Below are 118,679 nucleotides of genomic sequence, written 5' to 3'. Positions count from 1 at the left end.
ATAGAAAAGTTAATAGGAAAGTTTTCCCAGAAAAGGCTATGTCTAAACTGAGCCTTGAATTATGAGCAGGAATTGGTCAAGTGAAGAAAGAGATATTAGATTGTTCAAGGTTGTGATAGTGATGAGTGTAAAGACCCACAGGCAGGAGAAACTGGCGATGTTTTCATGAAGTAGTAAGACATTCAGTATGGCAGGAGTGCAGCTAGAAGGAGCCAGTGGAAGGTGGAGAATAGAGGAGGATGCAGGCTGGACAGAAATTAACAGCTCCCTGTCTGGTAACGTCTCATTGAATTAGGAATCTTGGCCTGCTGCTATGGGATTCACATCATTAATATTCACTAACTGGATGATTTTGAGAGAACTACTACCAGTAAGACGTGTTGCCCCCTCCAGCTAATTAGATCGCTTCTGTTTTCACTGTGGGGGATTTACCCTTTTGAGGTGAAGACAGTTTGATTTTCAAATTCTACTGTAAAAACCCTCAAAGCATATTATTCACAGGGGTGCCTTTTGTAATATCAGCAAGGGATTTTGCAGGGTTAGTGGCAAAGGGTGGGACCGAAGGTTTTTCGTGTACAGAGACTACCCCAGATTAGAGGGTCTTGCTCATTTTCTGTCCATCTTGAGTAGCTCTCTCCTGCCTGTGGTCCTCTGTTCCCTCCTCTTTATAATGAGAAATTTGCAAAAGGTTGCAGCTGGAACACTTCCAGCTCTGCCATGCGGGTTTTATTTGCCATTAATAGTTAGGTTTGTGGACTGGACAGACTTGCCAAAAAGGATCCTTTCCAACTTGGCTGTTGGTTCTTGCTGGGTGCAGTGGCCAGAGGTGTGGGCAGTGGGCCTGTTCAGATGTGGCCAGTCCTGAGGGGTGGCTTTGTCACAGTTCTCTGACCGCTGCTATTGGGATAAAAGTCTGTGGGTATCAGGCTTCTGTATCTGAGGGTCTGACAAAAGAAGTGTGCATGTGACTGACACATTCTAGGTCACACTGAGACAGAAAATCCATTTTTCCGGGGGCTGTTTTGCTGGGTTGAGACTCAGCTTTGGCCACTGAGCTGTCTCCCAAGAGAAAACCCATGATAGCCTTTTCTGCTCTCAGCCAACCCAATGGTGGGAGAAGAACCAAACGTCTTACTAATAAGAAAGCCCCAGAGTGGAATTAGGGATAGGGAGGGGCTTTTTTTCACACTCTCCCATACATGTGAAAGCCAACTGGTGAAAACCCAGTTCTGAGGAGTCAAGCCGGGGAACTGATCTGGGTGGAGTAGGGCTGCCGACCCCATTGTAGAAGTCAACTCTCAGCAGGCCTTCCCCATCTCTCTGCTGTAGGGTAAAAGTGTCCCTCGCCCAGGGCTCCAGACTGCCATCAGGATGGTGGGTGAAGGCGCCTACCTTATCTCAGATCTGGACCGGCGGGGCCAGCGGAGATCCTTTGCGGAGAGATATGACCCCAGCCTGAAGACCATGATCCCAGTGCGTCCCTATGCAAGGTAAGTCAGGAGACAGGGAAGGAGCTGCAGGGATAGTCGGAGCCCCCCCAGGTGAGTGGGCCCTGCTTCCGCTCCCCTGTGCTGCCCCTCTGCTTGCCCTGTGGCTGTCCATCTGTCCACTCATCCACTCAGCAACTCACTTCTTGTCTCCTCCTGTCCTTTGGTGAGAGGGAAGCAATGACTCAGGTTAGGGAGGGCTTTCCATATGCCTAACGAACATCCTCTCACTTACTCTTCACAACCCCCCTGCAGGTACTGTTCTTATCTTTATCTGACAGGAGAGGAAACCGAGGCACAGAGAGGTTAGGGAATTGCGTAAGGCTCATCAGGTGGCCTTTGCTTTGTAACACGTCACCTCAACAATTCCCAGCTTAAAACAATTGCCACTTATTTAGCTTTCAATGTTATGGGTGGCCCATAAAATAAAGCCACTTGGGCTGAGCTTAGTTGGCTGGTTCCTTTGGTTTTGACTAGGCTTCCTGACGCACCTGCTGGTCAGTAAGGTGGCCGGCTGTTGGCTGGGGCGGTGGGGCCAAACGGGTGGTGCAGCTGCTCCGCCTCCAGTGGGCCAACCCCGGCTCTTTCTGGAGAACACTAGCGGCTCCTGGGAGAGTGCTGGAGCAGGCTGGGCTTCACCGCCACCGGCACACCATGGTATTCTACTGGCCAAAGTTCAGATTTAAGGTGTGGAGGAAAAGACTTGTCCTCTTGATGGAATGAGCACAGTCACAGTCCAAGGGGCTGGGACACAGATGGGGAAAGAATGGGGCTGTTTTTGAACTCTGGGATAGAAACGGAGGCAGTGTGACTTCCAGGCTCACCTGAGCTCCACTGTCAAGGTCCAGGAGCAGCGTCTGCCACACGCAAGGCTCTTACGGGTCCAGTACTTGGTGGATAAGACTCTAGTGTCTTTTACTATTTCTCAGTGGTTGATTTCTCAAGGGCAAATGTGGAAATTCCTGTTTTCAAGGGTTGATTTCCTCTTTCTTTCTTTCCTTCTCCTCTTCTTCCTGTTCTTTTTCTCCCTTCCTCCTCCTCCTCCTCTTTCTCCAGCTTCTGTCAGTTTCTCCTCCCTTTTGCCTCCCTTATCTTTTTTCTTATCTGACAGGTAATATCTATGTGACTCTTTACATGTATTAATTTTGGTTCTCACAATAAACCGTGAGTTGGCCCCCAGCTCTCGCCCTTTTGGGATGCCCACCCCCCGGGTGCGCCCTGCCCTGGCCTCTCCCACTCTCCTGAGAGCAGAGGGCATGTGCCTGGTCCTTCTGAGGGTCAACCAGCAGCTGTCAATTCCCTCACCCATCAAACAGAGCCAGGACTCTTGTTCCTGTTGGGTGGTCCTGAGGCTCAAGCACTGGTGGCTGTTCAACCACTGGCTCATGGGGAAAAACCCTTAGTTTGTAGCAATTACCCATTTTTATGGTGTAATACTCCCACTGTGGCCAGTTTCAAGCCACCAACATGACACTGCTGCATGAGGAGTGGGGAGAGGCGCATGGCAGCACACTGCTCTGTGGTCTGTCCACCACGCACAGGTGTGAAGAAAATAACCTGGAGGGCACATGTAATGGGTGAATAATTAGGAAGTGTTGAGTGCTATTGCCTTTACCTGTGAGATAATTTCTTTAAACTGATGTACTTTAATCTTGAATTAAATTACATACATTTAACAAATGACCTGCAAAATTCCTGAAAATTTAACAATCAGCTCATTAGTTGGCTCCAGCACACCACTGCTCAAAGGGCTAATGGGTGACAGGTTCTGTGTGTGGCTGTGGTCCTTACTGTACTGACAAATTCCAGCCAGAGAGAGAGTCAGGGCAATGACCCCAACACCCTGGAACACTGAGCACGTTGCTCGTCTGTAGGTCGGCGACCAACCCAATAGACGACGCAGGGCTGCTCTCCTTTGCCACGCTTTCCTGGCTCACACCAGTGATGGTTAAAGGCTACAAGCGTGAGCTGACTGTGGACACCCTCCCCCCCTTGTCACCGTATGACTCGTCTGACACCAACGCCAAAAGGTACCAGGTCACCTCTGGGGAGGAGCACACCCGGGAAGGGGCCCCGTGGGCCCTTTTTTTACCCTCCCCAATCTCCCCAGCATGGCAGTTGACACCCTTGGGCGCTAGTGGCCCTTCTCAGGGACAGCTCTGTGAGACTGAGACCGGACTGCCCAGTCTCTGGGGAGGTGAGGACTGGGTGGAGTTGGTGGGGAGAGGGGAGCTGGGGAGCTATGGGCTGTGTTCAGTCCGTCTGGGTGGGCTGTCGGCTGGGGCACAGAGAGGACAGAGGCTTGCTCTCTGCTAGTCAGAGCCCACCTGGGCTAGTTTAAAAACTGTTGTTGGATTTTTATATCACAACATATATTTGGGTCGATCCAAATGAAACTGCCAATATTTGACAATTTTGACTTGTAAAAACGTAAATGTCATTGGTCCAACCTAATTCATGTTCATTATACAAATGTTAAAGCAACAGAAGTTCACACGGCGGGAGCATCCTCACCATGCTCCCGCTGTACCTGGAGGGGGGCTCTGTGAAAATGTCAGTGCGGCTCTCTCCTGAATTTTTCTACCTGGATTAAACATGCCCTGGGCTACCATCTTCTACAGATCAATACCTCTTCTTCTCCCTCCCCAATCATAGGTCATGTTTTAAAAAATTTGAACAGCAAAGGGCACCTACTGCACAGTTGTTCATCACTGTGCTCGCTGCAGTTAAGAGTTCATAAAGATTTTCCATGTTGGCACCGAGATGTCCACTTTGCTCTTCCCAACAGCTGTGCTGGACTCCATGCCTCTGAGGACCTATAAAGTCATAAGCAATGGGGATGCACCGGGGGTGTCAGTAATGGCCTGTCATTGCCTCTAGAATTGTCCTTCCCCTCATTTGCACCCTGAGGAAATCTCAGTCACCCTGAAGTGGTAACTTCCAAAATCCACAACTTGGAGCAAGTTGCCAGGGAGCTCTGAGGAAAGCTGGGCCAGCATCCATGGAGCCTGGACTGGGTCTTCCCCCTCTGCTCTGGCTTCTGGCTCTGGTTTTCTATCCAACATCAGCTTAGGCTTTCCTCTGAGCCTCCATGCTCTGCCCCGCCCCGGGGTGATCTCCACCATTCCAAAGGCTCATTCCAGTGTCAGTCTGTGGCCAAGGCTTCTGCTCCAGGCCCACAGTCCCTGTGCCCAGCTCCTGGTCATGCACACGGACGCCTTCCCGAAACTGTGCCTGCTCTCACTGTTCTCCTTCCTTTCCCTGTCTCCATGAACTCCACTCACACAGGTGCTCAAGCCAGGAACCCGGGCCTGTCCTCCATCTTCTTCCCTCACCATCTGATTCACTTGCAGTCCCATCTACCTCCGTCCATCTGTCCCCACGCCCACTGCCGTCTACCTCCGTCCATCTGTCCCCACGCCCACTGCCGTCTACCTCCGTCCATCTGTCCCCACGCCCACTGCCGTCTACCTCCGTCCATCTGTCCCCACGCCCACTGCCACCCCAGCACTGGCACTGTCCTGCTGTGGTCTCTTGCTTTCTCCTTTGCTCTCCCCACAATCTGGTCAACCTCATAAGAGTTTCCAGGGCTCAAAATGATCTTCTCACAATGGCCTAAAACCCTGTGGCACTTCCTTTGCACTTGGAATGAGCTCTGACCTCTGTACTGAGGTCCCGACTGCCTGTGTCCATCAGCTTGGCCCGCCTTGCTCCTTGGTGCACCACGCTCCTGTTGCTTGTCCTTCCTTCAGATCTTTGCAGTGCAGGAAGTCCTCTCGGCCCTGGGGATGATTTTTCTCTCGGCTTCTCCCTTGGCTCTGTCTTCTTATCAGAGCTGAGATTACAGCAGATATGGGCAGAAGGCGGAGGAAACAAGTGCCCACACGCCACATGTCACACCAGTTTGTGCCCAGGCAGCGCCTCCACCCCTGCTGGTGCCACCGGCCCAGGAAAGAAGAAAGGAGAGCCAGTGTTGTTTGTTGGGGACACCCCTGCCAGGGAGAGGGCCGTGCTCAGCAGCCTTGCAAAGGCTTATTCCCCAGGGTGACACCAAACTGCAAGCAGAAGTGTCAGTCCCTTTCCCCTCCATCCTCTCATCACAGATTTCGAGTCCTCTGGGATGAAGAGGTAGGAAGGGTGGGTCCTGAGAAGGCCTCCCTGGGCCGCGTGGTCTGGAAGTTCCAGAGGACCCGTGTTCTGATGGACGTCCTGGCCAACATCCTGTGTATCATCATGGCGGCCATCGGGCCGGTGAGTTGGCCCTTCCCTGTGCTGCCTGTGCAGGCCCCAGCCTGGCAAGAGCATCATTAGTTACTTTCTCTATGAGCCAGCAAGTTCAGTGCACTGCCATTATCTCTGCGCTCCTTGGGGGCAAATTTTCCATAAAGCTAATCCTTCTCAATCAAGCACAGCAGCAGCCACCAAATAATTAAAAAGTTTGCCTCCTAAAGCCAGTGTGCTGACACTGTCTGGGCCTCCTCTGCCCCACTCCCTGTTTTACAGACGGTTCTCATTCACCAGATCCTCCAGCAGACCGAGAATGCCTCCCGGAAGGTCTGGGTTGGCATCAGCCTATGTGTGGCCCTTTTTGTCACCGAGTTTACCAAGGTCCTGTTCTGGGCCCTTGCCTGGGCCATCAATTACCGCACTGCGGTCCGGCTGAAGGTGGCCCTCTCCACCCTGGTTTTCGAAAACCTGGTGTCCTTCAAGACGCTGACGCACATCTCTGTCGGTGAGGTGAGCTGGTCCCAAGAGACAGGGTTAGAAGGTCAGCTCTGCGTGCTGAGCATGTGTGAGGTGCACTACTTGGCAGGTTTAGAAGGTCAGCTCTGCATGCTGAGGGTGTGTGAGGTGCACTGCTCGGCAGGGTTGGAAGGTCAGCTTTGCGTGCTGAGCGCGTGTGAGGTGCACTGCTCGGCAGGGTTGGAAGGTCAGCTCTGCATGTAAGCGTGTGTGAGGTGCACTGCTTGGCAGGTTTAGAAGGTCAGCTCTGCGTGTGAGCGTGTGTGAGGTGCACTGCTCGGCAGGGTTAGAAGGTCAGCTCTGCGTGTGAGCGTGTGTGAGGTGCACTGCTCGGCAGGGTTGGAAGGTCAGCTCTGCGTGTGAGCGTGTGTGAGGTGCACTGCTCGGCAGGGTTGGAAGGTCAGCTCTGCGTGTGAGCGTGTGTGAGGTGCACTGCTCGGCAGGGTTGGAAGGTCAGCTCTGCGTGTGAGCGTGTGTGAGGTGCACTGCTCGGCAGGGTTGGAAGGTCAGCTCTGCGTGTGAGCGCGTGTGAGGTGCACTGCTCGGCAGGGTTGGAAGGTCAGCTCTGCGTGTGAGCGTGTGTGAGGTGCACTGCTCGGCAGGGTTGGAAGGTCAGCTCTGCGTGTGAGCGTGTGTGAGGTGCACTGCTCGGCAGGGTTAGAAGGTCAGCTCTGCGTGTGAGCGTGTGTGAGGTGCACTGCTCGGCAGGGTTAGAAGGTCAGCTCTGCGTGTGAGCGCGTGTGAGGTGCACTGCTCGGCAGGGTTAGAAGGTCAGCTCTGCGTGTGAGCGCGTGTGAGGTGCACTGCTCGGCAGGGTTAGAAGGTCAGCTCTGCGTGTGAGCGCGTGTGAGGTGCACTGCTCGGCAGGGTTAGAAGGTCAGCTCTGCATGTGAGCGTGTGTGAGGTGCACTGCTCGGCATGGTTAGAAGGTTAGCTCTGCATGTAAGCGTGTGTGAGGTGCACTGCTTGGATGAGCGCCTGCACCCCCCTTTTGCCTGTCTGTGTCCCACCCAGCATGTCTCTTCTCCCTGCTGTGAGGTGGTGCCGGCTCAAGATGGCAGGTCAGTTCAAACTGGAACTGGGCTCAGGGATGACTCCATCCATCCTTGTGCTTGTCCTGAGGGCCCTGAGACAGGACAGAACACACTATGGGCATTTAATAAACTGATCAACTGGTGGGTCCAATAATCCCAACTGTATGGTGTTAGGGGTACCTCACTGGGATAAAGACCATGCTGGTTGGCCTTCAGAGCTGACATTTTCTTGAGCCCTTAATCTTTAGTGATAAAATCATTCCACTTACCCCAAAAAATATTTTCCTAATGAAGGGAGCCCCAGGTGTGAGGTAGGATGAAGGACTTGCTGCTTTCTCACAGCTGCTCTCAGTGCATTCTCTATCATTTATGAGTAAAGCCAGCTGCATGTAACAGAGCACTCAGGGGAAAAGTGGATTCCACAAGAAGGTTTATTTCAGTCTATGTCAAAGGAGTTGGGAAGTGAACAATCCAGGGCTAGTGCAGGGCTTCCAGAGCCCTACATCTTTCTTCACTGCCCCAGCACAGGGCTCCCATAGGGCTCAATATGGGTGCTGGAGCTCCAGCCATCACAACTGTCCTTCAGACAGCTGGGAGGAGGCATGAGAAAACCAAAGTGGTGAGCCTTCCAGGTTGAGGCAGCCCTCTTTTAAGAATTCATCCCAGAAGTCCCAGCTGATACTTTGAGTTACATCTCATTGTCCTTAATATGGTGACAGGGCCACACTCCTTCCACAAAGAAGCTGGGGAATGTGATCTTCTCACTGGGTCCCTGGCAAGATTGTCTTCACAAAGAAGAAGGGGAAATAGATACAGGGCAGGCAGCCGCCAGTCTCTCCAGTATGCTCTGGGATAGTAATATTACCGTTAAGTCTTTCTTCACCAGGATTCTCAGTCCTTACAGACTGGCTGCTCATACTCAGGCCAGAATGAGGCCCATGGAATCCACCTCATCAGCATCTGGATGGCTCCTCACGGGTCAGCCCCTCACTGAAGCCCTCAGCTGAGGATGTGCTGGGTGACTCTCCCAGAGCCTGAGCCCCTGTGCTTTCTTTACAGGTGCTCAACACGCTGTCCAATGACAGTTACTCCTTGTTTGAAGCGGCCTTGTTTTGTCCCTTGCCAGCCACCATCCCTCTCCTAATGGTGGTTTGTGCGGTGTATGCCTTTTTCATTCTGGGGCCCACGGCTCTCGTTGGGATCTCCGTGTACATCATCTTCATCCCCGTCCAGGTAACGGCAGGCCCTGGCCGTCGTCACTGCTATGGATTTGTGCTTCTCACACACACTTTTGGTGACTTAGATGGGGGGCTTCAGTTCTTTCTGGTGTGGGGACCTGAAGCCTGTGTCTTGCCTTGAGCTCTCAGGCATGCTTCCTTTTGCTGGCACAGGGCAGCTTTTTAAAACCTTGAATGCTCTGGGGCAGGGTGGAGGGGGGCATGCTTCTTCGTATTGCCAAAGTCCCTAGCACTCCTACTGTGTCCTGGCTTGTATCACCTGCCTGATACATTCCTGTGCTTGTATCACCTGCCCGATACCCAGACTGACTGCATCAGCTGGTCACCTCTCAAAGGAAGGGCTGAGAATCTCAGGCCAACTTCCCTTAGAACTTCTCCTGGCACCTGGACTCAGATCCCGGGATGTTTCGGCCAACTGCAACTCAGAATTCTCTCTGAACACTGTTTTTGTACCTTGATTTCAGATGTTCATGGCGAAGCTCAATTCAGCTTTCCGGAGATCAGCAATTTCAGCGACAGACAAGCGAATTCAGACAATGAATGAGTTTCTGACCTGCATCAAGCTGATCAAAATGTACGCCTGGGAGAAACCTTTCACAAACACCATTCAAGGTAGGGTGAGAGCGGCTGCTTAAAGAACCATTTACCTATAGAATGTGCTCTTCAAGGGTTTTTAACAGTCAAGTACCAAAGGGTGGGCTCAGGTCCTGACATGAGGAAGAAGCGGTTTTCACACATCTGATTAAGGCCAACAATTGAACAAGTGAAAACATCCATGAGGGGGGTCAGTGCCTGACATGCCCCTGCTCCCCGATTGGTACTCGACAGTTGGTTCCCAGGGCCAGGCATTCCAGAAGGAGGCTGAGAGGACCCTCTCTCCCCCAGCTGCTCTGCCAAGTCAAAGGATTTTCAAAGGATTGTGGCATTTTTTAAAAAGACCCAGGCACCTGTTCTGGTGAACTGAAGGGTGAGTGACACATGGTTTCCCATGTAGCTCCTGATACTGACCAATTACCTTTGCAAAAATAATCTACTAAAACATTGTGAGCAGGGAAAAAAAGCTGTCTCAAGCTATTTCCTTGACTTAGAAGATGTCTGCCTGTGAGTGCACCCTCCTCCCTCCCCCCACACAGAGGCTTCTCCTGTGTTGTCCTCCCTGTAGCAGCCCTGTTGTGCTTGGGAGACTTGCTGACTCAACCTGCCTTGGGCAGATAGGAGGATGCATATTCAGTTCTGTTTTTTTTTTTTTTTTTAGATGATATAGAAACAATTTCAATCAAATATAAATGCAAATCTAATTGCAGGGACATTTACATAATTGCTGACATAGACTCAGGTGGTTCTCTGGTTAATGACCTGAACCACTGTTACAATTGACTCTGGATCTGCAGTTACACTTTGCGCCAGCATGTAATTGGGCTGAAGCTGTGTGTCCCCACTTTAGGGAGTGGCTTTAGAAAGCCTGCTGAGTGTGACAAAGGCAGTGCCCCAGGTTGGGACACCAGCAGCCCTGGGGGACCCTCTTGTAGGGTCCAGAAACACCTCCTTACACTCTGAGTTCTCTTCACCATGATTTAATTTGATCTGAGTAAATTTGATTCTATTTGACCCAACTCAATTTAACTCATCAATTTAATTCAGTAAAGACATACCAAATTCCTAGTAGTTGCAAGGCTGGGGAGCTACACAAATGATTGGGAAAGGGCTCCTGCTTTGCAGATTAAGAGAGGATGAGATAACTAAGTTCAAAAATAGCTGCACGCTTGCTGGCTCTGCCTTCAGCATACATCCGGAATCCATCTGCTTCCCTTCACTCCACCACCGCCCCAGTGCGAGCTGACATCCTCTCTCGCTCCTGGACTGGGGCAAGAGCGTCTAGGAGACTCCCTGCTCCCCCCTTCCTCCTGCAATCTGTTATGCACTCAGCAGCCAGAGTGACCTTTGAAAAATGTCAGTCAGATCCTGTTCCTTGCCTGCTGGAAAATCTTTACTGGCTTCTCATCACACATAGATTACTCAAACTTAGGTCTTTTGAATGAAATCCAAATTCCTTCACATGGCCTGATAGGTTCAACGTGAGCCAGCCCCTGGTGACCTCTATGACCTCATCACATTTTACCCTAACCTTTCCTAACTCTGCTCCAGCCCTGGGAACCTGCTGTCTGTTTCTAGGATGCATCACTCACATTCGTGCCCCAGGACCTTTGCATTTACTGTTTCTGTTCCCTGGAAATACTCCCCTGCTGGATGTTGATGGTGACTTTATCTGGACTTCAGGTCTCTTCACAATGTCCAAAGAGGACTTCTGGACCACAGGCCCAAGCACATCCACACTCTGCCTCTTAACTATGCCACCCTGCTCATTTCGTTCATACCACTCAACATAATTTATAGTTATTTGGTTGTTCATTGAAAGCTGAGGCCCTTTCCACTACTTTACTCCCCAGCACCAAGCTTGGCACCTTGTACAGTAGATGAGTAATAAAATTTATTGAGTAATAGCCAGGCATTGTGGCAGGCACCTGTAGTAGTAGTCCCAGCTACTTGGGAGGCTGAGGCAAGAGAATCGCTTAAGCCCAAGAGTCAGAGGTTGCTGTGAACTGTGATGGCACAGCACTCTACCGAGGGCAACATAGTAAGACTCTGTCTCAAAAAAAGAAAAATTCATTGAGTAGTGATACATGAGTTAATTACCCTACAGGGTAAAATGAGGAAAGTGCCACCAGAGCAACTGGGAGAAGCCTGATGGGCCAGCACACTGGGTTGGGATGGGGGGTGGAGGGTCAGGAAAGGCTTCCTGGGGGAGGTGGATTTCAGGTGGTACAGAATAACAGGAAGGATTTGAACACAGCACTGGGGAAGTCCCCTGGGATGAGCGAAGGCCTGGAAGTGGTGATGTGAGGGTGCACCCGGGGAAAAGGAGGGGGCTGGGTGTCCCCCAGGTGAAGGGTGTGTGGATAGCAGGACTTGGATCCTGGAGTGGGCTCCAGTCCTGCCCCGACCACTTAAAGGCAAGTTACTCAACCTGATTTGCCAGTTTGCTTTCCTATTGAAAGGGCATAATAGGGGCCTCACTCTCACCACACACCATTGTAATGGGATGGCGCCTCTGCAGTGCTGGGCAGAGTGCCTGGCACCTGGTGAGTGATAAGAACAGCCATGGCTGCCCTGTCACTGATGGGAAGGGGCTTTGGCAGCTGAGGCTGGAGTTGGGATTGCAGACTGAACACCGGGGAAGGAGGCTTGAATTTATGCTGGGAGCAGTGCAGAGTCACTGGCATCTTCTAGACTTAGGAAAGGCAGAAAGGCTGTTGAATTTTTGTGGCTGGCTGTTCTTGGGACACCAGGCTGGGAGCCCCCAATCTGGCAGACTTCAGGCCAGATTGTCCCCTACAGTACAGTATTTAAAAACTTTTTTGTCAATGAGTAGAGAGATGCCTCACAAAAATTCGAATCTTAGACCGTGCGGGCAGTTGATGGTCTGGAAACCAAGGAGTGGCCACCCCTCTCATGGAGACACCTGCTCCTCATTCTGCTTGACTCTGCAGCCCCCCTCCTCCGTCTTACTTTTGGGATGCCCCCTTCATCCATAGGACTTGCTTGGGCCCTATGGGCATCAGGGGTTGTGACTCCTGACATGGAGGGTCTCAGGGCTGGAAGGGACCTTGGAGCCCATCTGGTGCTGGCAGCTGACAGGTCCTGAGCTCCCATCCTGTGCTGGCTTTGTGCTGGGACTTTCTATACTTCCTTGCATCTAGGCTCACAGCAGGACTCACTGGCTCACTTGGAGGGGGACAAGCCGGGTATGCATCTCTTAACGCTGGTGCTTGACATGCAAAATTAGACCACCTTGGACTCTTTCTGCTTTGCAGATATAAGACAGAAGGAAAGGAAATTACTGGAAAAAGCTGGGTTTGTCCAAAGTGGAAACTCGGCCCTGGCACCCCTTGTGTCCACCGTGGCCACCGTGCTAACGTTCACCTGCCACGCCCTTCTGAGGCGCGAGCTCACCGCCCCTGTGGTAAGAACCGGCTCTTTTGCACCCGACTCTGGCAAGTCCCAGGTGGGAAGCCCCGTACTGGCTTTGCACAATACCTTCATCCAAACGATCAATTGCAGGAGGCCAAATCATACCGGAATTTAAACCCCACTTTTTTTTTTTTTTTTTTTTGAGACCGAGTCTCACTATGTCATCCTTGGTAGAGTGCCATGGTGTCACAGCTTACAGCAATCTCAAACTCTTGGGCTTAAGCGATTCTCTTGCCTCAGCCTCCCAAGTAGCTGGGACTACAGGAGCCTGCCACAATGCCTGGCTGTTTTTTTGTTGTAGTTGTCATGGTTGTTTAGCAGGCCCAGTTGGGTTCGAACCTGCCAGCCTCGGTGTGGGTGGCCAGCACCCTAACCAGTGAGCTACAGGTGCGGACCCAGTGTGGGGTGACAAGGGCCCAGGAGGGCACGGCAGTGACTCTACCTGGTCCATGGCAGGGCAGGAGAAGTAGTTAAAGTTGGAACACAATTTCACATTTGGAAAAAAAGGAGGCCAAATGAACACTTGGCTGTTTTATTCATATAGACCACAAGAAGGAGACTTTGGGAGAGTTCTCTGGTTTTAGGAGAGGTGGTAATGTTGGGGGTAACCACGTCTGCCTTATTTAAGTCCCGACTCTGAGACTTACTGGCCATGACCCTGGCAGCTCACTGAGCCTCTCTTGCCTTGGTTTTGTCATCTGTAAGTGGGATGACAATAGTCCCCATTATTGCAGTCGTGAGGGCTGGATGCATTGTCTTATGTGAAGCAGGTGGCACCAGCCCAGCTGATAGGTGTAGCCCAAGTGTGGGCTTTTCTCACTGAGCCAGGCACATGAGGAGCCTCAGAGGGGGAACTGGGATGAAGGGGAGATGTTTGTGTTGTAAACAAGGCTTGCACATTTCCTCAGCTAGAGGGAAATGATCCCTGGCTTAAATAAAGAAAAAATCAGCGAGGGCGGCGCCTTGGCTCAAGGAGTAGGGTGTCTGCCCCATATATCGGAGATGGCAGGTTCAAACCTGGCCCCAGCCAAAAAACTGCAAAAAAAAAAAAAAGAAAAAAGAAAAAAATCAGCTAACCTATGAAACCAAGGGCAGATAGTTCGAGGAAGCTCACAGAGGAAGAATTGCACCCTAATCTCAAGGGGAACAGCAGGCTGATGTTTGTGAAGCCAGGAGGCTCTTGCCAGGGCATCTTGTGTGAGGCTGTTAATCCCATTCACGCCCTGTGTTTCTTGGTGAGCTGTTTTTATCTTCTCTGGTTTTTCAGTGGGTGACAGCTCATGTCCAGTTTACTCTGGCATCCTCCCGGGCCTTGAACCCAGCTGTGAACCCTGAGCCAGGATGAATGACAGTGATCGACCACACCCCAAACAGAACGGATTCCCCAGTTCTGATTATTGTGACTACTTTCCATGATCCCAAACAAAAAAAAAATTTTTTTTTATCTAGTAACGCATCAAGCAAATCATTTTGAAATCAAATAAAACACACGTAGTTAATATTTTCCAGCACAATGGTTTAGAAGAAATCCAGGACCAAACCACATTTTCTGAATGCAAAGCCCTGATTTCTTTGGATTCAGAATTCCTTGCAGTGACTTCCTCCTCTGGGGCCATGTCAGTTGTTGGTTGGCCCCCAGGTGCTCGGTCACATAAGGCCTCCTAGGAGCTCTGCCAGTTGGGGCCTGGGCTTCCTGAGCCTGGGTGATGGTTGGGAGCTGGGAGAATTGAGTTTCCTTAGAAACTGTTTTGGGCACCTGGTATATTGGGACCATCCTTGATCATCCTCTTAAGGAAGGGACAGGATTAGTTGGAGCCTGGGGCTGTCTGTGGTATCCACTCAATGGCAGGCAGGATCACTCTGGATTTGTAGGAGAAAGTTGAGTTATTAATTCCTTAAGTGGGTGGCTAGGGAGGGGCTGCTAATCACAAGGCAGGTGGCAAAATGGAATCTGAGATGAGATTGTGCACCCCTGGGGTGTGAAAGCAAGGGAGCAGACTCATCTTTATTGAGGCCATACAATATTCACCACCCACTAGGGGGCCAGGGGAGGGAGGCCCCGTGGAGGGAGGTGGGTTTCTTTGGGGACAATAATTGGACAAAGGCTTTCAAATCTGGCCTGGGTGTGTGAAGTGGCAAGGCATGGAGGCCTGGTCCTGGGGGTACGAGAGACTACACTCCAGCAGCCAGCAGGTCCTTCCAGGGAGCTCCTGCCTTTGGCCCTGGGCGTGCGTGCGCAGTGGGGATGAATTAAGATTCTACCCCTTATTTAACCCTTAAATCTTAATTCATTCCAGGAGGTTGAGTGCTCTAGCTCCTGGGGGTCTGATGTAAGAGCTGAGAGCAGGGACTTGGGAAAATCTGCACAGGGCAGATTGAGCAAATGGTCAGGCTCAAATAAAGATGTGGCAGGAATGGAGATTCCCAAATGTTTCATTTAGAGGCCTGCCTCAGACTCTTTCCTTCTGGATCAACAGAGGGAAGAGAATACATTTTCTACCATTTTGGTGGAAATCCAAAAGCAAAATAGATTAAGATGCTGCTGGCCTTAATTTGCCAACCCGTGGTTTCTGAGCCATGAAATGAAAAAATTGTTCCTCTGCAAATTCCAACTGTGCCAGCATTTCTCGTCTCAGTAAGTGTAACCCCCACGGGCGTAATGGTGTAGGCCAAGGCAGCCTCCCAACCTAAACCCCCACACCTCTCTTTTGTTCTCAGGCATTTAGCGTGATTGCCATGTTTAATGTGATGAAGTTTTCAATTGCAATCTTGCCTTTCTCCGTCAAAGCAGGGGCTGAAGCCAGTGTCTCTCTAAGGAGAATGAAGGTATAAATGACACTGGGTGAGTAGCAAAGAGAGATCTCATTTGTGGATGGGAAAATGCTCAGATATGGATGCTGTACCAACCCCTGGGGGGACTGGGTCGCCTGTTGGGCCGACACTGGGAGAAGGGCATCTTTTCAGAGTTGGCTGGATACATGTGCACAGGGGAAGGACCAGGCAGTTTTATGTGTGGTCTGCCCTTGTAGGAGAAATGAGATAGAGTCTCTGTGCATGCAGAAGGTATTTCTGGCCCCTTATCCAACCGTTAAATCTTAATTCATTCCAGGAGTGGGGTTGGGTTTGCACTGCCATCTCCCCTTTGTCCTGTGACGGTGAGGAGATGGAAGTGATTGAGAGGGTGGAGGGACTCCACGTTAGGCAGCCCTTTAGCTACTCGACTCATTTTTTTACTCATCAAATTTTTGCTGTGTGCCTCGTGTATCTGTAAGACACGCAGGAAATGGAAACAGAAGGAGAGGCCTTTGTCCTCAGGAGCCTCTAGTCCAGTGTAGGAGCAGGTACCCTGGTAATTTCTATAAATGGTGAGGTTCCTTATGATATCCAGGAAAGGCAGATCAGGTTTGTTTAATGTTCAGGTGAGCAAAGCAAAAGAGAGGAGGGCAGGGTAGTCAAGAAAAAAGCATGATTTGGTTGGAGGATCTTACAACCTGAGCTGGAAATAATCTGACAGGCATCATAAGCATCCCCAGTTTCTGCTCCCTGCCAGTCATTCACCATCTACACCCAGCCAATCAGGAGCCCTGTCAGGCACCTCCCGATTACTAAACTCCCGTCTCGTTCAAGAGCCACCATTGTAGGCTTGGTTTGCAAAGTGCACTGTCAACGCTTCTTACAAAGCACAAGAATCAACACCATCACATTCATTGCATATATTATGACATCAGAAAGACTCACAGGTGCTTCTTAGACTAGAGCAAGGACGGCCTTCACTCACTCTATTTTCAGCTGGGGACTGTACCGTCTCTCGTCTGAACTGTCACTGATTTATGAGCCAACCCTTCTTTTCCCAAAGAGCTGTTAAAATATTGATCTCACTGCTGACATTTACCTGCTGAACATCCCTAAACCCTTGTTCCCTCCAGGACAGAACTGGGGCCCTCCATCCGCAGGTCCTCAGTTTTGTCCCTCCCTTGTCTCCTGCCCTCTTCCTGCCCCGAGCTCTGTTTCCAAGCACTGCCGGTGTGTCTCCGGCCTCCGTCCCGGCAGTCTGGCCTCTGTGTCCTCTCACTTTGGCCCACGCAGTGCCCGGCGGCAGCTCATTGTCCTTCTCTCCCCTCTCTCGTCTCTGCCTGCCCAGGCTCCGCTCAAGCCCCAACCACATGACCCTCCAAGATGGGCACCCACTGTCCTTCTCTGGCAGTCAGAGTGCTTTGTCCTGCCACATTTCACTGACACAGTCTGTATGAGTTCCGTCTTCCCCACACTATACTCTCTTCAACAACCGGAATGATGCCCTATTTATATTTGCATTTCTGCTGTTTTTCCCAAAGTCTGGCACACAATAGGGGCTTGGTAAATGTTTTGTGGAACTGAGCTGAGTGGGAGCCTGGAAAGGGGACATAGCATCAGCTTCTTTGGATCTTTGCTGTTTGTGCCAGACAGTGAGGCCACCACCCTGAGATCAGCAAAGTCTGGCTAAGTTGGGCCCAAGGGTGAAATGTAGCTGGGACCAATGTTGTCCAGTGTGGGTGACCCACCTAGGCTTTGTGGCTGAGGAGGTATCTGTCCTAAATAGTAGGAGCTAGCAGACTATTTCTGCTGTAGCTTCTCCTAGGGGGAAATAACTTTAGAATCTCTTTCCCAGATGTCCTAGGTAGAATTGCCAAAATCATGACTTGGGGTCATTAGATGATATATTGGGATGATTTTGCAATTGGCGGATATCTGCCCAGTTAATTTTGTCTCTTTAATCTTAGAAAATTCTCATAGATAAAAGCCCCCCATCTTACATCACCCAACCCGAAGACCCAGATACTGTCTTGCTTTTAGCAAATGCCACCTTGACATGGGAGCAAGAAGCCAGCAGGAAAAGTGACCCAAAGAAGGTGCAGAACCAGAAAAAACATTTTTTCAAGAAACAGAGGTCAGAGGCATACAGTGACTGGAACCCACCAGCCCAGCAAGTCGCTGGCCCAGAGGAGCAAAGTGGCAGCCCCAAACCGGTCCTGCAGGGCATAAGTTTTGAGGTTAGAAAGGTGGGTGTGTGTTCGGAGGTGTGGCCTCCTCCCTCCCGCCTGGTGGTTCATAGCTGCAGCCTTTTCCCGGCCTCATATCCTTCAGTTAGGGCTGGACGTGGCGGTGCCTTTTCCCCAGATTGTAAAACTATGTCACAGGTATCGTAGGCGTCCTGGTCAAGCTTAGGGCAGAGATGGGGTGCCATGGTCTTTGACTTTGAATGCCTCCGTTGGTTTTAGTTGCAAGTCTTTTTAGATCTATTCTTTTTTGGTTTTTTGTTTTGTTTTGTTTTTTGAGACATTGTCTCACTCTGTCATCCTGGGTAGAGTGCTATGACGTGATAGCTCACAACAACCTCAAACTCTTGACCTCAAGTGATCCTCCTGCCTCAGCTTCCCGAGTAGCTGGGATAACAGTCACCTGCCACCATGCCTGGCTAGTTTTAGTGGAGATGGGGTCTCACTTTTGCTCCGACTGGTCTCAAACTCCTGAGCTCAAGCGATCCACCCACTGTGGTCTCCCAGAGTGCTAGGATTATAGGTGAGAGCCACCTCGCCTGGCTAGATCTGTTCTTAATTCTACATTGAAGTATTGTGGTGGATAATAATGACTAAATATTATGAGTACTTACTGTTTACCAGGCACATAATTAACCTATTCAGCCACCCTAATGCCCCTGTGTGGTGGGTCCCATAACTACCCCATCTTTGTGACTGTGAAACCTGAGGCTGAAGAAGGTTGTTATTCAATAACTTGCCCAAGGTCACACAACTGGCAAGTGGCAGAGGAGGGCCTCACACTCAGGGCACCAGAGTCTGTGCCTAGCCACTGTGCTCTTCTGAGAAGCAAAGAGATTCACAAGTGACCCAGCAGAGGCTGCCAGAGCAAAGCCGGCCAAGCTGCTAGAGTTTGCTTGCTGCTCCTTCCGTCAAGACTGGGGTAGAGTTTTTAGAGGGAGCCATGGATGTAGGGAGGTTTGGCCTTCTCCTGCGTCTCCTGTGAGCCTCTGCCCCCTGCTCCGGAGCTCAGCAGCCGCTCCCAGGGAGGCAGTGTTGATTTTGCTACAGAGGGCTCAGCATTAATCTCATGCTTAGTATTTTAATCTCCAGTCCTGTTGACTCTCTCTTTCCCTATGTGAGCACTGTAGAGGGGAGAGGTTCTTATTTATTATGCAGTATCAAGCTCAATAGTCAGCATGAGAATGCCACCTCTTGCTAATGAGGCTGTCTGGAAATAGTGTTTGGTTGGCTGAGTGCAATTGAGCTGAGCTCTGTTAAGTCCTGCTAGGGGCTCCCCACTTTGCCTCCTTGGCCCTCTCCTTGGGCCTGTGTGGTGCAGCACCTATCCTCCCAGCTGCTTCAGACACTGCCTCTTACCCCTCCCACGGCTTCACTGCTAATGCCCTTCTCAGTGTGCCGGTGATGACTGCCTTTGCAAGGACATGGTCAACGTTTTGTGAAATAAGTGCAAGATGTAGTGGGGACAATGCAATGATCCATGGATTAAGGTGTGCCTCTGGAGGTTGGTGGACCTCCTGGCCAGTCCCAGCCACTTGCTAGCTGCTTGACCTTGGGTGTCCTGTCCAACCTCCTGGAGTGTCTATTTCTTCACCTGCTGCACTTCACAAGGTGGTTGTTAGATCCGAGACACCAAATCAAAATGCTAGGCCCACAGTAAGCCTCAACTGATGTTAGCTATTGTTATTTTCCTTTAACAATTAGATCCAGCTTAAATGCTGGTCGAGATTTTCCAAGTTTAGCCCCTCTATTCCAGTGGACTGTATCCTTCACGGGATCAGGGTGTGCAGTTCATAGTCATGTCCTGAGCCCCAGCCCAGCACCTGGCACAGAGGTTCCCAGGACTGTTTGCTGAGTGAACAAGTAAATAATGAGAACCTTGAGGATGCAGGGCTCGGGGTTTTCTGGAAAGCACCTGATGTGCTCTACATGGAAGTTATTTCATTGTCCATCTCCAGCTAAAAGGTGAGCTCCGTGAGGGCAGACCCAGATCTCTAATAATAACAAACAAGGGTTGGTTGGGTGAATTAATAAATCTGCAGTTGTAGGATAATCCAGGAACCAGCCTGTTGGAATACTTTAAGGGCTTGATTATTTCAGATTGAGTTGTTATGGTAAAGGGACCATTGAAGAGCACTGTGCTCTCCATACTGCCAAGGCCGCCCTTCTCCCCCTGGCTTTTACCTCCCCTTAGGTTGGGTCTCTTGGGGTCTGGGCAGGGACAGCCCCTTGTGACCCAGGCCAGCACAAGGCTGTTTCACATCAGCAGTTATGCATGATTTCTAGAAGCCTCTGGGCACTCTGTTGTGCTGCGCGGAGAAAGTGCTTAATTGAGACTTACGTTGTTCTGAGTCCACCCAGGTGGAGCATGTGGAGGTGGGTGTGGGAGGTGGCGACTGCCACCCATAGAGCCAGCTCGTGGTCCCTCCCTGGCCTGGCCAAGCCCCTCTAAGAGCTGGGAGAGTGACTGGTCTTATCTCTGTTTCTCTGGCAGGGACAGGTCTTGGGAATATGCGGGAATGTGGGCAGTGGAAAGAGTTCCCTCCTCTCAGCCCTCCTGGGACAGGTAAGCTGCCCTGACAATGGAATGGTTCCCTTCCTGTCCAGCTTGGCCCTTAGAAGAGTGGACCCAGTGGATGGGCTCAGTGGATGGGCTGCACTGTGGACACTGTGCTCACATCTCAGGGTCATTTCTGGGAAGTTAACATTCTGACAGCTCCACACCCCAGGGCCATGCGAGGCTGAGCTTTTCACCCTCCTGGGTCTGTTCCTGAGGACTGTATGGAATGGTGACTGCTTTCTGGGTCAAAGGAAGAAATAGGTCATTAAATCCATGGCTTCCCCATGACTTGGGCTGTCCTAATTTAGAAAAGCTGGCCAGGCTACTTGGTGGGAAAGGGCCTAGGAGTCTGGGACTCACAGTGGCTTTAGGTGTCTCTGTCCCTCATCTATCTCCACATCCCCCCACTTGCCCAGTGTCTGCCCAGAGCAGATGTTCAGCCACAGCCTCAGGGAAGGGGTGGCCAGAGCAGTGTGTGCCCCCAGTTCTCTGCAAACACTGTGGGGGGAGAGGGGACTTGGGTTTTTGTCCCTTCTCTGCTATTTTTGGCTAGATGACCCCAGGGGCAATGGTCAAGCCATTTACTATATTCACAGGCCTCTACATTGCTGTGGACTCTGAGTTGTGGCCCAAATGAATGAGAAATTTGGGGGGGGGGGAAATGTTAAATCCCTTTTCCTCACGTTGCTGTCCCTAAAGAGAGGTTTGGGCAGTCTGGATTGTGTGTAGGGGGAAGAGGGGTGTCTCTGAGGAAAACATACGGCAGGGCACAGAAAGGCCTGCCAGACTGGTGGGGGGTGTGTCTCCAATGCCAGTGACTGCTTTTGGCCTCAGTTGACTCATCTGTAGGAAAAGTGCCTCGGGTAAGTTCCTGAGGTGAGCCACGCTCTGGGCTCAGTCTGTGTTCCTCCGTGATGACCCTGGAACACTCAGGTGACCCAGCTCAGTTCCCCACCTAGTAACGTGACCCCTTCCTAGCATCCTGTGTAGGAGATGGTCTACCCTCTGCTCAGGTATCTTGTGGGGCTCATTGTTTCCCAGCCAGTTTCTCTCTGGAGAGTTTCAATGTATTTTGGAGGGAGACTTGCCTCCTTTTAACTCCTACAGCCTTTGGTCTGCTTCTTTGGAACATTTCAGGGAAAAATAGATCAGGCCCCTCCTCGTGGTCAGGGGGAAGGGAGGGTGGTACTCTGGACCACCTGGGTTCCCCTACCAGCTGTCCTGGCCACCTGCTCACTGATGAACCTTGGAGAGGTAACTTAACCTCTCGGAGCCTTGGTTTTCTCATTGTGAAATGGGGCTGAGGATTGTTGTGTGAGGATTAAAGGAGATAGCATCTGTAATAGTTGCTTATAAAATAATCTGCAAGTCCATTCGTGGTGATGAGGATCTTACACAGCTAGCACAGCACATGGGACGCACCCACACACCACACTGCTGTTGTTATTTATTTATTTATTTTTTTTGTAGAGACAGAGTCTCACTTCATGGCCCTCGGTAGAGTGCCGTGGCCTCACACAGCTCACAGCAACCTCCAACTCCTGGGCCCAAGCGATTCTCCTGCCTCAGCCTCCCAAGCAGCTGGGACCACAGGCGCCCGCCACAACGCCCGGCTATTTTTTGGTTGCAGTTTGGCCGGGGCCGGGTTTGAACCCGTCACCCTCGGTATATGGGGCCGGCGCCTTACCGACTGAGCCACAGGCGCCGCCACTGCTGTTGTTATTATCCTTATTTCTCTCCACATTGTTCTCTCTGTCCCTGGGGCCATTCTTGAGATGAGTGGCCTTGTAGTCTTTGACCGCCTTGGCCACTGCATCCCTGCTCTCAGACACTGCTGCTGCCCAGAGCTTCACTCCAGGCACCAAGGCCTGCCTTGCACGCCCCTCTCCTGACAGCTTTGAACACTGCATCACCACCAGCGTCTGCCATTGTCTGTGTGTGGCACCATCTGTACAACCGAGTCAAGGCTGCTTCCTGAAGATGGGGCCTGCCAGGGTCATGGTCCATAGCTGTGCAGGCTGGCCCTGCTCCCAGGCCTAGGGCTCCTGAGGGTTCTCTGGTCTCGTTGCTCCAGATGCAGCTGCAGAAAGGAACCGTGGCTGTCAGTGGGACCCTGGCCTACGTCTCACAGCAAGCGTGGATCTTTCATGGGAATGTGAGAGAAAACATACTGTTTGGCGAAAAGTACGATCAGCAAAGGTAACGTGAACTGCAAAGCATGGTGGGCACGCTCTACCGTGATGTGAGGCCTGAGTAGTGACTGCTCAGGGGCACGCTCTGCCATGATGTGAAGCCTGAGTAGTGACTGCTCAGGGGTACGCTCTGCCGTGATGTGAGGATATGGGTAGTGACTGCACAGGGGGCACGCTCTGCTGTGATGTGAGGATATGGGTAGTGACTGCACAGGGGGCACGCTCTGCCGTGATGTGAGGATGTGGGTAGTGACTGCTCAGGGGGCATGCTCTGCCGTGATGTGAGGATGTGGGTAGTGACTGCTCAGGGGGCACGCTCTGCCGTGATGTGAGGATGTGGGTAGTGACTGCTCAGGGGGCACGCTCTGCCGTGATGTGAGGCCTGGGTAGTGACTGCTCAGGGGGCATGCTCTGCCGCGATGTGAGGATGTAGGTAGTGACTGCTCAGGGGGCATGCTCTGCCGCGATGTGAGGATGTAGGTAGTGACTGCTCAGGGGGCATGCTCTGCCGTGATGTGAGGATGTGGGTAGTGACTGCTCAGGGGGCACGCTCTGCCGTGATGTGAGGATGTGGGTAGTGACTGCTCAGGGGGCACGCTCTGCCGTGATGTGAGGATGTGGGTAGTGACTGCTCAGGGGCACGCTCTGTTGTGATGTGAGGACGTGGGTAGTGACTGCTCAGGGGGCATGCTCTGCCGTGATGTGAGGACGTGGGTAGTGACTGCTCAGGGGTGCACTCTGCCATGATGTGAGGCCTGGGTAGTGACTGCTCAGGGGCGTGCTCTGCCGTGATGTGAGGACGTGGGTAGTGACTGCTCAGGGGTGTGCTCTGCCGTGATGTGAGGCCTGGGTAGTGACTTCTCAGGAGCGCGCTCTGCTGTGATGTGAGGATGTAGGTAGTGACTGCTTAGGGGGCACGCTCTGCCGTGATGTGAGGATGTGGGTAGTGACTGCTTAGGGGTGTGCTCAGCTGTGATGTGAGGCCTGGGTAGTGACTGCTCAGGGGCACGCTCTGCCGTGATGTGAGGCCTCGGTAGTGACTGCTCAGGGGCATGCTCTGCTGTGATGTGAGGCCTGGGTAGTGACTGCTCAGGGGCGTGCTCTGCCATGATGTGAGGATGTGGGTAGTGACTGCTCAGGGGCGCGCTCAGCTGTGATTGAGGCCTGGGTAGTGACTTCTCAGGGGCGTGCTCTGCCGTGATGTGAAGACGTGGGTAGTGATTGCTCAGGGGGTTTCTTTGTGATGTCTGATGAGAAGTCAGCAGACCCCCCTACACACTGGCTTTTGTCCTTTTGACCCAGGGGGTCAGGAGAGGCAGTTTCTGCAGCCAGGTGACTGCACCTCATTCCTAGGGCACAGAGTGTATGTCCTGAGGTTCTGGCACAGGGCATGTGTTGTCTGAATAGAGAAGAATGAATGTGGCAATTTTGCTTTAGACTGAGTAACCCACCCTAGGCTGGAAATTGTGAGCTCTGAATCCGCCTGACACTACTGGTTGATATCAGAGCCATCAGGATATATTGTGTCTGTGTCCTCAGAATGAGGTGACTGACACCAAGTTATACTGACTTGATACACTTTGCACTCTTACCTTCAAACTCATGGCTCTTCGCCAGGCTTGGGATCTGGCTCTGTGCATCCTGGCTTTATGTCCCCACTTTACATGTAAGAAAGGAAGCCCCAGAGAGTTGAGTTGTCCCACCCAACATTTAAACGCTGTTAAATGGCAAATGGGGTAAGTCCCGGACTTCTGTCTTGAACTCCAGACCAGCATCTTTTGTTCCGGCTGGAGCTGCCTGATAGCTGGGTCACTCAGAAACCTTCCAAGCATCATAGTCCTGAAGCAGGGGAGAGGGAGCTACCTGACAGCTGGGTCACCCAGAAACCTTCCAAGCATCGCAGTGCTGAAGCAGGGGAGAGGGAGCTACCTGACAGCTGGGTCACCCAGAAACCTTCTAAGCATCATAGTCCTGAAGCAGGGGAGAGGGAGCTACCTGACAGCTGGGTCACTCAGAAACCTTCCAAGCATCACAGTGCTGAAGCAGGGGAGAGGGAGCTACCTGACAGCTGGGTCACCCAGAAACCTTCCAAGCATCACAGTGCTGAAGCAGGGGAGAGGGAGCTACCTGACAGCTGGGTCACCCAGAAACCTTCCAAGCATCGCAGTGCTGAAGCAGGGGAGAGGGAGCTACCTGACAGCTGGGTCACCCAGAAACCTTCCAAGCATCGCAGTGCTGAAGCAGGGGAGAGGGAGCTACCTGACAGCTGGGTCACCCAGAAACCTTCCAAGCATCGCAGTGCTGAAGCAGGGGAGAGGGAGCTGGCCTTAGGGGTCTGGCTGGCAACTCTCCAGTGGCGGTTTGGCCTTTCTCATCTTATGGTCTAAGCCTACAAATGGTCCCTGTTGGCTGGCATTCGCCACGTGTGGGTTCTCAGTGAGAGGTCTGTCTATTGTATCACCTCCTCCCCCCTGGCCATGGGGTCCTGTCACCAGGAGGCTCAGGGGTGGCAGGAAAGTGTGATCAGCATGGGAGCATCACCCGCCCAGCGTGTCCTGACCCCAAACCCTTGGCCTCCTGGAATGCCTTGTCTTTCTGAGGAAGCGGGCAGGAACGAGGGTCCCTTTAGTCATCAGTAAGGCCCTTCGGAGGGCAGATATTTACCAGCATGCAGACCACCATGGGGACACAGAGATGGCTCAGAGGCGTCCTTGCCCTGAGGTGCTTAAGTCTGAAAGGGGCTCCAAGAGAAGCACAGAAGCCACAGGCAGTGATGAGGGACATGCTGAGCGAAAAGAGACTGTTCAGAGACGGTGAGAAGGACAAGAGGGCAGCGTCTGAATTGAGCCTTGAAGGGGGATCGAGCACTTTGATACGCGGCATCTTTAGCGGAGGTTTTGATCCTAGGGCAGAAACTGTGGTTCTCGGGGCCAGGAGTTGCGGGAGGGTGGAGGAAACCGAAGATGGGGTTGCTGAGGGGGTGTGGGGGTGCCGAGCAGTCTGACTATGTGGCTGAGGACTGGCAAGTGTGACCCTAGTGACAGGGGTGGCCGCTGATGGAAGGTTTGCCGCGTACCAGACCCTGTGTCAGGGCTTTGCATGTCAACTCTCTCCAGTCTCCAGAAGACCCAACAAGAGTCTTTAGCCCAGTTTTACAGAGTGGAGAGTGAGGATCAGGGAGATACAGTCATTTGTCCAAGGTCACCAACTGGGATCAAGCCTACGTCTTCTGATTTCAAAGCCCCGTTGCGTGCCAGCCCCAAAGCTGGTATGTGGGCGCCGTGCTTGGGCCACGCCAGGTTCTGTTCCAGGCCAGGCTGCCCCTGCAGGCAGCTCTCCCGGATTCACCTGCTTTCCCCCTTGCCGCTGCTCTTCATTGCAAAGGTGCATCTTGCAGAGTCCAAGGCGTGAGGCCTGCCCACTGTTCTGTGCTGCAGAAAGAGAGTCCCACTGCTGGTTGTGCTACCGATATTAGCCAACCAATCAACCCACCAAACCCTGCGGAGCAAGTCACCTGTCTAGTGGGACAGAAACCTAGGGCCAGTCGTGGAGCAGTTCCTCAGATAGGGCACAAACCTCAACAGCTACCAGGCGTCCTGAGCCAGTTCGGGAGGTGGCTGTGTGGGGCACTGTGATGCCCCAGGGGGAGACTGTTTAAGGTGGGCTGAGTGGCCTAGAGGTGCAGAGAAAGCCAAGGGATGAGGGTGATGGGCTTCTCTCAGAACACGAAGCCTGGATGTCTCACGGGTCACTGGCTTTCCCAGATGGGTAGACATCCCCAGAGGGGAGCTGGCCCCACAGCATGGTCGCCCTGTGCAAGATGAGCTGCTCAGCTGCAGACTGGTGAGGGCTGCACCCAGCAAACTTCTGTGGCTGGGCTCCAGGGCCAGATGGGTGTGATGTGGAGGGAGCAAGGCAGAGAGGTCAAGGAGGTGGGGTCCTCCCCCGACTAAGCCACTTCCCCTTTGGGCAGCATTTTCTGAGCCTTAGTGCCTCCCGTCGTCCCTGGTTAGAGAAAAACCCTGTTCTAACCAGGTGGGAGTGATGTGCTGACCGAGTGTCTTTCTGGGGCAGAAGGTGCCAGGCAGATGGCATGGCCACCATCTGTGATCTCCCTGGCCTGGGCTGTTAGCCTCCATCTGCACCTGCCCTCGCTTCCCTCACAGCCTGGCATTAGCCTCTGCCCTCTGGAAGCCATCCCCAGAGGCCCCTGCCCACATAGGTGACCCTCCCTGCCTCCCATGAGCAGTGCCAGCAGTCAGTACCCCATGTCCCCTTCAGGGTTTCCTGTGTGTGGACATCATCTTCCCCACATGGTAGGAGCCCTGTGAGGGGAGGGACCATCCCCAAGTCACCTCTGCATCAGATCAGGGGAGGGGACCCAGGGACCAAGGGCTGGCTGCCCTTGGGGCACTGAAGACAGACCAACTGGCCAGGGAGCCTTGAACATGCCTCTCCATGTGCTGGCTTGCCTGGGGATGGGAGCAGCTGCCCTCAGAAGCAGCATGGGCAGCAGCGCCCTGGGCTCCTTCTCTCCCAGCCGACTTCGGACTCTGCACCCATAGGTACAAGCACACGGTTCGTGTCTGTGGCCTCCAGAAGGACCTGAGCAGCCTCCCTTACGGAGACCTGACAGAGGTGAGCAGGGTCGGGCTGACCCCACTGCAGCAGCGTGTGGCTCATTTGCCCCAGTGTAAAGGGCTGAGGCCAGCAGGGCCCCCGCTTCACGTCCAGGTGCCCTGGAGGGCAGAACTGTCCTGGGCTGGGCCCAGTCACAGGCCACGTCCAGGTCCTGCCCATCCTACACTTGTTGGGCCTTGCAGTGGTCGTGGTGCCAAGCCCCCTTGTGCTTGTCACAGGTGGTCACTTCCTGGGGCCACCCCTAGTCTGCCTGTGTTCTCGGGAGAGGTTTCTGGCAAAAACTGCTTCCTCACCTGGAGGGCCAGCTGTGTACTCCAGAGCAGGGGCCTGGGCACTGCACTCAGCTGGAGTCTTACTGGCCCTATTTAGGCCAGGAGTGTAGGGTCACCTCCAAACATGGCTCTTGCTGCTTGTCCAAAGCTCCAGCTCAGTCCAGGGCTGATCCTGTCAACTCAAGTGACCGGGTGTCACCTTGCCCTCTTTCTGTGTCCCTGTCTCCAGGATGTCATCTTGCCCTCTTTCTGTGTCCCTGTCTTGTGTATTCCCTCTGAGTGAACTAGAGAATGTGGCAGGGTGGACAGGTTGGTCTGTCCCCCATAACAGGTACTGCACAGCCCTCCTCACCTTGCCTGGGAGACCCGGAGATTAGGCAGCCAGTCCAGAGGACGCTGTCTCACTCTACTGGAGCCACATGGCCGCCCTGGCCCTCCTGTCCAGAACATGCTTCTTTCTAACCCTACCTGCCACCACAGTGTCTGCTCCCCTCCTAGCCTCTAAGTCTCTGCCTTGCTATTGTCACCACCCTTGGAGCTCCAGCCCCAGAGTACTTGGTGTACGCTCCTCAGTTGATAAGCTCTGCCTTGTCCGTTCCATGATTACAGTCTAACCATCTCCCCACTGCTGCCAGCTGCGTGGATGGGGGTCTTCTCCCACCCAGCTTCACATGTCCCACCCCTAGTGCCCAGCTCAAACATGGGGTTCACTTTCGGTTTGGCCGACAGACTCACCTGAAGTAAACGGCTAGGCTTTTCATCCTTTTAGTGAATGCCCCTGTTTACAGAGCACCTCTCTGACACGGCTCCTCTCTTCATGGAGCTGAAAGAGGCCTAGTGGGGGCAGCTACCTACCAGATAAACCCTTTTCTGCTCCAAGCGATCTGCTGCCCTCCAGTTCCCTCCCTGTCCTCCTCGCCCTCTTGCTCAGATGTCTCGCCTTGTGGGATATGCCTTGGACGGGCTGCCACACAGCAGGCACCCTCATCTGGCACTGGGAGGGGCTCCCCCAGTGGTCACCGTACACAAACCTTTCACTCGCACCATGTCTCATACACTTGGGGTCCCTGTGAGGGGCGGAGGCTGATGGGCTGATGACCAGTGTCGGTCGGGGCTCCCGCTGGGTCCTCCCATTGGATCCTGAGAAGCTTTGGGAAGCTGCTATTCTCCAGGAACTGCAGGGTGGCCCAGTGATGGGCAGTAGCATTGTCCTTATCTGCAGATTGGGGAGCGGGGCCTCAACCTCTCTGGGGGACAGAGGCAGAGGATCAGCCTGGCCCGTGCTGTCTACTCTGACCGTGAGCTCTACCTGCTGGATGACCCCCTGTCGGCCGTGGATGCCCATGTGGGCAAGCTGGTCTTTGAGGAGTGCATTAAGAAGGCGCTCAGGGGGAAGACCATTGTTCTGGTGACCCACCAGCTGCAGGTGAGGGGACAAGCAGGGTCGGGGAGGTCATGGGGGAGTTGTGTGGCAGCTGATGCTCTCAGAGCCCCACCCCCCTTTTGCCTGAACCTGCCTCTCCTAGACATGACGAGGAGGGAGCAGGGATGTGAGAGAACGGGCTCCCAGTGAGGCCTTGCCAGGGGTGGGCCTGGGGTACCTCTGGGGAAACACTTCAGACCCCACCCTTCCTCCAGCAGGGCTGGGCAGGCCTGAGGCCAGGGGCACCTTGTCAGGGGATGATGCGGGTAGTGGCCCCACACATCACACCAGGGAAGGGGGCCTGAAGCCAGGACTTTGTGGCCGAGGCTAAGGCCTTGGGGAAGAACTGGGCTCAGAGACACTCTGCCAGGCTTGAGAGCATGAATCTTGCCAAAGGAAGTGGCCAGCTTTGAGCTGAGTGAACTAGAGAATGTGGCAGGGTGGGGACAGGTTGGTCCGTCACCCATAACAGGTACTGAATGCCTGGTGGGAACGAATTCAAGACCCTGTCCACCCTGAGACAGGCCAGATGTCCCCTCTGTCACATCATCACCCTCGCCCCCCTCCATGATGAGCCCTCAGAGATGTGCATATGTGTCCTTGCAATGGGGAGACCCTGGGACCGGGCAGAGGGACTCTTGTCTTCTTGTCTTCCTGCCACCCATGGGGAGCGTGTGAACCAGGGCCTGGTCTAGGGCAAGGGTGAGCCAAGCTGGGGGTGAGGTTGCCATAGCTACAGGGTGCTACAAGGAGGTCCTGCCCCAACCTGTGCTCGGGGCTTCACTTTGGCTTCTGAATCAGCTCCAAGTGTCTGAATTTTGCATGTGGGGGATTATCTGGGTTTCCTCTGAGGGGCTGGACCACCCATGCACAGGATAGGTATAGACAAGAGCTGATAGTTACTTACTATCAGCTGATTTTCCGGATGGGGACACTGGAAATGGCCAGGAGTCAGGGTGAGTGAGAAAAGAGGTTAGTTTTCCTCTGGACCCCAGCCAGGGTGACCAATGTGGTGACCACAGCTCTGTGCTGAGAATGTCCACTGCCTGGAGACAGCCTGCAGTGGAAGGCCGTCCTCAGGAGGGCTCCCAGGATGCAGAGGGAGATGCCACATGCCTGCCAGGTGTGGTCAGAGCTGTCCCTCCAGGACTCCTGGTCCAGCAATGTAATTATGGGCCTCGTCTTACCTTGTGAGGTCTTGTCTCCAGGCCTCAGTCTCCACACAGGGTGCCTCTCCCCTTCATTCCGTCTCACTTAGGCATGTTGGAAAGTACAGGCAGCTATCAGGTAGCCCAAGGGCTTGGTCCTTTGTCAGGGATAGGTGTGAACAAGAGGGGACTCAGCCCAGAACAGGAGCCCCAGGCTTTTTAAGAACATTTCTGCTGCCTTTACTCCTAGGCCCACTGGCATTCCAGGTGCTCCTGAGTGGCTGGGCTGGGGAGTTGCTCGTCTATTACTGAAGGAAACAAATGGAAAGATATTGGGGCCATTGATGCCCAGCCCAGAGTCATGTTCGGGGAGAGTTTGTTTGCAGAACAAAGCTACTCAAATGGGCCTAGTCTTGCTGGGATGGGCTGGGGCTTGCTGGATGGCAGGGACTTCTCCAGGAGCTCCTGGGCTGCAGTGTGTGCCCTCGAACAGGCAGAGCAGGCTACAGGGCTGAAACAGGCCTGAGGTGCCTCAGTGTCCCCATCTGGAAAATCAGCTGATAATTAAGCTGCTTCCCTTTTTTACTGGGTTGCGGAAGATAGAGAAATAAAGAGGCAAGATCAGGCTTTGAGAAGTTAGGAGATCTGTGCAAAGCTGAGAGAAAAAAGAATCTGTCAGAAAATGTCTGGAGTAGATATTTCAGGCCAGGCTGTTCCTGCGTGGTCCGTGTGGGGAAGTAGATGTGGAGCTGGGCAGTGAGTCCGAGGGAGGAGCCGCGGCTGGGGCTCCACAAGCTGCCAGAACTGTGTCATTCAGCCCTTGGTCCCCCTGCCTGCCCTGCCCATGTGTGCAGCCACCCCTGCAGCTGCTGCTTTCAGGCCCCTGCTCCTCAGAGCAGCAAAGGCTGGTCTGTGCTTGGAGGGCCTGCAGCATAGACAGGGAGAAGCTTCCGGCCCTACTGTAAATCTCATAGGTCTTGACTACCTCTCGGGGGAGGGGGCTTCCTGCCCTGTGATGATCTTGAAGGTTGATGCTATGAGGACAGTTCTGTCTCCTTCCAAAATGAAAGGAAACCCCTCTTAGCAGAACTCTTTGATGTCAGGAGTGATATGGAAATGAAGGGAATTCAAATTAAAAAAGTGAAAGTGCTTTGGGCAAAATGTGGGAAGCCAGCCTTCAACTGAGCTGTATTTCTAGCAGGTAGTGCAAACTCCCAAAGCCAGGGGGCTGCCTGTTGACTTGGGGCGGTGGGGGGAGGAGGGCGCACCCTGGTTGGCCTCTCCTAAGCTAAATGGGGACATTAAAGGGTGGGTAAGGCCTCGACAGAGAGAACCACTGCAGAGATCATAGCTCCTTCCCTATGGGTGTGTGATGCCTCAACAGAGAGGACTACTGCAGAGATTATGGCTCCCTCCCTACAAATCTTGGCTGTGTGGCTGCCAATTTCATTTTCTGATTTCTCAGGAGGGCAGCTTGTTTAAGGAGCAGTAGCTAAGGAAGATTCAGTGTGCCTCACTGTGACAGTGGAAGGTGTCCCCCGAGACTGGTGGACACTGGATCAGTGGTTGTCAGCTGGGGGCCGTTTGCAATGTCTGGGGACGCGGTGGGGGGGGAGGGGGAGGAGTGCTACTGGCGTCTATGGGCAGAGGCCAGGGAGGCTGTTAAATACCCAGCAGTGCCCAGGACAGTCCCCACAACAGACAGTGATTGGTCCAATGTTAGCTGTGCCAAAGCCACAAGCCCCTGGCTAGCCAAGCCCTCTGGGTGGGAGCTGGGGAGGGTGCTCCTTTCTCTCACCATGGCCGGGGTCATGTCTCTGCAGTTCTTGGAGGCTTGTGATGAAGTCATTTTGTTAGAAGATGGAGAGATTTGTGAGAAGGGGACCCACAGGGCCTTAATGGAGGAGAGAGGGAGCTATGCAAAGCTGATTCACAACCTCAGAGGGCTGCAGTTCAAGGTAACTGATACTTACCCGCTGGAGAGGCAGGGGCATCCCTCAGCCCTCAGGATTTCCTGCCTGGGGAGGTCTGTCACTCAGAAAGAATCTCACTGTGCCTGCAGGACCCCGAGCACATTTGCAATGCAGCAATGGTGGATGCCCTGGAGGAGCTGCCTGCTGAGAGAGAGGAGGCCGCTGGTACAGTCAGAGTTAGAATTCGCCTCTCCTACTGCCCTTGGCACGAATGGACACAGATCTCTCTTTATTTCTCACCCTAGTTTTGGCTCCAGGAAATGAGAAAGAGGAAAGAAAAGAATCCGAAACAGACTCAGAGTTTGTAGACACAAAAGGTATTTACCATCTGTTTCTCCTTCTCCGCCACAGCTCTTACGGACTTGTTGGGCCACACTGTTTGGGATGGAGAGGTGGTGTGTGGCACAGTGTGTGTCGTGGGACAGCTGGGTCGTGACCTGTCCTGCTGGAGTGGCTGTCTGAATCCAAATGTTGGCTCCACCTCTTACTCTTTTTGTGACCTTGAGCAAGGCTCATGCCACGCTGAGCCTTTGTCTTCTGTTCTTTGCTAAGCTTGTAGGTCCCAGTAAGATTAAATGAGAAAGTGTGCTTTACGTGGTCGGCACAGTTACTCTTGGTGTTACTGTCACTAGCTGGGGAGCTGGAAGCAATGCCTGGGGGGTCATTCTTCATGGGGGCATTGAGCAGGGTTGAGGTTGGACAGTTATTCATTCTTTCGACAAATAAAGACTACGACTGCTAAAAGCCAGGTACTAGCTAGGCTGGGGTGAGACAGCAGAGACGCCCACATTCTCAGGCCTCGTTGGGGAAGTTGTGGGCAGATGGGCAATCACAGGAAATGGGCAAGAGTAATGGGAAATTGGGGTGTGAGTACCAAGCAAGTCAGGGAGGGCTTCAGAAAGGGGGTGACCTTTGGACTGGGCCTTCAGAGTTTGCCGGGGATACTTCGGTGAGATGGTGGGAGATGGTGGAGAGTGTGATGTTAGGGGCAAGAAGGTGGGAGGTGATTGCAGAAGGGCCACCTCACACCCTGCCACCCTCCACTTCTTCATCAACTCGGAGTTCCGGGGGCACCCACTCCATGCCCGGTCCAGGCCTCATCCTGAGAAGGGCAGGAGTCAGCCCTCCTCAAGGCAGACACAGTGAGGTGGTTTTCCAAGCTGCAGGTCTGTCCTCAGTAATGCATAGCTAGGAAAAAACTAGCACATTTCATCAAATTTAAGATGCCATCCATTTTTTAAAGACCACTATTATTTTACCTACCACTTAGAAAGAAAAACAATTATTGCTAATGAAAGGTACTATTGAGCGGGAGGTGCATCCAGACCTCAGAGGTGTTAAAATGTGAGGAGGAAATAGGGAGTCTGTACCTCCCTGAAACCTGGCACGCGTGCAGTGTTTGTGACACACGCATGCTCGTTTGGAAAGACATGGTGTTTTTACTGTTCCAGAGGCTTCCTAGCTGGAAGTGAAGCACTCACACATCTCTCCTGTGCTTTCCAGAGAAAGTTCCAGGCTGCCTAGGATTTGGGGTCCCAGGGAGGGAGTAACCCCTGCTCCTCATTTCCCCACCACCTACCCTCCTCTAGAGAAGAAAGTGAAATTGTGAAATTTTACCCTGGACTGATGTCCGTCCTCAAGGGTAAACAACTGGGCTGTTAAATGCTCTGAAATATTCAGGAAGAGCCATGTGGTGAATCAGTCAAAGGCAGCACCACTGGCCCGGCCGGCGCCAGAGTGCCTTGTAAAGCCCAGCGGAGGCTCTCGGAGCACCTGGGCTGGCGCTGGCATCTGCCCACTGCTTCCTGCACTTCAGGGTGCCCTTTGTTAGGCTCTGCCATGCTGAGGCTTCTCCCACATTTTGCAGCCCCGGAGGGAGACATAATGAGTGAAAGTCAGGCTGAGCATTTTCAAAGAGCGCACAGGTTCCCAGGCAGAGGGTACAGCTGTGGCTCTATTTAGCCAGGAGCCTTTGAGGTGTGAAAGCTGTCCCCATGGGGGTGTGCATAGAGTCTGTGTGCAGGGTGCCCTCCATTTCTTACTCTATTTATCTGTTTATAAAAGCCAAGTATGGTTTATGATTCTGCTTTGGAGCTGACATTTTCATGCTTCTCCATGGAGGTGAGCTGAGCTGGGAGCGGCTTTAGCTAGCATCCAACTCACAGTCTCTCCTCCCTTCCCCTTGGGGGATGGAGAGGACTTGGACAGCCAGGTGGCGGGAATGAGGTGCTCCTGCAGCAGCTGACCTGGATGGTGTGAGGAGATAGGGGCTGCCCCTGTCTCCTCACCCTGAAGTAGAAGATTCTGTGCCCTTCCTTCCAGCACAGGCCGCCCAGCTGCCTCCAGCCCTGCCACCTCTGCCTTCCTCTGCCTGAGGACTCTCTGGCAGCTGCCAGCCTAAGTCATGCTGGACATGCTGGGGAATTACCTACCCTACCCCCAACCCTGGGGCCACAAGGAGTTGCTATAGAGAAATCCCAGATCCTTTTCCTCAGTGCCAGTCCACACCGGCTCTGAGATTTCTCCGTGGGAGACTACACTCCAGCTGCCCAAGTGGTTGCTGGCTGGGCGACACGACTTCGTTGTTGCCTCCCTTCCCTGCTCCCTGTAGCTCCCAAATGAACCGGATGGACTCGTGTCCTCTTCCTGACTGCTGTTTCCAGGGCCAACCACATCGTAGGTGCTTAATAAACATTTCTCAAAAGATGGAAAACCCACCTCACAGGGCTGTAATGAACTAAATAGAATAAAATGAGCACAAGTGTGCTGGGAATTGGACAGCACAGGGCAGGTGGAAGGACGGCCTGTAGGCGTCCTTGGCTGTGGTGCTGTGCATGCAGAGGGCAGTGAGTGCCTGGGCCCTGTGCTTGTCTCTGTAGTTCCTGTGCATCAGCTCGTCCAGACTGAATCCCCCCAGGAAGGAACGGTGACCTGGAAAACATATCACACATACATTAAGGCTTCTGGAGGTTCGGTATAAAAATGACGGGTTTCTTGATTTAATTTGCATTTTAAAAATCCTGCCTTAAACTGTTGGGTTCACGTTTTATGATTTCTTTAACAATTACTCTCTTTATGCTAGAGCCATTTATCAATGCTTTTATTTTTTTCTCCCTCTAAAAACTAAAGTCTGATAATACAGCCTTTTAAATGGAATCATTCTTTATCTCCCTTAAAGCTGCCAGACTCTGCTTTATTGAAGTGGAGTGAGCAGCGGCAAGAACCAGCTATGGTTCTTCTGCGCCCTCACACTCCAAGGAGGTGTGCAGCAGAGTCAGCCCACTGCTGGCTTCCCTGCAGGACCCATCCCCACCTCAGGGTACGAGACACCTGCAGCTCCAATCCCTGTCTCTCCCTAACAAGACTGGGATTTATTGGTTTTTAACTCAGAAGTAACTGAGTTACTTCTATTAAAGTGTTCCTTGCTGTTTTTTCCAGTATGTTTACAATATGGACCCAAATTCTAGCAGGTGGAACAGATGTTACCACTGGGGTACAGGGGCTCAACACTCAGGTGTGTGTCTCCTCAGCCTCGCCACTTCCCAGAGATGGGGGTCTTTTCCTTGAAGACTTAGATTTCCCATCACGGTTAGGCCCTGAGAAGGGTGACCTCTTGCCCTCCCTTTTCTCTTTGCATGGCCCCTCTCCTTCTCTCTCCACAGTGACCCTCCCCCTCCTCTCTGCAGGGACCCTCCTTTCTCTCCCCACAGTGACCCTCCCCCCCCATTGCAGGGCCCCTCCTTTCTCTCCCCACAGTGACCCTCCTCCTCCTGATTGCAGAGCTGTTCCTTTCTCTCTCCACAGTGACCCTCCCCCTCCTGATTGCAGAGCTGCTCCTTTCTCTCTCCACAGTGACCCTCCCCCTCCTCTCTATAGGGCCCCTCCTTTCTCTCTCCACAGTGACCCTCCCCCTCCTCTCTATAGGGCCCCTCCTTTCTCTCCCCACAGTGACCTTCCCCCTCCTCTCTATAGGGCCCCTCCTTTCTCTCTCCACAGCGACCCTCCCCCTCCTCTCTATAGGGCCCCTCCTTTTTCTCCCCACAGTGACCCTCCCCCTCCTCTCTATAGGGCCCCTCCTTTTTCTCCCCACAGTGACCCTCCCCCTCCTCTCTATAGGGCCCCTCCTTTCTCTCCTCACAGTGACCCTCCCCCTCCTGATTGCAGGGCCCCTCCTTTCTCTCCCCACAGTGACCCTCCCCCTCCTCTCTATAGGGCCCCTCCTTTCTCTCCTCACAGTGACCCTCCCCCTCCTGATTGCAGGGCCCCTCCTTTCTCTCCCCACAGTGACCCTCCCCCTCCTGATTGCAGGGCCCCTCCTTTCTCTCTCCACAGTGACCCTCCCCCTCCTCTCTATAGGGCCCCTCCTTTCTCTCTCCACAGTGACCCTCCCCCTCCTCTCTATAGGGCCCCTCCTTTCTCTCCTCACAGTGACCCTCCCCCTCCTCTCTATAGGGCCCCTCCTTGCTCTCCTCACAGTGACCCTCCCCCTCCTCTCTATAGGGCCCCTCCTTTCTCTCTCCACAGTGACCCTCCCCCTCCTCTCTATAGGGCCCCTCCTTTCTCTCTCCACAGTGACCCTCCCCCTCCTCTCTATAGGGCCCCTCCTTTCTCTCTCCACAGTGACCCTCCCCCTCCTCTCTATAGGGCCCCTCCTTTCTCTCTCCACAGTGACCCTCCCCCTCCTCTCTATAGGGCCCCTCCTTTCTCTCTCCACAGTGACCCTCCCCCTCCTCTCTATAGGGCCCCTCCTTTCTCTCTCCACAGTGACCCTCCCCCTCCTCTCTATAGGGCCCCTCCTTTCTCTCTCCACAGTGACCCTCCCCCTCCTCTCTATAGGGCCCCTCCTTTCTCTCTCCACAGTGACCCTCCCCCTCCTCTCTATAGGGCCCCTCCTTTCTCTCTCCACAGTGACCCTCCCCCTCCTCTCTATAGGGCCCCTCCTTTCTCTCCCCACAGTGACCCTCCCCCTCCTCTCTATAGGGCCCCTCCTTTCTCTCCCCACAGTGACCCTCCCCCTCCTCTCTATAGGGCCCCTCCTTTCTCTCTCCACAGTGACCCTCCCCCTCCTCTCTATAGGGCCCCTCCTTTCTCTCTCCACAGTGACCCTCCCCCTCCTCTCTATAGGGCCCCTCCTTTCTCTCTCCACAGTGACCCTCCCCCTCCTCTCTATAGGGCCCCTCCTTTCTCTCCTCACAGTGACCCTCCCCCTCCTCTCTATAGGGCCCCTCCTTTCTCTCTCCACAGTGACCCTCCCCCTCCTCTCTATAGGGCCCCTCCTTTCTCTCTCCACAGTGACCCTCCCCCTCCTCTCTATAGGGCCCCTCCTTTCTCTCTCCACAGTGACCCTCCCCCTCCTCTCTATAGGGCCCCTCCTTTCTCTCCCCACAGTGACCCTCCCCCTCCTCTCTATAGGGCCCCTCCTTTCTCTCCCCACAGTGACCCTCCCCCTCCTCTCTATAGGGCCCCTCCTTTCTCTCCCCACAGTGACCTTCCCCCTCCTGATTGCAGGGCCCCTCCTTTCTCTCCCCACAGTGACCCTCCCCCTCCTTATTGCAGGGCCCCTCCTTTCTCTCCTCACAGTGACCCTCCCCCTCCTGATTGCAGGGCCCCTTCTTTCTCTCCCCACAGTGACCCTCCCCCTCCTGATTGCAGGGCCCCTCCTTTCTCTCCCCACAGTGACCCTCCTCCTCCTATTTGCAGGGTACCTCCTTTCTCTCTTTACAGTGGCCCTCTTCCTCCTCATGATTGGCAGCTCTGCCTTCAGCAACTGGTGGCTGGTTCTCTGGTTAGACAAGGGCTCACGGGTGAGTTCCCCTTTAGTGTTGGAACATGTTGTGTCTGGGTGCATAAAGGTGGCAATGGAAATTCTGGGTGCACCCAGCACCACACAATGAGCTTATTGGCATCCCTCTGCAAGAAGTCAAGGTTAGTTGCTTATACTACGTGACTCAAGCCACTGAAATCCCCTTTGATTTTTTGAGACAAGCAGACATCTGTATTTTTATATGCCACATTCAGATTTTCAAGGGTTGGCTGAAAAAGACATGTGCCACAGCATGTCTGTGGGTCCAGTGTGTGTAGGACAGAGACGGTCTCAGCCTCTGCTGTGCGTTTCCTCCAGGGAGGCCCAATAGAGACTCGTGTCTTCCTGCCTCTGAAGAGAAGCTGGCATCTTGTTGTTGGCACTGGCCAATGCCAGAAGATTCCACATGACTCTGCTCCCCAAAGTCGGGGAATGTGCAATGTTAGACTCAGGCCTGCAAATGCCACAGAGCCACTGGGGCCTTTCTCTGCAGGGCCCTCCTGGGAAGAGTTTGCTCTCCCTCGAGCTTACCAACAGCTCCCCTAGCTTTTGGCCTGGGGTTTTCAAGCTTTTCTTGAAGCTGCAGAGGTTGCTGTAGCGGCACCTGCCCATCCTCGGTGATGACATTTAGTACAGGGTTGTAAGTACACACTAGGGCACTGGGCATTGGGGGATGGGCAGGGGAGAGGCTGTTTGGTACAGCTGTCTGAGGCTAGTCCCAAGGGGTGCAGTAAAGGGTGGCCTGCTTCGTGTAGAAATCTCTGGCATACATATATTCTCCCAGGTCCTCACTCGGTCCTGAAGAGCCCTCCCTTGCAGAACCAAGGTTGAGGGCTGGGGGAAGCCTGCTCCAAGGCTTGCTGCTCCCCCACAGGCCAGCTGCCCTGTCTGAACACACAGCACAACAGCCAACCAGGGTGCTCGTCTCTAGCGCTGTGCTTGTCTCCAGTGCCACGGGCTCAACCCTAGCCCAGGAAGGCCTCCCCTTCAAGCTGGGCCTTGTCTCAGCTCACTCCCCAGGGATGCTTTTCCTTTTATGGATATTCATCCATCAGCCACTTCTGGTTTACACTTGCTATTACTGTAATCAGCAAAATGGCATTTAGTTTTCTTCTCAAAGGGAGCCCTGACTTTTCACACACAGCCTGGAGAAAATCATCAAACATTGTACCCCACATATGCATGAATGTATTCATGATCTATGTGTATATGATTTAATAAAAAAAAAAAAGAAAAAAAAAGTGTCAGCTTCTCAGGGGGAAGGGAGGGCCTCTCCCCAGAAATGCCGGCTAGGTTGTTCTGATGAGGGCAGAAAGGAGCCAATTTCTGTAGGTCCTCTGAGATCCTGGGGGGTGGTGGTGGTTCGCTAGGCTCCCTTTTCCCCGCCTGGGGTTTCAGGCAATGTTCTGCTGTCTCCCCCATTGCTCCTTGGGAATAGGAAAGGGGAGAGGCTGTGGGGCTGGCCCACTGCACAGAGAAGCCCCCTGAGACTCCCCAAAGACCTGGTGGCTGTTGCCAGACAACTCAGCTCAGCGCAGCTCAGCACGATGGAGGCTGGTCTCTGCTTCTTGTCTGGCCTGCTGCTGCCTCTGGTGCTCAGCCAGCCTCTTGGAACTCAGATCCCCATCTAGCTCAGCAGCACTTCTGGTCTCTGGGCAGCTGCCCTGCATCTGCCTGGCTAGTCTGCTCTGTCCTTCCCACTGAATGTGCTGAGCTCATGAGTCAGGTGCTGGGGCTTGTGGTCCTTCCTGTGGTCATGGGAGCCACCAGAAGGGACCACATGAAGCTCAGAGGCCCTCAAAAGGAACTGACATGATTTTACCCACCTGACTTATTCTCAGTGATTATGTATTTCTTTTTAGTTTTTTCCTCTGGAAAATTTTTATTTCCCTGACCGTTTACTGATTGTTGGTGCTTCCCTTTCTCTCTCTTTCCCCCCTAAAGATAAGCTGTGGACCTCAGGTCAACAAGACGGTGTGTGAGGTGGGCGAGGTCCTGGCTGATGTCGGGCAGCACATGTACCAGTGGGTGTATGCCTCGAGCATGCTGTCCATGCTTGTGTTCAGCGTCATCAAAGGCTTCACCTTCACCAAGACCACACTGATGGCATCTTCCTTGCTGCACGACAGGGTCTTTGACAAGGTTTATTGAGCACCTACTGTGTGTCAGGCACTGGGTTGGCCTCTGGGGACTGAGCACTTGTACCTACTGTGCACCAGGCACTGGGTTGGCCTCTGGGGACTGAGCACCTACTGTGCGCCAGGCACTGGGCTGGCCTCTGGGGACAGCACTTGCACCCAAGTCTGGGAAGGTAATTTCAGGGAGCTGTGGGTGCACTACCAACCCTTGGGTAGGCTGCAGGTAGAGGAAGGGAAGCTACTCTGGGCAGAGATATGCAGGCCAATGCAGCATCTCCTGCCCCAGAGTCCAGAGGACACCAAAGGCTTCAAGAGGTCCTTCTGGCCCCCTCTTCCTTTCACCACTGTAGGAGGCAATGGCCACTGGCTGTGTGGGCCCTGGGCATGGCATATGGGTGGAGTCTACACCTTGCGGGTAAAGGGACAAAGTGGAACTTTATTGCCCTGGAGCACAAAATTTCTCCCTCGTCCAAAGACTCCAGCCTCTCCCACCCCCAGATGCACCCCCGATGGGAGGGTGAGCCTGACCTCGGGGGACTTGCTCTGGATCCCTGCACAGTGGCCGAATCTCTCCCACATTCACTCTCATTCTGGGTGGCTGCAAGAATGGGGAGCATCTTCCCTGTCTTATGGAGACAAGGCTAGGCCCTGCGCCACATTGCAGAGCAGTGGGGCTTGCTAAGCACCCTCCTCAATCTGTCTGACTCTCTGCTTTTATCCACAGGTCTTAAAGAGCCCGATGAGCTTCTTCGACACGACTCCCACTGGCAGGCTAATGAACCGCTTTTCCAAAGACATGGACGAACTGGACGTGAGGCTGCCATTCCACGCGGAGAATTTTCTGCAGCAGTTTTTTCTGGTGGCATTTATTCTCCTGGTGCTGGCTGCCGTGTTTCCTGCCGTCCTTTTGGTTGTAGCCGGCTTTTCTGCAGGGTTCTTCATGCTTTTATGGTAGGTCTATGCACTGTTTCAAAAGAAGAAAACAGGACCTCCACCAAGGTGCTGACACCTAGGGTGAACCGTGCACAGTGACCGATGCTCATCAGGTGGCCCTGAGCACGTGGGATCCTCCCTGATAACGGCACTGCCTTGATTTTCAGCACTTGGCAGTGCCGGGTGCTATGCGAAGTGCTCTGCATACCTCTGATATCTCCGCCTCTGAGTCGTCCTGAGCGGTGGGAATTGTTAGGCAGTTAAGGTGCTGGTCCGGCCAGGAAACCAGTAGGCATGATGGCTATCTGTTTGCTGCTGTGCTCTTAACCATAGGCTCTGTCATTCCTGCTGCAGGAGAAGAGAGGGGAGACCTGTCCCCGGTCACACTGAACTTTGAGAAACTGATGTGGTTAGAGAAAGGCCTTGGGCACCTTCACAGGGGTGTCCTGTGGCTGTGCACACCCACCCTGGGGGAAGCAGGAGGATGGCAGCCATCTGGCCTCCAGCAGACCCCTCCTCCCCGGGGTGAGCTGGAGCTCCCAGTGATAGCATGGTGGGGCTGGGTGGGGGCAAAGGGTTGCAAGTCAGTTCTGCCACAAAACTAGCTGGAGGACCTTGGGGAAGTAAGGAAAAGCTGTACACCTCAGTTTCCTCTCTCCAAAAGTGGTAACATGCATTGTTGGTCTCAGCTGTTTCAGTGAGTGTGTTGTGAGGATCACATGGGATGACATGCTTATAGATTAAAAGCAGACAGAAGCACCATGCAAGAGTTTCCATAAAAACCAGTAACGGAAAACGATTATTGATTATGCTCCTAGATATGCCCAGTCCTGGGTAGGACGCTGGGGATCTTAAAAAGAATCCCCAAATTATAAAATCTCAGCCTGCAGCCCCAGACCTGCTTCCTCCTGTAAGTAGCGTTTGTTTTGCACAGATCCAGGTTTTAGAGACACTGCTTTGGCCACAGTGTAAAGGAGGCCGGAGCTCCAGAAAGATCAGGGCAGGCGACAAAGTGGGGGTCTCTTGAAATTTATAGTCTGTGTGTGAGTTGCTGAGGCCCAAACATGAGTGGCGGAAGTGGGGACAGCAGATTCCAGAGCCATTTCCAAGTCGAGGTGAATGTTGCTGGGGTTTCAGGATTAGTGGAATTTTGGGTGTTAGTGGGATGGGCAAGGCCAAGGGTGATCCCAAGGTGTGGAGTGATATGAAGAGAGATACAGGTGGCTGGCCTGGTGGCTTACTCCTGTAATCCCAGCACTCTGGGAGGCCAAGGTGGGAAGATCCCTTGAGCTCAGGAGTTTGAGACCAGCCTGAGCAAGAGCAAGAGCCCGTCTCTAATAAACATAGAAAAATTAGCTATGTGTGGTATCTTGGGCACCTGCAGTCCCAGAAGGCTGAGGCAGGAGGATAGGAACCCAGGAGTTTGAGGTTGTTGTGAGCTATGATGCCATGGCGCTCTACCCAGGACACCAGAGTGAGACTGTCTCAAAATACAAACAAACAAACAAAAATGGAAAAATGAAAAGGAGAGATACAGGCGATGCAGGAGAAGGAGTTTGGATAATGAAGATCCGGAGTTTCGCTGTGGATGTTTAAGTTGGGTTGTCAAGTCCGCAGAAGGTGCTGGCGTGCAGTGGCAGATGTGGGTGTGGGGGCACTGTAGCCGGGGTAGCTGTGGGAACCAGCACCATGCCCTGGAGTCAGGACAGCTGGACTCTCGCTGCAGCCCACCACTCCCCCTGTGGTGTCTCTGAGAAGGGACTTGTGGCCTCCATCTCCAAACTTAAGGGTTTATTGGGATGACCAAATACAAGTGATCTCTGAAAGTCCTTCACAAAGACGCAAGTGTGTCCTGGATGTCAGTTCTGGGTGGATTCCTTGGGCCGGGTCACTTTTGTAGTTACTCTAACCATTGCCCCTGTCTGGCCCTATTTATGTTGCTGATTTGCTTAGCAAAAGCTTTTGCTCTGCCCTACTGCCCAGTGCTTGCTACAAAGACAAGACAGACCCTGACCAAATTGCCCAGATGTCTCCAACGAACTCAGCTGAACTCTGGGAGTGCCCTTTTCACTCCCCTGCCTAGTTGCTGTTGAGAGGCCAGTGGCCTTTTCCTTAACATGTGCACCTGGGTCCCGGGCTCTTGCTCTCCAGGACTTCTGGGGCCTCCATGGGAAGGGGAGCTGCATCCTGTGGGGGTTTGGTTTTAAATCAGCTCCTGAGGATATAATAACATCCATTCAAAATTATATTTGAAATGCCTTTAGGAAGTCCCCATGTTGGCAGCAGACATACTGTTTTTTTTTCAGAGTTAGGACATCACTTTTTCTGTGGTCGGGCATCAAAAAGTGGCTGGCTTGTGAGAACTCCTGGTCTTTGAACAGTAGAGTCACACCTTGTGCAATAAGACGAGAAGCCTTAGAACCTAGAGCAAGTGAAGGAGCCTGTGGCTGTCAGACACCCACCCCGGAGCGGGACACCCCCAGCAGATGGCCTTCCACTCCCCGTGACTGAGACCCTTTCTATTTTCCTGCAGTGTTTTCCATAGGGGGGTCCAGGAGCTGAAAAAGGTGGAGAACACCAGCCGCTCGCCCTGGTTTTCCCACATCACCTCCTCTATGCAGGGCCTGGGCATCATCCACACCTATGACAAGCAGGCAGACTGCATCAGCAGGTGGGTGCGCCACCCAGGGCCCCGTGCCGCGCTGTCAGCGGGTGGGTCTGTGCTGCCCAGTACCTGTGCCGGTCAGCGGGTGGGTATGTGCTGCCTAGGGCCCCGTGCCACGCTGTCAGCGGGTGGGTCTGTGCTGCCCAGGGCCCCGTGCCGCGCTGTCAGTGGGTGGGTCTGTGCTGCCCAGTACCTGCGCCGGTCAGCGGGTGGGTATGTGCTGCCTAGGGCCCCGTGCCACGCTGTCAGCGGGTGGGTCTGTGCTGCCCAGGGCCCCGTGCCGCGCTGTCAGTGGGTGGGTCTGTGCTGCCCAGTACCTGCGCAGTCAGTGGGTGGGTCTGTACTGTCCAGGGCCCGTGCCGGTCAGCGGGTGGGTCTGCACTGCCCAGTGCCCATGCTCCCTGCCTGGCCCTGCACAGAGGCCATGGGGCACATGTCTTCTCTGCCTCTGAGAAGGGAGTTCCTGGCTTCTGGGACCACCGCAGGTGGATGAGTTGCTGATGACTCCTGCACTTGGCCTCCTCCTGCGTCTGAGGCCGCAAAGGTGTGAGGAGCAGATCTTCAGTGGTAGCCTCAGTCTGTGACTCTGTATGTTTTATGTATTGTATTTTTACTTTTAAAGTAAAAATCAGTTCAGGAAAACAGGGCAACATAAAGAAAAAAGAAGAGGAGGAAGAAAAAATCACTTATAGGCCCAAACACAGATCCTATTAATATTTTCGTAGATGGAGGGTACCCTAAAATGCAGATACTGTATTAAAAACTGTATTAAAATTGTAATAATGTATATTGATAACATTTGTTGTTTTAGTGTTGTATCTTGTATCTCCTGTAATTGCAGAAGTGGAGCATTACTTGAGTATTACAATTTTAATTCAGTTTTTACCTTTCTTAAAATGTATATATATTTCTTGGGCACACTGCTGCTGTATTTCCTTCTAGTCTTTTCTTTTTGTCTTCTTATGGTGTCTCCTTATTCTTACATGTTTATAATCATTCTTTAAAAATTAGCTTAACATTTAAAATAAACATTTTTTCATGTTATTTCATGTTCTTTGTAAAAATAATTTTTAAAGTCCACATTCCACTTCACTTAGTGTTTCCTTCTTTTTAAAATGTGGTGACTAGAGTAGTAAATTTCTCTGGAAGCTTCCACCTTCAAACTTCTAAAGTTCAGTGTAAAATGTATCAAGCACAGGAGGCTTGTGGCAGTAACAGACAACCCCGAATCTTAGGGACTTCACACAGTAAATGTCTGTTTGTCCTGAAGTCATAGGTTGGTGAGGGTCCGTGGGGGACGGGGAGGGGTTCTGCTCTGCACTCAGGCGGGGAATCTTTTTGTCTGGGGCTCTCCCAGCCCAGAAACCTTGGTGTCTTCCTCAGGAGCCTCTGTGTCCAGCCGGAAGACAAGGGGAGAGGGCAGGATGAGGACCTACGGGAGACTTCTGTGGTTCAGCGTAGCAAAACACCTGAACATTTCTGCTGTTTATTGTCCGGATTTCAGCCCCAGGGCCTCACCTCACTGCAGGGCAGCTGTGGACCATTCCAGTGTCCTGGTCATGGGGGCATTCATCCACTCACCAGGACGAATAAAACAAACCCAGATCCTCCCACAGATCCTCCTCCAAGATTTCCAAGAGAATCCTATGGAGAGCTGAGCAGGACTGATGGGGTTTCTCCTCTTTTAATATTTTCTTTCCAGAGGGCTTAGGCTTCTTGAGGTGCATTGTTTTTGCCACCAGGAAAAATTGCTACAGCATTAAAAAAAAAGATTTGAGGTCAAATTCTAATTTGTTCTCAGCTGATTTTGTTCTCAGTGATTTTGTTTCTGCACAATCTAATCAGCCACACAGATTAGGGATGGCTGCTAAGCCACTTACGCTGTTGCCTGAATTTCTGGGCTCTGTAGCTACGTGATGGAAGTGGGCTCTGGGAAAGGGAGGTGAGCCTGGAGGCCGAGCTCAGGCCAGCTAGTTAGAGGAGCTTCCAGCCAGAATCCCTGGTGGACATTCACAGCTGTGCCAGCGGATGGTAACTTCCCAGGAGGTTAAACACTGAAGGGTTTTCATTTTTTTCCCACTAATTTCTGCCAGTTCTGATGAAATCTCTTAATGGCAATGAACCTGATGCCTCTTTTGGCTAATGGTTCAGTCTGGTTAAAATTTCAATATTGAATATGTTCAAGTCTCAGCTCTGTGTCCCCCTACAGCAGTGTTTTTTTTTTTTTTTGTGGTTTTTGTCCGGGGCTGGGTTTGAACCTGCCACCTCCGGCATATGGGACCGGCGCCCTACTCCTTGAGCCACAGGCGCCGCCCTACAGCAGTGTTTTTAAACATTTTTTATCTTACACTTGAACCTATAGTTAAACTTCTGTAGCACACTTAAATTATGTTAATAAATAAAAGAGTGAAAAGAAGATGCTTACCGTGCTTTGAACTTCTTTTGAAAATAATTTAATTAATGACCTTTAAAAATTTTCTTGGCATTATAAAGGAGATTTTTCCAGTTTATGATTCCGACAAAGGTCTGATGAGTGGAATCTACAGAGAACGCCAATTAATAAGAAAAGAACGAACACCCCATTTCTTTCTGGGCAAGAGACTTGAACAGAAACTTCTCTGAAGATGACAGGCGAATGGCCAACACACACATGAAAAGCTGCTCATCATCTTTAATCATCAGAGAAATGCAAATCAAAACCACTCTTGAGATATCACCTAACTCCAGTAAGATTAGCCCTGATCCCAAAATCCCCAAACTGCAGATGTTGGCGTAGATGTGAAGAGAAGGGAACACTTTTACACTGCTGGTGGGAATGCAAGCTAATATGGACTTTTTGGAAAGAAGGATGGAGAATTCTCAAGGAACTGAAAGTTGACCCATTGTTTGATCCTGCAATTCCATTACTAGGTATTTGCCCAGATGAACAAAAAGCATTTTACAACAAAGGTATTTGCACCAGAATGTTTATTGCAGCCCAATTCACAATAGCCAACTCGTGGAAGCAGCTGAGTGCCCATCAACCCATGAATGAGTTAACAAACTGTACTATAGATACACCATGGAATACTATGCAGCCATAAAAAGATGGAGACTTTACATCTTTTATGTTTAACTGGATGGAGCTGGAACATATTCTTTTTAATAAAGTATCTAAAGAACGGAAGAAAGTATCTAATGTACTCAGTACTATTATGAAACCAATATATAATCACTTACACATTCATACCATTATAAAATACAAATATATGTGTATGGTGTGTGTGGATGGGTGTGTGGTGTGTGTGTGTGGTGTATGTGTGTGTGTTGTGTATGTGTGATGTATGTGTGGTGGGTGTGTGTGCTATGCGTAGTGTGTGTGCGGTATGTGTGGTGTGTGTATGGTGTGTGTGCGGTGTGTGTATGGTGTGTGTGGTATGTGTGCAGTGTGTGTGCGGTGTGTGTATGGTGTGTGTGGTGTGTGCGCAGTGTGTGGTGTGTGCACAGTGTGTGGTGTGTGTGTGGTGTGTGTGTGGTGTGTATATGGTGTGTGTATGGTGTGTGTGGTGTGTGTGTGGTGTGTGTGTGGTGTGTATATGGTGTGTGTATGGTGTGTGTGGTGTGTGTGTGGTGTGTGTGGTGTGTGCTGTGTGTATGGTGTGTGTGTATGGAGTGTGTGTGGTGTGTGTGTATGGTGTGTGGTGTGTGTGCTGTGTGTATGGTGTGTGTATGGTGTGTGTGTGTGGTGTGTGTGGTGCGTGTGTATGGTGTGTGTGGTGTGTGTGGTGTGTGTATGGTGTGTGTGTGTGGTGTGTGTGGTGTGTATATATGGCGTGTGTGGTGTGTATATATGGCATGTGTGGTGTGTGTGTGGTGTGTGTGGTGTGCGTGTATGGTGTGTGTTGTGTGTGCTGTGTGTATGGTGTGTGTGGTGTGTGTGTATGGAGTGTGTGTGGTGTGTGTGTGTGGTGTGTGTATGGTGTGGTGTGTGTGTATGGTGTGTGTGGTGTGTGCTGTGTGTATGGTGTGTGTGTATGGAGTGTGTGTGGTGTGTGTGTATGGTGTGTGGTGTGTGTGCTGTGTGTATGGTGTGTGTATGGTGTGTGTGTGTGGTGTGTGTGGTGCGTGTGTATGGTGTGTGTGGTGTGTGTGGTGTGTGTATGGTGTGTGTGTATGGTGTGTGTGTGGTGTGTATATATGGCGTGTGTGGTGTGTATATATGGCATGTGTGGTGTGTGTGTGGTGTGTGTGGTGTGCGTGTATGGTGTGTGTTGTGTGTGCTGTGTGTATGGTGTGTGTGGTGTGTGTGTATGGAGTGTGTGTGGTGTGTGTGTATGGTGTGTGGTGTGTGGATGGTGTGTGTGTGTGTGGTGTGTGTGGTGCGTGTGTGTGGTGTGTGTGGTGTGTGTATGGTGTGTGGTGTGTGTATGGTGTGTGTGGTGTGTGTGTGTGGTGTGTGTATGGTGTGGTGTGTGTGTATGGTGTGTGTGGTGTGTGCTGTGTGTATGGTGTGTGTGTATGGAGTGTGTGTGGTGTGTGTGTATGGTGTGTGGTGTGTGTGCTGTGTGTATGGTGTGTGTGTGTGGTGTGTGTGGTGCGTGTGTATGGTGTGTGTGGTGTGTGTGGTGTGTGTATGGTGTGTGTGTATGGTGTGTGTGTGGTGTGTATATATGGCGTGTGTGGTGTGTGTATGGTGTGTGTGGTGTGTATATATGGCATGTGTGGTGTGTGTATGGTGTGTGTGGTGTGTGTATGGTGTGTGTGGTTTGTGTGGTGTGTGTATGGTGTGTGTGTATGGTGTGTGTATGGTGTGTGTGTGGTGTGTGTGGTGTGTGTATGGTGTGTGGTGTGTGTATGGTGTGTGTATGGTGTGTGTGGTGTGTGTGTGTGGTGTGTGTGTGTGGTGTGTGTATGGTTGCGTATGGTGTGTGTGTGGTGTGTGTATGGTGTGTATGGTGTGTGTGGTATGTGTGTATGGTGTGTGTGTGGTGTGTGTGGTGTGTGTGCGGTGTGTGCAGTGTGTGTATGGTGTGTGTTGTGTGTGTGGTGTGTGTATGGTGTGTGCGTATGGTGTGTGTGATGTGTGTGTGTGGTGTGTGTGTGATGTGTGTGCAGTGTGTGGTGTGTGTGTTGTGTGTTTATGGTGTGTGTGTGGTGTGTGTGCGCTCCGTGCTGGTTGGGGCCGGCTAGTTGTGGGGCAGCGTGCGGTTAGTTCTCTTACACGCCTGTCTTTTCTCTTAATCTTGTTCTCGTATGTTGGTGCAGGGGATCCAGGGGGTGGAGGACACATCCTCAGCCAGCTGCCACCTGTGGGTTCACCGTCTCCTTTCTGTGGCCCATTCCCGCTCACTGTGTAGGTGAGGGATGGCAGGGTGAGGACCTTGACGGCACTAGACCCGCAGCAGCTCTGCTGGACATGCTGCATGCGGAAGATCCTTGGGTTTTCCCATGGGTCCTGCCAGGCAGCCCTCTGGCTGCATTCTTCTGCCGTGGTGGCCTCTCTGCCAGACACCGAGTAAGGTCACAGTTGTCAAGACTGTAGCCCCAAATGCCCCCTCCCTCTGCACTCTCATTCCCACTCTCATTCTCTTGCCCATCTCCTGGGTGTCATCCCTCTGTCCCCCCATGCTGTGCCCCGTCCTTCGGTGAGGAGACTCCCAGCTTTCCCAGCAATCATCTTGACCCTTCTACCTCTGATGCAGGGTGGGGAGCCAGTCAGGCACCCTCCTCCCTCCTCTGCAGCCCCAGAAGTTGCCCCGTCGATACTACACCTCCTCCTTACAGATCAAGGGAGGCCTCTGAGGGTGGCTGGCATGAGACCAGGGCCCTTGGAAGTGGTGGGGGGGGGGTGAGGCCTGCTCAGCACCTCTCTCCTCAGTGGTGGCCCCAGTTGCCAGTTCTGGGAAAGGAAGAGCCCACTTAGTGCCAGACGCCACTGGCACCTGGGGTTTCTCAGAATATGTGCCAGTCGAAGATGTCTGTGGTGGCAGATTTTAAACAGCACAGATACATGTGCACTTGTGTGCCCATCCACTGCGTGAGAGGACATTCACCTTGATTAGAAATCCCGTTGCCTTACTTCACCAGAAGCCCTGTAGAAGCACAGCCAGATCTCCTATGTGTCGAATTTTCTTGATTTTAGGTTTAAGATGCTGAATGACGAGAACTCCAGCCACCTCCTCTACTTTAACTGTGCTCTCAGGTGGTTCGCCCTGAGGATGGACGTCCTCATGAACATCGTCACCTTCATCGTGGCCTTGCTGGTGACCCTGAGTTTCCCCTCAATCAGTGCTTCATCCAAAGGCTTGTCACTGTCTTACATGATTCAGGTAACTGCTGCGCAATGCTGGGCTTGGCCTGGAGGCTGTGGCATAGAATGCATCAGGGAGCCATGCTTTTGGAAGGATAACAAAACCCCAACTCAAATGGGTTTAAACAGTGAGAGCCCACACCATTCAAAGGTGAGGCCATCGTGTGGGCGCCAGGCACTGTCTGCCCTCCCCAGCATTGGCCTCCCTCACAGTAGCATAGCCGGGACCTGCAGCCTTGGGCTCTACAGTGGGGAGAAGACAGGAGCTGCTGAACAAGTGCCCTGAATTTTCTCTTGCTGCATAAATTTAGCCACTGCAGAGCTGATTGGTGGTTTGAGGGGACTGGGATGATTGGTTTCAGGTACCAGACTGAGGCACGTCCCATCCCAGCCTGCAGTCACACAGCCGGTGGAGAAGTGCAGTGGATGCTGGAGAGGCAAGCACCACGTCCCCGGCAGACAGTGGCTGTGCCACCCTTCTTGGCTGTTTCTTTGTTGTTATTTTGAGTAACAACAAAGATGAGCACAAGGCACTGACTGTGCTTAGCTTCAGGGGCTGAATTAATTACCTAATTAATTCATTTACTCCCCCATGGCACTTTGACACTGTTACAGTCCCCATTTTGCAGATGAGGAAACTGAGGCACAGAAGGACTGACGCCTGTCAAGTGTGAGAGCCGGGATTTGAACCCATGCCATGTGGGGCTCATGTCTGTTTAAATCTTGTTCCTTGATAAATACCTCATTCTTCTCTTTGGAAACTTTTCAGATGTAACCCTTATCCTTGGTGCCCCGGAACTTGAGGGCAATGGATTTGAATGTGGTTTTTTTCATATAGTCTGTTCAGAGCTGTGGGTTCTTTCGGATTGAAGGCAAATCTCTTTCTAGCTTGGAAAAAATTTCTTCTTTTTTCTCTTTTATTTCGTCAATTCCTCCTTGTCTGTTTTTTCTTTGAGTGTCTCCTGTTGGTTGATTATTGGATTTCTTACATCAATTCTCTATGTTTTTGTTTTATCTCAAAGTTTCCATCTTCTGTATTTTACTCTTTATTCTGGGAATTTTCCTTAGCTTTGACATTCAGCTATTTTTTAAATTTTTCATATAGTTTAATTTCACAAGCTCTTGTTTTCTGAGCTTTTGGGCAAGTTACTTTTTACATGGACTCAATACTTTTTTGAGTCTCTCTGAGGATATTAATTAAAAGTTGGAGATTTTCTTTTTTTCCCTCTTAAACTCTTCCTTGTCTGATAACTTTTTCACCCCCCAGACCCACCAGAGTCAGCTTTTCTTCTTATTTTTCAGTCTCTTGTTCTTTTATTCCACTGATTTTGTCTGTCTCTTGATCCACTTGTGTGTAAGAATGACGGACTGGTTGGATTTTCAGGGTTTCCTCTTTGTAGATGCCTCACTAGGTCCCTCCAGATGGGAATTTTAAGAACTATATGTGCGTGGGTGGTGAGGCCCGCTCCACTTCAGGACAGCAGCTGGGGAGCGGGCCTTCAGGGACCCAAATCCTAGGTTTAAAGGGGTCTTTATCTAGGGCACTATTCCGGGAGCCTCATTTGTCCCTGCATAGTTAATTCACAGTTTCTGTAGCGGAAATCACGCATGTGTGTCTGTGTGTGCACATGCATACTTGGGGGACAGTGTCCAGCTCCCTCAGGGTGGGAGGAGGAAGCACACTGGCACCTTCCTCTGTCTGGAGTAGTTGTGTACACACAGGCCAAAGATCAGCCAGCCTCTCTGTGGACCCCTTCCAACACCCGGAGCCTGCCTGGGTTCTGCCGGACAGAAGGCCCCGAAGCCCCTGCAGCACGTTCTGCTTCCATTTTCAGAAGCCCCCCTCCCCCCATCCTCTTCCACCCCCCTCTAATTCATGGTGCCTCTCTCCAGCCCCTTGTTGTTATAGGTCTATTCCTTCTTGAAATTTCTCTGATACCATTTTACTGGTACTTTGGGAAGGCAAAGGAGTAAAAATACATTCTCAGTACTCAAGTGGAAGTCCCTCAAGGGGACTTCCTTGGGTAGCCAGTTCCCCTTATTGATGGATATTTTAATTTGTTGTCTAGTAAAATATCCAACAGATGATGTTGAGCAGTTTCCCTTGATTGGTACAAGCAAAACAGCTTTCCCCAACTGAGGTCATACTTTGGGGAGGTATCACCCACTTTCCTTGAGATTGTTTTCAAACATTCCTGTAAGGTTGGAGGAGAATTTGTACATTAAGATCCATGGGAACACTGCTATCTAGCTGGCTTTGTGGCTTTATTGAGCATAAACCCCCCCCTTTGGAGAGCATAGAATCAAAATGACAGAGCTTCCTTGAGACCAGAGGAGACTCCCTGCCTGGATGAATGAGCAATTGGCATGAAGCCCCACAGCGTGGAGACCGCACTCTGGTGGGGGACAGGCACTGCTGGCCTGCACTGTGCTGGTGTGGGGATCCCAGCCCTGGGAGGGCCTCCCCAGCCTGTGGGAGCCAGTCCTGCAGGAACAAAATGCTTGTCCACTGCCCTGAGATGCGGCTGTGAACAGTCTGCAAGGGTCCCTGCCCTCCTGGAGCTCACCTTCTAACCAGCAGCTGGAGTAAATGTAGGAACACAAAAGCGGAGAGAAGGCTTCAGAAAGCATTTAGTGTTCTGAGTGACTGTGGGGTGGAAGAAGCAACTTGACACCCCATAGTCCAGGTGGGGAGGGGACTTCGTAGCTGGGACCCGAATGATAAAGAATCAGCCTGGGAGACTATAAGAAAGAGGGTTTTGGTCAGAGCGGGAGGGAGAGGCTGGGGGGGCGGTGGGCTTGGTGGGGCTGGGAAGGCAGCAGAAATGAGGTCAGGGTGTGCAGGGCAGGACCCGCGGTGCTGTGTGCGAGTCGAGGCAGCTGTACTGCCAGTGCTCCGGGAAGGGAGGGGCTTCTCATCCTCAGGGCTGTGGACTATGGCGCTGTCATTGTAGGCTGTTGAGCAGCAGACCCAGCCTCTACCCATGAGGTGCCAGTATCACTTTCCTTTCCCCAAACACCATGATTTTGACAACTGAGAATGTCTCTAGGCCAAATGTCCGTGGGAGCATCAGCACCCAGGCTGGGAGCTGTCATTCTGAGACGGGAGGGAAGGCCCCAGTGGAGGCCAGCTGAGGGGAGCGGCTAGCAGTGGGGGTGGCTGATTCACCTGGTGGGCCCCACTGTGTCCTTTCTGTTAAAGCCACTTGCTGGTTTGCCTGAGGGACTTGTCCTAAATGCCTCTGCTCACACGGTCTTCCTGAACCACCCTGCCAAGGTGACTCCCTAGCCCCAGCCCCTGTCCCACATCACCCACTTTACTGACACTCTTGTCATTCATCCCATCCATCTCCTAGAGGGCAAGCACCACACGTGCAGGGCCTTGTGCACAACCTTGAGCCCTGGGAGCCCGACCAGTGCCTGGCCCATCGCCGCTGCTCAGTGAATGATGTTCCCTACTGAATAGGACTGGTCCTGCCTCTAGCCCACTTGGTGACAGATACTTTGATTGACCCTCCCCCTCTTTCTGGGCAGACCAGTTGGCCCACTCCGGCCAGTCCAAGCCCAGGGCAGGCTAGAGGCTCAGGGATCTCCACACTCAGAAGCAGCCTCAGTCATGATGGAGGGGAGTTGTGTGTTTCCCATCTTGGCATGGGAAAACTCTGGGGTGCACTCCAGGCAGCCTCCCAGAGCCACCCAGGGGACTGCTCTCAGCTGCCCACAGCACAGCCTCTCGTGAACACAGCTGCGGCTGGCTGCCTTCTCCCTGCCTCGCTTCTCCCATCCCTGCTGGTACTTTCTGGGTTCATCCTCTGGTGGCTTAAAATGAGAGAAAGTCATTCTCTCACTGTTCTGGAGGTCAGGACTTCAAAGTCAAGGTGCTGGCAGGGCCACAGCCCCTCTGAAGCCTCCCGGGAAATGGTCCTCTTTTCTGGCTGCTGGTATCTGTGATGTTCCTCGGCATTTCTTGTCCCGCAGATGTGTCCTTCTGACACTGTTGCTGCCTTCACGTCATCCTCCTCCTCAGCCTCTTCTAAGGACGCTTGTTGCTGTACTTGGGACCCACCACGTATTCCAGGATGATCTAAAGATCCGTAATTAAACTTGCAAAGATACTTTTTCCAAATGAGATAACTTCCCAGGCTCCAGAGACTGGACTGGACATATCTTTTGAGGGTGGGGGACATCCTTCCACCTGCCCTCACATACTACTTGCAGTCCACACTCAGGGTTGGCTTCTGGGGGTCCAGGCCTGAGGTGGGGTGACTTTAGCCTGCCACACACCCCGTCTGAGCCTGGACATTCTTACTTCTTGAGCACACAGGCTTGATGGCTTTCTGGTCTCTGATGGTGATGGGGGTTCTACTTGCTTCTTGGCCAAGGTGGCTGTGGTGGGGAAGTAGCTGAGATGCAGGCCCCGCCAGGTGGCAGCAAGGGGCTGATGCCCAGTCTCTCTGTGGCTCTTGAGGGGGAGGTGTGGGGAATTCCCACTGCTCAAAGAGGCGTGTGACAAGTGGTGCTGTGGGGGGATGATTCTTACCATCTGGAGTGCCAGGGAAAATGTAATTACCATTTGTTTCTAAATACAAAGGAAGTGTTTAAAGGCAAAACAGTCAACAGAAATATCTTTGCTTCTGGGTACTTGGCTGGGCCTGGGCCTCCTGCCTGTGTGGTGCTGTGAGGCAGGGAGGGGGCTCCCAAGGGCATGCCTTGGATGGGCAGCAGCTCTCAGACCCCGCAGGAGGCCAGGCTCTCACTGTCACCATGTCCCTCCCACAGCTCAGCGGGCTGCTCCAGGTGTGCATCCGGACAGGGGCAGAGACCCAAGCCAAGTTCACCTCCGTGGAGCTGCTGAGGGAGTATATTTTGGTAAGAAAGGAGTGTGTCAAAGAGGAGGGACAAGTTAATGCTGCCGGGATATAGGCAAGTATTTGCTCTTTTTAGCTGCAGAAGAGATGTTTTTAAAAGCTGAAATCTGACCAGTCACTCTTTTTCTTAAAACCTGTATTTATAATACAATTTAAAATCCTTGATGTTTAAATGAGAGTTTCATTAAAAATTTTTTTTTCCTTAAGGGCAGTTTCCATACACAGAAAAAGACAATTCAGTGGCTTACTTTAGATTCCAAACATTAATATTTGATTGATTAAAGTTGTAAATAAAAAAAGCCTAAAAACTTTTATATTCAACTTATAAATCTTGCTATTTTGAACAGAAGTCTAGCCAATTTTAGTAATGACCTTTAAGGGCTTTTGAACAGCATTTGGCTCTGCATACAAACTTAGTTAAACACTTCTAAACATTTTAAACTGCATTTTAAAATTTAATATATTCAATTTCCTTTTTAAGTACCACAATGATCTGATTTAACAAACAAACCTTACTGAGTTTGTATAAATTTAATAAATTAAACTTATAAATATAGTGAGCTTTAAGTTCTCATGACAGTTCCCACACCATATATAATCAGTAGGCTTTTAACTTAAAATCATGTTTAAAGCAGTTTTTAAATTACACATTGTTAATTATAATCTCAAGCCCAGATTCTATTAATATTATGAATACTTGAAATACCAAGTATGCAGACTTTTTAAACTAAAAATATTACTGTTAGTTTTCCTTCTCTTAAATATTTTTATTTTTAATTCTAAATCTTCTAGGGGTTAAAAACACTCACTCTCTAAGAATACAGTTTTCTCTCACCTAAATGAGCTTGTTACAGACCAGAGGTTTGAGCTGGTCGGCCACACTGATGTGGTACAAGGGATCCCTAGTTCTAGTTAACAGGGACTTTATAACTTAAGAGAAGGGGTTGGCCTTAAACTGATGCTGGCCGAGCTGCTCTGTTTCTTAACAGACTTTGCATTTCTTGGACTCTTAGGAAACTTAAATGTCTTTTCCTTGTAACTGTCAAGAGACCTCTGAACTTGACATTCTACATTCTTGTTGTCTTTCTACTTCTAGCACCGTGATGGTGCTTGTGGATGTTGAAATTGTATCTGGTTAAATCCTGCAAATCTCAAGGCTCTGCCTGGATCTGTCCCACGGCTTGAAGGCCACACTGCTGTTCTTTGCTTGTTCCTCTAAGTCTTGTCCCTCTATTTACTAAGCTCCAGCCACATGACTTTTCTTCCTATTTCTTAAATTGTCCAGCCATGTTCTGGCCTCAGGGCTGGTGCATTCACCATCCCCCTTCCTAGAAGGCTGCAGACAAGAATCCCAGCATTTCAGGTCTCAGCCAGTCATGTCCTCAAAGATGCCTCTTCCCCTGCCCACCACACAAATCACATTCTGCATTCAATGACAGTGCTAGGTTTCATTGTCTTTAGTTCTGATTTTGTTCTTGTTTATTATCTGATATACTCATTGGAATGTGAGTTCTTTGCACGCAGGGTCCCTCCTGGGCTGGTTCACCACCATGAACACCAATACCTAAAACCATGTGAATGAATGAATGAACGAGAAACAAGTGGCTATTTACCGGTTATTGATTATTCTTTTTCAGACCTGTATCCCTGAGTGCAGTCATCCCCTCACAGAGGGGACCTGTCCGCAGGACTGGCCCAGCCGTGGAGAGATAACCTTCAGAGATTATCAGATGAGATACAGAGACAGCACCCCCCTCGTCCTTGAGGGGCTGAACCTGAACATACAAAGTGGGCAGACAGTAGGGATTGTTGGGAGGACTGGTTCTGGTGAGGACAGGCTCTGCTTTTGTCTCTTTTGGGTTGTTTTCTTTGAATTTCTCCTGGATGTGCTGGTTGAACTGCACCAGAGAGTGATGTGTCAGATTGGTTGCCATCTTCCCTCAGCTCTCTACCGTAAATTAGGATTTTGGGTAAAATGGGAGTACAGACATGGAGCAAACACATCTCGGTTTTTGAATTAATTAAATGAGAATCACTCTGGTGAAACAAGGCCCAGAGGACAACTTATGTGCTATGGGCCCCTGCGGGGATGGGCAGGTTAATTGCATTAAGGCAGCCCATCCCCCTACCCCAACCCCAGGGAGGAATTTCTGTCTCACGTGGTGTGCAAAGAGTCATATGCATCACATTAAAAATTCCCTTAATTACATGCTTGGCTATCATGGAAGCACAAAACAATGTTTGACTTGTTTTTCTTGCTTTTGTCGTTCCCAGGAAAGTCGTCGTTGGGAATGGCCTTGTTCCGTCTGGTGGAGCCTGCCAGCGGCACCATCTTCATCGATGGGGTGGATGTCTGCACCGTGGCTCTGGAAGACCTCAGAACCAAGCTGACTGTGATCCCCCAGGATCCCGTCCTGTTTGTAGGTACAGTAAGGTAGCTGTTTTTGATCATTGTGCATTCCTATTTTTGGAAAGTGAAATCAGACTAAGAACTCTGATGTCCCTAGGACACGGCCGTTCCTTCTGAGGGCAGCAGTTTCCCAGGGTACTCACAAGCAGCTGGTGCCTTCTGAGCTGAGTCTGGGGAGGAGCTGGGGATTACTTGTACAGCAGGACCTCCACATCTGGCCACCTGCCTATACCAACCACCTCCTTAAGTTGACCTGCTTTTCATACACGGGACATGTACATATCAGTATAGGAGGCCTAGTTCCTTATGTTGACCACCTCTTGTAGGTTCACAGTTTGTTACAGTCCCTTGGATAGTCAACTTACAGTGTATGTATTAATAATAAACACATTATTAAACAACAAAGATACACACACACACATTGAGCAGGTGTCCAGTGGCTCTGGACAGCCCTCATCTGTGTCTGTGTCCCAGTGTCCAACAAGTTTAACAATGACCACTCTGAAAAGTGCTGCAGTTTGCACAAAAAGGAGTGGTTACCATACGTCCATGGCTGTTCCCGGGGAAATGCCTTAATTTGTTTCCATCATGGAATGAACGAAAACTGTTTCAAGTACAAGGGCAGTAGGTGCGGCCTCCCTGGGGCTCCACGTCCGTGTCAAGGCATAAGAGGAACCCATGGTCTCTCCAGGAGTGAGGTACAGTGCTGTCTATAATGACAGGGACATTGTCCCGTGGTGTGCAGATGAAGCAGGGGGACTGTATTTACTGTATTTTGAGTTGATCTGTATTTAGAGTTCATTGGATGAAAAAGACATTTTGCCTCTTGAATTGTTAGGCTCACCTCCTGCCCCGAGGGGCTCTGTCTCTCCAAGGTGCTGGGAGCTGCAGGTGTACCTCTCCCATGAAGGCTAAGGGAATGGAGAACCAGACTGAGCCACAAGCTCTCCTTTTCCCATTGCCAGGAATTTGTGTCACATCAAATTCACCCTGCTGCGCAGATTGCTGAGGGCCCCCAGGCTGTCTCTCAGTGCCTGGCTCACAGCTGCGTCTTGGCGCAGCTTCACACTGCCTGCCTGCCTCAGGGGTCTCAGCTCCAACGCAGAGCTGGGAGTCCTTGGGCTCGCAGCCTGAGGTCCGTATTTTACAGACCACCATTGGGACTGAGCACAGCTCCCAGAGGGCGGGGTCAGCACGTCCGCCTCCTGCCCCCCAGCTTGCTACAGAAAATCCGCCCCCGTCCATCCTCCTGTTCTTGGCAATGCAGCTGCTTCTCCTCTTCTTCATTGCAGGTACAACCTGGATCCCTTTGAAAGTCACACTGACGAGATGCTCTGGCAGGTTCTGGAGAGGACATTTATGAGAGACACGGTATGTCTTTGGGCTGCTCAGGACGAGCATGTTTCCCAGCACCACTGCCCTGGGTTCAAATCTGATGAGCACTTGGGCCAGCACTTGGCCAGGTTTATTTGTGGGCACTGTATGAATCACTGGAACACAATCCTTAGTCTTTATTGTTCAAAGCAACAGTAGGGCTGTGCTACAATCCTGTCAAGTTCTCTACACACAGCATCATCTGGGACTGATACTTTCACCCCTAATTTTAAAGATGCAGAAATGAAAGCTAAGGGAAGTAACATGTCCAGGCTAGTGAGTAGCAGAGTGGAGACTCGAACCCAAGCTCATCTGATTCTAGAGCAGGTGGAACACCCTTCTCCTGTGCCAGTGCACCTATCAGAGTGAGCCGCAGAAAGATGAGGGTGTGGAGTGTTCTGGGAATGGCAAGCATGTCTGGTTTAAAGGGACTGACCCATCTGTGAGGGGGATCGAGTCCCTTGGAACTGTGCCCCCGCTGAGGTCAGCAGGTGAGCGTGGCCACCTCTGCAGCCCAGACTGTGCTTTTCCAGGACGTGGAAAGAAAGTGAGCACCGCCCAAAGCCATGTGGATGTGTGGGCGTGCTGCCTAAGTCAGACCCTTCCTCAGTGACTAGAAAACTCTCCCATCCCATGTCTGTTTTGTCAGTGGAAATGGCGAGCCTGAAAGTCATTTCCACTTGTCTGCAGTTGTTCTCGGCAACTGCATGTGCACTGTTTGTTCTTGTTTGGTGAGTTGTATGCAAAGGTTCTATGAGTCACACTGTGATTTTAAATTATTAACGTCCACCTACTCCCTGGTCTCTCCTCGGTGCCTGTTTGCAATATTGAAATGATTGTTGTTTCACGCTTTCTTTTCCACAGTAAAATAAAGCCAGCTGATGAATGCAAGAGAAGGGGGCAATCAATACAGACGACGGAGGACAATTTTATAGATCATCAGCGTAAATGTGGCATTTTCTGTGTTTTATAGATAATGAAGCTCCCAGAAAAATTACAGGCAGAAGTCACAGCAAATGGAGAAAACTTCTCAGTAGGGGAACGCCAGCTGCTTTGTATGGCCCGAGCGCTTCTCCGTAATTCAAAAGTAAGAAAACAGCACGGAAAATGGATTGGTCAAATTTTGGATACTTCCTGCAGCGCCACTCAATCCAGGAGGTAGAGCCAGGCATTTTGTCTTTTAGCAAAGAGAACAACTGAGACATTTAAAAACCAATCACTTTTTCTCAAGACAAAGTTGTGAGGAGTAAAAATTGAAAAATAACAGCCATTTGCAGGCTAGTACCTGCCTCCCTGGAGCTCCCCCGGGGAGATCTCGTTTCTGCTTTCTCTCTGCTCTCCTAAGTGGCTTGAGTTTGAAAAATCTGCCTTTCAACTTTTTCGTTTTGTCCCAAAACAATTGATAAACCATACCCAGGATGCTTGAGGCCATAGGATGCTAGCCTATGTGAAATGTAAAGTTTGTAGCTGTGTTTCTTAGTGACTTAGCCAGCCTTACTTACCGGTTTCTGGAAGGGATTTCTGTATGGGCAGGGATCACTGCTGATTTGGACATCACATTCTCTGAGTCTTCATCCAAGGTACAGCCCACTGTGTGTGTTCTCTAGATGTGCTAATGTGGGGGGAAGGGAAGCACATGGACTTGGTGCCCACTGTGGCACTTGTCACTGCTGAGGCATGACCCCCTTCACATATGAGGGGCCGTGGCCTCAGGAAAGTTAAGTAACTCGGCCAAGGTCAAGCAGAGCGAAGGACTATGCATTAGTTGATTTTGTGCTGCTCAGGGAACACCTAAGTCTGGGCAATTTATAAGGAAAAGAGGTTTGAGTCAGGGTTCTACAGACTGTACCTGAAGCTTCGGGCTTCGGAGAGTTGGCAGGATGAGAGGGGGCAGGTGTATCACACGGTGAGAGAAGAAACAAGAGAGGGCGGAGGAGGTGCCAGGCTCCTGTGAACTAAAGAAGTGCGAACTCACTCATTATGAGGAGGAGGGTACCAAGCCATTTCTGAGGGATCCACCCCCATGACCCAAGCACCTCCCCCAGGCCTGCTGGGGATCAGATTTCAACGTGACCTTGGGTGGAGCCAAACATCCAACCTGATGTGCAAAATCACAGAGCTCTGTGATAGGTAATCCTTTCACAGCCCACCCCCTTGCAGTGACCCCATGATAGGCAGGTGATCCTCTTTCCACCCATCCCTCCCCTTGCGGAAGCCCTGTGATAGGCAGGTGATCCTCTCCCCGCCCACCCCACTCCGTGTACTGACCCCGTGATAGGCAGGGTGACCCTCTCCCAACCCACTCTGTGCAGTGGCCCATGATTGACAGGAGATCCTCTCCCCACCCACCCCGTGCAGTGGCCTGTGATAGGCGGGTGACCCTCTCCCCACCCACCCCGTGCAGTGGCCTGTGATAGGAGGGTGACCCTCTCTGCACCCACCCCGTGCAGTGGCCTGTGATAGGCACAATGATCCTCTCCCCACCCACCCCACCTTGTGATAGGCAGACCGATACTCATCCCCCACCCGATCTGGTGCCAGGTGACCATGTCCTTCCCGATAACCAGAATCTGTGAATATGTTACCTTGTATGGCAAAAGGGACTTTGCGGGTGTGATTGATTAAGGATCTTGAGATGGAGGATTATCCTTAGATGTGGGTGACTCTAGTGTGGTCACATAGTTTTTATATGACAGAGGCAGAAGATTCAGAAAGGAGATGTGATGCCAAGAAGGGCCACAGACCAAGGAATGCAGTGGCCTTCAGAAAAGGCAAGGAAATAGTTTATTCCCTAGAACCTGCAAAAGGAATGCTGCCCTGACAATGCTTGATTTTAGGACTTCTGACCTGGAATTGGAAGATAATGAATTTACACTGTTGAGTCTCTAAGTGTGTGGTAATTTGTCACAACAGCAGTAGGAAGTAAATATAAGTGCTGTTATTATGCCACATGGCAACGTATGTCAGCGCAGTAGATCAAGCTGTGCATGTACGTTTAGAATAGCCCACTTAAGAAGCGGAGTAAAGAATATACGGCCTTGTTTGCCCAGCAGATTCCGGGAGGAAGATGGAGGTGATGTGACGTTTCACAATGAATGCTTAGTTCCTTAATTTTCAGCTTTTCCTCCTCTTCTCTGTCCCCTAAACAGGACCAAGGCTATCTATCACCTTCCCTCTGGGTGCAGCTTTTCACAACATTCCTCCCTTGGCAGATCATTCTCCTGGATGAAGCCACGGCCTCCATGGACTCCAAGACTGACTCGCTTGTTCAAAGCACCATCAAGGACTCCTTCAAGGGCTGCACTGTGCTGACCATCGCCCACCGCCTAAGCACCGTTCTCAACTGCGACCGAGTCCTGGTCATGGAAAACGGGAAGGTGTGAAGCTGCTGTTGGCTCCACTCCTCAGAGGCTGAGGTGGTCTGGGCTTCACATTGGGTGGGTATTTTCTGACCATGTCATCTCTTCTCTGCCTTTCAGGTGATTGAGTTTGACAAACCTGAAGTGCTCGCGGAGAAGCCGGATTCAGCGTTTGCCATGCTACTAGCAGCAGAAGCAGGATTGTAGAGGTCCCCATGGCTGGTGTTGAAGAAGGGGGTTGTGTGAGCTGAGTAGGCTGAGTCTGCAGGAGGGGCTGTCATCTCAGCAGGCAGCCCTGGTCCCCAGCCCCTCCCTCTCACAGAGTCCAGGCCAAGCTGGGGCCAAGGCTGTGTCCCCACCTATGCAACCTCACCTCACTTGGCAGGCTGGGGTTGGTTCTGGGCGGTGAGCAGAAACCAACTGCTCACCTTCTAAAAACTGCCCTTCACTTTCTAAAGCCTGAAAGGTCTCTCATGTGTCCCCACCAATGCCACCTGAGCACCTGAGAATGGCCACATTGTAACTTTCAGTTAGAAACCAAAGGAAACAGAATGGGAAAATGCCTGAGGATAGAATTTGTAAACGTTTTCTTGCCTGTCATCAGAAGGGAAAAACAGCGGAGAGTTCTTCCCGTTTAACTCCTACTCACTTGCATCTGGACTGTGTGACAAGTGAGGACTGCACAGATCTGGAACATGAAAAGTCAATTACAATATTTGGGCAAATCATATTGTATGTTCCAATTGATCTATTAGACCAAGAAAACAAAAAGCCAGGGTTTCTTTATAAATAACATTTTTGTATCTTCTTTATTGGTCATTAAAATGCCGTAGGAAATTAAACTACCCCGAAATGTTGCCTTGCAATCATTTTACTAAAGACATTCCAACTTCTGTACTATTTCCTCTCTCAGACCCTCCTCACCCTCTCCTATGACTCTGTAATAAACTTTCATAGTCACTTCCCAGATGAGGCTTTCTTTCCAACTTCAAGATTTCCTCTGACGAATGCAGTAAAGGTGTATTCCCAGTAGACCCAGAAATGAGTGCTGCTAATTCATGGTGACATTTGAGAAGAAAAAATTAGAATAAGGCTGGTGGCCTCTTGCAAAGTATTTGCCCAGGGGCACATCACCAGCTCTCAGAGATCCTTCCATTCCTCAAGATTGAGGGCCCCTGTCAGGTTTCCAGCAAGGCTTCCTGGAGTTACCTTCCAGCTCCAGGACAGAGCTCAGGACAGTATGGTCAGTGGTGCACCCACTGGCCCCCTCCCTCCAGATCCTCCCAGGCGTGGAGGAAGATGGTGCTGCCCCTGGAAGCACTCTGGAAATACTTGTGGCATGTGTCATACAATATGTGTGACAGCATCCCATGAGCTCGTTCAAACACAGCTGGGAGCCTGTTGTGTTCCCTCTCTGGTGTGTCTGCGTGTTAAGGGCTTGCTTGGGAGAGGCTGAGATTTCTAGCAGACAAGCCGGCAGCCAGCATGTTGAGGCTTGGGCATGTCAGGTCTGCCCCTCACTCACCACTCTCCAGCTCTCCTCTGGCCAGGCCCGGGTAAGTGTCTATTAGACCAGACTCGAGGCAAGCACACCTGGCCCCAGGTGGAGCCCCCAGGCTGGCGAGTGTGCTGAAGCCCTGGCTCAGGCAGCTTGGGGGAGACCCTGTCATCAGCAGGGGTGCACGCTGGGAAGGATGCGGTCGGAAAGGACATGTGCCAGGGAGCTCTGTTCGTGGGCAGCTCTGTGCAAGCTTGGATCCCTCTGTGAAGGGACATGGTGGGTCTTACATGATCTGAAAAGATCCCTGTGGTGCGTGGATTCACAGCTCTGGAGCAGCTGCCCAAGCAGAGTGTAGTCATCACCTAAACAGTCATCACTGATGACTCCCCCAGTGCGCTAGCCAGCCCTGCCAGCCATGAGTGGCCAGCCCTGCCAGCCATGGGTAGCTTGTCCTGCCAGCGTGGGTGGACAGCCCTGCCACCATGGGTAGCCTGCCCTGCCATCCATGAGTGGCCAGCCCTGCCCCATGGGTAACCTGCTCGGCCAGCCATGAGTAGCCAGCCCTGCCAGCATGGGTAGCCAGCCTTGCCAGCCATGGGTAGCCGGCCTTCCCAGCCATGGGTAGCCAGCCCTGCCAGCGTGGGTAGCCAGCCCTGCTAGCCATGGGTAGCCAGCCCTGCCAGCCGTGGGTAGCCAGCCCTGCTAGCCATGGGTGGCCAGCCCTGCCAGTCGTGGGAACCTGTGGCAGCTGACTGGTAGGGGTGAGGTGGGGATTTGGAGAGCGCTTTATTTTCTACCAACTTGACACCAGCTGGCTAACTGGTCTGTAATTTCAAAGCGGCGTGCTGGGGAGGGCCAGGGCTAACCCACAGTGTTCCTGCAGCTCATCTGGATTCTGGATGCAGAGGAAGATGAGCCTCTGCCCACAGCCCTCCTGGCCCACACCCTCCTGGGCTTGCACTGGCAGCAGCGCATGCTGGCCTTGATCCTGAAATCTGTAGAGATCTGCATGTGACAGGCATCATGATGAGCACTTTTCCATGAATAATTTCACTGAAGCCTCACCTCACCCCATGAGATGCAAACGGGGGCTTGTTGAGGTTAGTAATTCAGCTGCTGATGCACAGGAAGGAGGGACAGAGATAGGACTTGTGTGTGACTTGAAGGACTCTGGTCCTAATTCTGCAGCAGAGCCCTCCCCCTGTATGACTCCTTCCCCTTGACCTGTTGCAGAGGCAGTGACAGCCATCGACATCGTACCTGAGGCAGTATGACTGCTGCGGGGGTTGCTGTGTGCACAGGCAGTGACATGAACAGCTCAGCAACACCCGAAGTGCCTGTGACATTGCAAGGACCACAGGGTGGGGGCAATATTTGCATCCAGGCAGGCTGACACTAAAATTTTTGCTTTTAAGTTCCATCTAACCCTGCTGGAAACCTGAGATTCTCCTGGTGGTTAAGGGCAGGGTTGTGAAGAGTGAAAGGGCTCAGGACAGACTCAGTTGTGCTCCAGGAATGGATGACCCTGTAGACCTCAGTGGTTTACTCCTTGTCCCCAGGATGCAGGAAAGCTGTGGCTGTGCATTTATTTACTCTGTGACCCAGGCTGCAGAGACCATCACCGGCCTTGAGGCAGAGAGCAGACAGACATGGTAATTAGATGGGATATGGCTATTTTCACCCACGTTTATTGGGGAAACAAATCACATGGTGGCTCTGAGTTCAACGGGTGGGCAGTGGTTATGGTGTGTTCTCCACTTACAAAGGAGGCCCACACGTGGCACACGGTCAAGCTTGCTCCTGCGGTAAGTTACATCTTCTTCCTCTATGGAGGGGCAAATATTTTTGAACAACACTGCAACCTACCATGGCCTGGCTTTGGATCTTGGTTCTGCCACTGAGCTGCTGTGTGATCTGGAGACTTCTCTGAGCCTCCACTTTCTAATCTGTAAAATTTGTGGTTTGAATTCAGTGATAAGGCCTTTTATTTTTTTACATCATTTCAATACATGAGAAAACAAAAAGGAGCTATGAAAACCATTTATAGACCACTAACAGTGGAATATAGGTGTTCAGAGAGAATTATAGCACCCTTTAAATAGAATTAAATATTTATTTATTTATTTTTATTGTTAAATCATAGCTGTGTACATTAGTGCAATCAAGGGGTACAATGTGCTGGTTTCATATACAATCTGAAATATTCTCATCAAACTGTTCAACGTAGCCTTCATGGCATTTTCTTAGTTATTGTATGTAGACATTTGTATTCTGCATTTAGTAAGTTTTGCCTGTACCCATTCTAAGATACACTATAGGTGTGGCCCCACCCATTACCCTCCCTCCACCATAACCTCCCTCCTCTCATCCCCTTCCTTGGCCCTTTCCCCATAGTCTTGTGCTATAGTTGGGTTATAGCCTTCATGTGAAAGCTATAATTTAGCTTCATAGTAGAGCTGAGTACATTGTATCCTTTTCCTTCCATTCCTGAGATACTTTGCTAAGAAGAAAATGTTCCAGCTACATCCATGTAAACACGAAAGAGGTAAAGTCTCCACCTTTCTTTAAGGCTGCATAATATTCCATGGTATACATGTACCACAATTTGCTAGCCCATTCGTGGGTCGATGGGAACTTGGGCTTCTTCCATGACTTAGCAATTATGAATTGGGCTGCAATAAACATTCTGGTACAGATATCTTTGTTATATTGTGACTTTTGGTCTTCTGGGTATAAACCTAGTAAAGGAATTATAGGATTGAAGGCAGGTCTATTTTTAGGTCTCTAAGTATTCTCCAAACATCCTTCCAGAAGGAACATATTAGTGTGCATTCCCACCAGCAGTGTAGAAGTGTGCCCTTTTCTCCACATCCATGCCAACATCTCTGGTTTTGGGATTTTGTTATGTGGGCTACTCTTACTGGGGTTAGGTGATATCTCAAAGTAGTTTTGATTTGCATTCCTCTGATGATTAAGGATGATGAGCTTTTTTTCATGTGTTTGTAGATTGTGCATCTGTCTTCTTTAGAGAAGTTTCTCTTCAAGTCCCTTGCCCACCCTGAGATGGGATCACTTGTTCTTTTCTTGCTAATACGTTTGAGTTCTCTGTGGATTCTGGTTATTAGACCTTAATTGGAGGTATAACCTGCAAATATTTTCTCCCATTCTGAGGGCTGTCTGCTTGCTTTACTTACTGTGTTCTTGGCTGTGCAGAAGCTTTTTAGTTTGATCAGGTCCCAGTAGTGTATTTTTGATACTGCTTCAATTGCCTGGGGAGTCCTCCTCATAAAATATTCACCCAGGCCAATTCCTTCAAGAGTTTTCCCTGCACTTTCTTCAAGTATTTTTATAGTTTCATGTCTTAAGTTTAAATCTTTTATCCAGTGAGAGTCTATCTTAGTTAATGGTGAAAGGTGTGGGTCCAGTTTCAGTCTTTTACAGATTGCCAGCCAGTTCACCCAGCACCATTTGTTAAATAGGGAATCTTTCCCCCACTGAATGTTTTTAATTGGCTTGTCAAAGATCAAATAATGGTAAGTAGCTGGGTTAATCTCTTGCTTCTCGAATCTGTTCCATACATCTACCTCTCTGTTTTTGTGCCAGGACCATGCTATCTTGCTCACTATCGATTTATAGTATAGTCTGAGGTCCAGTAGAGTGATTCCTCCTGCTTTGTTTTTATTGCTCAGCAATGTCTTGGCTATTCGAGTTTTTTCTGATTCCATATAAAACGAAGTATTACTTTTTCAAGATCTTTAAAATATGACAATGGAGCTTTAATAGGAATTGCATTAAAATTATATATTGCTTTGGGTAGTATAGACATTTTGACAATGTTGATTCTTCCCAGCAATGAGCATAGTATGTTTTTCCATTTGTTAACATCTTCAGCTATTTCTTTTCTTAAAGTTTCATAGTTCTCTTTGTAGAGATCTTTCACGTTCTTTGTTAGGTCTACTCCCAACTATTTCATCTTCTTTGGCATTACTGTGAAAGGAATAGAGTCCTTGACTGTTTTTTCAGCTTGGTTATCGTTGGTATATATAAAGGCTACAGATTTATGGGTGTTGATTTTGTAGCCTGAGACATTGCTGTATTCCTTGATCACATTAGTAGAATCCCTAATTTTTTCCAGATATACAATCATATCATCTGCGAAGAGTGAAAGTTTGATCTCTTCTGACCCTATATGGATACCCTTGATCGCCTTTTCTTCCCTGATTGCAATGGCTAAAACTTCCATTACAATGTTAAACCAGGCAACCTTGCCTGGTTCCTGATCTAAGTGGAAATGATTTCAATTTAACTCCATTCAATACGATATTGGCTGTGAGTTTGCTGTAGATGGCCTCTATTAGTTGAAGAAATGTCCCTTCTATACCAATTTTCTTAAGTGTTCTGATCATGAAGGGATGCTTTTTATTAAAAGCTTTTTCTGCATCAATTGAAAGAATCATATGGTCCTTATTTTTTAGTTTGTTTATGTGTTGAATTACATTTATAGATTTACGTATATTGAACCAGCCTTGAGAGCCTAGGATAAATCCCACTTGGTGATGGTGTATAATTTTTTCGATGTGTTGTTGGATTCTGTTTGTTAGGATCTTATTGAGTATTTTAGCATGAATATTCATTAGTGATATTGGTCTATAATTTTCTTTTCTTGTTGGGTCTTTCCCTGGTTTGGGGATCAAGGTGATGTTTGCTTCGTAGAATGTGTTGGGTAATATTCCTTCTTTTTCTATATTTTGGAAGAGGTTTAGTAGTATAGGTACTAGTTCTTCTTTAATGGTTTGGTAGAATTCTGATGTAAAGCCATCTGATCCTGGGCTTTTCTTTTTAGGAAAATTTTGTATAGTTGATGCTATTTCAGGCCTGTTCAACATTTCCACTTCATTCTGGCTAAGTCTTGGTAGGTGGCGTACTTCCAGGTACTGGTCGATTTCTTTCAGATTTTCATATATCTGAGAGTAGAGTTTCTTGTAGTATTCATTAAGGATTTTTTGAATTTCTGAGGGGTCTGTTGTTATTTCATCATTACCATTTCTGATTGATGAAATTAGAGATTTTACTCTTTTTTTCCTGGTTAGGTTGGCCAAAGGTTTATCTATTTTATTTATCTTTTCAAAAAACCAACTTTTGGATTTATTGATCTGCTGTATAATTCTTCTGTTTTCAATTTCATTTAGTTCTGCTCTGATTTTGGTTATTTCTTTTCTTCTTCTGGGTTTTGGGTTGGAGTGTTCTTCCTTCTACAGTTGCTTGAGATGTCCCCTTAAGTTATTAACTTCCTCTCTTTTCATTCTCTTGAGGAAGGCTTGCAGTGCTATAAATTTCCCTCTTAGGATTGCCTTTGCAGTATCCCAGAGGTTCTGGTAATTCGTGTCTTGTTTATTGTTTTGTTCCAAAAATTTGGTGATTTCCTTCTTAATCTTGTCTATAACCCATCTATCCTTCAGCATAAGGTTGTTTAGCTTCCATGTTCTTGTATGGGTATGCAGGTTCCTGTTGTTATTGAGTTCAACTTTTATTCCATGATGGTCTGAGAAGATGCAAGGAATAATTTCTATTATTTTAAATTTGCTGAGGTTAGATTTGTGGCCTAGGATGTGGTTGATTTTGGAGTATGTTCCATGGGCTGATGAGAAGAATGTGTATTCAGTTTTGTTGGGATGAAATGTTCTGTAGATGTTTGTTAAGTCCAGATGTTGAATGGTTGAGTTTAAATCTAAAATTTCTTCACTTAGCTTCTTTTTGGAGGATCTATCCAGCACTGCTAAAGGGGTGTTAAAATCTCCAACTACTATGGAAGTTGAGGAAATCAAGTTGCTCATGTCTGTTAGAGTTTCTCTTATAAATTGAGGTGCGTTGTGGTTGGGTGCATAAATATTAATAATTGAGATCTCATCATATTGAGTATTTTAACAAATACCACGTGTCCATCCTTATCCTCCTTATTTTGGTTGGTTTAAAGCCTATTGCGTCTGTGAACAGGATTGCAACGCCTGCTTTTCTCTGCTTTCCATTTGCCTGGAATATAGATGACCATCCCTTCACCTTGAGTCTATATCTGTCTTTTAATGTAAGATGCGATTCTTGTATGCAGCAGATATCTAGCTTGAGTTTTTGTATCCATTCAGCCAACCTGTGCCTCTTTAGAGGACAGTTTAAACCATTCACATTAATTGAGAATATTGATAAGCCTTTCGAAAGTCCAGTGGACATTTTTAATCCTTTTGCGACTGTGGAAGTTTTGAATTTGATCAAAATTTTCTGGGTGGGTTTACTTTTGTGGTGGAGGATTATGCTGGTCTTTATGGAGGATAGGTTTGAGAATATCCTGGAGAGCTGGTTTAGTTATGGCAAATTTCTTCAACATGTGAATGTCTTTGAAGTATTTAATTTATCTGTCATAAATGAAACTCAGTTTAGCTGGGTACAGGATCCTGGGTTGAAAGTTATTTTGTTTTAGGAGATTAAAAGTTGATGACCATTCTCTTCTAGCTTGAAAGGTTTCAGCAGAGAGATCTGCAGTTATTCTAATATTCTTCCCCTTGTAGGTAATGGTTTTCTTTTGTCTGACAGCTTTCAGAATTTTCTCCTTCATATTAACTTTAGTGAAATTGATTATGATGTGTCTGGGGGATGTCTTATTCGGGTTGAGTCATGCTGGAGTTTTGAAACTGTCTGCTATCTGAATTTCAGAATCTCTTGGCATGTCTGGAAAATTCTCCTTCATAATCTCCTGGAGAAGAGACTCTGTGCTTTGTGAAGCCACTTTGTCACTTTCAGGGATCCCTATAAGATGAATATTGGTTTTCTTCGAATTTCCCAGAGCTCTCTGAGAGACTGTTTTTGCCCTCCATTTCTCTTCCTCTTTGAGTGTTTGGGAGCGTCTGAAAGCTTAGTCTTCAATGTCAGAAATCCTTTCTTCTGCTTGCTCCATTCTGTTACTGAGGGATTCTACTGTGTTTCTCAGATCTTTGAGGATGCAACTTCTTGTCTCAATGTGTCAAAATCTTTGGTCATTTGGTCTTTGAATTTGTTGAATTCTTGAGATATCTTTTGGGTTACTGCTTGGAATTTTAATTCGATCTTATTTGCTATCCAGATTCTGAATTTGATTTCTGACATCTCAGCTATTAGTTTGTGCATGGGAACTTGTGCTGTGTCTGCCCCATTGATCCTTGGGGGAGTTGATCTATTCTGATTATTCATATTGCCAGAGTTTTTCTGTTGATTTCTCCTCAGGATTGTTTTTCACCATTGCCTCTAGCTGTCCTCAGAGTTGGGGAGGTGTCTCTCCAAGATTAGACCCCAGCAGGATTACTCTATTGTTGCTGGATCTTTGTAGGGAGTGACCCTATGTAGTGTCTCTGGGGCTGCCTGAGCTAGGGAGTTCTGGTTGTGGAAGCAGCTCTGGAGTGTGAGACACCCAGATCCAGCAACAGGGCAGAAGGTGGTGCACATGGTTCTGGGAGTGCCTGGTGCTTAGTGACTTTGGCCCAAGGCTCCAGCAGTCTCTGGCCAGAAGGGCTCTGCGCAGAGGCAGGGAGGGCTCCAGAGGGCACGCAGCTACCACTATCCCTGGCAAGACAAGTGGGCCAGTGTGGAGGCAGGGAGGATAGAGGAGGGAGGACGTGGGGGTGCGTGGCTTCTGCAGTTCCTGGTCAAGGCATATGGAGGACTGGCGGGTGCAGGCCGTAGGCGGGGTTCACGGCACAGCTCTTATGGAGGTCTGGGCAGCACCAAGCCCAGGAGTTTGAGGTTGCACTCTACCCAGGGCAACAGCCCGAGGCTCCAGTGTGCCAAAACCAGTCTTACTCTGCCCCTAAGGGTTAATGCTGTAAGGCAGCTCAGTCCCTGCCTTTAGACTGCTCAGTCACTAGGTTACTAGCTCCCGCCAGATCCTTGCTCTGGGACCCATAGGGCACATCTTGGTGGACAGTTCTCTCACAATGGCTCAGTGGCTTAGTCTGGGGCCCTAGACAATGCCCAAAGTTCTCCGTTTTCCTGCTCAAGCTCTCCCCAAGGCAGTTCAACTGAGTGCCAAGTCCAAAAACACCAAAACAGTTCACAGGTAAGGCGTTTCCGGTTTGCAGTCTCACTGCTGCTTGTACTTATGGTTGCCAGCAGGATTAGGTCGGTCAAACACATGCAAACACTTGCCAGTTTTCCACTGTTTTTGTCCTCCTCTTGGGGTCCAGAAGTCCCTTGCTGACTCCCTGTATCCTCAAAGGGATGATTATAGGCAGATCCCACCAGCCAGAGATGCCAGGAGTCTTATCTCCCCAGACTCACCATGCCCAGGTGCAGGGAAGCTGTTACTCGGCCACCATCTTGCTCCTAATTAAATATATATATATTTTTAATTATTTTTATATTTATTTATTTATTTATTTTTATTGTTGGGGATTCATTGAGGGTACAATAAGCCACTTACACTGATTGCAATTGTTAGGTAAAGTCCCTCTTGCAATCATGTCTTACCCCATGAAGGGTGACACACACTAAGGCCCCACACCACTCCCTCCATCCCTCTTTCTGCTTCCCCCCCCATAACCTTAATTGTCATTAATTGTCCTCATATCAAGATTGAGTACATAGGATTCATGCTTCTCCATTCTTGTGATGCTTTACTAAGAATAATGTCTTCCACTTCCATCCAGGTTAATAGGAAGGATGTAAAGTCTCCATTTTTTTTAATGGCTGAATAGTATTCCATGGTATACATATACCACAGCTTGTTAATCCATTCCTGGGTTGGTGGGCATTTAGGCTGTTTCCACATTTTGGTGATTGTAAATTGAGCTGCAATAAACAGTCTAGTACAAGTGTCCTTATGATAAAAGGATTTTTTTCCTTCTGGGTAGATGCCCAGTAATGGGATTGCAGGATCAAATGGGAGGTCTGGCTTGAGTGCTTTGAGGTGTCTCCATATTTCCTTCCAGAAAGGTTGTACTAGTTTGCAGTCCCACCAGCAGTGTAAAAGTGTTCCCTTCTCTCCACATCCACGCCAGCATCTGCAGTTTTGAGATTTTGTGATGTGGGCCATTCTCACTGGGGTTAGATGATATCTCAGAGTTGTTTTGATTTGCATTTCTCTAATATATACAGATGATGAACATTTTTTCATGTGTTTGTTAGCCATTCGTCTGTCATCTTTGGAGAAAGTTCTATTCATGTCTCTTGCCCATTGATATATGGGATTGTTGGCCTTTTTCATGTGGATTAATTTGAGTTCTCTATAGATACTAGTTATCAAGCTTTTGTCTGATTAAAAATACGTAAATATCCTTTCCCATTGTGCAGGTTGTCTCTTTGCTTTGGTTATTGTCTCCTTAGCTGTACAGAAGCTTTTCAGTTTAATGAAGTCCCATTTGTTTATTTTTGTTGTTGCAATTGCCATGGCAGTCTTCTTCATGAAGTCTTCCCCCAGGCCAATATCTTCCAGTGTTTTTCCTATGCTTTCTTGGAGGATTTTTATTGTTTCATGCCTTAAATTTAAGTCCTTTATCCATCTTGAATCAATTTTTGTGAGTGGGGAAAGGTGTGGGTCCAATTTCAGTCTTTTACATGTAGACATCCAGTTCTCCCAACACCATTTATTGAATAGGGAGTCTTTCCCCCAAGGTATGTTCTTCTTTGGTTTATCAAAGATTAGGTGGTTGTAAGATGTTAGTTTCATTTCTTGGTTTTCAATTTGATTCCAAGTGTCTATGTTTCTGTTTTTGTGCCAGTACCATGCTGTCTTGACCACTATGGCTTTGTTGTACAGACTAAAATCTGGTATGCTGATGCCCCCAGCTTTATTTTTATTACTAAGAACTGCCTTAGCTATACGGGGTTTTTTCCGGTTCCATACAAAACGCAGACTCATTTTTTACAAATCTTGAAAGTACGATGTAGGTACTTTGATAGGAATGGCATTGAATAGGTAGATTGCTTTGGGAAGTATAGACATTTTAACAATGTTGATTCTTTCAAGCCATGAGCATGGTACGTTCTTCTATTTGTTAATATCCTCTGCTATTTCCTTTCTGAGGATTTCATAGTTTTCCTTATAGAGGTCCTTCACCTCCTTCGTTAAGTATATTCCTAGGTATTTCATTTTCTTTGAAACTATGGTGAAGGGAGTTGTGTCCTTAATTAGCTTCTCATCTTCACTGTTATTGGTGTATACAAAGGCTACTGACTTGTGGACATTGATTTTATATCCTGAAACATTACTGTATTTTTTGATGACTTCTAGGAGTCTTGTGGTTGAGTCTTTGGGATTCTCTAAGTATAAGATCATGTCGTCAGCAAAGAGGGAGAGTTTGACCTCCTCTGCTCCCATTTGGATTCCCTTTATTTCCTTGTCTTGCCTAATTGTATTGGCTAGAACTTCCAGCACTATGTTGAATAGTAAAGGTGACAGAGGACAACCTTGTCTGGTTCCAGTTCTAAGAGGAAAAGCTTTCAGTTTTACTCCATTCAGTAAAATATTGGCTGTGGGTTTGTCATAGATAGCTTCAATCAGTTTTAGAATTGTGCCACCTATGCCTATACTCTTCAGTGTTCTAATTAGAAAAGGATGCTGGATTTTATCAAATGCTTTTTCTGCATCTATTGAGAGGATCATGTGATCTTTATTTTTGCCTCTGTTAATATGGTGGGTGGATAACGTTTATGCACTTGCGTATGTTAAACCAGCCTTGCATCCCTGGGATGAAGCCTACTTGATCATGATGAATGACTTTTTTGATGATAAGCTGTAATCTATTGGCTAGGATTTTGTTGAGAATTTTTGCATCTATATTCATGAGTGAGATTGGTCTGAAATTTTCCTTTTTGTTTGGGTCTTTTCCTGGTTTTGGTATCAGGGTTATGTTTGCTTCATAGAATGTGTTGGGGAAGATTCCTTCTTCCTCAATTTTTTGGAATAATTTCTGCAGTACAGGAATAAGCTCTTCCTTGAAGGTTTGATAGAATTCTGGTGTGAAGCTATCTGGACCAGGGCATTTTTTGGTTGGAAGATTTTTTATTGTTTCTTTGATCTCGGTGCTTGAAATTGGTCTGTTCAGGAGCTCTATTTCTTCCTGGCTGAGTCTAGGGAGAGGGTGTGATTCCAAATATTGATCCATTTCTTTCACGTTGTCAAATTTCTGGGCATAGCGTTTCTGGTAGTATTCAGAGATGATCTCTTGTCTCTCTATGGGATCAGTTGTTATTTCCCCTTTATCATTTCTGATTGAGGTGACTAGAGATTTTACTTTTCTATTCCTCGTTAGTCTGGCCAATGGTTTATCTATTTTATTTATTTTTTCAAAAAACCAACTCCTTGTTTCATTAATTTTCTGAATGATTCTTTTGTTTCCAATTTCATTGATCTCTGATTTGATTTTGGATATTTCTTTTCTTCTACTGAGTTTAGGCTTAGATTGTTCTTCTTTTTCCAATCCCGTAAGATCTCTTGTGAGATTGTTGATGTGCTCTCTTTCTGTTTTTCGAATGTAGGCATCTAAAGTGGTGAATTTTCCTCTCAAAACTGCTTTTGCAGTATCCCACAGGTTTTGGTAGCTTGTGTCTTCATTGTTGTTATGCTCAAGGAAGTTAATGATTTCCTGTTTTATTTCTTCCTGCACACATCTGTTATTCAACAGAACATTGTTTAATTTCCATGCCTTTGGGTGGGGTCGAGCATTTTTGTTAGAGTTGAGTTCCACCTTTAGTGCCTTATGGTCTGAGAAGATACAAGGTAAAATTTCAATTCTTTTGATTCTGTTGATATTTGTTTTGTGTCCCAGGATATGATCAATTTTGGAGAATGTTCCATGGGGTGATGAGAAGAATGTATATTCTTTATCTTTGGGGTGGAGTGTTCTATATGCGTCTATCAAGCATAGTTGTTCTAGGGTCTCATTTAAATCTCTTATATCTTTGTTTAATTTCTGTATAGAGGATCTGTCCAGCTCTGTAAGAGGAGTGTTAAAGTCCCCTGTTATGATGGTATTATCAGATATCATATTGCTCAGACTGAGTATCTTCAAGAATCTGGGAGCATTTAAATTGGGTGCATAAATATTTAGAATTGAAATGTCTTCTTGTTGTATTTTTCCCTTGACCAATATAAAGTGACCATCTTTGTCTTTTTTAACTTTAGTTGCTTTAAATCCACATGTATCTGAAAATAAGATTGCAACTCCTCTTTTCTTCTGAATTCCATTTGCCTGAAAAATTGTCTTCCAACCCTTGACTCGGAGCTTTAATTTGTCTTTTGAAGCCAGGTGTGTTTCTTGCAGACAGCAAATGGATGGCTTGTGTTTTTTAATCCAGTCAGCCAATCTATATCTCTTTAGTGGGGAATTCAAGCCATTAACATTTATTGAGATAATTGATAAGTGTGGTAGTATTCTATTTGTCTTATTTTGTGAGAGTCCATTGCTTAGTTTTATCTTTTGCATCAGTGTGGAGGTTAGGTTCTGTCCTTTGATTTCTGAGTTCTTACTTTGCTGCTGATCCATTGTGGTGGTCAGTGTGCAGAACAGGTTGAAGTATTTCCTGTAGAGCTGGTCTTGTTGTGGCATATTTCCTCAATGTTTGTATATCCGTAAATGATTTGATTTCTCTGTCAATTTTGAAGCTTAGCTTAGCAGGATACAGAATTCTGGGCTGAAAACTGTTCTGTTTGAGTGGATTAAAGGCAGACGACCATTGTCTTCTTGCTTGGAAAGTTTCATTAGAGAAGTCTGCGGTCACTCTGATGGATTTGCCCCTGTAGGTCAACTGGTGCTTACTCCTGGCAGCTTGCAGAATCTTTTCTTTTGTCTTGACTTTGGACAGGTTCATCACAATGTGTCTTGGGGAAGCTCGGTTAGAGTTGAGGTGACCTGGGGTCCGATATCCCTCTGAAAGCAGTGTGTCAGAATCTTTGGTGATGTTTGGGAAATTTTCTTTTATAATATTCTCTAGTATGGCTTCCATTCCTCTGGGGCATTCTTCTTCCCCTTCTGGAATTCCTATAACTCGTATGTTGGAACGCTTCATAAAGTCCCATATTTCTGACAGTGAACGTTCTGCTTTCTCTCTCTTCTTTTCTGCCTCTTTTACTGTCTGAGTTATCTCAAGAACTTTGTCTTCTACCTCTGAAATTCTTTCTTCTGCATGGTCTAACCTGTTGCTGATACTTTCCATTGCAACTTTAAGTTCCCTAATTGACTGTTTCAGTTCCTTCAGGTCTGCTATTTCCTTTTTATATTCTTCATATCGTTCATCTCTTATTTGATTCTGTTTTTGAATTTCCTTTTGGTTATTTTCCACTTTATTAGCAATTTCCTTCATTGTTTCCATCATTTCTTTCATTGTTTTCAACATGTGTATTCTAAATTCCCTTTCTGTCATTCCTAACATTTCTTTACAGGTGGAATCATCTGCAGTAGCTACCTCATGGTCCCTTGGTGGGGTTGTTCTAGACTGGTTCTTCATGTTGCCTGGAGTTTTCTGCTGATTCTTCCTCATGAGTGATTTCTTTTATCTGTTTCTTTGCCCTAATTTTCCTTTCACTTCCTCTTGCTCTTTAAGTTCTTGTGCCTGTGGACTAAGGATTACAGGACCAGAAGGGTGAGAAGGTTGAAGAGCAAAAAAGGGATGAAAGAAAGGAGGACCGAGTGATAAGAAAAAAAAAAAAGATAGAGAAAGGAGAGGGGGGTGGGTATAAGGAATATTGACAAAAAGAAGAGAGGCACAGAAAGAGGGAGACAGAGTAATATAGGTGTACAGTAGGGTACTTTGACACAACCTTAAAAAAAAACCCACCTTCTGGGGGTGCCCAGTTGGGTGGTTCCCTTGAGGTCAGCAGCTCTTTGCTTACCTGATCAGACACAGTAACCCACCTCCACCAAGTAGAGAGGAAAGACAAAAATGCTATTAATCAAACCAAAACAAGCAAACAGAAAACTTTACGGGGATAAAATTGGGTGAAAAACCAAATGATAGCGGTAGAAACACTAGCAAAAATGAAGTTGAAGTTATTAAAAAAGGCAGCAATGGGAAATTATAATTAAACTAGAAAAATTGAGAAAGAAAAAGGGATCTGTATGGAAAAGATTGAAATTAAAAAATGAAAGAACATCAACAACGTCAAAATAAACAAAAAAAACAACCAAACAAAAAAAAAAGAAAAAAATACACAACCAAAAACAAAGCAGTTTGTATATGTTATTGAATATTGTCTGGGCAACACGTGGTCTTCTGGGGTATGAGATGTTAATCACAGTTCTGATTCGACTGGAGGCTGTTGATTTCTCAAGCCCCAGCAGGTAGACACCCTAAATCTCTCTTCAGTCCACTTAAAGGCACTTCAAACTTATAAACTTGCTGAGCAGAAGCTTTCCCAGCTTTCTCGCTGGAATCACTGCTGAAGTGGCTATCCACTTAACCAGTGTGCCAAAACGGGTCTCACTCTGCCCCCGAGGGTTAGGGCTGCAAGGCGGCTCAGACCCCACCCTTAGGCTACTTGGTTGCTGGGTTACCGGCTCCCACCCATTTCTAGCTCTGGGACCCTGAGGGCGGAGCTTGCAGGGGCCAAACACTATTAGCTCCGTCTGGCTCAGTGGCTCAGACTGGGGCCCTAGACAACGGCCAAAGTTCTCTGCACTCCCGCTCAGGCCCTGCCCAAGGCAGTTCAACTCAGTGCCAAGTCCAAGGACACCAAAACAGTTCACAGGTAAGGCCTTTCTGGTTTGCAGTCTCGCTGCTACTGAACTTACAGTTGCGGGCGGGTTTAGATGGATTGAACACACGCGACCACTTGCCGGTTTTCCACTGTTTTAGTCCTCCTCTTGGGGTCTAGAAGTCTCTCGCTGACTCCCTGTATCCTCATAGGAGTGGTGATCGGCAGATCCCACCAGCCAGAGATGCCTGGAGTCCTATCTCCCCAGACTCACGGTGCCCAGATGCAAGGAAGCTGTTACTCGGCCGCCATCTTGCTCCGCCTCCCTAATTAAATATTTTTTAAAGTGTTAAATTAGTAAAGTAAGTTCAATAAAGTTTAACTAAATTTGAACTTAGTGTCACTTTTGCTTCTCCTTAGGAAATAATGGACTCTCTGGCATTTCATTCCCATCTGCCTTCGTGCCCCACTTTGCTGTGCTCAGGTTCAGCCTACTGGGTGATCCTATGTTTGAGGTTATGAACCAGGACCTCTTGAATATCCTTTGTTTGATGCCAACAGAGAATGGAATGAGCCATTTGCAAGCACTGTAGTTATAAATTAGGATCAAATTGCCTGTGACATATTTCAGAGTCAATTGTATCCTGAAGTTAATTTTGAGGATAGATGGTCTAGCTCAAGTGTGGACAAACTACAGGCCATAGGCCAAATCCCACCTTACACCTATTTTTGTAACTAAAATTTTATTAGAATACAACCATGCTCATTTGTTAATAATGCATTACCTAAGACAACTTGCAAATTCTAACAGAAGAGTTGAATGATTGTGACCAAATGTATATCCTCAAAGCCCCAAATATTACTGTCTTGGCCCTTCACAGAGAAGGTCTGCAGGCTCCTGGTTACCAGCATTGGTCTGTGAAATGATTCTCATGCAAGGGAGTCTGTTGCCTGTGGAAGTGGGTTCTGGAAGGTGGTCCCTCCCACTGTGCGGTCACTTTACGGTCATGGAGGAAGAGACAGAGGGTTGGAGCATAGGCACTGAGCTTCAAAGTCAACCTGGCTCTTGTCTCATTAGGATACCCTCTCCTCATCGTTAAGCTGGAGTGGGACCTGTTGTCACTTACAGCCCAAAGCATCATGAATGATGTGGAAGACTGGTGAGCTAATCCTCCCCGATGAAAAATGAACCTCAGTGTCCCACCCGGGAGTTGTACCATCTTCCTCCAACTTCACTGTGACCCAAATCAGCATTCATTCATCTCTAAGGGAGGGAGTTCCCAGTTCTCCTCTCTCCCCAAACCTTCATTCTATTTATGAATCCAACACTTCCTCTCCTTTTCTTCCTACTGCCTGAGTTCAGAAAAACTCAGATTTTGTTCTTGCTATTCAATAAAAAGATCTGAAATTGGCCTGGAATTGTTGGTAAAAATGTGAAATGTTCTTTGCTAAGAGCTAGAATTGCTCTGGCCAGTACAGCATGATTTAAAATGAATCGACAAATGCAAGAGTTCAGTTTGGGGTCAGATGGATGATCAAAGACATCACTTGGCTTTGGCCCTGTGTAGGAGGTCACCTGTGGGTGAGGCCAAATTAAGCACTAAAGTCTTTACATAAATGCTGATGTCCATGGAGAGGCCCTGCCTGGCTTCATGACATGCATGTCCACGGCTTCTGCTGAAAGCTGTCGCTCTGCTGGAACCAGCATTCAAGAGCCGGACCACGTCAGCGCTTACTGTTTTAGCACAAAACACAGCAGCAGCTGGGCTGACCTTGAGCCCCAGCTAAAGCCACTGGAGGGCTGGGCTGCCTCCTGCAAAAATCACACCCACAGAAACTATATCTTGCTTGTGCAATTGTTCTACATTGCTTTAATTTTTTTATTATAGTAATACATATATATATATTTAGTGCTACTGAAGTAGATACTTAAAATTGTTAAAATGGTAACATATACCATATACAACAGAAAACTTACCATTCTAACCATTGTAAGCACACAGTTCAGTGGTATTAAGGTCAAGGACGTTCATGTTGTTGTGCAACCATCACCACCATCCCCCTCCAGACATCTGTCATCTTCCCAAACCCAAACTCTGTACCCACGAAAACTCCTCATCTCCCTCTGACAAGCCCCTGGCAACACCATTCCACTTTCTGTCTTTATGGATTTGACCACTCAGGGTGTCTTATCTGAGTGGAATCACACAATTCAGTACAACTGCTGTAGGACCATCTCCCTATACAAGGAGACCTAATTTTCATAGATCAGACTTGCACCATGCATAGGTATCAGGGCAGTGGGCCTCATTCCTGACATTGACCACTTCTGTGCATTGACCAGTTTGCTGCAGTCCCAGGGTGGCCAACTTACAGAGGTTCTACTGTATTTGTCCTTTAGTGTCTGGCTTCTGTCACTTAGAATAATATCTGCAAGGTCTGTCAGAGTTTAATTCCCTTTTGAAGTTGTGCTAATAGGTGTTTTGATTTGGACATCCCTAATGACCAGTGGGGTGTGCACCTTCTCACGTGCTCACTGCATGAGCATAAGCATTTCTGTTAAAGAGGGACTTAGCTTAGCTTGCAAAGTTCCTTCTTTAATATAACGTTCTTGAATGGATACTCTCACTATGTCAAAACGGAGACTGTGATTATTAGCTATGGGCTAAGTACCTGGCAGGTTAATATATCACTAAATCTATAAAATCTTACACAGAGAAGTCTCGCATGCAGGAAGATTCCTCCTGTGTGCTCAGGGAAATGGTACACATTCCCCAGGTCACATGGATGGTAAGTGGAGGAAACTGGGTTCTTACCCTGGAGCGGCCCCATCATCCGATGCCTTCACTTTACAGATGAGGAAACTGAGGCCTGGAAAGCCTAAAACTGGTCCAAGTTCACCCAAAGAGTGAAAGGAGGGGGATTAGGATCCTGAGCACCAACTCGGGGCTGTGTCCATGATGCCACATTGAATCATACTGTTCTCCCAAAAGGAAGTAAAAATAATAGTTCTCTCCCCTCTCAGGAGCTTATCATATTATTGGAGAAATGACTTAAAAGTACCAAAGTACCTACAGGAAATCACCAGGGGATGGCGTGTGAGGTTGCGTTGAGCTCATTTGTTCACTTGGTGTTCTCAATATGCTTCAGTCTTTAGATCTTTTCTTCTATTGAAGAGGGAGGCGTGGATGAAGGTTAGAAACCTACAACGGTCCCTATGGGACAGGTATGGGCCGCCGGCAACAGGACTGGGAAAGCACTGTGCCTGGTTCCTGGGTGGGGACGGCACCCGCATACAGACCCTGAAGGGAAGGGAGCCTGCATGAGGGAGCAGACCAGCCACTGCCCAGGGCTGAGGGCTGAGGGCTGCTTGGGAATTGTCAGGCACTGCGCTGCCTGAATCTCCAAACACAGTTGGTGACTGCCTCGGTACAGATGGTGATGAGAACACTTTGCCGTAGAAACAGGGGAGGCACTTGGGAGGAGTCCATCAGCCATCAAGGGCGGATGGCCAAACACAAGTGGGGCCCCTGCGCAATTTTTGATAGAGACAAGAGCGAGGCCTTGTCTCTATCAAAAATAGAAAAATTAGCCAGGTGTGGTGGCAGACACCTGTTGTCCTAGCTACTTGGGAGGTTGAAGCAAGAGGATTGCTTGAGCCTGGGAGTCTGAGGTTGCTGTGAGCTATGACACTACAGCACTCTAACCTGGGTGACAATGAAACTGTGTCCAAAAAACCGCCCCAACTCAAACTCATCATTTCCAAGTTCTCAGCATCAGCTGGGGACCCCATGCACTCACTCTCAGCCTAGAGCAGGCATCCTCAAACTTTTAAACAGGGGGCCAATTCACTGTCCCTCAGACTGTTGGAGGGCCAGACTATAGTTATAAAAAAAAAAAACTATGACCAAATTCCTATGCACACTGCACACATCTTATTTTGAAGTAAAAAAACAAAACGGGAACAAATACAATCACACCTCTTCATGTGGCCCGCCTAAAGTCTAGGGAGCTCAGATGGTGCTGACTCACCAGGCATCTTCAGGGGTGGGCCTGGGACCTAGACCAGGCCCATCAGCGTGCCACAGCCCTGTGGTGTTGTGAGAGGCGTGGGCTGCACACGTGACCCAAGCTGGGCCCATCAGAATCAAATCTGAGACTTTAGCTAGAGCTAAGGGTAAAAAAATGAGTTCCCTTTCTTGGGTGGTGAGGGCCTTCGATGCCATTTTTGATGTCACAAGGAGAGAGTTTGCCTGAAGCCAACTCAGCCCAGGGAGGGGGGAAACGGCGTGTCATCTCCTGTGAGATGGTGCAGACTCCCATGGCCCCAGAGCATCCAAATCTCCAAGGTTCCAAAATGTCCCCACTGTGCCAGCCATGCTGTCTTGTGCCTCCAAAGGGGTGAAGGACCCTCACCAGACAGTCCAGCCCCCTCCCAGAGGGCCAGCCTGAGAGCCCGATGCTGGTTCACCAAGGATGCTTCCAAAGGGAGAAGAAAGCCATTTCAGTCTGAGCGGAAACACTGTCTAGCTCATTGGCGGTGCCTGTGCTTAGCATGATACAGGGCTGTCTCCAGGGAGACAGCATAAGAAGGGAACGGAATTGAAGCACCCTGCTGGTTGTCCCTGCAGAACCGGCTGCTCAGTCTGTTATGGGGAAGACCACACAGGAGTCTTGTGTTGATGTTTGTGCTGTTAGACTAGAGGACAAACAGTTTGAATTTTTTCACACTCCATGTCCTTGTAAAAGAGGCACCAAGGAGCTAGCGCTCTGCCAGGTGATGGCCAGTAGGAGGGACTACCCAGGAGGATGGGCCCTCCCCACACACTGGCCTGCTGCAGCCTTGACCTGGGACTTTCCAGCCTCCAGAGCTGTGAGCCAGACATTTCTGCTGTTTACAAACTGCCTTGACGTTTGTGACCCACCTGACGAAGACGAAGATACCGAGACCCAGGCAGGTCCAGTAACTTGTCCAAGGGTCTTGCATTTTTAAAGCACCATTAAATTTTTTCTGTGTTTTTACATCTTTAATCTCTTTTTATTATCACAACAGTTTCTTGAATTGGGATTATCATGTCTCATTTAGAAGTACAAAATAAAAACAAAACAAAACAAAACAAAACCCCAAAGCATAAGGAGTTGAAATAAATTGCCTGTAGTCAAACAATGATTCTCAGGTCAGTGTTTATTCCTAAAGTCACAGAACCTCAGAGTAGGAAGGAAATTTGGGCCCATGCAGTTCCAACCACTAATTTCTTCTTCTTTTTTTATTTTTTTTGAGACAGTCTCACTATGTCGCCCTGGGTAGGGTGCTATGATATCACCGCTCACAGCAACCTCAAACTCTTGGGCTTAATTGATTCTCTTACCTTAGCCTCTCAAGTAGCTTGGACTACAGGTGCCTGCCACAATGCCTAGCTGATTTTTGTTGTAGTTGCCATTGTTGTTTGGCAGGCCTGGGCTGGGTTTGAACCCACCAGCTCCAGTGTATTTGTCTGGTGCCCTAGCCGCTGAGCTACAGGCACCAAGCCCCAACCACTAATTTTTAACTGGAAAGAGACATAGGCTCAAAGCAGAGAGAGGTTTGCCTAAAAGCAAGCTGAGCAATTTGGGGTCTGGAGTCTTAATCTCCTCAGATTTTTTTTTTTTTTTTGAGACAGAGTCTCACTTTGTTGCCCTCAGTAGAGTGCTGTGATGTCATAATTCACAGCAACCTCAAACTCTTGGGCTCAGGCGATTCTCTCACCTCAGCCTCACAAGTAGCTGGGACTACACAATGCCCAGCTATTTTTTTAGAGACAGCACTCACTCTTGCTCAGGCTGGTCTTGAAACTGTGAGCTCAGGCAATCCATCCTCCTCGGCCTCCCACAGTGCTGGGTTTACAGGCGTGAGCCACCACATCTGGCCTTCTCAATTCTTTATTCCACCTGCTCCTCAGTGTGTGGATCTCTCTCTCTGTCCGTCTCTCTGTCTCTGTCACACACAAACACACACACCAGGGACTGCTCACTTCCACCCTCACCCACAACCCCCACCCCAGGATGGCCTCCCTGTAAATGCAGGAGTAGGGGGTCTGTCCTAGCCACAGTCACCGCTACTGAGCTAGGCAGTGCGTCAGCTCAAACTAGAATGCTTTATTTTCCCCTGGGAAGTGTCCTACGTATTTGAGGACTTTCAGGTTTCCCTGAAATTTTATGGGAAGAAAATCCAAGGAGAGAGGCAAGTGCATGATCAGGAGACCAGCAGCCCGTGGCATGGCAGGACTGCTGTCTTCTCCTGCCCCTCTGGACTGGGAAGCCTGATCAAGCAGGCAGTGGAGCAGCTACAGCCTCAGGTCCTGGGGACTCGGAAGAGCGCAGAGAAGACAGGATGCCTGCCTGGAAGGAGGCTGCAGACAGGTGAGTTCATAAGAGAAGAGAAAGAAGAACCCACAGAAACGAAAGCTCTCAATTGCACTAGAAGAGTAAGAAGAAAGCAAATCAGCAGAGGCAACGCGCTCTCCCCTCTTCCTTCCAAAAGCACATCCTGAGTTGAAAGTCTGTGCTCAAGTAGAAGTAATGAAGGCGATGGCATGGGAACACCTCGTATTAACAGACTCAATCAGAAAACAAATTAAAACGCTCTTCACAAATGAGTCCAAGCTGGGAGCAGAAAGAAGATGTGTAGGACAATGGGTGTAGGGGGAAGAGGAGCCAGGCAGGGGGAAAAATGATCACCAGAGTTATTTATTTGAAGCCCTTAGTGACAGCAACCTCAGCGATGAGCTCTCTGATTAAACTAAAACACGGGAACGTGGCAGTAATTCAAGGGATTGGTCCCAGGGAGGAGAATGAAGATGAGGGCAAAGGAGGACGTGAGAATTAGGAAAGTGAAGAGCATGTCGCTCCACACTAATAACCGAGCTGTGCGACTGTGAGCAAAGGAGAGTCCCAGGGCAGAGTCTCATGGGGAAGCCATGGGACATTGGTGGTGCAATGCCAGACAAGTGCTGCCTGCTGGCCCCTGTGACCTGTGCCACAGATGGAGGTCCCTCATGGTGGCAGGACCCACGGGAGGGGACTGGGCTCTGGACCAGTCCATTCTGGGCAGTGACAAGCATTTCCTAAGGCATCAGACCTCACGATCTCCTGTGAATTAATTGGATCTAGGGCCATGGGACCTCAGGCCAGACAGTGTGGTTTGGTGGCTGTCCCTCAGAGGTGCCTCTTTCCCTCTGGTGACAAAGAGGCAGAGCGAATGCTATTCCTACCTCTAGCAGGTTGATGGTCTCTAATCAAACATTCCAGCCACTTCTCCTCACCACTCCCCACCTCCTTGCTGTTGGGGGAGGGATTCTTGCAATTCCTTTGCAATTTTTGGTTCACCAAGGTGGAGGTAACAGTGTCAGCCAGGACTGACGTGTGGATGAGCCAGTGCAAAGCCCTCTACATGTCTCTTCCCTGGCTTCGGTCACAGATGGCATTTCAATGGCACTGCACCCCACCCTGAGCTCCAGAGTAAGTATGTGAAGGAGAATCTTCCCACCACGGGCTGACCTGAATGATGAGGTTGTAATGAGTGAGAAGTAAGTCTTTTGTTTTTGAGGTTTTGTTGCAGCAGGAGGCTGGTATGCTCTGACTTCCGTGCTATCTAACAGGCACCAGCCACTGTCCATGTTGACACCTGTGAAGGCATTGTGACATCAGTAAACCATCTTAGGATTAGATTATTTAAATTACACAAGCATTTACTGAGTAGCTACGAAGTTCCCAGCATCATGTTAGGCCCGGAAGCAACCGAGATGAACACGGTCCACGGTCTTTCCGTTTGCCCGGGAGGCAGGTTCATGGGTAATAGTAATGATAAAACGTAGGCAATTTTATAGTTTGGGGCTCAAAAGTGTCAGTGGGAAACTAGAGAGGTGACTGCTAGGAGCTCGGGGGCTTTGCAGGCTGTGTAGAGATACACCAAGTGGAGAAGGCTCACAGAGTGTGTAGGTCAGAGGACCGAGGGAAATCACTGCCTCCCCTTGCTTCTCCACTGGGCTAACTTCCCAATCTGTGTATCCTCTGAGATAGCTCAGGCCTTACCCCTCTCTGAGCCTTGCCCACTCCGCTTCCCTCTCATGCTCCGACGACCACACACAGGCCCTCCAGCTCTCGGCGGGGTGGCCCGGCTGCCTGCCTCTGCAGCACCCCGCCCCTTTCATCACCACATTTGGTGATTCTCGCGGCCTTGTCTGCCTGCCCGTGGTGGTGGAGCCTCTGGTCTGTAGCTTGCTCACACTACTTACTGGAAGAATTCATAGAAAAAGGCAAATAAAAACTGGAAATGTGAGCAATCCCATCAGACACAAGATTTCATCACAGATGTAAGGAAATTTGGGTTTTATCTGGCTCTGGCTTCTCAGTGGCAAAGGAAGATGGTGGCAGAAGGGAGAGGCTGCCCAACACAGGACTCTGGGTGCCTAGAGAAAGTGCAGCCCAGCTGGGTAAACAGCTGAGCTAGGAGAGAACCGAACTTTACTGTTCTTTTAAAAAAAGATTTAGTATTCTATTTTATGTATTTATTTTTTATTCCAGGTTAATCTGAGGGTACAAACAATTGGCCAAAATCTTTGATTTTATTAGGTACTGTTCCTCTAGTGGTTATGACCCACACTCAAAAGGTGTGCCAAACACCTCCACACCAGGCCCATTCCGCGGGAGCACTCCCCCATTCTTCTTAGTAAAGTATCACAAAAGAGGAAAACAATTATCCAATGTACTACAGGGGTCCTCAAACTATAGCCCGCAGGCCACATGAGGCCGTGTGATTGTATTTGTTCCCGTTTTGTTTTTTGACTTCAAAATAAGATATGTGCAGTGTGCATAGGAATTTGTTCATAGTTCTTTTTTAAACTATAGTCCGGCCCTCCAACGGTCTGAGGAACAGTGAACTGGCCCCTGTTTAAAATGTTTGAGGACCCCTGCTAGAATGAAGCCAGTAGATGACCTCATGCATGGCCACATAGGAGAAAAGCTCATTTAAATTCAAGCTGGGGGAGGAGTAACGAGGGAGGGAGACCGACCTTTAGAAGCAAAAGGAGGAAACACAGCCTGGTGCAGTGAGGTGGTGCTGGTCCCAGGAGCTGTCGACTCTGTCAGGTCATCAGCGGATGGGGTGCAGTGAGGTCGTGCTGGTCCCAGGAGCTGTTGGCTCTGTCAGGTCATCAGCGGATGGGGTGCACTGAGGTTGTACTGGTCCCAGGAGCTGTCGACTCTGTCGGGTCATCAGCGGATGGGCTATTGACCAGAAAACATCATTTCTCTTCCTTAGAACTCTAGTTTATCCAGGGGTCTCTCTAGCCTTCTGGGATTTTTGTTTATACATTTAAACATCTTAATAGTAAATTCCAAGGGTCACAGTTCTTACTGACATTTCCCCAGGCTGAATCAGCAAATGCCCCATGAGCCCTTGCCAGGGTGTGCTGGGCCTGCGTGCAGGGTGAGAGTCCGGCAGGGCCACTGTCTCAGGGCCCTCGAAGTGTGCTGGGTGCTGAGCAGGCCCAGCCATGTCAGCCAGCAGGGTGGGCCAGGCACTGGAGCTGGGCTGAGGCAGGGGAGGGCCAGAAGAGAGAAAAAAGATTTTTCCAAAGGATAGCAAGGACCAGTACCATGGAAGGCAACTTCTCTCCTCAAGTTCAAAGAGGAAGCTCAGGACCAAAAATGGTAGAACTGTTGAAAAGTCAGATGTTAAGAGAAAACTGGAGTGAAGTGGGCAAGGATGAAAAAAGAGAAAGAGTTAGGACAATGCTCTGTGGTCAGGCCTGGAGGCCCCAGAGCCCATTTCTCTGGCTGTTAGCCACAGCTTTCATGATGGGCAGGTGTGTTTAAAGGCTCAGGGTCTGGGTGTACAGCTGTGGAGTACTTTAAACCATGACTCACAAAACTGGGTCCCAAGATGATTTTTCAGGTGAGAACATCCACCCAGCAACGAAGAGTAATTTCAAAGCGAGCACCTCTGTCCTCAACTTATAGTTTTCAAACACCAAGGAGAAAGCATATAGGCCTCCACTGTTCTTAACACATCCTTGTTTTCTGTCTTGGCTGTTCTGCTCTTGGGCTGCAGCGGCTCTGGTCTTACTTTCTCCCCTGCCCACCCAGGAAAACTCGCTCCTCCTTCTGGGTATAAAGAGCCTGCCAAGTAGTGTCCTTCCCGGAGGGAGGATGGGACCAGCTGGGAGGATGGAGAACGCTCACTTTCTAAATGCTTTGTCTCGTCACACACAGGACAGGCCACCAAATGCCAAATATGAAGCCAGCAGAGGCCCCAGCGCCTGCCTTGAGGGGTGGGGGGAAGACAGCACTCCCTGAACCTGCTATGGGATGGTCTTAGGGGAGCGCCAGAAAGAACATTTCACGTCCTTGTTAGCGGCAAAGTCAAGTCTTCCAGTCCATGGCAAAATACAGAAGACATCTCCCCATGTCTCTGTGATGACTGGGTCCTAGCTATAGGTTTGGGCCAGTATTTCATGGTCAGCACCCTCCCTCCAGGCTCCCCCGACATCCTTAGCCGAGTTCATTATGTGCCTGTGGTTTGATAGCAGGGTACACTTCAGATTTTCCACCTACAGAATGATTCTGTTTATAACACTGCAGGCACTGTATTGCTCCACTACTTCTCTGTCCTGAAATCAATCCCGCGTAAGCCAAGTTGTTGAGAAAACATCCCCAGCCATTTTCCATTCACCTCAAATGGTGAATTTCCTGACAAAATTGTCCAACCCTGGAACCTTATGGCTTGAGGAGATTGGCACCATTCCTTACAGATAGAGACAAAACAGGAGGTTCATTTCTCGCAAGCACCTAAAATATAATTTTTTAGTGTAGCGTGAATCTGCTGGGGATTAGCTTTAATCCACACACATGCATGAGGTGTGAGAAGTGGAACTCAGAGCAGGCCGTGCCGGCGGTGAGTCTGCGGGACACCCACACTGCCAATCCCCGCAGACTGCGCCTCTGGGAGGGCTCTGCCCCGGGGAGGCCTGGCTCCACGTCCTTTGAGCTGGCTGAATATTCCCACTACACAGCTTTCTTGCCCCACACCAGGATCATCCATCCTTCCCTTGACTTCTGCTGCCTCTCAAGCGCTCTGTGACAGGTCTGTGTCCTGTGAGGCAGTAGAACAGTGTTTCCCAAAGAGTGTTCTCTGGAACAGAGCCCAGGTTTCTCAAGATGGACCATGAAGAAAGGTCAAATGAACTTGGGAAGGGCCTCAGACTGTAGCCCTTGCCTGGGGATTTGCATGCCAATCAGCTGTGTCCTAGTATGGGTTCTCCAAGAGCATTTGCTGAAGCAAAGATTTCTGTTTCCCGAAAGATACAGGAAAAGAGACAAGGTTGCTATAGAGAACCGGTCACCACTGTGCGCTGGGGCTTGCTCCTGCGGGGAGGCCCTGGCAGCCAGTTAGCACACGTGGCCGCAGCGCAGTGGGTGGAGCTGCGGCAGTCACACACCCACTTCTGTCCCCCTTTGGTTGAGGGCTGCTTCCAGGGTGTGTTAATTCCTTGACACTTCTTGTTTACCTTGGGTGGGCAAACTGGTTTCCAAGGGCCAGACAGAGCCCTCAAGTAAAGAAATGTGGGTGTTGATGCTGCACTTGGGACCCTGACTGCCACTGCCAAAGCCTATTAAGCCAGTATTTTCAAAACATATTTGACCACAGAACTTTCTTTTTTATTTTTCAAAGAATGTCAATTCATACCCTGGGACAAATTTTGGGTGCACCTGCCCAATACTTAGCAGGAAGTCATCTAAAACCAAAAGCTGGAAGTATGGAGCTTGTGTTAGAAGAAGAACTGGGGGTTTGAGCCAGGATAAGGGAAGATGAGGATGACACCTGAGTCTGTGAAATGCTGTCAGGCAGGGCACAGGCCAGCCCTCCCCTTCCTGCAGCTGGTGGGCTGGTTTGGGGCAGGGAAGGGAAAGAATCCCCAGTGACAGGGCCAACACCCACGGGATGCAGGGACTCTGAACATCTCAGCAGAGGAGTGTTCCAGCCGTATTGGGGATTGTGTGTGTGTGTGTGAGTGTGTGTTTAGAGATAGAGGGAGGATACCTTTGATAGAAGGCTGGGTATTCTGGCTCTGAGACTGCGTGGTTTTAAACTCTTTTGCTCCTCCTTATAGATTTGGGGGCAGGAGGTGGGGAGACGGCAGACTGCTTCCCCTTCCATCTCTGTGCCCACTGGCATCTCCAGTGCTGGCCTTGACTCAGCTCCCCAGGAGGTCCCTGGCATGACTAAGTTTCTGCTAGAAGGCTCCAGCTCCTGAACTTCAAACAAATGATTAAGATTCACTTCTACTTATAAACTAAATACAGTAGAACTTCTGCAAGTTGACCCCCCCCAAGGGCCTGTAACAAACTACTCAACTTACAGAGGTGGTCACCAGAAGAAACTAGGTTCAGTGTCCTGATATGTACAGTGGTGCATGTCCAGTCTATGAAAATTAGGTCAACTGGCTTTGTGCCCATAGCTCAGTGGTTAGGGTGTCAGCCACATACACCAGGGCTGGTGGGTTCAAGCCTGGCCTGGGCCTGCTAAACAACAATAACAACAACAACAACAACAACATAGCTGGGTGTTGTGGCGGACACCTATATTGCTGCCACAACTTGGGAGGCTGAGGCAAGAGAATCGCTTCAGCCCAAGAGTTTGAGGTTGCTTTGAGCTGTGATGCCACAGCACTTTACCAAGGGCGATATAGACTCTGTCTTAAAAAAAAAGAAAATCAGGTCAACTTAAGGAGGTGGTCAGTGCAGGGAGGTGGTCAGCTGTACTGGTTCTGCTATATTTCATTTGCTCAGTGGCCCCACTGGGCCCCCTTTATGTGTTGCCTACTGGCTTAGGGGAAAGCCACCCTTGTCCCAGAACTGGGTGGGAAAAGCGTAAGGTAGAGTAGAGGTCCAAGGTCCTGAAGTCTTCTCCTGGGCTGGCCAGGGCCATGCTCTTCCTTTCTTTATCACTGTGTGAAAACGGCGCCTGTGGCTCAGCGGGTAGGGCGCCGGTCCCATATGCCGGAGGTGGCGGGTTCAAACCCAGCCCCGGCCAAATAAAAAAAAAAAAAAAAAAAAAAAAAAAAAGAAACTCAGGCTGTGCCGAGATCCCCCCACTGAGAGCTTGCCTGAGGCAGGCAGCTCCTCAGGCTGTTAACTCAGAATGTTGTACTTCTCCGTTGATAAGAAACAATAGTTGTCCTTTGTTCAAAGAGTCAGAAAAATGAATTAGCCCCTTGAGAACCTACAGATTTGTTTTAATCTTCCAAAGATGTGTAGAGAACATGGAAAAAAATCCCCGATTAATAATAAAAAGAACTGAAGCACTTGCCAGATTAAAAAAAAAAAGAAGAAAGAAACCAGCAAATCCACCACCTCGGCAGCCTGTCCTTCCTGTCGTCTGCAGCACTATGGCGCCGACAGGACGGCCCTGGCTGTGCAGTGCGGCTCAGGACCCTTCCAACTCAGCTTACCCAGTGTCTTCTGACACTTCCCAGATGAGAAACACCCTTCTGAATTTTAAATTTACCAGGGACACAATTCTGTGCTGGCAAATCAGTGCGTCAGGAAGTGGGGAAGGAGTGATGCTTCTCAACCACCTGTCTTCCACTCCATGTCACAGCAAACTACACTCCTCAGACACCCCCTCCTCCCCATGCTCCTTGGGTAGAATGAGGGCAAGGGGAATTCCCAGGCACCTCCCCATTTCTCTCTGCCTACTCTGGTTCCCTGGCCTTGGTTTTGGCTCCCGCCTGATATGCCTTGCTCCTTGCCCCAGGTTCTTCCCAGGGGCTGTCACCTGCCGGGGGCTCAGCTCCTGCAGCAGGCGTGGCTCTGGTCACAGGGCACCCTCTCCCTACTGACCTCCCAGACCATCTGGACGCGGGGCACCCTCTGCCTACTGTCCTCCCAGTCCGTTCGGATGCAGGGTACCCTCTCCGTACTGTCCTCCAAGCCCGTCTGGACGCGGGGCACCCTTATCCCTACTGTACTCCAGCCCGTCTGAACATGGGGCACCCTATCCCTACTGTCCTCCGGCCCGTCTGAACGTGGGGCACCCTATCCCTACTGTCCTCCCAGACCGTCTGGACGTGGGGCACCCTATCCCTACTGTCCTCCCAGCCTGCAGGGGACAATTGCTTCCTTGGCTGCTGGTTTCCAGCTCCCTCACTGTCCTCTGCTTGGCTTCTTGGCCCCTGTGTTGTTAGTATCACCAACTCCCCTTCTTAAACTGCTTCTGATCGGAAGACCTGGAGTGACTTGCCTTTCTGGCTGGATTCTGATCTGGTCTGTCCAGTGGGTTGGAGACAAAAAAAAAAAAAAAATCCCTATTACCCTTCATGGGCCAATGAAATGAGAAGCTGGTTCCTTAATTGAATGTGGTGAACAGGTACCTGGCTGTGGGGAGTGAGAATTTGGGGCCACAGTTCCCACAAACCCACTCTCAGGCCCCACTGGAGCCTTATAATCACTCACCATCATTATCTAATTTTACAAGTATGGAAACTGCAGTCCAGAGAGGTGAGAGCAATAGGCAAAGGTCAGATGAATGGGGTTCAAGCTCAGGCTGCCTGACTACGGACTTGTGCTCCTGACCACTACGATACTCTGATCCTTTGGCTTGCTCTCCATGTGGCCCACAAATCAAGAGCTCCCCAAGGGCCTCTGTTTGGGATCTATTCAGATCTGTCCTGGTTTCTTTGGGCTTTAAATGGGAGTTGGGCTAACACAGAAGGGAAAGCTGTCCTCAAGTGCTGCACCTATTTGACGTCTGCCCAAGATAGATCCCAGCTCAGATCCACTGTGAACAGTAGACACTGCCCCAGTCCTGGATGTTGGGCCCGTGGGGATCCCTTTTTGGGTAAGGTGCCGTCCCCAGTCCTCCCCCTTTCCTAGCCACAAGAATACTCCGAAGGAGGGCAGTGCCTGTGGCTCAAAGGAGTAGGGCGCTGGCCCCATATGCTAGAGGTGGTGGTTTCAAACCAGGCCCTGGCCAAAAAAAAAAAGAAAAAAGGGAATACTCCGAAGGGTTTGCAGGGCGCAGACGGGGGTTGGAGTGTTTCCGGTCATAGAACAGGGCACCGCTCAACACGCCACACGAGGACAGGGCTGCGATTCTGCTTCATTAGAGACAACTACTGATGTGAACTTTTCTTCCAAGAATGTTTTAGGCCATAGATTAGAAGACTATGTTCTTACCCATTCCCCGGGAGCCAGGCCTCATTAAGAAAGAACTTAGTTGTGTCCAAAAGTTCTTCACAATATCAAATTAACTAAGCTTTTTATGAACTGTGGCCTTTGGAATGAGGAGGAACTGGGTTATTCCCAGTGAGTCTGCTCCACTGATGCAGGAAGCCTGCTGCCCTGCAGAGTCCTGCCTACAGTAACCGGAAAGGCACGAGCAGCACTAGTTAGGGAAGCAGAGGACTGGCGAGACTTGAATCAGGTGGGCTGCCCGGCTTTCTTATTGGGGAGCCCCTGCCGGCTGCCCAGACAACAGACGCCAGAGGGGATTTGCCTCATTGTCACGATCAACACTGTCATCCTCTGCTGCGTCACCTCAGCCCTGAGTGGCACTTACTAACTCTTCTGGGTCAGCCACCTTGTTAATGTCAGCAAAATTTATTTGGGTAATTGTTTGGGCCACATCTGTGAATCAGTGAAACATCCATCCACTCTGGGAGGCCAAGGTGGGTAGAACCCTTGAGCTCAGGAGTTCAAGAACAGCTTGAGCAAGAGTGAGACCCTGACTCTACTAAAAAAAATGGAAAAACTAGCTGTGTGTAGTGGCTCATGGCTGTAGTCCCAGCTACTCAGGAGGCTGAGGCAGGAGGATCAGTCAAGCCCAAGAGTTTGAGGTGGTTGTGAGCTATGATGACACCATGGCCCTCTACCTGGGGTGATAGAGGAGTGAGACTCTGTCTCAAAAAAGAAAATAAAACATCCATTAACCACTTTCTGGATGTCTATGGTATGCTAAGCCACTGATTCTCAAGCCTGGCTGCATGTTAGAATCATCAGGAAAGATTTAAAATATGACAATGCCTGGGCCTCACATCAGACTGACTACACCCAAATCTCTGGCCATGGGATGTGGCATTTGTGCTTTAAAAGCTCTGCTGGAGACTCTAATGTGTGGCCAGTGCCGAGAAGACCCTCAGTAAGAAATGTGCTGAGACCACAGCGGGAATAAGAGAACAGCCCACTCCTGACCTGGGCGCCTCCTGCCCAGGAGGCGGTGAGACGCAGGTAAATAGCCATGTGCTGAGTGTGCTAAGTAATGACACAAGATCGCAACTCAAGGCACCCAGCGCTTCACATAAGACAGCAGTGTTTCAAAGTAGCACATAACTGACAGAAATCACCAGATGAGCAGAAGGGACAAGAGTTCAGAAAGTAGGGAGCGGAGAGCATTGGAAATTGAGAAGGGGCCTAAAACACAGAGAGCAGCTGGGTCGTTCTAAGCAGAAATGGTTTCTGTAGTTCTAGAAGAGCAGATTCAACTTGTTATTTTCTGGGAGTAGTAGATAAATCAGGACCAAAGGAAATGGCGCATCAGTGAGAGAGAAAAAAAGGTAGGTTATGGATATGTTAATTTCCTTGACGGTAGTCGCTATTTTACTACGTACATGTGAATCAAAACACCATGTTGTACACCTTAAATATAGACAACTTTTTAAAAAGATAAATTGTGGGCTAAATTGATAAGATTGCCAGCTAAGGTGTTTGGCTTCTATCCTGTCAGAGGAGCTGGTAATTTCTGAGCAGGAGAGGGACAAGAGGCAAAGAATTTTTATTCATTTATTTTTTTGAGACAGACTCTCACTCTGTTGCCCAGGCTAGAGTCCCGTGGCTCAGACTAAGTCACAGCAACCTCAAACTCCTGGGCTCCAGTGATCCTCCTGCCTCAGCCTCCCAAGTAGCTGGGACTACAGGCTCCCACCACAGCACCTGGCTAATTTTTTTATTTTGGTAGAGACAAGATCTTGCTTCTGCTCAGGTCTGGAAGTCCTGAGCTTAAGGGATCCTCCCACCTTCGCCTCCCAGAGTGCTCGGATTACACCTTGCCTGGCCAAAAAAGTTTTTATTTTCACTGGGCATTTGTATGAACAGTCAGCCCTCTGTATGTGAGGAGGATTGGCTCCCGGATCCCCGGCGTGTCAAAATACGCACACACTCAAGCCCTGCAGTGGCTGTGAGGGGCCGCCCCGACGGTGGGTTTCACATCCTTCCTGTACTCTCTTTTCTGATATGCATTTGTCTGAAGAAAAATGTGCATATAAGTGGACAAGCCCAGATTGGTAGGGTGGCTCACAAGGGAGGCCGAGGTGGGTGGATTGCCTGAGCTCAGGAGTTCAAGACCAGCCTGAGTAAGAGCAAGACCTGTCTCTAAAAACAGCTGGACGTTGTGCAGGGGCCTGTAGTCCCAGCTACTTGGAAGGCTGAGGCCCAGGAGTTTGAGGTTGCTGTGAGCTGTGATACCAGGGCACTCTACTTAGGGTGACAAGTGATACCCTGTTTCAAAAAAAAAAGGTGGGGGGACAAGCTCAGTTCAAGCCCATGTTGTTCAAGGGTCAACCATATAATATAATGAAATGTAGTAAGAACTGGAGTAGAAGGAAGGGCCTGGGGAAAGAGAGGGCACGCAGGTGGCTGTTGTGTCACCTCAGGAGCAAGAATTTTAAGTAAAATGGGCTGTGTTGAGAGATGCTCTGGAGAAGAGTTCCTGATTTGCTGCCTAATGGGCAGGGGGCTATTCACCACACACAGAAGGGTAGCTGGCTTGGTACAGGAAAGGGTCAAGGCGTTGGAAAAAATTAAGCCATGGGACCCTGGGGTCAGTCCCTTTACTAAAAAATGAGCTGAGACTCTGGGATTCCATTTCTTCAGCTGCCTTGTGTGTTAACTGGGATGGTTAGAAATAATATTAGAAAGAGTGATGCCTACACAAAGTAAAGGCATTACATAGAGCAATAGTGGCATTATTTTTAGTATCATTTTGGAACATAGGCCATGTTTGGAGGGATGAAGGTCAGGGAATGTGTTAAGTTTTAAAAGGCAACAGATTTGTATAATTGGAAGAGAAACTATAGTTTGAGTAGAGTTTCGGACCTGTTGTTGGATATCTGGAGTGAGATGTCCAGTGGCATGGGAAACATGGGTTCAGTGCTAAAGCGAGGTCCCGAGATGAAGACACCAGGGTTACACACTGGGAAGTGACTGCAGAAACTCAGGGAGGTGCACGAGCTTGCTCAGGCAACGCATGTGGCATAAGGAGAGAGGACGTTTAGGTAGGTTTTATATCAGTCAGGACTCTGGTTGCAAGTGACAGAAAGAATCTTAACTGGCTTTAGCTAAAAAAAAAAAAAATGCAGGAGGGAGGAATGTTTACTGACTCAAAATAACCAAAATACAGCAACATGTACAGTTTCACACATGGCTACGTGGCTGAATCCAGGTGCTCAGAACAAGCAGTGAGCACCGTGAGGATTCCTCGCTCTGCTCCCTTCCGGATGGCTTCACTCTCAGGCATTCTGTCCCCACATTGTGGCAAAGGTGGTCCCCAAGCTTCATTCTGTCAGCTTAAACATCTCAGCAGAAAGGAGACAAGTCTTTCCAGCAGGCCAAAGCCCTCCTTCCTGCAACCTATTTTTTGTGACTGAAGCCCATTTATTTATGTATTATCTCCGGCTGCTTTGGGGCAGAGCTGTACTTACTGTAGAGACCATATGGCCTGCAAAGCCTAAAATATTTACTATTTGGTCCTGCACAGAGAAAGTCTGCCAGCCCTGGCACTAGAAGCTGCATCCGTAAGAGCAGAGATTTTTGTCTGTTATGGTCACTGCTCTAGTGGCCCCAGTGCTGTCAAAATGCCAGGCAGAGAAGGTCACACTCAGTCGGTACATGTGCAATGACCAGGGAAGGAGAGGTGGACGCGGGAGAGGCAGGGACCAGACGCCTGACACTGAGCCATAAGGAGCATCCTACAGTCAGATTCTCAGGAAGGGCAGGGCAGGCTGGCCGTGGGTCCCTGGGGATCTTGGCTTGGAAGTTAACCCCTGAGTGCCCAGCCTGACATGTGTCCTTCAAAGCTCTGAGAGGCATGCCACAAAAAGTCCAGTAACACCTGCGGTTAAAAAGATCTCTGTCCCTTTATTGACTCACTTTTTTTTTTTGAGACAGAGTCTCACCTTGTCACCCTTGGTAGAGTCATAGTTCACAGTCAACCTCAAACTCTCGGGCTCAAGTGATTTTCTTATCTCAGCTTCCCGAGTGGCTGGGACTACAGCACCTGCCACGATGCCCGGCTAGTTTTAGAGACGCGGTCTTGCTCTGGCTCAGGCTGGTCTTGAACCTGTGAGCTCAGTCAATCCTCCCGCATGGGCCTCCCAGAGTGCTGGGATTACACGTGTGAGCCATCAAGCCCAGCCCAACTAACTCACATTTCTCTCTAAGAGCCAGAGCTTTCTGGCTTTTCCCAATGGGTTTAATCTTCTCAGTTTTTGTAACAAGCCTTGTGGGCTCCATGATAATATAAAGCAGGAAGTATAATGGCTAGGTTGGGGATTTTTTGTTTTTGATTTTTGCACTGAACTCAAGCTGCCCTTCTCTAACTTTATTGGAGTATATTAATTGAGGTCAAAATCACCACGTCAGGTTAGTTGTATTTGAATCAATTTAAATAGGTGCAGAAACAGCCAAGGTGGGAGCGAGAGTGGAAGCCCTTTCTTAGGCGTGGGCTCCCCCCATCCTGAATCCTCTCCTCTCTCATCTGCTTTGCTCTATGTAAGTCTGGAGTGGGCCAAGGGGGTCTCAGTGCTGAGAAGGACTCACAGGCCATTTGCCCCTCCCTGCCCTGTCCTTCCAAAATAGGACTGTGAGGAGACTGCTGCTCCTCCAGCCTTTGACTCTGGAAGGGGACTTGCAGACGGCTAGACTGTTTGGGCTCTGTTTGTGGGAGGTAGTCTGGGCATAAAGCCATTACCTGGGCTTGGGTATCCAAGGACTCCCAGGGGTGTTGTTTTGAATAAGCTTTTGCATTTCTTTAAGAAAAGTTGTTTCAGCTGTTATCCAAAAGCAGGGTTGAAGGGTTAAGTCTTTGCCTGAAAAGAGGGAAGACACTGGGCTACTTATAAAGGACTGCTCCTCCAGGGGCTGGTGGCAGCTGCCTGTGGGGTCCGGAGACAGAAGCAGAGTCAGCCCTCGGGCCAGGCAGCCTACCTCTCATTACTGGATAGCTGATGCTTCTGGACAAAAATCTGGGGTCTAGGGCACACTGGACCAGGGGGAAGTGAGCTGTGCTGGTCTCCTTCTCTGCACCCCCCACCCCGGGAGCCAGTGACCCGATATCTCAGCTCACTCCACACGATGTCAGTGTGAGCACATACCTGTGCGTGTTCAAGAGTCAGAAGGCTAACCTCGGCCCCTTGGCATAAAATGAGATGAAAGAAGGTAAGCGGGGAAGGTGGAGACATTCTGGGAAGAACCCTGCATGGTTCCGCTTGCCGCCACTTGGGGCCGCTGTGGTCAGGCAGTAGTACCAGGAGCAGCGCTGTTTACAAAGCGGGGAAAATACAAAGCCGTGATTATTCCGGTTCATGACTAATTTTGTGAATTCAGAGGATTTGGGTAGCGTGCATGGTTCCTGTACTCGTTTTGCAAGTATGTGACTCCTTTCTTCCACAGGGGCCCTGCTGGGACGGCCCCACCAGGAGGTCCCCTCTGTTTGACCCACAGGCCTGATGGGGACACGTGCAGGCTGCGCTGGCTGGTGCTGCCTGGCAGGCTCTGGTGTCATCTCCAGCACAGGACCGAGGGAGAAGGAGCCCTTTTCTCTGGAGAGCTCTTCTGAGGATGCAGATGGGAGGTGGATTCTCAGTGGTAAACACGGAAAAGAAACTAGACTGGGAGGCAGCTTATGATCAGCACGTCTCCCAGCTTCTGTAATTCCCCAGCAGGCTAAGACCACGCTAAGGAATTGTCAGTGCTTCAGTTGAATTTGACTCAGCATCTATTGAGCACCTACGATGTGTGAGACACCGCACTCTCACTCAGCAGCACCTATCTATGGTCTCTGGAAAAACCAAGTTAGAAATCTGGAGGGAGGGGCAGCGCAGGAGTGGAGAGGCTTTTAAAACAGGGCTCACAGGAGCTAGGAAAGTCAGAAAAGCCTGACTATTGCATCTATTTAATATGCCAGGGTGTAGAAACTGTGTGGGGAAACAGTGAATTAAAGGGTAGGGTGCAATGCTTTCTTCATTTCTGTGGCTAAAAAACATGAGCTGGAAAAGTAAATCCTTGCTGAAGAGTGATTTCCTCTATGTGGCTAAAAGGTCACAGTAGCATTGTTCTTATTTTTGTCATTCTTATCTTAGACATTTTTTGCTAGTGCGAGTAATTGACCGAAAAGGGCATGCATCATTGTTTATCAGTTTAGCCCGTCTCAATCTGAAAATAGGAAAACAAAGAAACCTCCTGGATTAGAAAGAGGCCTGAAATCAGCAGCATTAATAATGGAGGTCTTCTGGGCCCTGGCACTCTGACAGTTTGGCACTTCAGGTTCCAGGAGAGGGTCTGTACTTTTTGTGAGGGCGGAGTCCAGGCAGGACTTCTGTGGTTGCTGTCTGCAGCTCTCCCCTGGGAGCAGATGACGCTGGAGAGAAAAGCGAAACAACTTGGAACCGTGGTTACTAGCTTCTCCGTATCAGTCCACAGCCTGATCTGAGCAAGCTTTGGTGTCTGTCCTGGCCCCCAAAGACACTGGAGGATTTGAGGACACAGAGTCAAGATTGGGACCTCTGTATAGGGACCTGGGGGAGCAGTCTGGAGAAAGGAAGCCGTACTCTGACGCCCATGCGTATCAGGATATTTCTTTTTCTCTCTTTGCTCTCCAAAGCTCTCCAATGAGGGTGCAGTGAGCATTAGGGAAAATGTGTAGAAAGAGCCTTGTTCATCATTGGGAACATGATAGGTGCTCAACAAATAGGGTTCCCTCTTCTTCTGTCTTGATTTATCAAAGCTGTCAATTTAGTGGGCTCTGGCAAGGAGGAGCTGGTGTTGCATCTCAGGACTGCAGACCCCTGTGGTTCTTGGGCAGTGTCATTGCCTCTTGGGGCTGGAGGGCAATTTCCCTGAGCTCTCCAGGACCAGGTGGGGAAGCAGCATGAGAGTGAATGTGAAAATCCAAATGAAACCCGGGTAATGAGAGAATAGACGTCATGGAGGGGGAAACGGAAAACCTCATTTTGCTGAGAGTAACAGCAAGGGGCTGTCAGTGTCTTATGGGTTCTGCGTGACTTATGTATTTTCTGCTTATAAAGCATTTGAGGGGTTTTAAATGCATCAAATTGAGCAGATTTGTTGTGAAATACATATAAGCTGAGTATTTTAGTAGAATCATAGCCATGAGGAATGCTTTTTTTCTGGTATGAAAATATAAAGAGAAATACTTCCCCTGTCTTTGATCAGTTTCCAGCACAGAGATCTCTGGATTTACGCAGGGTAAAGATGAATTTGTGTGTGTGTGAAGGAGCTCAGGAAGTGCTACCCCAAATAGGTACTTCAGCATGCACCTCCTGAGGTGTGCCTCAGTTCCCTGTGAGCTGAGGGCAGTGGCCAGCGCAGACTGACACAGGCAGGGCAGTCTCTGGGCTCCCTTATCTTGGCTACAGACAGATCCTCCAAAAGGAACTCAGTTGTCCTGAATCCTTCCCTGGGAAGCCTGTCAGCCAGGGAAGAATAACTTGGGAGGTGAGAGAGGAGGTTGACACCATGCCCAAGCAGACTGCTGTTTTTACCAGGGCTGCTCTGAGACAAACTTTCTTACCTGTAAGAACTCTTCATCTGCACAAAAAAAAAACTTTTACTCACTGTACCTTCCATCCCCTCACCCTCCCATCACTGTGTCACCCCTCCCCAGAAGCCCCATGCCTCTGTTCCTTCCTACAGCTCAGATGCTGCACAAGTTTCAATCATCTGGCCCTTTTTGAGTTTCACATTTCATCGCTAGTTAAAATGGTTTTCTTTCTGTTAAACTCTCCTATGTCAACTTAATTTGCAGCCCAGCCAAAGAGCACAGAAGGGTGAAAGAAGCCATTTTTCTCTCCTGCTTCTGGACATCACACCTACCAGACTCAACTTTGCTTTCTTTGTCTTGTTTTTTTTTTTTTATGGAAGGCTCAGCATGTAAGGACTGTTAGAAATGGAAGTGACAGAAAATGATTATTGACACCCAAGGGTCACCACTTAGTCACCACTTAGCAACCCCTTGGCCAGCACTAAGAGGTGCCCGTGAAAGGCAGCCTTGGCACTGCCTGGAAGCTCCGTGGCAATGCTGCTCTCCAGAACTAAGAAACCCGAATCTGCCTTTTAATCAGATCTCCAGTTGAGTCAGGGGCCTGTCAGAGCATGAGCAGTGCTCTCCTGCAGCTTTGACAGATACCCGCCTGACCTGGGGACAGCTGGCTCCTTAGAGCTTTCCTGCCTGTCACCTACATTGGGTTTCCCGAAGCACTGTGTTGTCAGGCCTCTCGTTTCCAACCAGAGCATTTGATCCCCTGACCCCACCAATGTGCACAGTGTGCACTCTGAGTGTGTGTGGGGGGATACACAGTTAAAGACAGTGTCATTGGGCCCAATTTCCAGTGTATTCACCCAGTTCTCAAAATAACATGGTTTCCAGACTCCTTTGTCATCCCTTTCAGCTCATCCAAGTTGTGAAAGTAATTCTTCCAATATTATTTCCTTCAAAAAGAGTTGATTGACTTCCTTTTAAAATCTGGTGTCCCTTGAAAAGTTAGTAGCGGGGGAGGATTTTACTTCTGTGGTCTAGATAAATTGTGTGGAGTCTCGAGCTTGAGCCCCACATCTGTTGCCAACTAGGTGTGCCACAGTGTGTTGGGAAGGTCACTGTGGGGAGGGAGGCCCCTGGAGGGCATCACCAAGGTCCCCCACGTCCCATGTTTTACTCCAGATGCTAAAAAAGGACACAGAGAGACACTGCCACATTGCACCACTTGTCCCTTCCCTCCTTCCTTCCCACCACAGTGACTGAGCTCCCCCAGTGTCAGGCCCTAGAGAAAGTGACAAGAGCAAACTCAGTCTCAGCCCTCACACACAGAGCTTCCATTCCAGGAAGGAAAGATGGAAAACTGGGGGTATTTATTTATTTAGAGACAGTCTTACTCTGTTGCCCTGGGTAGAGTGCCATGCATCAGCCTAGCTCACAGCATCCTCAAACTCCTGGGTTCAGGGGATCCTCCTGCCCTCAGCCTCCTGAGTAGCTGGGACTACAGGTACCCACCAAAACACCTGGCTAACTTGTTTCTGTTTTTTGTAGCGATGGGGTCTCATTCTTGCTCAGGCTGGTCCTGAGCTTCTGAGATCAAGCGATTCACCCACCTCTGCCTCCCAAAGTGCTGTGGTTATAGGTGTGAGCCACCGCGCCTGGCCAAGTTCTTTATTTTATTTTATTTTTTTGTAGAGACAGAGTCTCACTGTACCGCCCGAGGGTAGAGTGCCGTGGCCTCACACAGCTCACAGCAACCTCCAGCCCTTGGGCTTCCGCGATTCTCTCGCCTCAGCCTCCCGAGCAGCTGGGACTACAGGTGCCCGCCACAACGCCCGGCTATTTTTTTGTTGCAGTTTGGCCGGGGCTGGGCTTGAACCCATCACCCTCGGTATATAGGGCCAGTGCCCTACTCACTGAGCCACAGGTACCACCCAAAATCTTTTTTTTTTTTGTGTAGAGACAGAGTTTCACTTTATTGCCCTCGGTAGAGTGCCGTGGCGTCACTCGGCTCACAGCAACCTCCAACTCCTGGGCTTAGGCGATTCTCCTGCCTCAGCCTCCCGAGTAGCTGGGACTACAGGCCCCCGCCACAACGCCCGGCTATTTTTTGTTGCAGTTTGGCCGGGGCCGGGTTTGAACCCGCCACCCTCGGCATATGGGGCCGACGCCCTGCTCACTGAGCCACAGGCGCCGCCCTCTTTATTTTAATTCCTCTCTTAATTGACGGCATTTTACTCCGATTTGTTTCCCATAGTCCTTGCCCAACAGGGTTTTTGCTACTGTTACATATGAATAGCATCTTGTTGGTGCATAATAGATTAAGGTGTGCTCTGTACAGACCCTGCAAGCTGGGCACAGAGACGCTGACAGAATCCTAGCCTGTTGGGTCACAGGGGTCCAAATGCAGCCACACTTAGGAGGAGAAGGGCAAGTCCGGGAAGAGGAGGAGGAGGAGAACGTGTGAGGGTAGGGAGCCACTCTGCAGGAAGAAAGGTCCCTGGTCCCACGTGGTGCTGAGGAAAGACTGCCTGTAAGTGGGTTAACCCCACCCTTGTCCCAGATCTTAGACCAGTTTCATGTAGAATCCAAAGAAGGAGGACAAAAGCCCCACGAAATCACAGAGGCTGCGACAGGAGCCAAAGCCACCGTGCCAGGGAACTAAGGAGGAAATTCTCCCACCTGAAAGCCAAGCCCTCTGAGGGATAAAGCCCAGTAAAACTGACAACTAAATAAATCAGAGTGAAAGCAAATGAAAAGGGGCAGTGGGCATGGGAGGAGATGAGCAGCTGGCAGCAGGCGCAGCTGGCCATGCAGAGCAAGCTGGATGCTGCTCAATCCCAGGATGCGCTGCTCATCAAGACTGACCACACGTTTCCTCATCACCCCCCAGGTGGCTCTGCAGGGCTGACAGGACCAACCGCACTTCCCAGAAGTGGGCACCAAGCTGGGAGATGGCAGGACTGGTGGTACCTGCTGATCCAGAGGGATTTTTCTATATGGTGCTGCGGCAATTAAATTTAAAAAAATGAACAGGAGAAAGCTAGGAGAGTTTAGAGACCTTCCATCATGTATTTCCCCTGGTGACTTTGTGCAGGGTGGAGGCTGAGGCCGGCTGTGTAGTGGATGTCCATAATCTCTGGCTACCCGTCCATCCCTTTCCTAGAGCCTGCCATGTTCCCCTTGGAGAACTATCTCCTCCCCCTCCTCACTGGGGGTAGTCTCGATGCAAAGACATTTACTTTTTACTGCAGAGATGAAGGGAGCCACACCCATCCCGGGGCAGCTTGGGAGGGTGCTCTCTCCCCCATCCCGTGGAAGTGCTCAGAGGAGGAGCACAGGTGGCTGGAGGCCATTTATCATAACAGTGGTGGAGGTTGTCATGACTGTGATCTTCACATTTTCAGAGAGACTATCTTCTGCTGTATCTTTCCCAAACAGCTCCACTTGTATAGAGAGGCCAAAGTTGCTTCCTGTTGCATGCAACCCAGAACCCTGACACAAAGCACCAGCAATCTTACAATCTTTCCAAAGCTTCAGCCCTGTACTTTGTCACCAAGCCCCTAAATAGACAGCCAAGGAACTGGAAAGGGGAAGAGGAGCAGATCCTTCATGGGCTGCGCAGTGACAGGCACAGGTCCTGGATTGGCAGCTGTTCAGTGGTTGTTGTTGAATCACAGAGAGGGGCTCTGGGAGCCTCCAGGATGGTGGATTGGTGGCTGTATGCACGGGTCTGTCCTTCCAAAATTCATGTCATGAACCCCAAGGTGATGGTAGCAAGAGGTGGATCCTCTGGGGGATAATCACGCCCCATCCTCACGAACAGAATTAATGCTTCTATAAAAGAGGGTCGGAGAGCTGCCTGGCCCTTCCATCCCTTCTGCCATGCTGGACTCAGAGTCCATCTCCTCTGGAGGATGTGGCGCACCATTGTGGAAGGGAAGAGAGGGAGAGAGAGAGCCCTCACCAAACACTGCACCTGCTGGCCCTTTGATCCTGGACTTCCCAGCCCTCAGTACTGTGAGAAACAAAATTTCTATTATTTATGAAATTACCCAACATGTCATTTTTTTTTTTTTTACATCAACAGGAATAGACTATAAGACAGTGGCCAAGCAGAGGACAGTTTCTGTCCCATGGAGGGTACAAGGTCTAAAGGCTGATTAAGCTGGGGCTGCCTGAGAGAAAAGACACAGGCTTTGTGTAGGAATATTCCTGAGGTGTCTCCTTATCATATAACATCATTTCTTCCTGCAAAAAGTTCCCTGTGCCAGCAGAGTGAGAGGCGTCATGTAGGAAGGGCACCTTCTACTCTCACTTTTGTTTGTGGCAAAGAGGTGCTTGAAAGAGTCTGCCCAGGGAACGTTGGGGTCAGGTCTGGAGCCTTCACCCCTGGGCGCTGGCACAGGGCAGAGCCTTCCCTCCCCTCCCCCACGGGGTGAAGGGTGGCTCCCCACACTGCCCTTTCTGCTCCCGTCCTCTTCCTCCTCTAGCAGTACAAAAAAGCAGCACAGTTGCTTATTGTGGAAGGCAGTGTTAAATGAAGGAGTCTGGCAAAACCCAGAAGGCTTTGACTTTACTCATTCCTTCCTTCTTGAGAAGGCTGCTTGCAAAGCAGGGGATGAGGGCAGCACAGTGGATTTGGCCACCTGGAGGGAAGCAGCTCGCCGGTTCCCACCCCACCCTCTCCTTTCTTCTCTTTCCAGCTGCACCCTCTGAGCGGGCCAGCAGTGAGACTGTCTCCAAATCAATCCATCGATAAATAAAATAAAGAACTTAGAGTGGAGAAGCCAGTGACAAAGGGCAGGCTCTGGAATCACTCAAAGGTAAATTAGGACTAAATAACTTAGAAATTGTAAACCTTGACAATTAAAAAAAATAAACTAACAAAAATTGGGGAGGATAATGCTGATTTCCATAAAATGGAGTATATAAGTATTTAAAATTGATATACATACCTAAAAAATGACTTTTACCTTTTTGAGTTTTCATTATAATTATTATTTTACTCTATGGGGGCTCTTTTAGGAATTAATACCTCTGGCAGTATGGAAACTTTTACTTGAAATTCACAAATTTTTTCAATTTAATGTCAATCTTTGCTACAAAATTCAAGTAAAATTAAGTTAAATTTGCTTTTAGAAATAGCATCTATTATCCATTTCATGGAAATATATTTTAGTTGGTTCATGTGGCCTCCTATTTGTATATATGCAAAAGAAAAAGGTGTTTGAAATGATATTCTTATAACTTAAAATATTCACATTCTTTTAATGAGAGCTATTTCTGGGGTTTAGATTTAGGGTAATTCTTTTACTTCAGATGTGGCATTGCTTAAATTCTTTATAATAAACACAAACTATTAAAAAATACAAGCAGTACTATTGAAAAAATCATTCTGAAGACAATGACTCTGGGTTAATTGGAAAATCTGTAAGGATGAATAATTTAACAAGGATTCTTAGAGTAACATACATGAGGATTCATGTTTACATGGGTTATTTGAATATGTCTATAAATCCTGCCAATTTTTAACTCAGATGCATACTTTTTAAGTTTAAAGACTTTCAATTTGGAAATTTCTCCATATGTTAATATACAGCTGAGTCATTGCTAAAGTGTGACATTCAGGCTTTCTTTATTCATGGTGGGCACAGAGCTGGTGATAATGTTGGGGCAGAGGGAGAAGAATGAACTCTCTGTTTAAAAGCAAATGAATTTATTATGATCAGTACCACCAGAGCGAAGCAAAAAGAGACTAGACAATGAATTGATGATGTGAAGGAAAAGCTAAAGGATTCCTGCCAGAGGGACAGCGAGCTTAACATTGTAACTTAAGGCCCTGATTTTATGCCTCTACCACCTCCAGTTTGGGCTTGATATAGTGACAGCCCCATGCTTTAAGACTCTCTCTTGTTCAAGTTATTTTTCCCTGGGTGGCAATTTTCTTGCTCTCAATTCAGGCAGAGTGAGCTAAGAGCAAGCAGGGGCTGTTGGGAAAAGGCTGGTCCTATGGAAATCGGGGCGGTGATACATGCTTTTCCTAACTCCAAGGCCCTACTAAGGAAAACACTGGGGAGAACTGATGATGAAGTACCCTCTGTCAATGTGGGAGGTTTTAAATTTTAGCGATCTGCACAAATTACATTTCTCCAAATTTATGCCATCGTTCTGCCCCAAGCCCAAACATCACTGCCACTAAAGCACTGATGTTTAACCAGGGACTTTAAATTTATGTCTAAAAGCAAGGAACAAATGACCTAGATGCCTTGTTCATTTCTACTGAAACCATGGGAAATATTTGAAATTGCTCACCATAAAAAAATCAGGGAATATAGGCATACATGCAGTATTCACCATGGAGAAAAGAGTGGTACTAGTCTGTGTTTAATTTAATATAAATTGTATCAAACTGTATATATGTGTATAAATTCATGTAAAAAGGTCTGAAAATCTCAGCTCCTAACAATGGTGGCCTTAGGGAGAAGGGAGGGGCCCAACCCAGGCTGCAGAGAGCAACGAGACCTCAGCAAAGGGACATCTGTGGTGCTGTCTCCTCTTTATCTTTCCTTTCTTTTCTTTGTTCTTTTTTTTTTTTTTAATTTAGTTATTCTTTACCTCTACAAGTAAAAATTACTTTTAAAGATTTGGAAATAGTACTTCCCAGAAACATCAGATTGAGCCCATGCATTCATTTAATGCTTGCATCATCTCATGGCTGCTTTGCTTGTTTTAAAAACTGATTTCTGCAGAGTAGCCGATTCCATATAGTCACTGGGATGAATGTAAATGTCAAAAAGATGTTATTTTGATCTGATATTTTTACCTAAATAAATATTATTTGTGGTTGTGGAGAATAAGAAATCTGTTTGTGAGTGGCATATCGTAGTCACTCAAAAAAATGTTGAATGAATGGAAATGGGTGTGTGGATAGATGGATGGACAGGGGATGATGGATGGTGGGTGGAGAGTGGATGAATGGGGACATGGATTAATCTGGTGTGAGACAATTGCTTGTTATAGATGACCTTGAGCACGGATTATGTGAATTAAGAAAAGATGAATGTTAAAACTCATTCTTACTAACTTTTGGGTGCAGTAGTTGGATGCAATGACAGCAGTATTTTTTGCTTTAAAAACATCAGCAAAATGAGAGATTGAAAAAGATGATCTTAGTCTAATACTATACTGAAGCTAAGGTTTTGTAGGGATGTGACCAAGGAGGAACAAATTGTTCTTCTCCCTGAAACCAAGTGAGGGGAAAGTATACAAATCAATACCACAATCCTTTAGAGCTACAGCAGGACAGTCGCACAAGTCACAGAGGCGGTGCAGTGCTCAGGAAGGCCGAGCTCCCTGCGCAGACAGGGCTGTGACTTCAGAGGGACGCCGAAGGATGCAGTGGCGGGCACAGGTGATAGTGGAACCAATAATCCCGTAAAAGGAAGCTGGAGGCTCATCCATTTGTGCCCAGTGGCAGGAGGTCTCTCCTCTCTGACCATCCCCTGCTCCCCTGCCTTCCGCTCAGGGTCACTGCCCTCTCCTCCCACAGTGGCTCTTTCTATTCCTGCAGCTTCAGATGTGGAGAAGGTCTGAATGTGAAGCACAGACTTTCATCCTGTGTTTGAATTACCAGCCTACCCCGTCCCGCCCCTCGGGGAGAACCTCATCTTTTCTCCAACTTCTAACAGCTTTGGCCAGCCTATCATCTCGTCAGCAAATGTCTCTTGGTTCGTGCAACAAGGAATCTCTGCAGCCACAGTTTGAAAATCTCGGTGTTCGAGGCTGGTGAGTTTGAAACCCGCCAGGGCCAACTAAAACAACAATGACAACTGCAACAGAAAATACAGCCGAGCGTTGGGGTGGGCGCCTATAGTCCCAGCTACTTGGGAGGTTGAGGCATGAGAATTGCTTAAGCCCAAGAGTTTTAGTTTCCTGTGAGCTGTGACACCATGGCACTCTACCAAGGGTGACATAATGAGACTCTGTCTCAAAGGAGAGAAGAGGAGAGGAGGGGGAGGGGAGAGGAGTTGGGTGTTGTGTGATGCCCCGGCCTATGGCTTTCCAGGAGCTGCTAGAAATTGGAACAAGAGGGAAGCAGGTTTGCCCACTCCTTATGACCATCTGAAGAGGGGGGCTGAGGCTCTGGGTGGAAAAAGGGAGGAGAGAGAAACAATAGGCCCTCTCTCTCTCCCCCACCAACCTCCCCCTCCTCCCCACAGAGGCTCCCGGTGATTGGCTTCCAAGTGTCACATACACATCTTTGCTTAAAACGCATGCTGTCAAACTTGTTTTTCTGTGCCTTGAAGAATTCTGTCAAATGCCATAAACCATTCTGTCAAGAAAACTCTGCATTTAGCTGCTGTGTCCTTGCCTGGGCTCTTTTTTTTTTTTGAGACAGAGCCTCAAGCTTTCACCCTGGGTAGAGTGCTGTGGCATCACAGCTCACAGCAACCTCCAACTCCTGGGCTCAAGCAATTCTTCTACCTCGGCTTCCCAAGTAGCTGGGACTACAGGCACCCACCACAGAGCCCGGCTATTTTTTGTTGTTGTTGTTGTTGCAGCCATAGTTGTTTGGTGGCCCGGGCTGGATTCCAACCTACCAGCTCAGGTGTATGTGGCTGGCGCTTTAGCCACTTGAGCCACAGGCGCCGAGCCTCCCCTGGGCTCTTTTGTCTTCAAAGCATTAACCTTCTTCATTGGCTGTCAGCCATATACTGTGGTAGAAATAGGTGCTCTAGTTGGTCATTCCGGAACTGAAGTGGTCTGGGTGATGCTAAGCCATGGGCCCTAAACTCAGATGACTTCAGGGGCCGGGAACATACATGAGCAAAGCAGGCCCAATGGGACTTTGCAAAGAAGCCTGTCTTCCTCCCACCTAGAGGGCAATTCAGTCCCCAGCTCCAGTGGACTGTTGGCCTGTGGTACTGGGGTTGCCAAATCTGTGGGCATCTTTATCAGCTTCAGGGACAGTAATTATATTGCCCTGTGTATTTCTCTGAGTTTTATATTTCTTTAGGCTTGCTGTTCGCCTTACAGTAACTACTATAGTGACAAAGCTATGCTAGCCCCCATCTTTCAGTGAATTGTTTTGTATTTCTTATTTTGAAACTATAAAATGTGATTTACCAGAGGCTACTTTATCTCCTCCTCACAGTACTTTACTTAGCGATGGGCTAAGTGTCATATAACCCAGGCTGAGCCAGTCCTAGTACCTCAGCCCGAGGGGTAAGGACCACAGTTATTGATCCAGCCCCATGTGGGTCCAGCATGTGATCCAAATTGGCCAATGAGTATCCTTTCCCATTTCTTTCTTTTTTCCTTTTCTTTCCAAATTTTCCTTTCCTTTCTTTTCATCTTTTCTTTTGTTTCCTACTGGATCTTGGCAGTGAAAGCCTTCTTTTCATTGTGAAGCTGAGAGGGTGTCAGCTAAGGAATAGTTGGTGGCCCTGACATCAAGTCACGCAGAAGAAGTCAGTCTAAGAGAAGTGTGAAGATACCCCAAGATCACAGGTACAGAGTCTCAGGGGCACTCGAGTTCCCATCCTCCGTTGGCTCAGAGAGCCTCCCTATTTTTCCCAAGAACTGGTTTCAAACTCCTCCTTCCTGCTGAGCTACTCTAAGCTGAGCTTCTGTTACCCAGACAAGCCCTGACAGACATGCTGACTCTGGGCTGACTGCTCCGGTCCAGGCAGTGTCTGCACTTGCTGAGGAGGTTCAGTAACCTCTTTGTCTTGATTTCCTCATCTGTGAAATGGTGACACTAACAGAGCCCACCTCACAGGGATGTTGTGAAGATTAAAACAGCCAATACAGAGAGAGCATTGTCATCAAAGTGTGAGCAAGTGGCCAAAAGTCATGGAATACCCAGAAAGAGGAGCAAGTGGCTAGAGAGCCACTTCTGCTCAAAGACAATTTGAAACCTAAAAGGTGATTCCTCGTCCGTTATCTTCTCACCGTTCAGAGGAGAATGGTAACGTCATAATAGGAAGATGTTTTTCTTTCCTTTCCCTACAAGAAAGAATGGTACTTCTGCAAAAGAAAGATATTTTCCTTTCCCAAAGAGAAAGAACTTTATAAAATCAAATTTGTGTTCCATCAAGAAATTAGAAGACAAACTAGATGGGGAAGCTCTAGAACATGGAATTCGTTAATATGCTGAGAGGGACGGAACGCTGAAGAGATAGTAGAGCCATTATAAGACATTTAAACACCCACTGCAAGGAGAAATTACTAATGGATGAGTGTATGTATAATTTAATGCTTGCAGTTTTGAGAAAATCCATGAATGACAGGTCTGTAATTTTGACTTCAGTGGAGGAGGTAATGGAAATGCCATTCAGCTTGGAGCAGCAGAGTTTTGTGAAAGTTATTATTTAATTAGGGACTGTAAGCACAGAATCAAATGAGGGAAGAACTTTTCATTTTGCGTGGAGTAGATTCGCTGGCATCCACAAAACACTGAAGAGGCAGCAGGGAAGTGAGCTGCCCACTTCTCCGCGAGGGCCTACCTGAAACCCATCTCGGGGTGTGGAGGAGATTCTGAGGCCCTGAGTCTTGGTCTCAGCCGCAACAGAAACAACATCTTTAAAACCTTAAAAAATAGTTATTTCCAAGTCAGATATCTCCTCTCAGAGAATCAGAAAAAGGGAGGCTCACCTGCCCTCAAATTTATTTTATTCACTCTTACTTAAAAATGTTGAAAAGAGAAAGTAAATCAAAGGCTGCCTTGGAGAACCCTAGGAGACTGTGGGTCAGTCTAATCGGTTCCATGACAGTCTGGCCACAAACCCAGGATGCCAAGCTCCAGAGTATTTCTAGGTATAGAAATACTTGCGCTCAAGGACATCAATCTTCATTCAAGAACAATTGTGTCTCTTTTTAGTGTCTGGATGCTTATTTTTTGCGTAGTTGTCCATTTAATTTCCAGGTTATACCAGCAAGAGGTGGTCTCGTGCAGAGAGGCAGAATTATTTGAACCACGTGTCACAGATTCTTGTCCCACATCTGGCTGTTTCTGGTGACCTTAGGCAAGTCATTCTTCCTCTCTAAGCCAGTTTCCTTTTCTATAAAGTTAAGGAAAATGAAGGGTGGTTGACTATAATGTCTTTTTCAGCATTAAAGTTTTACATAATAATTCCTTTTTTTATGGCGGAAAGAGAAGCTATAGTGTGAATTATTTGGAAAGCAAATTTAATCATCAAGGAAATGTGGGCCGAGAAGGCCAGACAGAGCAAGACCAGTGCCAGGACTGCTGAAGGCCAGCAGATGGAGGAGGACGTGCTGCTGGAGAGCCTTGAAGAGCAATGTGGTCGGAAAAAGTGAAGCAGGGTCTATGCCCACAGGATGTGGGTTCTGTGCCAAGCTCAGTCTTGAGGTTTGGTTTCAAGACCAAGTTTTAGATTCACCTCCTTGAGCTTTTCCAGACCAGCCTTACCTGTAGCCTGTGGGACTCTGAGCAAGTCAAGGCTCTCACAGAAACCATCAGAGGCTTCTCGGGGCCTGGAGCACCCAGTCTAAACTCCACATTCGGTTTCCAAAAGTTTTTTACTGCTTGTCTTTCTAAATCTCTCTCCAACCTGACTCTGGCATGGACTGAATACTTTATCCTTCCCAGACTGCTCCTGAACCGCCTCCCACTGTTTCCTCTTTCTGAAATACCTTCCTTTATGGAGATCTATGACACCATTCCCAACTCCAGAAGGATTTTAGCCATCAGGCCATGTGGGGTTTTCAGGAGCCCATGACAAGGTTTGAAACCTGCAGTGAAGGAGGTAGGAATAATCAAAGCCAAAACATGAAAACTGAAAATTAAAATACCAATATTTTAAAAACAAAACCATAAAAATATTTTTAACAACAAAATATTATATTTAATATGGGGACTGGGTACATTTTAATATGCTAACCATGTCTGGGGGTGGGCTTTTCAAAGGAGAGAGTGCTGGGACCTACAGATATCTCCCGTGGAAAACCTTGCTGAGCCCCGGGGCTGGGCTCTCTCCCTCCTTCTTGCTTCTCTTCTCTGGGGATACATCTATCACAGCACCAGTCTCAGGCTGCTGTGTCAGAGTGGCCTATGACCGCTGGTTGCCTCCTCTGCTAGTCTATAAGCTTTTGGAGGACCAGAATCCTATTTCCGGCAGGGGTCCCCATTAGCAGCCGTACAGGCCAAGAGACAGGTTCTTCGAATCAGAGATGTCACCAAATGCCCAGCTTTCTGGCTTATTCTAAAAATCTACATGATCTGGCTATACTTGTCATAGCTGTGCTCTAGGTAATGGGTGGCTGGACTTGAGTGAGTGGGCACACAGCATCCTGAGCTCACTGTGGCCATTTCTGCCAATGTCCTGGTCTGAGAGTGTTCTGCCTTCACCTCTGCTGTAAACCCCCCCCTCCCTATACCCAGCACAGTGTCCTGCGTAGGGCAGGGTTTGATGGGTTTTGGTTGAGTAAACAGATGATTACAGAGTCTGGAGCTTGATGTCCTCAGAATTTGTTATCGGAATCAGACTTTGAGTTGCACAAAGCAAACTTTAGCTATTTACTAATAAGATGACACTATTGTCCCCTTTCCAGCTGGCTGAGGGAGGGAACCTAATAACAAGTGATATGGAGTATAATTGGATCATTTTACTGAAAATGATCACAGCAGTAGCAAATTAAATCTGCCTGATGGATCTCCAGCATTACCGACTTCTTTTGTCAAATTTGCAGGCAAATTATTGTCTTAACTCCAAACTAATGTATCCAAAGATTTGTTAATGTGAGAGTGTCAGATGCAATGGAAATCTGTAATGAAACGTGAATGGACAGCAACATGGATACGGGCCATTTAGTGCCTCCGATTTTCTTGTATCAAACAAAATTAGTCTTCTCCCATAAACTGATAAAATTCTCCTTTATGAGATGAGAAACTCAGTTGAAAGGAATGCGAGAGAAGCCTGAGCATTGTTGATCAGAGACTTAAGGGCCCTTATTTCAGAAAATTGAAATTTCAAATTTGTTCCTGAGGTCTAAGCTACAGAGGTCAACTTTGAGAAGCATTCAAAACATGCTACTCTACAATTTCAGCTGTGTCACGGTGATGTCAAGGTGGCGTGGATGGTCTGTGTCAGCATGGGCGAGTGTCAAGGTGTCATGGCTGGTCTGTGTCAGCATGGGCGAGTGTGTCACTGTGATGTCAAGATGGCATGGCTGGTCCGTGTCAGCATGGGTGTGTGCCACTGTGATGTCAAGGTGGCATGGCTGGTCTGTGTCAGCATAGGCGAGTGTGCTAACTTGCCAAGCATCTCTGCCCTGTGCAGGTGGAGCCTGCCTCTCACCTCTGAGCCTGCTCGCACTTTACCGCCCTAGTTCCTGCTGCTGACTGGTAACTAAATATTTATCATTAGTTGATAAACACACCCAACTCATTTGACTTTTAATGCGGTAAATTTTCATTCAATCCTCTTAGAAAAGCAGCAAGCTCCAAAATCTGGGGAAGGCCACAGCAAAGTGAGTAGATTTGTAAGGAGAACCTTGTCATTAATAATTCACGCAGGGAAAAAACTACAATTGGAGAGATCCTGCTCCCACTGCTGCCTTTACGTTTCTGTAGTAATACAGTGGAAATGTTTCCAGCTTAATAATGAAAACGGGATTTATATGTGGGCTGATTGCATCAAATAAAATATTGTTGCTCTGTTTCAGAGACAAGGTTTGACCTCTGGAATACTCAAATCAAGGAGATAAAGGAATCAGAATGTCTTAGGTACCTGGTGTGTCATTATTTCACAATGAAGAGCATGTCCAGTGCCATCTTTGAGGTGTGATATGTGTTTCCTCTATTCTTGACTAAATAGTCCTTGAAACCATTAGTCTTTGAGGCCCATATTGGGGAAAGGACATGGCAGGTTAGATTATTCTCAAAACATACATTCTCCCACCTACTTCATTTAGTCTTTGTGGGAGGAGTGAGTTTCCCACCCTTTGGCTTTGGAGGGGGACATGTAACATGTTTTGGCCAATAAGATACCAGTAGACCGGCCTACAAGCAGAGTCTTGACATGTGCTTGATGAGAAGAACATGTCTGGTGGCCAGTGGCCCGTCAGTCTGGGGCCTGGGCAATACGGAGTGATAGAGGTGCTCTACCTGCCCCAGGCACATGGCTGTGGGTGCCGGGTTTCTGTGTGTGTGCAGGTGACTTGGAAATGAACAGCAGGGGGAGGAGTTACAGGGAAAAACCCCTCTCACAGGGGGAGGAGTCACATGGGACTCGGGAACATTGGCCCTGGGGTTCATAAGGCCAGTGGTTGGGCATAGAGAGGGGTAGCTGTGGGTGCTGATTCTAGAATTCTACAGCTAGATTTTCTGTTGCATAGCTCTGCCCTGAAAAAAGCCCACCTACATCAAGGAACTACATGAAGAAACTGATTACAGACCCCAAACTCTCCACTCTCCACCTTTCTCTCCTTCCCTTACTCTCTCTCCCCCTCTCTGTCCCCTTGTCCCCCCTTTTCTTTCTCCCCCTCCTCTCTTTCATTTTAGGGGTGAGGGAAGCATGGTGTGAGCGACAGTACAGTGGATAAAGTGTCTAGAAAACTGTGTTCTGATGCCAGCTCTCAGCATCTCTCGGGGACTTTTGCTAAGTTACTTCACCTCTCAGCTTCATTTTTCTCCTCAGTAAAGCTGAGTTGGTGACAACCTGAGTCAAAGAGGCACAGAAAGGATTTGTGAAGTAGCAGTTCTAAAGAGCTCATGACGGAGCTCATGGTTCAATCTCTGTCTCGGGGAGAGGCAGGAATTTCTGCCTTTCACAGCCTCCTAGAGCAGAAAAATTGCCTATTTTCCATATCCTCCCCCTTTGTCAGGAAAAATTGTGCCGAGCCAGCAGATCCTAGCATCCTCCTGTAAGGGAAATTGGCACACAGCAACCTGTCAGGGTGCGCAGGACAGGGCTCCGTCCCGGCTTCTTCTCTAAGTGTGCTGTGTTCTTCTAAAGATTCTTGCTGGGTATTCTTATTAGACAGGGAAAGCATTATCCTTCCACACAGTTCTCTGACTTTGCTTCCTGTGTCCCGCACCGGCCCCACCAGGTTTCATTTCTAGAGCTCCAGTAAGGCTCCAATCTCTCAAGTTACCTGCATTCAGCCAAGATGCCCCACGCAGCCTGTGGGGCCCACAGATGTGTCAGCACTTTGTCCTCTAGAAGGACATGACCTTCCTGGGGAAAAGACCTCAAGTGGGAAACATTCCTTCAGTCAGCACCTGCTAAATGCTCAGTACTAGGCTCTGGGATGAGATGAAATGGGTGCTCAGGGAGACAGCTGTCCAGAGCAGAGCTGTGCAAGGGAAGGGTACAAACCTCGTATGTAATTTAAGTTTTCCAGTAGCTAGCTTAAGAAGTAACCACCAAGCCTTTCAGGGTCTGGGAGTCCAGTGGAGGAAGTCTGGGTATTAGGGTTGTGTCTGTTCTAGTTAGTGTGAGCTCGGTCAGACGGGTGCCGGAGACGCGCACAGGAGCTCCCGCGAGTTCAGTCAGACGGGTGCCGGGGACGCGCACAGGAGCTCCCGCGAGTTCAGTCAGACGGGTGCCGGACACGCGCACAGGCGCTTCCGCGAGTTCAGTCAGACGGGCGCCGGACACGCGCACAGGCGCTTCCGCGAGTTCAGTCAGACGGGTGGCGGACACGCGCACAGGCGCTTCCGCGAGTTCAGTCAGACGGGTGCCGGACACGCGCACAGGCGCTTCCGCGAGTTCAGTCAGACGGGTGCCGGAGATGCGCACAGGTGCTCCCGCGAGTTCAGTCAGACGGGTGCCGGACACGCGCACAGGCGCTCCCGCGAGTTCAGTCAGACGGGTGCCGGACACGCGCACAGGCGCTTCCGCGAGTTCAGTCAGACGGGTGCCGGACACGCGCACAGGCGCTTCCGCGAGTTCAGTCAGACGGGTGCCGGGGACGCGCACAGGAGCTCCCGCGAGTTCAGTCAGACGGGTGCCGGGGACGCGCACAGGAGCTCCCGCGAGTTCAGTCAGACGGGTGCCGGACACGCGCACAGGCGCTTCCGCGAGTTCAGTCAGACGGGTGCCGGACACGCGCACAGGCGCTCCCGCGAGTTCAGTCAGACGGGTGCCGGACACGCGCACAGGCGCTCAAACGACAGCTTTGGGCAACATGGGAAGCAGGGAAACCCTCTGCCCGGGCCTCACAGCCTTTTCCCTGGACCATGATGAGCCCCGTCCCTCCCTCCCCAGTCAGCCCTCAGTGTTCTGATGTCGCTCTTCTGAAACTCAGCCCCAGAGTTCTTCATCCATACTGCCTCGAGGGCAGCACAGCCCTGCCAGCAGCTCCGCCCAGGGTCCCGACTCTCAGAGCATGCTGTGTGTTAGGGTTTCAATGTGTCCTCCCCCAAATTCGGAGTTTGCTGTTAACTCGAAAGATTTTTAAAAAATAACAAAATAAATTTAAAAAGTAAAATAAATGAACTTGTAGTTAAAGCTAAGTAGAGCTCCAGACAGAATTTTGAAAGTGTCAGTTGGGAGTTTTTAACTGCACTCGATTAAGTATGATAAGACAAAGATGAGCTAGAATTAAAAAAAATTTTTTTTACTTTTTTTAATTTTTAAAATTAAATCAAATTAATATGATTAATTATCATAAAAAATTAATTTTTAGGTTACAGTGTTCTCACTTCCAGGGTAAAGTTCCATTTGTAGAAGAGCCCCTGAAGATTCCCATTGTGGTTCTGTTGGTAACTTGCTGTGTGACCTTGAGCAAGTTCCTTCCACTTTCTGGGTCTCAGTTTTCCCCTATCTGCAAAGCCAAAGGCCCTTCCAGTGAAGGCATTTCACTCTCTGTACTTCCTGGAGGGGCAGGGCTCGAGCACAGCTTTCTGGCTTCTTCCCAACCCTCCCTGCTCATCCCCTGCATCCAAAGCTGCCTGAAGCTGCCAGCAACCTGCTTGCACCTCAAGGTGGAGAATCTCAGACAGTTTTAAGCCCAGTTTAGAAAACTACCTTCTCCCAGATGGAAAATCCATTTGTTGGCTGCTTCCCTGAAGATGATGCTTTAAAAAGTCCAAGTGTCCAAATCCTTGCTAGGCTGCTGGCCAGGTGCTTGACCTTGGGCTGGTTGCTGAACCTCAGATTCCTCCTCTACCAAGTGAGAGTAATAGCGATAGCTGTCTCATGCAGTTGCCATGAAGAGAAGTGTCACACCCTGCCTGGCTCAAAATAAATGTTCAACTAAGATTAGTCATTTTTACATTACTGTGATGATGACCATCATTATAATCAGTATTTCTTCCTCTCCACTCCTGGATCTCAGGGAGGAGCAGCAAATGGAAAACAGCCTCCTCCTCCACTCCTCCTGGGAGCCGCCTCGTTCTGCTGCCCTGCACATGGCACATGCACACTCACTCACACGTGCACACCCACCGCACACCCTCCTCGACTGCCTGGCTCCAGGGGCACTGAACTGTCTGTCCTGTGGGCTGAGGTCAGAGCCAGGGACCTGGCAGGCAGCTGCTGGCCCAAACACAGTGATTTGCAGGCAATCTGGGCTGTTGGTTCAAGTTCACCAATGATTTTCGCTGCTCACTAAACAAAGCCTGAGTCAGAAGCGGGGTAAACTATGCACTCACACCAGTATTTAAGATCATCCTTGGACACGAGTTGGTGCTCAGAGATCCAAGTGTATAATTTTCAATTCATGTATCACAAGCTTCTAGGGTGGCCGGGCCACAGCAGTCCCTTCTGGAGTTTGTTTGCCATTGGCTGCAATCTATAAACAAATGAGCCCTTCCACAAGGAAGGGAAAATATTGAGACCAAATATTCTTACCCTCTACCTCTTTCTCTCAATCTTCCTGTCTCTCCCTTGCTCTCTCACTCTCTCACACAACACAGCCTGGTGTAGGAGTAACCCCCCTTCACCCCCTGGGACGCCTCGCCCGGTCTCTCTTGGTTTGGGCTGCGTTTTTCCTCCCTGCTCTGAACTTGGCGCTTTCCCTCTCTCTCAGTGCCTGGCTTTATTTCCACCCTTGCTTTAGCCAGGCTTGAATTCCCAAATGCCCACAATTCGGTGACCACATTACCTTCTAAGTTCTTTAAAGGCAAAAACAT

At 49.3% G+C, this 118,679-nt stretch overlaps 1 protein-coding gene across 2 annotated transcripts; it reads left to right on the top strand.

Annotated features, from left to right (window-relative positions):
- Window positions 1–1,333: 1,333 nt before the first annotated feature.
- Window positions 1,334–61,822, top strand: ABCC12 (ATP binding cassette subfamily C member 12). Of its 2 annotated transcripts, none has more exons than XM_053582103.1 (29): window positions 1,334–1,490; window positions 3,362–3,517; window positions 5,591–5,738; window positions 5,991–6,224; window positions 8,324–8,497; window positions 8,967–9,114; window positions 12,375–12,523; window positions 15,250–15,357; window positions 17,292–17,570; window positions 20,062–20,133; window positions 22,202–22,326; window positions 26,885–26,957; window positions 28,455–28,658; window positions 31,627–31,761; window positions 31,866–31,941; window positions 32,022–32,093; window positions 34,656–34,745; window positions 37,477–37,580; window positions 39,524–39,721; window positions 40,442–40,668; window positions 43,184–43,321; window positions 49,437–49,623; window positions 54,384–54,473; window positions 56,110–56,299; window positions 56,747–56,906; window positions 58,175–58,253; window positions 59,230–59,343; window positions 61,469–61,633; window positions 61,736–61,822. In XM_053582103.1, exons 1-29 carry the CDS (start codon window positions 1,372–1,374, stop codon window positions 61,820–61,822), a joined length of 4,101 nt encoding a protein of 1,366 aa, XP_053438078.1. In that variant the 5' UTR covers window positions 1,334–1,371. The 2 variants fall into 2 exon arrangements, with proteins under 2 accessions (XP_053438078.1, XP_053438079.1); XM_053582104.1 differs by having other exon boundaries at window positions 31,866–31,947; window positions 32,019–32,093; window positions 49,467–49,623.
- The last annotated feature ends 56,857 nt before the right edge of the window (window positions 61,823–118,679 follow it).

The sequence above is a fragment of the Nycticebus coucang genome, chromosome 2, assembly GCF_027406575.1.
Source record: "Nycticebus coucang isolate mNycCou1 chromosome 2, mNycCou1.pri, whole genome shotgun sequence".
NCBI lineage: Eukaryota > Metazoa > Chordata > Mammalia > Primates > Lorisidae > Nycticebus > Nycticebus coucang.
Note: the sequence above shows the minus strand (reverse complement) of the source record. Positions and strands in the feature narration are given on the sequence as shown.

Excerpts from the sequence above, each read along its gene's own strand:
- ABCC12 (XM_053582103.1), top strand. The coding sequence starts at position 1,372 with ATGGTGGGTGAAGGCGCCTACCTTATCTCAGATCTGGACCGGCGGGGC. Across the intron at positions 22,327-26,884 it reads GAAAAGTACGATCAGCAAAG|GTACAAGCACACGGTTCGTG; the intron begins GTAACGTGAACT and ends CTGCACCCATAG. Across the intron at positions 37,581-39,523 it reads GGTTAGACAAGGGCTCACGG|ATAAGCTGTGGACCTCAGGT; the intron begins GTGAGTTCCCCT and ends TCCCCCCTAAAG.